The 116,974-nt window shown below is 37.7% G+C and overlaps 9 protein-coding genes, 1 non-coding gene and 2 pseudogenes across 11 annotated transcripts; 7 read left to right on the forward strand and 5 right to left on the reverse strand.

The window, feature by feature from the left end:
• The first annotated feature begins 818 nt into the window (after nt 1–818).
• On the forward strand, nt 819–13,477 carry LOC117132389. Its single transcript, XM_033286249.1, has 2 exons — nt 819–5,440; nt 12,070–13,477. The coding sequence occupies exon 1, from the start codon at nt 3,244–3,246 to the stop codon at nt 4,207–4,209; it is 966 nt and encodes a 321-aa protein (XP_033142140.1). The 5' UTR covers nt 819–3,243; the 3' UTR covers nt 4,210–5,440; nt 12,070–13,477.
• LOC117132387 lies at nt 7,512–11,392 on the reverse strand. The gene has a single exon (XM_033286248.1). It carries the CDS (start codon nt 10,710–10,712, stop codon nt 7,590–7,592), a length of 3,123 nt encoding a protein of 1,040 aa, XP_033142139.1. The 5' UTR covers nt 10,713–11,392; the 3' UTR covers nt 7,512–7,589.
• Nucleotides 13,478–14,365: 888 nt separating the features above from the next.
• Nucleotides 14,366–19,953, reverse strand: LOC103848151. Of its 2 annotated transcripts, XR_004455965.1 has the most exons (4): nt 19,464–19,953; nt 19,123–19,371; nt 18,433–18,855; nt 14,366–18,357 (listed from the first exon to the last, which is right to left on the reverse strand). XR_004455965.1 is itself a non-coding variant. In XM_009125108.2 (3 exons), the coding sequence occupies exons 1-3, from the start codon at nt 19,900–19,902 to the stop codon at nt 18,710–18,712; spliced, it is 834 nt and encodes a 277-aa protein (XP_009123356.2). In that variant the 5' UTR covers nt 19,903–19,953; the 3' UTR covers nt 14,366–18,709. The 2 variants fall into 2 exon arrangements, 1 of the variants encoding a protein (XP_009123356.2); XM_009125108.2 differs by having other exon boundaries at nt 14,366–18,855.
• On the reverse strand, nt 15,676–17,716 carry LOC103848209. Its single transcript, XM_009125165.1, has 3 exons — nt 17,644–17,716; nt 16,593–17,179; nt 15,676–16,356 (listed from the first exon to the last, which is right to left on the reverse strand). The coding sequence occupies exons 1-3, from the start codon at nt 17,714–17,716 to the stop codon at nt 15,676–15,678; spliced, it is 1,341 nt and encodes a 446-aa protein (XP_009123413.1).
• A 3,241-nt stretch (nt 19,954–23,194) lies between the features above and the next one.
• LOC103848150 lies at nt 23,195–24,778 on the forward strand (annotated as a pseudogene).
• Nucleotides 24,779–26,583: 1,805 nt separating this feature from the next.
• Nucleotides 26,584–27,525, forward strand: LOC103848208. Its single transcript, XM_009125164.1, has one exon. It carries the CDS (start codon nt 26,584–26,586, stop codon nt 27,523–27,525), a length of 942 nt encoding a protein of 313 aa, XP_009123412.1.
• A 14,246-nt stretch (nt 27,526–41,771) lies between these two features.
• LOC117132710 lies at nt 41,772–45,824 on the forward strand (annotated as a pseudogene).
• Nucleotides 45,785–48,346, forward strand: LOC103848149 (ankyrin repeat domain-containing protein 13C). Its single transcript, XM_009125107.3, has 2 exons — nt 45,785–47,527; nt 47,838–48,346. Exons 1-2 carry the CDS (start codon nt 46,106–46,108, stop codon nt 48,186–48,188), a joined length of 1,773 nt encoding a protein of 590 aa, XP_009123355.1. The 5' UTR covers nt 45,785–46,105; the 3' UTR covers nt 48,189–48,346.
• An 11,144-nt stretch (nt 48,347–59,490) lies between these two features.
• On the reverse strand, nt 59,491–60,474 carry LOC103838714 (autophagy-related protein 8c). The gene is given in 6 exon segments (XM_033288060.1): nt 59,491–59,747; nt 59,832–59,950; nt 60,005–60,030; nt 60,033–60,059; nt 60,148–60,203; nt 60,438–60,474. Coding segments are annotated over 6 exon segments (342 nt in total). The 3' UTR covers nt 59,491–59,670.
• A 5,306-nt stretch (nt 60,475–65,780) lies between these two features.
• On the forward strand, nt 65,781–78,919 carry LOC117132847 (uncharacterized protein At3g43530). Its single transcript, XM_033288187.1, has 5 exons — nt 65,781–73,252; nt 73,332–75,899; nt 75,993–76,691; nt 76,766–76,927; nt 77,010–78,919. Exons 2-5 carry the CDS (start codon nt 75,732–75,734, stop codon nt 78,747–78,749), a joined length of 2,769 nt encoding a protein of 922 aa, XP_033144078.1. The 5' UTR covers nt 65,781–73,252; nt 73,332–75,731; the 3' UTR covers nt 78,750–78,919.
• A 774-nt stretch (nt 78,920–79,693) lies between these two features.
• Nucleotides 79,694–82,099, reverse strand: LOC117132711 (protein FAR1-RELATED SEQUENCE 5-like). Its single transcript, XM_033287537.1, has one exon. The coding sequence runs from the start codon at nt 82,097–82,099 to the stop codon at nt 79,694–79,696; it is 2,406 nt and encodes an 801-aa protein (XP_033143428.1).
• A 15,076-nt stretch (nt 82,100–97,175) lies between these two features.
• MIR171A (microRNA MIR171a) lies at nt 97,176–97,260 on the forward strand. Its single transcript, NR_120809.1, has one exon. It is a non-coding gene; the product is annotated as a microRNA MIR171a (primary transcript).
• The last annotated feature ends 19,714 nt before the right edge of the window (nt 97,261–116,974 follow it).

The following is a 116,974-nucleotide window of genomic DNA, read 5'->3' on the forward strand; positions in this document are numbered from 1 at the left end:
TTGCTCGAGGTGAGCATCGGACACTGTATAGATGAAGGACCTCCTCTGCCTTCTTTCTTTCCTGTAGCCGGAACCATCACTTCTCCCATATCTTTTGCTGAAGCTCTGATACCACTTATTGTATCAAGCCTATGCCACACACGATTAAACATGTGTCACACACACACGAACTCTTATTGCTTTAGAAAATAACCTCAAAACTAAAGCTCACAACTCATAAGTTATGTAACACACTTTGCATCTCCTTATATATAACTCAAACTTTCCTAAACTCATTAGGAATCACGAATAGATATTTTTCTATTCTATAACTCAATATAATTAGGTAACTTGCATCCCAAGTTATTTCAAATATATCTTAACATTCTCCCTCTTAAGTTTGAAATCTGTTTTTTCAGCAATATGGTACTTCAACTCTTTGGTGGATAACGAGCCGTCAACTTTTATTGGCGCTGCTAGCGAGTTTCGCCATTATACAACTCGTATGCTCAGGACCAAGAAGGTATATTTTCAATTCCTTAAATTGATTTGTCTTTTTTGGATCATTATATAATCTTGTGTTTCTTTTACCATGATTTTTCAGCTTGAATTGTGGGCTATCCGCTAATGAGCCTCCTTATACCGAAACATCTAATGCATTAAAATACTCATCGGACGCAAAATTTGTTAAGGGTGGAAAAAGTGGTAGAATAGCGAAAGATTTGGAGGACGACTATTCCAAGCCATTTACAACTCTAAGATACTTTCCCGATGGGATACAAAACTGCTATAACCTAAGTGTCACGCAAAGCACTCGCTATTTGGTCAGAGCTTCGTTCGTGTATGGAAACTACGATATCGATGGTCTGGACAGTTACCCAAACTTTGATCTGTATATAGCCATAACTTGGTCGGCAACAATATCTAATGCTCTGGAAGACCCTGATAACATGTGGGCATCACTGCAGTCACAGGACATGGAATATGTTACGTCTGAAGAAATCATTCACATCGCATGGTCAAACACTGTGTAGGTTTGTCTTCTTAAGACAGACGAAACAGTGCCATTCGTTTCATCCTTAGAACTACGGCCATTGAATAATAATGTTTATCCTTAGAACTACGGCCATTCAAACACTGAATAATTTGTTTCATAAATATTATTATCCACAAATATTTAAAAAAAATTGTTATCACGAACTACATAATGTAAGTGAATTTTATAAAGCTACTGAAATTATATAGAAAATAAATTTTTTTACACAAATATTTTTAAAAATTGTTTTCATGAATTATATATAATGTAAGTGAATTTCATAAAGTTACTGAAATTATATAGAAATAGTTTTTTTTGTCTGCTATAGAAATAGGTTTTAAGCATGTAATATAGATTCATAATTGTTTTTTGTTAAAATTAATAAAAACCACCAATAACAAATATTACAGGATAATTATGTTTGAGCCATAATATAATACTAGATTTTGACCCGCGCTTTCAAAGGCGGGTTTTTTTTTTTTCAATTGACAAATATTTAGTAAATGTCATATTTTCATATATTTGTGTTTTATTTTATAAAGACTTAAACTTTTTATCTTTATTTATCGTATTTCATTTTAAATGACTATTTATGTTTAAAAATTAAACTTTATTTCGTTAATGAATTAAGTTGGTATAACTCTGATAAATTAATTTTATTATGAGGTTAATATTTTAATAAAAAATTATATACTTTTAATAAAGATTTATACTTTTCAATGAAAAAATTCAATTTTTTATTGAATGCTTAAATTATCATAACAATGCAAAAATAACAATGCAAAAATTCAAACAAAAAAACTAACTTTGTTTTATTTTCATAATAATGCAAAAATTCAAACCTTATCTCAAAATATCTCTGAGTCGTCAAACATATCTACCTATATTGCATGCTAATCCCTTATATTATTATTCCTATTTTATAGTTAGATGTTGCTTGATATGGTTGATATAATTTAGAATATTCTTTTTTATTACATTAATATATAGCAATAATCAAAAATGTAATCTAATTTGGAAGGTAGATTTCAACAGATACGTGACATGCGTATTTAAGATTTTGTTACACTAAGCAATCTGGTTAAAGTCAATGGTTTATTTAAAGTGTGGTATAGATGGAATGTTTGGTTAATTGTTTAAATTAAATTTAGTTGGTTTGATTTAAGTGTTAAACACGGTTTAGCCAGTGGTAATCCTTTGTAAATATTTAGAAAAGTCAGGGGTAGTTTTCATTTGTATTATTATAATTCCTATTTTATAGTTAGATGTTGCTTGATAAGGTTGATACAATTAAGAATATTCCTTTTATTACAATAATAGATAGCAATATTCAAAAATCAACATATACGTGACATACATATTTAAGATTTTGTTACATTGAGCAATCCGGTTGAACCCGATGGTTTATTTGAAGTGTGGTATAGATGAAATGTTTGGTTAATTGTTTAAATTAAATTTAGCTGGTTTGATTTTAAGTGTTAAACACGATTTAAGTCAGTGGCAATCTCTTATAAATATTTAAATAAATAGTCAAGGGTATTTCTTATTTGTACTCTAGTTTTAATAGTTTAGATATATTTGGTTGTCTCAAAAAAGAAACAAATATATCCATTGCAAATATGCTTGGACAAAAAAACTGACCATCTGTTACATGTAATTCGTGTCACTTTCGTATTCATTTTCAAGAGTTCTTAGAGCATCAGTAGTGGTGTACTCATGGTTCAGTCTCTCAACAAAAATAAAATATTATTACAATATATCTTTTAATGTTTTGAATAATTAGACCATTTCGAAGTTGACACATAGATAAAAATCTCTTGCCTCATAAACAATCGATTCGTACTTCTCTCTTTCTTTTTTGCATTTACTTTTAGGCCAATTGCACTCGATACACAAGGAAATAAAGTTATTTAGCTGTTCGAGATACTACTGTTTGACATTTCATATATTCCCAAAGTATCCCTATCACATAGACATCAAATTAATAGCATATAGAAACCTTAGGCTTTCTAGCATAATAATGATGGTATAGGGTAGTAAATCACGTAGTAGATTTCTTCACGACTGCAAAAAATCTTCATGTTCTATTATTTTTTCAGGCCTGCAAAAAAGCCTTCTCTTCCATTATTAGCCAAAAACTTTTCACAAACTCTTCTTTTGTTTGTAACGGTGGCAGAGTATACGAAGGTGAACTTCTTGCCGCTGTTGGTGGAGTGACAACTGTACCGATGGTGTCGGCACGGCTTGTAGATTTTCCCGACTCACCGGAAGATCGAAACATGGGTCCAATTCCGGATATGATGTTTGCCGCTGGCGAGGAACCAGTAGGGGTTCGTGTTCTTACGTATCACTCATCAAGTGCCCTAAAGAGGATTTTTAATGCGTTAGACGAGGAGGAAGTTGATATTATTAGGAGATCTTCTTTTGGGAAATTGATAGATATAGCAGATAAGCCGGTTTTTTCGGGTCGATTTGCTAGGTATTTGTTATCAAGACAGCTGAAAACGAAGAAGAAGCACGAAATCTGGTTCCGATTTGCTGGCAAACCGGTTAGATTTTCTCTTACAGAGTTTGCTAATGTCACGGGACTACCTTGCGGTAAATATCCTCGGAAGTCGAAGATGAAGCTTAAGAAGACAATATCAGAGAAACCGTATTGGCCATCTTTATTTGGGAAAGTTGAGGTTGTGACAGTTTCTTCAGTCATTAAAATGCTTTACCGTAAAACTGTGAAGGACAAGGAAATCCGGATAAAATACGCTTGTTTGGCGCTTCTGGAATCTGTTCTGCTTCCAACAAGCCTTAAGATGAAGATAGCGAGAGAGCATCTTGAAGCCATTGAAGATCTTGAAGAATTTTTTTCTTATCCATGGGGGAGACTTGCTTTTGAAATGCTAATGGGTAGTATTAAAGAGCGAGATGAGGTAGCTTTGTCTCAAAACACGATAGCGGTAAAAGGATTTGCGCTCACCCTCCAGCTTGTATTGGTAGAAGCAGTTCCTTCATTGACCGAGGTTGTGGAAGAGATATGTTCATCATCGGAATCAGATAGTGATGAAATAGATGGAAATGGCCGTGATATATTTACTAAGAAAAAAACTCTTAACCCCGCACACGCGCGAAATGTGGACAAGCGATGCATTGTAAGTGATATGTTCTGCTTTTTTTATGTTTGGGTTATAATGGGTGTGTAGACATAGTTATGTTGGAATCTAAATATCTTTTCCAAGCATGATACTATATTTACGTTAACACTTACAAGCTAATTTACAAGATGTCTATTATATCAATATTTATATGTGTAGGCCCATGTTAATTCGCTTATAAATGAGGATAGCAGTCGGTCAATTGACGAAGCCAATTTAGGATGGTCTGACGAAGAGGATGATTCGAAAGTTGACAACCTTGTAGCGCGCATCAACGCAAATCATCAGTTTACATCTTCTTTATTTCGAGGTGGGCTTAGGCATACGGATGTGGAGCGAATGCGAGAGTCATGTAAATCGACATCAAAGTTGTTTTGCAAGTCAAGGAGATGTTACTTAAGTTCAAAGATGAGATGATACTATCAGTTACTGAAAAGGTCCGTGCAATGATTAAGGAAGAGGGGTCTGTTCATCGTCGCGCTTCTCACATGACAACGGCACCTCCGATAGAAGTACCCAGTCCAGCTACGGTTATAGCTGGTGTAGATGATGCCAATGCAATTACTATTAATAATGTGCTTCGAAACTTAAGCGAGTACTCTACACCGCCTCGATCAAATCGTGTGAGCCAGGTTATAATTTCGTTTATTGTCTTCTGCGCTAGATAGTAATTTTTGTACTACATTTTTATGAATTAATTTGTGTTGTAACATTATATTTTGTTATTAGGACGAGAATAAAACCCCATCAAAGAAAGACCCTATTGCTCCCGGATTTGTTTGTGGTAGTCTGGAAACAGAGACATGTGCACAATCAGCCAATAGCTAGAATCGTGGACGCCAGAATGCGTTTCAAGCAAGTTTGGTAATATTGTTATTGTTTACATTAAACAAATATCTAAATTCTTCCACTATTGACTGTTACTTCATTATTGGAAGAAATTACACAACTTTGTCTTATTGTTGGTAAAGGAGCGTAATCAGAGGCAACGAGAAAACCCGACTGGTGAACCCTCGTTCTCCCTTGGTTTAACTCAGGAAGAGCAGAATCCGGGGGAAGAACATATTTTCGTGGCAGACGTTCCTGAACGGGATTGTATTTCTCTCAGTAAAGTTGATGACAACATTGAAGAAGGTCAAGTATCACGGAAAAGTAAGAGACAGAAAGCAGTTCCTTCGAATCTTGTTGACGATTATCATTGTGGTCATCACATTACATCGCGAGTTCGAGAAGCACAGAAGCACATATTTGTAATTGATGATCAATCTGACATTACAAGGTAATGAGATCCTAGGACCCTTCTCTGGATGGTTTGGATAGATCCTTGCATAAACGAATCAAAGACTCAAGTTTATGAAGGCTGTGGATCGATTGGTGACACAAGAGGCTGCGGAAAGGCTCCTTGATACTCCTAGGCTTAGATCGGATATGACACACCTTTCTAAAGCCCTTGGGCGTTGGATATTACACACCAACAGACTGGATACTACACACCAGACACTCTCTTAACTCGTGAAAGCAAGGGAGAAGAAAACACAAGGTTTAAACAAAAGATAACTTAGATTAGAATGAGGGTTTGTGATACACTTATATAGAGAGATCCTTGTACATGCACAAGGTCTCGAAAACATAAGAAAACATAAAGGAAAAGGCTCCACACGGTTTCAAATTAATAACACAACACTTAGACTAAAACATAATATAAGATAGATGATGAAGTCGGTCCAAGATGCCTTAGGCCGAGTTGCATCCAAGATACATCAACTAGGAATGTGTAAGTGAACTTGATACCTCATTAAAAACCTTGATTAGAAAACCCAGTGGGAGAAAACTAATCAAGGGAAAAAGAGTATACCAAGCCACTTGCCTAGATGATGATCAGCTTGATGGTAAGATCACATGAATGGTGATGAGTGTGTCTTGGTGGCTCAAGCTTCTACCAAGACAGTCTTCTTGCTCCTTAGAGATCTTCAGTATGTTTCCAACAGCTTCCTTGAGTCTCCTTGTCATTGCACGAGTTATAGGACCTGTGGGAATGGCTAGGACCGCTTCCTCTTCAGCTAGTGTATCTTCAGTCTCTCCTTCTTCATCTTTATCAACTAGCTGATCCATAATCATATCATCCCCTCCCACTTGAAAAGGATTTGTCCTCAAATCTGGCTCATCTGCAATAAAAGGGATCAAGTCAGTAACATTGAAGCTATTACTCACATCATACTTACCTTGCAAATCCAGTTTGTAGGCATTGTTGCTGATCTTCCTTATGACCTCAAAAGGTCCATCAATCCGCGGCATCAGCTTGGACTTCCTTTCATTGGGAAATCTCTCTTTCCTTAGGTGAATCCAGACCTGATCACCCACTTCAAAGACCATCTCACGCCTTCCTTTGTTAGCATGCTTAACATACTGTTTGGTTGTTGCCTCAATGTTGAGCCTAGCCTGCTCGTGGAGTTGTTTCACCATCTCTGCCTTCTTTTTGCCATCAACGCTGACCCTTTCACACTCAGGTAAAGGAATTAAATCCAAAGGAGAGTTGGGATTGAACCCATAAACAATCTCAAAAGGAGAAAACTTAGAAGTAGAATGCACAGCATGATTGTATGCAAATTCACAATGAGGCAAATAATCTTCCCATGATTTCAAGTTTTTCTTTATGAATGCACGCAAGAGTGTTCCAAGAGTCCTATTAACTACTTCAGTTTGTCCATCAGTTTGTGGATGACAAATAGTAGAAAACAAGAGTTTAGTACCTAGTTTAGACCAAAGAGTTTTCCAAAAATGACTAAGAAACTTAGTATCTCTATCAGAAACAATAGTCTTAGGCATGCCATGTATGCGCACAATCTCTTTAAAGAACAAGTTAGCAATATGCAATGCATCATCAGTTTTGTGACAAGCTATGAAATGTGCCATTTTTGAGAACCTATCCACAACCACAAAGATAGAATCCTTTCCAGTCCTAGTTCTAGGCAAGCCAACAATGAAATCCATAGATATGTCATTCCAAGGATGATAAGGTATAGGGAGAGGAGTATACAAACCGTGAGACTGAACCTTAGACTTGGCTTGCTTGCAAGTTGCACATCTCTCACATAGTTTCTCCACATCTCTTTTCATCCGAGGCCAAAAGAAGTGATCCTGCAAAGTTTTAAGAGTCTTTGCAATACCAAAGTGACCCATGAGACTTCCTCCATGAGATTCCCTAACAAACAAATCTCTCAAAGAGCAGTTAGGCACACACAACCGATTATCATAGAAAAGAAAACCATCATGTCTAAAGTAGTGTCCCACAGCAAATTTCTCACAAGAGTTGTAAGCCTCTTTAAAATCAGGATCATCCTCATACATTCCTTTAATCTGCTCAAATCCTAATAGCTTAGCATCAAGAGTGTTCAAGAGAACATACCTTCTGGATAGTGCATCAGCAACTATGTTTTCCTTACCTTGTTTATACTTGATGACATAAGGAAATGTCTCAATGAACTCAACCCACCTAGCGTGTCTCTTGCTGAGTTTGTTCTGTCCTTTGAGGTATTTGAGAGACTCATGATCTGTATTATGACGAATTCTTTAGGCCAGAGATAGTGCTGCCAAGTCTGCAAGGCTCTCACCAAGGCATACAGCTCTTTATCATAAGTTGCATAGTTGAGGGTGGCGCCTCCAAGCTTCTCACTGAAGTATGCAATGGGTCTCTTCTCCTGCATCAATACAGCACCAATACCAATTCCTGAGGCATCACATTCTATTTCAAAAGTTTTATTAAAGTCAGGAAGTATAAGAAGAGGGGCGTGAGTAAGCTTATCTTTAAGGCATTGGAAGGCAGTCTCTTGTGCTTCTCCCCACTTGAATCCGACTTCTTTCTTTATCACTTCAGTCAAGGGAGCTGCTATAGTGCTAAAGTCTTTAACAAACCGCCTGTAGAAACCAGCAAGGCCGTGGAAGCTCCTCACTTCACTTATAGTCTTTGGAATTGGCCATTCTTGAATTGCTCTCACCTTCTCCTGATCTACCTTTACTCCATCTGCACTCACAACAAAGCCTAAAAAGACCAAGTTATCTGTACAGAAAGTACATTTCTTAAGATTAGCAAATAACTTTTCTTTCCTCAAGACATCAAGAACAGTCCTAAGATGTTTTATATGCTCTTCTAAACTCTTAGAGTAGACAAGGATATCATCAAAGTATACTACCACAAACAAGCCTATGAAGGATCTAAGCACATGGTTCATCAATCTCATAAAAGTACTAGGAGCATTGGTTAATCCAAAAGGCATGACTAACCACTCATACAGCCCATGCTTAGTCTTAAAGGCTGTTTTCCACTCATCTCCCTCTTTCATTCTAATTTGATGATATCCACTCTTCAAATCTATCTTAGAAAAGACACTAGAACCATGCAATTCATCAAGCATATCATCTAATCTAGGAATAGGGTGGCGATACTTCACTGTTATGTTGTTGATTGCTCTACAATCAACACACATGCGCCAGCTCCCATCTTTCTTAGGCACAAGGAGCACAGGCACAGCACATGGGCTCATACTCTCACGGATGTGGCCTTTCTCCATCAGTTCCTCAACCTGTCTTTGTAGCTCCTTAGTTTCCACAGGATTAGTTCTGTATGCTGGTCTGTTGGGAAGAGTAGCTCCTGGTACAAAATCAATCTGATGCTCAATCCCTCGAATAAGTGGCAAACCTATGGGATTATCTTCTGGAAATACGTCCTGGTATTCCTGTAAAAGAGCTGACATCTCACTCGGATACACCGGTGTACAATCGGTTAGAGACAAAAGAGATTCTATAAAAATAAATAAGAGAACCGATTGATGAGAATAAAGAGATCTTTTGATTTCACTAGCTTTAGCATAGAAGTTGTGTTGCTTATCTGGTTTGAGATCAATCTCTTTCTTTTTCTGAAGCTGAAGCTGATCTTCATGCACTTCTTTAGGAGTTAGAGGTACCAAGACAGTTCGCTTGCCGTTGAACTCAAAAGAATGTTTGTTGGTGAAGCCATCATGGATGACACGCCTATCAAACTGCCAAGGCCTTCCCAGTAGTATGTGGCTGGCTTCCATGGGTATCACATCACAGAGAATGTCATCTTCATACCTTCCAATGGACAAGGGTATAGAAACCTGAGTAGATACCCTCATCTTGCCCTCTTCATTAAGCCACTGCAGCCGGTAAGGTTTAGGATGCTTTTGAGCTTTCAAACCAAGCTTCTTCACCATTGTCTCACTAGCAACATTAACACAGCTTCCACCGTCGATGATCAGGCTGCAGACCTTCCCTTGCACCATACAACGTGTGTAGAACAAGTTCTCTCTTTGTTCTTGCTCCTCAGTTTTGTTTTGCAAACTGAGAGTTCTTCTTGCAACCAAAAGTCTACCTTGAACTGGTTCCTCCTCATACTCAGCTTCAGATAGTTCTTGATCAGTCCTGAGTTTTTCATCTTCAGATTCAAACTCTCCATTCTCCAGAAGAATCATAACTCTCTTGTTAGTACACTCATTAGCATAGTGCCCACGCCCTTGGCACTTAAAACACTTCACATCTCTTGCACGCGAGCTTGTAGCTTCCACTTTACCCTTATCTTTGTTGTAGATGCTACTAGACTTGGATTCTTCTTTTGGCTGTGGTTTGCTCTCCTTCTGATAGCTTGGTTTATCTTCCTTAGAGGTCTGGTATCTACTGGAACTATAGCTGCCACGTGCATAACTTCTTCTCTTAACTTGCTGCTCCACCAAGATAGCTTTGTGTAGCATCTCCTCTATCTCCAAGTAGTGTTGCATCTCCACTCTATCTTGTATCTCACGGTTGAGTCCACCAAGAAATCGTGCCATAGTAGCTTCACTGTCCTCAGATACACAAGCTCTTAGCATAAGCAACTCCATCTCTTGAAAGTATTCCTCTACCGACTTTGATCCTTGTGTGAGCAGTCTCAGCTTTTGATGAAGATCACGGTGATAATGACTTGGTACAAACCTCTTGCGCATCACAGCTTTCATCTCTGCCCATGTTTCAATGGGGAATTCACCATTGCGCCTCTTGTTTGTAACCAACTGATCCCACCAGCTCAATGCATAATCATTGAACTCGGTAGCAGCTACTTGAATCTTCTTAGTCTCTGAGTAATGCTGACAGTTGAAAACGAGTTCGATCTTCTTCTCCCACTCAAGATAGGCATCTGGATCAGCTTTACCATGGAAAGGAGGGATCTTAAGCTTCAATCCTGATAGCTCATTGCGTCTATGCCTTCGGCCTTCATGATCATGTCGAGATCTTCTACTGCTATGTCTCGAACCGGAGCTATGGCTACTTCTCTCATAGAAGTTATCAGTTTCTTCTGATCCAGCATGCTCACGCTGGCCTTGTCTGTTTCTCCTTTGTTCACGTCTCTGGCCAGATGCTTGTCCTTGCCCATCATTCGGTCTCTGATCATACTTCTCTTCCAGCAACTTCACCATCGCTTCCATCACTTGTTTGGTGATTGCTTCTTGCAGCAACTTATTCCTTCGCACAAAGGTTTCATCATCCTCTTCAGACCCCATTGCTTCCTAATACACGAAGAACTTGAACCAGTAAGTAGTTCAAAAGAATTCAGAACTCAAGATTCAAATAAGGAAACAAAGTATTCAAACAAAGCGGCAAATGAAGATACTTGATCAACACGCGACGATTTGAATTTTATCACTTTCGAAATTGAAACAATAACAGATCAGATTCAACGGATGATGAAATGAGATAATCAAATCCTGATCTATGATTCTAACAACAGATCGAGTCACACAATCACAAGAAACTTTTGGATCAAGCAAAACGATAACGTAATCGACAAGAATGTGAAAGGTTTTTGTTTAAAACTTGATCGAAATTCTTAGATCTAGCAATATGAGACACGAAACAAACAGATCTATCAATCCTATCAATGATACTAATCAGATCGAGTGAGAAACAACACGTAAAACCCAAATGATCAATGATATAACACGATGAACACAGATCTTATGAAATCGCAAAAGAGAAATCGAAACTCCCCTTCCAGAGTGCTCTGATACCACTTAATGAGATCCTCGGACCCTTCTCTGGATGGTTTGGATAGATCCTTGCATAAACGAATCAAAGACTCAAGTTTATCAAGGCTGTGGATCGATTGGTGACACAAGAGGCTGCGGAAAGGCTCCTTGATACTCCTAGGCTTAGATCGGATATGACACACCTTTCTAAAGCCCTTGGGCGTTGGATATTACACACCAACAGACTGGATACTACACACCAGACACTCTCTTAACTCGTGAAAGCAAGGGAGAAGAAAACACAAGGTTTAAACAAAAGATAACTTAGATTAGAATGAGGGTTTGTGATACACTTATATAGAGAGATCCTTGTACATGCACAAGGTCTCGAAAACATAAGAAAACATAAAGGAAAAGGCTCCACACAGTTTCAAATTAATAACACAACACTTAGACTAAAACATAATATAAGATAGATGATGAAGTCGGTCCAAGATGCCTTAGGCCGAGTTGCATCCAAGATACATCAACTAGGAATGTGTAAGTGAACTTGATACCTCATTAAAAACCTTGATTAGAAAACCCAGTGGGACAAAACTAATCAAGGGAAAAAGAGTATACCAAGCCACTTGCCTAGATGATGATCCGCTTGATGGTAAGATCACATGAATGGTGATGAGTGTGTCTTGGTGGCTCAAGCTTCTACCAAGACAGTCTTCTTGCTCCTTAGAGATCTTCAGTATGTTTCCAACAGCTTCCTTGAGTCTCCTTGTCATTGCACGAGTTATAGGACCTGTGGGAATGGCTAGGACCGCTTCCTCTTCAGCTAGTGTATCTTCAGTCTCTCCTTCTTCATCTTTATCAACTAGCTGATCCATAATCATATCACAAGGAAGTATGCCCAGCTGTCTGTTAAATTGAGGGATAAGTTGTAAGTTTTGGACATTATATCAACTTTCACTTAATACCTCTATCGCTTACTTAATTGTATGTTTCCTTAATTATTATAATTTCTGTTCCAGCGTTATTAATGTTGCTGGAGTTGCCGTTTATGCAAATGACATTCAACTTATTCTTCAGAGGCCACGTCTTATGTCGGCAAAGGTTTGTCGTGAATGTCAATTTCATCCTCAACTGGTAACAATAATGGTTGTTTTGTCTGAAACATTGGATACATATTTTGCCAGGGTATGGATATTCTTATCCGAGTTGCACGTGTTGCGGTCTGTCCTCACCTCCCTCCAGAAGGTCCCCGTAGTGCTGCCTTTCTTGATACGAAATTTGTGAGTTCGATAAACAGGACGTTTCCGAAGTTTCTTAAGAGTCGAAATAAAGAGGCATATATGTTTCCGAAAGGGTTGAAGGATATTTTTCCTTCTAAAGATGATCCCAAGGTTCACCCAATAAGGTACTAGTTTCCATTCAATATTGGGACGAAACATTGGGTTGGGATTTGTTTTGATGCTCGTACTGGGGTTCTTACTGTTCTGGATTGCAATGCGACACTGCACAAGGATAGTTCCATCGAGAAGTATATCAAGTCCATTTTGCAAATGTTACCATATCTTGCTAGATATGTTGGTGAAATCGTTGGAACGGAACCCGTTATTCAGTGTTATGATGTTGCAAGGCCTAAATCTGTTGCACAGAATAAAAATCCAGCTGATTCGGGATTAATGGCAATGCTGTTAATGGCCACACATGCAATCTATGGCCTTGAAGCGTGTAAAAGTCTAACTCATGAAATGGTCGAAGAAGAAGGAAGGAGGGCTGCCATTTTGGCTTATGAGTTTAAGGAGAAGCTGTAGAGGAGGCCCATGGTTGATGTTTAGCTTACTATAAGTTGATGCACTCTTTAATTGTCTGTAAGGTGCGAGATTTATAATTCTCGTTTATATGTAACGCTGCTTTTATTTGTTCGTTGTGGTGTCGTCTGAATGTTGGTTAAGTTTGAATGTTCAAGGACATTAGTAAGTCTATCTTATTTGTGTGTTCTTCCATCTTCATTAACCTAAATCCAGTATATTTTGTAATATTATTGACTCTCTCTCCTCTACCATGCCTTACTATTCCAAATCTGGTAATGTTCCCACATAAATTGTAATGTTATAAACAACTTCGTTTAATTAATAATGTATGGTCCAAAGCCGGTAATGTATTGATGGTGTTTTTATGTGATTTAAAATCTATGATATATATTCTATTGCCTATTATATGTAAACGAAGACATATCGGTACCACTATAAGACAGAAATATAAAACTCCATGTGCCGGTCTCATCAAGTCAGGCACGCACATTGAAAGTGTCGAATATCATCAATAGCTTGATAAAGGCGACCATCATATTGATAAAGTGATCTTATACTCTACATATTTACTCCTCTATAAATACGTCTGCTACACATTAACGAGCTTCACACCACATAAAGCTCATAACATTTCAAGGACTATAGGCCAAAAAGGTTTAGGATAATATTAGTTGTTATTTATATATCTTCATTGCTAATTCATATGCTCTTAAATTTCAGATGTCCACACCACTTCGTGTCCGTTTGTTTCATGGGGCTTGGACGCGTAATGAGGATGGCCATTGGACTTTCCAGAGAAATCCTACTGACCTCGGGTATACTGTTTTAGTCAAGCCGACGGAGACGTTGGCAGATTTGGAGACTATCATCCGTGATCGTTATAAATTGCCTCTTGAGACACCTTTGTCGATGGCTTACCACCCACCAGAGTGGTTGTTGGAGCCTGAGGGAACTCGAACTCCACCGACTACACTTACGACAAACGAAGCTGTTCAAGAAATGATGGAGCTTCGTACTTGGTTTACCGAACTGAAGCTATGTGTTACCTCTGGGGCAGAAGAAGTTGCGAATTACCAGTTCTTAACCAATACAACATTTTCCATTGGTGGGGCAACGTTTGTATTCTCAGGTCAGTATATATAGATAACACATGATCTACTATAATGATTGTAATCAAATATAGTTATTTGTTTTGTCCAGGAATGGACGAGACAGAACTGGCGATGAGTAAGGAGGTGCTTGAGGAGATATTTAACGAGCAAGAGAAGGTGGTCATGTATAGGGCTCATCTAGAAATTGAAAAGGCTAATCAAGGAAGACAAAATGCGGCGTCCACAAGTGATGCGACTACTCAAGCTACGGGCGAAGGTTAGTAACTTGTATTGGATATGTCTTTTTTTATATGCGCAACTAAGTAATGTTTTATTGTTTGTATGTAATTAGATTTGGTCTCCTCGCCCACTGGATCGGAGGAGTGAAAGAAGTGCGGCAAATGAAGTGGTAAAAGAACGGCAGAATTACGCATGTTGTTTGGTTCTAGTTGAAGTGTTTAACTAAGTGATGTTATGTTATTGGAATAAGTGAAGTCTATGTGAGGCTTCATATGTTGTTCTTTCAGTTGAAGATGTTTTTCTATTGCTGTCTTATTAATGTATAATATCTGGTTTGTAAGGGAAACACTTGTTTCATATGCATGTTTAATATAAAATATTAGTTCGATGAGTAGAGTTGATTTAACACGTTTAGTCGATTACCTTTGACAGAAAATACAATATATATACTTTCCTGAATCAATAAATATCATTTAACTTGGGAATTTTGTTTGGTTTCGTCATTTTAAAAACGGTTACCCTTAACGTAATGTGCTTTTTTATTTTAACTTATTTTTCGTTTACGTAGGTTTGTTATGGACTTGTTATAGATTGTGTCAAAATGGCGTTTTGTTTCAGCAAAATTATAGAAATGTAAAAGTGTATAAACTGATTTGTTGTCTTTCTTAAAATGTAAGAGAATAATAGGTACTGCGTAATTAATTAGTTTATCATTTTATTTGATTTTTGGTTTATCTTAGTATAGTTTATACGGTTGCAAAACATGTATATTACTCAGAAAAGCCATAATACATTAGGGATTGATTATCTAGTATTCCCAACTTTTTGTTCTCCTATTTTAGTTAACTTGGTACCAATTTATGTATTTTGTTTTGATCACCGGATATAGGGTAACTATTTACTCCCCTATATTATCTGATTACTTCTAGTTGTTGTTCTCGGTTCTACTCTTAGTTACCATTCATGTTATATATAATTCAGCACTCGACTCGTTATAATTTTTAATGTCTTGATGAACATTTTATAAACACATGAATTGTAAACATAGAATTTGGCATTTATTTATTTCAAAAACCCGGGAATTAATACAACCTGCCCCAGTCTAAACTTGGATAAAATATTTTACATTCACATGTTTACTTTCTGTGTCATTCACAGACCACCATGCTTATCAAACACCTTCATCATCCGGGAATAGCCATAATACCTTCTAGCACTTCAGTTATATTGCAACTTTACAAGTTGCTTTATTGTGACCGCTCCCCTTGCAACGGCTACATATATGTCTTTTTCTTGGAGTTTTCATCTTCATAGAAAAAATTAGTTGTTAAATGTTGTGCAACAATTTAGTAAATGTAATCAACATGTTTTGTTTACCCGTATTTCACCCGTTGGCAATATTCTGCTCTTCCGAGGTCTACCTGGAGGTCGCCTACTTGATGGAGGAAATATTATGACCGATTCTCCTTCCTTTCCGGATATGCCTTCTCTTATTTCTGTTTCGGTGGTTATCGGCACAATATCTTCGGCATATGCGGAGGTCAAAGTTTCAAGACTGTAAAATTCAGATACTAGGGACTCTATACGAACTTTTTCATTGATTGCTGAAGCAATAGCATGGGAGCAAGGTATGAGGAGCTTTTGGAATGAAAAACAGCTGCAATTTTTTCCTCCAAGGTTGACGTGATATGAGGAGCCAACTTTGTCTTTCACTTCGAACTCAACATTGTTAATCCGTCTGACAAGCATCCCACCGCTGTTTTCAAAATTTCCTTCTAAAATCTCGTTAACCCGTGCCGTCAACCTTCCATTACCAACCCCTGTGACATTACGTCTTTCCGCAAACCAGTTCATAAGTTTGGATCTGATATACTCTACCAAAGCCACTATTGGATACTCTCGTGCTTCCCGGAGAACGGAGTTCCATGTCTCGGCAACATTGCTTGTCATAATGTTGTACCGATTTCCATCGAAATGCGCACGTGCCCAATGTTGGAAACCAATACCAATTAAGTATTCCGCACACGAAGCGTTAATGTTCTTGATTTCATTGAATATGGTGTTAAATTCACTAAGTTGGAATGCTCGAGCTGCCTTCCCACCAAGTAACCAAGGTTCTTGTTTTTGAAATATGTTCGGAGCCGTTTCAGGTGCATAACACATGCACAATGTTTTACTGCCGGATAAATCTACACGTAAATGGAATGGTCAGATATACACGTTTTATATTTAAAGTGGAGAATAAGTTTATGATAACTTCTTATTTCGATAACTACCTTTGATAACCCATTGTAGATGGACGAGTGTCTGTCTGAAACAAAAACAATATCATTGTCGTTAGGGATGAACTTCAGAAGCATTTTAAAAAACCATTCCCACGCTTTGTCATTTTCACCATCCACTATTCCTACTGCGATAGGAAAAACTTGGTAATTGCCATCTTGGGCTGATGCAGACAATAAGCATCCAGCATATTTCCCTCTTAAATGTGCTCCATCTATGATGATGACATTACGCATATGCTTGATACCGTTTATACATGCTCCAAGTGCAAGGAACATATATTTGAATCGATGACCAACTCCAGCTTCATAAACTGTATGCATTTCAGCCAACGTTCCAGGATTGGCCACGACGAGTCTTTGTAAGTAATCGGGAAGCAATTGATATGATGTAGCATTTGCCCCTTTTGCGTATTGTAGCGCTACTTCCCTTGATCGCCAAGCTTTCCAATAAGAAATCCGAATATTGTAATCGCCTAGCATGACTTGCATGATCTCGTTTGGCCGTGGCCCAGACCCATTTCCTGTAAACCTTGACTTAAGCATTTGTCCAATGACAGGTGTTGCTTGTTCTTCGTATCCTGAATTTTAAAGCAATAAATATAAGAAATTGGTTTCAGCAAATTCTAAGTTCGACTGTTGTGTATTCCATTGCAACAAGAAGTTAGAACTTGGAGATGAATGTCTATTAAAAGTGAAAAAAAAAAATTTCCTATAATTTTATTGTTGCCATAAATCATATCGTTACTGGGAATTGCCGGATATGATAATGATATGTTTATAGATTTTTAATTAAAATGCATACTTGGCCGTAACTAAACATATGATTAAAAATCCCATCGCTGCCTTGTTATTGTCACAGATATAATGTTTTCTAATTTTATGTCACCGAACTTTACTAACTTTATGTAAAGGATTCGTTAATCGCGTAAATTATAAATTCAAAATCGATTTTTAATTATATAAGTATTGCTTTACTGTTCTTTACGAGCAACGGAATCGAAAAATAAAATCTGATTTTATTGTAGATAAATATGTTTAATACCTGCTTTGTCGTCAACCGAACAAGAATGTTCGAAGACAATCCTTCGAATTTCGTACTTTTCCACGTTCTTCATTCTGATTGCATAAATTGTCCATAAGCATGTAGAACTAATGCATTTAAGGACCATTCCATCGGGGGTGGATCTACTGTTTTTAAACCGAAATTTATTTCGCAATGCATATAAAGCCATGCATTGTTTGAAATCATCCCTACTTTTAAACACCTTTCCTTCGTATAATGCATCAGAATGGTTTGTTTGGTTTCCTACAAAGTTAGTAGTCGATAGGTTGATTAGTTTCACCGTATATATGTTAAAACCAAACATATTTCATATTACTTCTTGGCCTTTAACATATTTTACATTACACGGGCCCGCAATAATATTATCTTATGCATCGTACGCGATAAACAAAAAACAAAAAGTAAACCCCTGCGGCCATATATTTCACATCAAAAGTTGGCTACTTATTTATCAGTCTAGCTATTTATTCTAAAAGAGGGGACCAAAACCACCACTTCCATCTTCAGCTTCGGAAGAGGACTCTGGAATATCGATGACAGGTTTTGGTTCAGCCTTGCTGTTTCCAACTCCCACTCCAAGTGTGAGATCAAGAAACGGTTCAACATCGGTTGTATTCCCAGTTCGAGTCAAACCGTTTTCTGTAACAAGATTTTTTCCTTTGTTATTTATTTTGACTTCTGCCGATGTTTCACCTGCATAGAAAATAACAACTTTATCAACAGCTAAGACGATACATTAGGTTAATTTATAATTTTTAATATTAGTACCTGTTAAGATAGTATTACCGGAGTTAGCATCCACCGTATAATCCGAATTTTCTGCAACTGGTGGTGGGATTGTTATGTAGTTCTGTGTCTCGTTGAAATCCTCAGAAGAGCCAGTGTAGGAGCCTTCATATTCGTCGTCGATAACAATGAATGTATGATGTTTTGGTGCAATGACCCTTCGATTTGGAGCAAGTGGGAGTCCTATAGCTCTCTCGGCAGGGTGCGGAGACGGTGCAATGTAAACCTCATACCTTCTTCCTTCTTCAGTCATGCCATCTCAGTATGCTTCCTCCTCTGGTAGGTCTTCAAACAAGTTAAGAGGTTCTACTCCCAAATTGGTATCCTGATTAACCATTGTTGATGCTTCAAAATTTGGGTGTATGTTTTGTAGCTCCTCAACAGTGATCGGTTCTCCATACAATACTAGGAATGAAAATATGCAGCAGTCAGTAATCCAAAACTTGGATGAAATAAAATTATACTAACAAGTAATAGTAAAATCTATTAGTGTTACTTCATATTCGGTATAATACAAAATCAACTGCCAGAACATGTACATATTTTGCCTATATTATAAATGTCGGTACTTAAGTCAATAACTATATTTGAAAACTTTAAGTACTATTACACACATATCATACTCACGTAAATCCCATAATACTATAATTTAAAACTTTAAAGCAATGTTACCTTCTTGATTAGGATCATAGTTGTTCAGAGGATCCGGAGAAACAGGAACAGCTCCCTCTAAAGCCATGAAGTCATTTCCCGTTAAGTTGTTATATTCAAGACCTTCGTCTGTGTCATCAACATCGTTTTGTAAACCATAAACCATCTCATTCTCCAGAGAGACACGGAAGACTAGCAGCAATTGTGGTTCGTTGAACATTATCTCCAAGATATGCTTGCTACACACGATTGGGTGGCCACCAACCAAGTCTTGCACATTTAAATCAAATAGGCACGGTTAATTGGATTTCCAAAAATTTATCATCATTTTTACTAAAGCAAATAAGTTTTGGGACACTAACCAATTATAGCTTGACGATGTTGTTCTTCAGTTACGCCCTCTTCAAGGTATGTCTTTTCATCAATAGAGAAGGGAGTTCTACAGAAGAACTGGTATTTTGCGACTAGCTCAGGTCCACTAGTCACATAGAGAACTGGATAGGCCATGTAATCGAAGACACTTGCCATGATTTTGACATCTTTGTTGCTTACTAAAGTGATTGGAGGTGTTGTTGGTCCATCGGGAACGAGCATCCATGTCGGGAGCTGATAGGTCAACACTACCGGAGTGAGAATACCAAGGTTGAGGGTGATACGGATCATCTCCACTAGACCATCGATAGATTCAGTTCTGTTGATTATCACCGCTTCCCTCTGAGAATTTGGGGCCTCTTCGAAAGACCAAACCCCGGTTGGGGACTTACTCCACATCCCGATTACGAGCCGAACTAACATTCCCATCTGCAACACATATGTAACATTAAATTTAGAGGGGTCAATAGTGTGTAAAACTCTACCAGATGTGCTGACATATCATACGGTTGTGTGAATTTTTTTAAAAAAAATGAACCCTAAAAAAAACTGCAAAATTACCTTTTTTCCTTCCAGATATGAGCTTCGCCAGAAACTAGTGAACTGATCTGGATATTTTTCCTTCTGTGTTTGTGCAGACTAATGCTTTCGGGAGCTCCTTTTTATAGCGAACTAATGATGGTGACTCTGGAATTTCTTACACAAAATCCAGCTTATACGCAAGCATTAAATGCGCCAGCTACCTAGGTATAGACTTAATTATTCATACATTAGGTTTCATAAAATATCTCTGACACGTTGTTCATATTTTAAAATTTTAAACAAAAATTTCGACATTATCCACTTTAGTTTTCGTAACATTCTCCTTTGTTCGATTTTCTCCGGTTTGATTAACCGTGTCCAATTCAATACGCGTAAACCGAGTTCTATTTTCTTAATTGATTGAAACTCGATCAGTGTTATCAGACCACATAATTAAGTTCCTTTAGAAAGGCCTTTGTGGTTTACATTGATACACGTATAGACCCTGTATTTACTCAGTTATCTTCCTCTTATTTTTTAATTAACACTTTGCTCTTCTATTTTGTTTAAGTCATTCCTATTGGGCGTTTTATGGCTTCTTCTAAACATTCTTGTGCTGCTACGCGGCGTTAATCTGGAAAAACGATGGTAATGATTCCCATAGTTGAAAATCGACTTGAATGTCTATTGCATGGACTGACTTGAATCCTCTTCGGAGGCTCTATGTTTATTCTCCGATACTGTCTTCGCTGTAATGGTAATATTTGTTTCTCGCTTATTAAGTTGTAAATTTGTTTTCAAACTTAAACATATAACTTCATTATTATTTCAAAATAAGTTTCTTTTCTATCCCCTGGAATGCTGACAATAGTCCGGTAGATTTTAAATTATTCCTGTTCAGGAAAGCCTCTAATTGTAGTATTGCATAACGTCCCAAATATACGCTTTCCGCACCAAAACACGTGGTATAACTCCTTCATTTTTGCCAAGCACGTGCTTATATCTTTCTCTATTTTCTAATTGCGGTATATTTGGTAACGACAGTGACAACAAGTCGTTTTCTTGAAATAGTTCCAGACATCAGTATCTTACCTAGATTTGCCTACCCTACTCAAACTCCAGTCTATGTATGCAACTTGGATTACGCAGGGGCAGGTCTGTAATTGCGAGACGACTGTTCATTCCTGATACCTCATTAAAATTTTCTCTGCATAGATTGCTAATAAACTTCCGTTTTATGGTTTTTCAACCAAATAGGCCTACTTTTTATTTATTATCTTTAATCTCTATTATTAAAAGAGAAGTACCCATTAGAAAATACCCCTTACTTTTTAAAGTTAATTACACTTCCATACCACTAAGAATTAAATTGAATATCCTATTTTAATGTTTATCTTTTTCAGTTAGATTAATGTATTTTTCTTATTCAAATATAAATATAATGTCATTAAATGAACCTACATATTTTAATGTTTGTATTTTCCAGTTAAATTAATTAGTTTTCCTTAATCAAATTTAAACTCAATGTTGTTAAATGAACCTAAAAATACATCATATTTAACGTAGCTTATTACGAACGAGTACAGTTCAATAATGAACTTGAATTTTATTTTTACGAAAACGTGAATCACTTGACATATGTAATATTAAAAATATATTAACTACAATATAACAAATGCTATAACTATACTTTAGTTTGAAATGATCATGCTCAATTAATATATAGTCAACTTACATCATGCATCTATCGATGTACAATATTCAAACCACTTATAGTTTTCGTTTTCTTTATAGGATGTATCAACCAATCAATCATCCTATTGATTTTCTAAGCTTTATAAAAAAACAAATCAATAAATACAAACTCAAAATCCAATATCTTTTATTAATCAAAACAGATCATCTACAATGTCGTATCTTTAATGTCTATAACCATAATTAAACTAATTATAAGAATAGATTTGATGCCAACCAATTGATCTATTACTTTGGTAATTGATTTGCTTGCAGAAGAGGAAACAATAAATTTATAATTTGTAAGAATATAAAGATATAGAGATTCCAACCAATTGCCTATATTTGCGTATGATTTTCGCATAATAAGCTTCAAATTGAACATTGAAAAAGATAGAGAGATTTTTTTTAATCTTTTACCGACATAGAACTTAAACAAAACGAAGAGTTAAAGGTAATTTTTTTTTGTTACACTTTTCGGAAAAAAACGGTTACAACATGGTTTTCATAATACTGCCTTTTGACATATTAATGTTATAGACATTTAATAATTATCTTGACGCAAAACAAAGACTATAAATAATTTATTATTAATAAAATTATGAAATTATTTACAATTTGATGACTAATTCATCGCTTTTTTTATATGTTAAATTTTTCATAGAAGTTTAAAAATCATTGTATTTCCTTTAAACATGTATAACTTATTTATAATCTTTTATGTTATACTAAGTCATAATATAATATTTCTTCATATTTTACATTAATAACCATTATTTTTATATATCGTCTACAATTTTCTAATTACGTCTATTTGTTCAATTTTTTATATGATATTGAATATTCCATAAATAGATGGTTTAAGATGCCAAAAAAAATATTTAATTGGTGAATATAATACATCAAATATTACAAATACATCATTTAGTTAAATAAATAACCAAAAACCAAAAATTCATATCCGCGCTGGCAGGGTCTAGTTTTAATTATGAGAGACTCACACAATTTAACCAGTGTGCATGCTCTTGGGTTATCGGGATAAACTTAGGTTAGAATTTCATTTGCTATGAGCACATATTTGGTGAACTTCGGTCATCACTGCTTGTAAAAGATTTCAATAAATACATATACATCAAACAGTTATTTATTGAGAGAAAAAAATGTTTTGGAATTTCCTTATATCACCATAAAACGAATATTATGATGCGGCAATTAAAAGAAAAAAGTGTTTCAGAAAGAAAAAAAATGATGCGGCAATTAAAAGAAAATATTCCCTTTCTCGATCGAGATCAAAGTTCAAACAATTAACCAAGTAGTTAATCGAAAATGTTCAAAAGAAAAGTAGCTAACCGAAGTAAACCGACGTAGAACTAGATTGGGCACATTTAAATATCTCTAGAAGTTAACCGAAGAAATGAAGAATCGAAAAAGCAACAGAGGAAATAAGGGGTTTTGCGCCTGAACCCTAAACCCTGGCTTCAATCTTTTTGCTTGCACTGGTAAGTTCGCATTGCCTTTTGACATGTATTCACTGATAGTCCATGGAAGAAGGTCCGTAGATCTACACAAGTGGCGTAACTTGAGCGTTTCAGTGCAAAATGTATTTTCTTTTTCCAGTTCCTTCTCTTCTTATGCTGCCAGTGCTAGAAATTGTCGAAAAGAGCAGGTTTTCACTTTCTGTTACCTCGTTGATTCCTTGGGCTTAACTACAACAGTCGCGGAATCAGTCTCAAAAAAAGCCAGCTTCAAGGACAAGGGCAACCCTAATGCGGTCCTGAGGCTTTTGAGAAGTTACGGGTTCACAGACTCTCAGATCTCCAGCATCGTAACGAACTATCCACGGCTGCTTCTGCTGGATGCTGAGAAATGTCTTGGTCCCAAGCTTCAGGTGATCAAGTCAATGGAAGGAGCTTCAAGCTCCTCTGATCGGCTCATCGAGACTATCTCAAAAGTTCCTAAACTCTTGGGAATGAAAGGGGACAAAACTATAAGCAGATACTATGATGTTGTCAAAGAGACCATGGAATCTGGTAAGAGTTTCAAGTTCGAAAAGTTATGCCATTCACTGCCTCATGGTATGCAGCAGAACAAAATCAGGAACGCATCTGTTCTGAGAGAACTTGGAGTGCCTCAGAGGTTGTTAAACCCTTTGCTCGTCTCGGACCACAAACTTGTCTGCGGAGATGGAAAATTTAAAGAAACCCTCAAGAAGGTTATTGACATGGGTTTTGATCCGACAAGCTCACAGTTTGTTCAAGCTCTGGGGGCTGTTAGGAAGTTAGGCGACAAAGAGATACAAGAGAAAGTCAATGTCTACGGGAAGTTAGGCTTTTCCATAAGAGATGTATGGGAAATGTTCCTCAAGTATCCTATCTCTCTTAGATTCTCGGAGGACAATGTAACTCAGACGTTTAAAATCCTGAAGACTTGTGGACTAATAGAAGAAGAGATCCTCTCAGTGTTCAAGAAGTTTCCACAATGCATTGGTTATTCAAGGCAGAAGATATACAACTCCCTTAAAACTTTTTTTGGCCTTGGATTTAACATTAATCAGTTTTCGATGATGGTCAAGCGCTTCCCTCCATGTCTTAACATGTCTGCAGAGAGGCTGAAGAAAAGGACCAAGTTTCTGGTGAAGAAGAAGAATAAGCTTATGCTGAGGAAGATGAAATGGTCACTAAACGCTGTGGCTTCGTTTCCTCAGGTACTTGGAGTTAGCATGGAGAAGAGGATTGTACCAAGGTGTAACGTTATGAAAGCACTCAGGGTTGCTTGGAGACAGAGAAAGCATACTACCTGATAAGGAATCTGTCTTGTTATGTACTGATGAGGAGTTTTTAGACAGGTATGTGAGGAATCATGATAACAAGGAGCTTGTGGCTGAGTTAATGTCTATCTTCACCAGAGATTCTGCTTCATAGATATTTAAGGCTTGTGTTAAGGGTTGAACCGTGTTTCTGTGAACTGGATTTTCGCTTTATAAATTCGAGGATATGATCCTAGAAACTTTTTAGGCTATCATATTATATATTTAACTGAATAATGTATTGCTTTCGGTTGTTCTTTCATTACCATCTACCAAAGTAACCAAGCACATGTTTGTTCCATATCTTTTAGGGGCATATCTAGCAAGTAGCAACAGTCTCTCTTACTTTTTTTTGTTTGACAGTGTTTTTGGAGATATGAGATCCTAAGTTACGTGGTACCCTTAGAGGTATGCCTAAGGAGTGTATCATAGTGTAGTGTGGTATTTTAGAGTTTGTAGAGAGGTATGTGATGAAGCATGATGATAATAAGAAGCGTGTGGCTAAGTTGATGGCTTGTGTTTCGCGACTGTCAAGTGTTTTGCTTTTATTTATGAATCACGTGGAAATTTCGATTTAAGACTTTTGCGATCTCAATTTGTAATCTGACTTAGACAAAAAAATGTACACAGAACGAAGCTACTGAGTTCTTGGATTGGTCATGTAAAGCCTTTTTGTTTCTTTATCAGTGTTTGACCTTTGGTTTTTTAGAGGATTTAGTTTAACTAAACTCTTTTTAGCCAGAATATTTCTTAAGACACTTGCTTTTCTAATGATGGCTTCGTCTTTTCAATGACTTCTTGGATACTATGTTTCATCTGATATATATAATGATTTTATTCTCGTATTGGAGACTGGGGATGTTGTGACGTTATACACCTTGTGAGCTTACAGTATCATCCAACTCTGGAATGAAGCTAAAACAGTTGAAACAAATGAACGAAGCGAAAGGTGTTCTTCTTTCACTGTAGGAGATGGATTACATCCCTCCACAAGGCCCATCGAATAACAGGCCCTAATCCAACAAGCTGGACTAATTTAGTCGGTTCGGCGGCTAAAAACGTCAGCTCGACCCCAGAGTACTTTTAGCCGATCGACCAAGCCGATTCGAGATACCCGGCTTGGAGAGATCTCTGCTCGGGCCCGTATACTCGGCCCTTCACAGCAGGGCCCAAAAGATTAAAACATTAGGGCGTCGAGGACAGAAGACCTATAAAAGGGAATGAGGAAGCAACAAGAGGAGGGCTTTTGGACATTGTACACACTGAGCGGTTAGGTCTAGGGTTTTAGTCATCTCTTCGACCTTGTTGCTTTGAGCTCTCTGAGCTTGTTTTCTCACTTTCCGGTCACTCTTGTAACCCCTTTTGTTCGAATCTAATAAAACGTCTTTAGTCATCCCATTTACGAGTTCTTTCAACCTAGTCGACTGAATCCCGTACAAACAATTGGCGCCCACCGTGGGGCTGACTAAAGTAACGTTCTAGATCTACATGGCTCAAGACGATGCCGCCTTCGGCGCTCCAGGCGTAGAACCAACACCTACGCCTGAGGCCGCGCCCCCCATCACCGCAGATTTCATGAGCTCCATCATGGCTCGACTCGCTCGCCAAGACGAAGTCCAAAAGACGACCAACGACCAACTAGCTGCTTTGCTCGCGGCACTCACAGCTCCTGATGGCCAGATGAGCCGTCCCCAGCAAATACGCCGTCGCCTCTTCAACACAAACCCTACGGCGACCGGAGGCGACCACGTCTCAGACGACTCGGAGCCTAATGAAACCCTTCTCGCCGACGTTCCCCCAGCAGGCTCAGATCTCACGACAATACGCGAGATCGCAGAGCTCAAACTCAGCTTCTAACAAATGAGCGAGAAGATCCACCAGGCAACCAGCGCGGCTTCACAAATCGAGAGCGTACTCGCCGCAACCTCGCGCACCCCTTTTACTAGCGCACTGACTATGTGCAACTCGGAAAGATATAGAAGTTGCGCTTACCCGAGTACAAACCCGGCGGAGACCCGGTGGAACACATGACAGCCTTTAACATTGCGATGGCGCGAGCTCGGCTCTCCGACGAAGAAAGGGATGCAGGTTACTGCCAGCTGTTCGTCGAGACTCTCCACGAGCAAGCTCTAACCTGGTTCTCCCAGTTAGAGGAGAACTCAATCGGAAGCTTCCTTGACTTATCAGCGGCTTTTCTCAAGACGTACATCATGTTCACAAAGCGCAGCGCCACTGCCTCTAGCTTGTGGAACCTCAACCAAACCAAAGACCAGAGCCTCCGCGACTACATGGAGAAGTTCAAAGCCGTGGTGTCCAGGATTGAAATCCCGGACAGCATCGCCATCGACGCTCTGCGCAACACGTTGTGGATTCGCTCTAAGTTCCGAGAAGACCTATACCATAACCCAACTACGTCGCTCCAAGACGCTATCGCGCGCTCTGATAACTTCATCCGAATGGAAGAAGATACTAATGCAATCCTCAGCAAGATGAACGCGCCCAAAGCTCCAGCGGCTAAAAACGCCAACACGCGACAAGAACCGCGCCAGCATGCTCCAAGCGACAAAAACGGTCGCAAAGACGGATACATGTATGCCGTCAACAAAAACAACGTGCCGATCTCTACTCTTGTAGTCCGCGGAGAAGGTTGGAACAAGTGGGTAATAGAGCTCGAGTCGTCCGACAAACCAGTCGATGCTGTTTGCACCACCCAACCTACAACAGGAACGGGGTCAGCAGCGGGCCCTTCTAGGACCGTCGATCTCACCAAGCATTGCAAATATCACGATGTCAAAGGGCACGATACGATAGAATGCAAATCACTCTATGCGCAGTACCTCTCATCTCTTGCAAGCGGTGAATTTAAGTTCGAATCCCTGAAAGCTAAGCCGAAGAACGGCAAGAGCTGGAGCAAGAACAAGGAAATGAGAGCCCAACGCAAAGCCACTGGCAAAGGCCGACAAAAACGAAACTCATCAACAACGAGATGACGAGGAGGAAGCCCGGAAGGGTAACGGCGAGGAAGACTCCTCAGCCGACGAAGAGCAACCAGCTAATCGCAGACGCATTGAGGTTATACTCTCTCAGCAATCCTTATCGTCTGATGACGATAACGACGACACACCTGTACTCGGAGATCTGAGAGACGTCCTGAAACGAAAGCTCGAGTCTGAAAATGATAACAGTCCCAAGCACAATGATCTCCGAACGGTGCTGGATGCACGGAAGTCTCGGCGTATCTCAACAAGCAACACCAACCCCAACGAACGGCGACCTCCGAGACAAACTCAACGCCGGCGCATGCGATCTTCGCATTTTTCTCAACCGTTCGAAGTCAACGGATCTCCGAAGATAGTTGGAGCAAGCTAAGACGTCAAAAAACAACACTCAGTCGTTAAAAAACGACAACAATGTATCCACAGACCTCCGCGCCTTTTTAGACTCCAAGCGAGTAAAAGCGAGACAGTCGCTAAACGTCATTATGGGCGGCTCCCCTCCTTGCGGAGACTCTGTTCGCTCCGTCAAAGACTACCGTCGACAGGTTGCGACTTCCCAGAGGTGGCTGACTAGACCGCCAAGTCACCCTCCGATAACCTTCTCGCCGGACGACGCCAAAGGAGTTCACACACCCCATAATGATCCTCTTCTTGTCGTCCTCGGAATTGGAGAGTACGACGTCACCAAGATCCTTATTGACACATGAAGTTCCGTCGACCTCATCTTCCGAGGAACTCTACAGAAGATGGGAGTCGATCTTGACAACATAAAAGCGTCCTCCAGAACATTAACCGGCTTTAACGGATCTTCGAAAACTATACTGGGCACAATCCGCCTTCCGGTACGCGCGTGTGGAGTTACTCGAACAGTCAAGTTTGCTGTTGTAAGCACAAAGGCCCCATACCACGCTATACTTGGCACCCCTTGGATACACTCGATGCAAGCCATTCTGTCTACTTACCACCAGTGTGTCAAGTTCCCCGGTACAGACGGAAAGATTAAAACGTTGCGAGGAGATCAAAAGGCCGTTAGGGAGCTCCTAGTCGCCACAGTCAAACTCCAACGGTCATCTCTACCCGTTAACTCTGTTTCTCCTCCAACCCCTAAAGTCTGCTCCCAGGAAAGTGAAGTTCTTGAGTTACCTATTGACGACACTGATCCAAGTCGGACCACACGGGTTGGTGCATACCTGTCCGAAGACATGCAGCACGCATTTCTTGATTTCCTCAAGAAGAATGTGTCCACATTCGCATGGTCCATGGCGGACATGAAATGCATTGATCCGGCTATAACGACTCACAAACTAAACGTCGACCCAACATTCAAGCCTATCCGACAGAAGCGACACAAACTTGGCCCCGACAGGTCAAAAGCCGTAAACGAAGAAGTTGACAAGTTACTCGGCGCAGGCTCGATCGCTGAGGTTCGCTACCCCGAGTGGTTAGCAAATCCAGTAGTCGTCAAGAAGAAGAATGGGAAGTGGTGCGTCTGCGTCGACTTCACTGATTTGAATAAAGCTTGTCCAAAGGATAGTTATCCTCTCCCCAACATCGACCGTTTAGTCGAGTCTACAGCTGGAAACGAGATGCTAACCTTCATGGACGCCTTCTCTGGATACAACCAAATAATGATGCACCCGGATGATCGCGAGAAGACGGCCTTCATCACAGATAGGGGAACCTACTGCTACAAGGTCATGCCATTCGGTCTGAAGAACGCATGAGCAACCTACCGACGGCTTGTGAACAAGATGTTCGCAGATAAGTTGGGCGTCACCATGGAAGTATACATCGACGACATGCTTGTCAAGTCGCTCCGTGCTACTGATCACCTCCATCATCTACAAGAGTGCTTCGAAACTCTCAACAAATATGGCATGAAACTGAACCCAGCGAAGTGCACGTTCGGTGTTTCTTCAGGCGAGTTCCTCGGCTACATAGTCACACAACGAGGAATCAAGGCCAACCCAAAGCAAATTTGCGCGGTCCTGAACTTCCCGAGTCCGAAAAATAGTAGAGAAGTGCAACGGCTCACGGGTAGGATAGCTGCAGTCAATCGGTTCATCTCCAGATCCACCGACAAGTGCTTGCCCTTTTACGATCTCCTACGAGGAAACAAGAGGTTTATTTGGGATGAGAAATGCGAGGACGCATTTACTCAACTCAAACAATACCTGACAACACCCCCCGTACTCGCCAAGCCGGATGTCGGTGATGTTCTATCTCTCTACGTCGCGGTGTCACAAGCGGCAGTCAAGAGCGTTCTGATAAAAGAAGATCGCGGTGAACAAAAGCCAATCTTCTACACGAGCAGGCGCATGACCGGACCAGAAACGCGATACCCAACTCTGGAAAAGATGGCATTGGCAGCCGTCGAAGCAGCAAGAAAGCTTCGACCATACTTTCAGTCACATTCAGTGGAAGTATTAACTGATCAGCCCCTCCGAACAATACTCCAAAATACCAACCGGTCCAGCAGACTAACGAAGTGGACCATCGAACTCGGTGAGCTTGATATCACCTACAAGAACCGCACCGCGGCAAAATCTCAAGTTCTTGCGGACTTCCTAGTCGAATTGGCCCCTGAATTGGAGCAAGACCTCACACTCCCAAACCCAAACTGGACGCTGCACGTCGACGGATCTTCGACTAACAAAGAAGCAGGTGCCGGAGTCCAACTGCAGTCCCCGACCGGAGAACTGATCAGACAATCTTTCAGCTTCGGCTTCCCTGCATCGAACAACGAAGCAGAGTACGAATCTTTGATCGCTGGACTCCGCTTAGCGAAAGCTATAAAGGCTAAACGCCTAAGCGCCTACTGCGACACAGATTTAATCGCCAGTCAGTTTAGCAGCGACTACGATTCTCGTAATGACCGGATGGACACCTACCTCAAGATAGTGCAAAGCTTAGCCGCAGAGTTCGAATTATTTGAACTCGTCAGAGTTCCCAGAGGTGAAAATGTCGGCGCCGAAGCCCTCGCAGCCCTCGGCAGCAAGCTTTGGGATCAAGTTAAACGAACCATCCCAATACACCGCATCGAGAAACCGAGCATCGATATCTCAACCGACCAAACCGTCATCATAGCCCCAGTCACTGAATCCGACACACCAGATACCGCTGGATTCGGTCCTGGCTGGAGAACTGAGTTCATCGACTACCTCTCAAAGGGAGAACTTCCAACTGAGAAATGGGCAGCCCGCCGACTAAAAACACGCAGTGCCCATTATGTCGTCCTCGACGACGAACTACATCGATGGACTGCGAGTAAAGTACTCCTCAAATGCATTCATGGCGACAAGACAGCAAGGGTTATGGTAGAGACGCACGAAGGCTCTGGAGGAAACCATTCGGGCGGACGAGCACTAGCAATCAAAGTAAGAAGCTTAGGCTTCTTCAGTCCGACGATGAACGCAGATTGCGAGTCCTACGCGAGAAGCTGTGACAAGTGCCAACGGCACGCACCAAACATCCATTGTCCGACTGAAATGTTACAAACAACGACCGCGCCATACCCGTTTATGCGATGGGCAATGGACATCATAGGACCCCTTCCCTGCTCCCGCCAGCGACGTTTAATTCTCGTCCTCACCGACTACTTCACCAAATGGATCGAAGCTGAAGCCTACGCCCAAGTCACAGACAAAGAAGTCCGCGGTTTTGTCTGGAAGAACATTATCTTCCACCACGGCCTACCTTATGAGATCGTTACTGATAATGGATCACAGTCATGTCAGGCAACTTCAAGGAGTTTTGTAGCAAATGGAACATTCGACTAAGCCCTTCCACCCCTCGCTACCCGCAAGGAAATGGCCAAGCAGAGTCCTCCAGCAAACTCATCATCGACGACGTTAAGAAACGCTTAGACCTGAAAAAGGGTCATTGGCTCGACGAACTCGACGGAGTCCTATGGAGCCATCGCACAACACCAAGGGGATCGACTAAATCGACACCTTTCTCTCTTGCCTACGGTGTAGAGGCCATGGCTCCCGCTGAAGTTAACGTTTCAAGCCTCCGATCTTCAAAGATTCCTCAGTACGTCGAACTCAACAGGGAGATGCTACTCGATGCCCTCGATGAGATTGAAGAACGACGGGATCAAGCTCTGCTACGAATCCAAAACTATCAACATCAGATAGAGAGTTACTACAACAAAAAGGTCCGGGCCCGCCCCCTCAAACTCGGTGACCTTGTCATGCGCAAAGTGTTTGAAAACACTAAGGAGCTGAACGCCGGTAAACTCGGCGCTAGGTGGGAAGGACCTTATAAAATCATCAAAGTTGTTAAACCAGGCGTCTACCGACTTTAAACGTCACGCGGCGAAGAAGTGCCTCGAGCATGGAACTCGATGCATCTACGACGTTTCAACTCGTAGAGACATCACCACGCCTGGCCAATTTTACTCGCGGTCACTTATACTCAACCAAAGTAAATGCGCTTCTAACGGCCACTTTTACTCGGGAAAAACAAAATACGAATGGCTTGATCCTCTACCGAGTTACGTAGGCAGCCTTAACCGGTCCAACTATAACAAAACCAAAGTCAAAATCTTGTTCTTTGCTTCGAACAACTCCCGTACCTCCAGCAGGAGATACGCGGACACTCACGTTCCATTGTCTAGCTATGTCCTGATCAGACACTTGGCTTAAGGACCCAACGGCCACGAGTCACCTATGCTCAAAAAGCATTGACCTACCAAACAGAGTGAATCTTTTCCTCTTCTCGACTAACGGGTAACAGATTAGCTACCCAGTTACTCGACTGTCATTGAGAAAACGGACGAAGGAACCTTCCACTCCTAGATTCAGTTTCTTGTTTTCGAAATCAAATAACACACTTAGGCGTAACTTCAATCGAAATACGACAAGAACTGAGCAAAGCCCCTCAGTGGGTTGTTTCGTTATCTATTTGCAAAAGCTAAGGGTCAGGAATCTAACGTTTCTAAACGAGTACATCGTGAAACTCTAAAGATAACTGAACTTTACTTAGAAAAGTTGCAAGTACAGATAAGAAACACAACAAAAAATAAATTTGAAAGTCTGCTTAAAACAGCGACTTGCCGACAAAAGAAAAACGAGTCTAAAATTACAACAACAGGGTCTATCAAGACCACGAACACCAGAGTTCAAAAATAATACAACAAGAAAGATCAAGCAACAGGATCTTGGCCGTCCTTGTCCAACACGACCGGAGCAGGCGATTCCACAGGTTCTTCGGCAACTTGAGCAGTAAGGTCTCCCATATGTGCAGAAGGGTCCGAAGCTGGCGGGCTCGAGGCTATTTCTTCGTTAGGTTTTGGGGACAACACATCCTCCTCTTGGTCGCCCCCTCCTCCTCATCTTCTCGTTCTTCGGACGAAGAAACCAGAACTGGATCTTCAACAGCTAAATCTCTCGTCTCTTCTTCTCGAACCAAGTTGTCGTCTATTCCAGGGTTGTTCTTGTCGGAACACTCCTTGAAGGCAATTCCTTCAGTGACGTCAACACGTTCTGACAGAGATGAAGTGATATCAACCATGGGCTCTTCAGTTGGTTCTTCGGTGGCTTCGCGAGAAGTAATCAGTTGGGAAGCCGATTCGTGGCGAATCAAGCCGATGTTTGACCCATACGGGTCGAGCGTCGCCATGAACTCCTCGTTTACGAACCTGGAAGGGAGATTAAGTGGGGACAGAGTAAAGTCGGCCTCGGAGAGCGGGTCAAGGCAAAGTCTAGCAACTTCTGCCTCGTGAAGCTTCTCCTGCTCCGAGAAGATGTCTATCATATCCTGCGGGATCTCCGTTCCGTTGTCCCTTATTACCTTAAAGCATTTTCTCGTCCCTGAAGCCTGTCCGTATAGACTCTTGGCCTTCTCCAACGCGTTAAGACGAGCCAAATAGTCCTTTACCCGGCCAAAGCAGCGAGTGGACTTGTCTGCCATGGCTGTTTGGACCTTGACCCTTTAGCGAGTGACCTCATGGATCCTAGAGTCTCTCAAACGCTGCCTCTCTTTGACCAGTGTCCCAACGACGGCGTCCCTCTCTTCCTCAAGCTCAGCTTTCTCCTTCTCAAGAGAAGCGACCAACCGTTCTAGACGAGTCTTCTCGCGCAAAGCTTCCTTCTTCGCGAGTCGATCAGATTTTAGCTTGTTTTCTAGTTCTTCGAACTTGACTCGGATAACTTCCTTCTCTTTGGCTGCCTTGTCGCTAGCCTTTTTGTTCTCAGCGCGTAGCCTCTCGATCACACCCAGCCTAGTTTGCGCTAGTTTCTCTGAAGCGCCCAGTTGAATCTTCGTGTGCTTCAGAGTGCTGTCATACTTCTCGAGGAGATAATTCATACTTCCGTCACTCTGCATAAAGCCAAAAACGGTGAAGACACCTCTTAGCTCGCGGATGAATACTTAGAAATTTCATAAAGAAAAATAAGGGGAAGTGAAATTACCCTTTTGCTCGCGGAAGCAGCATCAATGTACTCGTTCTTGAAGTACAAATCATCTATTGGTGACAAATCTCTCGTCCCGCCACGGATTTGACGAGTTAATTCCGCGCACCAGAGTGGATTAAGCACCAGCGGAGTCTTCTCGTCGTATAAGAACTCCACGCGATCCGGGAATCCACTTCTCGCCTTCTTCGGAACAGAACCTCCACTTTCAACACCTTTCCCTCTCGCAGAACAAGGGAGGGCTCTCTTGCTCAACGGATACTCATCCCGAGAACCATCTCCGGTTTCAGAAGCCCTTCCTCCGCTTCTGGAGGGACCTTCAGGTACAAGGGTTCCATCGGGTCGATCACCATCAACAGAACGTTGTCCCCCTTCCTCTACAACTTTCTTCTTTGCCTTCTTCTTGGGACGTTCTTCAGGTGACTCCCGAGTAGAATCGGTCGGATCATGTGTCCCCGTGTCGTCCTCCCCAACAGCCATCAAGGTCTCCAGACGTTCAACAGAAGCTTCCTCACGAGACCTCTTCTTGCTGTCCTTTTTCTTCTTCTTTTTCTTCGTGACCTTAGAAGCATCGACGGAAGACGGAGTCTCCTCTAAAGGGATATTCCCCTCAAGAGAGGAAGATTGCCCCTTTTTTGCCTGTTTCTTCGCTCTACCGGTCTTTTTCCTCAGAGGATTCTGCGCTGGCGGCTCCGAGTTCACATCTCCCTCGACAGGATCAGGTCTGGCGTCTGAAGCACCGACAGAAGACGATTTCGATGATAGCATTTGAAGTTTCCCTTTGAGCAACGCACTCAAGTCTGGAATTCCCTCCATCTCTCTAGCCTTGTTGAGAAGCCTTTGCTGTTTCCGAGTAAATAAAGAGAGACGCGACTTGCGAGGACCGAGAACACAAGGAAGTCTCGATTCTCAGTCAACTGCAAAAGTAAAAATTCAGCATCAGAGTTACGAAAGCCTTAAAATATCTCCTAAAAGTAAACGGCAACCTTACCTCTAGCAATCCTAGCTTGTTGGCAACATATCCACTCTCGACTAAGATCCGACCAACGGAGATGACTGTGCGTCGCGATCAGTTGAGCGTTCTCAAAGAACTTCTCAGGGTAGGCGATCGTGTTAGGATGGCGAACTGCAAAAAAAAAGAAGAAGATAAAGCGTTAGAACTACCAACTGGAACACGAGTAAACAGACAAATCTCTACCGAGTAGTTGGTTCCATAAAACGCGATAATCATCCCCCGGCGGTTCTTCGAAGGCGTGCTCATCAGATTTGACATAGAAGTATGCTCGCTGCCAGTCCTGCGTCTTGTTTGGATGGCCGGTCAAGACGTTGTAGTTCGCTCGCATCTTTATCGAGAAGATCCCATTTGGCTCCGCCTTCGTGAAAGTCAGCTCCTCAAACACCCTCACGCTTATCGAAATATCCATCTCCGCGGCCATGACCATCAACATGACGGCTATGCGTAACGACCCATTCAGCAGCTGAGAGATAGCGATATCCCGACGAAACGCGTACGACGTGATCAACCGAGGGATTGGGAACCAGAGTCTGGTCTGATCCTTGAAGTAGGACTCGTATACACATTGGTACCCAGCTGGAGGCGACCAGGGACGCTGCTCGGTAGACGGAATAAGGTAAGTGACTCCGGCACCACCATTCTCTCTTAGTAGATTTTTCACAGTCTCGTCGGAAGCACAGGAACTGAACACGTTCCCCCACGATTGAGCCCGCAGATCATGCAATACATCAGAAGGAAGCGGAGGACACTCCTCAAAGATCCCGCCAGGATGATAAATTACAGGACGGCAGTCTATCTGGTCGAAACAGACACTCTGAATTGCGGGACGACGATCTGACGGGTCGAAACGAACCCTCCGCCGAGCCCGCCTTGGAGGCCTTACGACTTGGCTAGGCGCTTCAGAACCACTAGCATCTCCACCCTTGTCCCTGACGCGTTCTTCGGCTTCTTCACGAAATTGCCTATGAGCATCAGCGACCAGAAGACGCTGAGAAAGACTCATGTTCTCCGTATCCCTTAGAGTGTCGCGATGAATTAGGTCGAACTCATCCAACGGACTACCGTTCACGTCTCTAGCCGGGCTTGACGGAGCAGCGATATCCTTCCCTTTCTCCTCACGCGATAATCGACTTCTCGAAGTCATATCTTCCTATTCGGGGGGACTACTAAACCGGCAAAACCAAAGCAGAAAGCCCTATTCTACGGAAGGCGTATCTAGAGAGAGAAAATAAAAGTAGAGAGAAGGGAGAGAAAGCAGAAACCCGAATCTGCAGAGAAGAATGACGAAAGCGAAGGAGAGAAGCCTATTTATAGCAAAAACGAAGGCACGTTTTTCCAAGCGCAATCATTAGGTCTACAAAGGCCTAAATGGGCCTCAAAGGCCGCCTAAATGTCCACGTCGCCTAAACCGGTTTTCGATCAAATAGTCAGACCGGAATCAACCCTGATCTTTGTTTGAACTGGTTCCCAGTTAACCGAACCGATCCCCATCATCTTACCAGAAGTAATCTATCACCCGAGTAGATTATGCTCCATCTTAAACGCACAGAAGCGAGTAGGTGAGCTGCTGAAGACGCTATCCAGAGTCACTAGAAACGTCAATGAACAACATGCGACTAAACAAGACGAACTGCCGCTTGCATTAGGACCTGTCATCCGAATAAACCTGACCCACAAATTCACTGAGACCACTACGTCGCTCACAAGTGAACTGGGGGGGCTTATTGTAGGAGATGGATTACATCCCTCCACAAGGCCCATCGAATAACAGGCCGTAATCCAACAAGCTGGACTAATTTACTCGGCTCGACGGCTAAAGACGTCAGCTCGACCCCAGAGTACTTTTAGCCGATCGCCCAAGCCGACTCGAGATACCCGGCTTGGAGAGATCTCTGCTCGGACCCGTATACTCGGTCCTTAACAGCAGGGCCCAAAAGATTGCAACATTAGGACGTCGAGGACAGAAGACCTATAAAAGGGAATGAGGAAGCAACAACAGGAGGACTTTTGGACATTGTACACACTGAGCGGCTAGGTCTAGGGTTTTAGTCATCTCTTCGACCCTGTTGCTTTGAGCTCTATGAGCTTGTTTTCTCACTTCCCGGTCACTCTTGTAACCCCTTTTTGTTCGAATCTGATAAAACGTCTTTAGTCATCCCATTTCCGAGTTCTTTCAACCTAGTCGACTGAATCCCATACAAACATTCACTGAAGCGGTATTTGTTTCTCTGTTCGACTAATAATTTAAAATATTAGATTTGTGTACATTGTTTATTTAAAACTAGGTGTTTAGCCCGCATCGCCAGCTTAAACATTTTCATAATTTTTAAAAAGTTCTTTGTACACTATATTTATTATAATAAAATAAATATTATAATAAATTAATATTATATTTTTAATTATATAATTAAAAAAAATTGTTTGATTAATATTTAATTATGTAATTTATGTTTTTAACTTTTTACTAAAATACATTTTCAGATAACAATACAATATATATATATATATATATATATATATATATATATAAATTATCATTTTTTAATTATATTTTTAAATTTGGATAATTCAATATTATATTTTTAATTATATAATTAAGAATTTTATTTAATTAATATTTAGTTATATAATTCATGTTTTAAACTTTTTATTAAAAGACTTTTTAGATAACAATACAATATATACATAAATTACTTTTTTTAAATTATATTTTAAAATTTTTGATAATTCTTAATATTATTAATTTTAATCAAGTATCTAATCAAATAAATTAAAATTTCATTTTTATTTTTTTAATTTACATTTTATTCATTAAGGGTATAAACGTTATTAACCACTCTAACTTTTAACGTGAAAGCTCGATTCCAAAAATTTAATTTTTGTAATTATATAATTTATGTTTTTATCTTTTATAACTAAAATACTTTTTCAGATAGCCATACAATATATATATATATATATATATATATATATATATATATATATATATATATATTATCTTTTTTAATTATATTTTTAAATTTTGGATAATTCAATATTCTATTTTTAGTTATATAATTAATAATTTTATTTGATTAATATTTAGTTATATAATTCATGTTTTTAAATTTTAAATTTATGTTTTTATCTTTTTATAACTAAAATAATTTTTCAGATAACAATATAGTATATATATATATATATAGAAAAAAAAATTTAATTATATTTTTAAATTTTGGATAATTCAATATTCTATTTTTTATTATATAATTAAGAATTTTATTTGATTAATATTTAGTTATATAATTCATGTTTTTAACTTTTTACTAACAGACTTTTTTCAGATAACAATACAATATATACATAAATTATCTCTTTTTAATCAATTATCTAATCAAAAAAAATTAAAATTCCACGTTTATTTTTTAATTTAGTTATAAATTTTATTCATTAAGGTGTAAACGTTATTAACAACTCTAACTTTTAACGTGAGAGCTCGATTCCAAATATTTACTTCGCGAATAATAGTATAGATTTAAGTTTTGATTTTTAAGAAAAAAATTATAATCACTATTATATACAGATTTATTAAATTTAAATATTTAAAATTAGATAATTATTTGAGAAATGTTATTTTTAAATTAGATTTAATAATTTAGGAAATATCATTTTTAGTCCGAAGCAAAGATCAGGTGATTTCTGGACAAGAATTGCAGCCTACTTTGCGGCTAGTCCGAAGCTTTCAAGCTGTAAACAAAGAGAGGCAAGCAACTGTAAGCAACATTGGCACAAGATCAATGATCTTGTTTGCAAGTTTCGTTGAGCATATGAAGCTGTAACCAAAGAGAAAAGTAGCGGTCAAAATGAGAATGATGTTCTCAAAATAGCTCACGAAAAATTCTTCAACAATCATAAAAGGAGGTGTGGAAGGAACTGTGCAATGACAAGAAATGGTGTGATCTTTCCACTGCTAAAACCGAAAGAAGCTCTAAAAGGAGGAAGTGTGATGAAGGTGCACAATCATCAAGCTCTCACGCAAATGAAAACAAGACTGGTGAAGCTGATGAGGGAATCAATCTCTCCATGGTATTAAGGCAGCCAAGAGCCGTGGTAAGAAGAAAATGGAAGAGGGGAAGGGGCTGTCTGAGTTTGAGCGTGTGGTCTATTAAATAAGAGGATTTGGTTATGAAAGAAAGGCTCTCGGGGATGGGTCTACTTGACCGTCTACTTGCAAAAAGCGAACCACTCCTTGAGTATGAAGAAGCTCTTAAGAAGAAGCTCATTAATGAGTTGTTGTCTACTTAGTTTAAGTTTAAGCTCTATGTTTAAGTGTCTTTGTTGTCTGTTTGTTGTTTGAATTTTCTGAAAACAAGTTCCAACTTTGTTATGAATTACTCTGTGTTTTTTTCTGCTGATGATATAAATGCTTTGTTGTTCCTCTGATTCATTCCGGTGTTGTCTATGCCCTTCCTTTTTTGTTGATTTCAAATAGTTATGTATTAAAAAGTATAGCCATTGATTACAGATTCACAGAGTAGCTTATTTTAGTCATGTCTTGATGCGATGTAAAGATGTCCAGTTCCATCACTTTGTTTCAAGACAGGTACATGTTCTGATTTGAGCTCATTGATTAACTATATGTATCTTGTAGTCTTGACTTTTTGGCTGTCCTTAATTTCAGGTCCAAATAGAGTCAAAGAGTGGAGCATTGGGAGTCTTGTGTCACATATCAAAGAGTGGAGCATTGGGAATCTTGTGTCACATAGTGGAGCAAACAGAGTCAAAGAATTGTAGTCTTGTGTCACGGAGTCTTGTACTCTTCTGTCACGAGTCTTGTAAGCTTGTAGTCTTGTGTCAGGAAGTCTTGTAGTCTTGTGTCACAAGTCTTGTCAGCTTCTAGTCTTGTGTATATTCAGTACCAAGTCACAGAGTAGTTTGTATATTCATTACCAAGTCATCTTCTCCATATAAACAAATCTTGTGTAGACATTTTTTTCACAAAGTCATATTCTCTCCTTCTCACCAAACCAAGATCATCGTCTGAGCACAAAGTCATATTATCTCCTTCTCACCAAACAAAGATCATCGTTTGATCACAAATTTTATGCACATTCAAAAACAACTTCTCTTGTTTGGATCACAAATATGGCATCTTCTTCTCAACACACTTTTGAAGGATCAATTGATGATACATTTGATCAATATTTTGATCAAACCTTTGAAAATTTTACCATTGGTGATCAAGAAGAAGAAAGGAAAAAAAAATAAAGAAATGAGCTTATATCGAAAGAAATCGTGAAGAAGGCCATGCTTGTTTATGGAATGATTATTTCAGTGAAACTCCAATGTATCCCGATAATTTATTCCGACGACGTTTTAGAATTAACAAGACATTGTTCATGCACATTGTTGATCGACTCTCCAACGAAGTTCAATTCTTTCGCCAAAAGAAAGATGGTCTCGGAAGGCTTAGTCTCTCTCCCCTTCAAAAGTGTATTGCAGTCATTCGTGTCTTGGAAAATGGTTATACGGCTGATACGGTCAACGAATACCTCCGGCTCGGTGAAACTACAACTCGGTTATGTGTGCAAAATTTTGTGGAAGGAATAATATATTTATTCGGCGATGAGTACCTAAGAAGACCAACACAGGCTGATCTTCAATGTCTACTTGATATTGGAGAGCATGGTGGATTTACCGAGATGATAGGAAGCATCGATTGTATGCATTGGGAGTGGAAGAATTGTCCCACCGCTTGGAAAGGTCAATATTCACGTAGTTCGGGAAAATCAACAATCATTTTAGAGGCGGTTGCTTCGTATGATTTATGGATATGGCATGCGTTTTTTGGACATCCAAGTACTTTAAATGATATCAATGTTCTTGATCGTTCACCTGTTTTTGATGACATAATAAAAGGTCAAGCTCCTCAAATCACTTTCTCTGTCAATGGAAGAGAGTATCATATGGCTTACTATCTCACCGATGGTATTTATCCGAAATGGACAACTTTTATCCAATCTATTCCAATACCACAAGGTCCGAAAGCAGTTTTATTTGCTCAACGTCAAGAAGCTGTCCGAAAAGATGTCGAACATGCTTTTGGAGTCTTGCAATCTCGCTTTGCCATTGTTAAAAATCCAGCACTGTTTTGGGATAAATTCAAAATTGGGAAGATTATGATAGTATAAGACGAATGAGATGGATACACTCAATTTGATGTTTCAGAGTTCCAACAAGGAGAAGACAACGGAAGTTCACATGTTGATCTCACGTATTCTACATATATCCCTACAAATATCGCCAATATGATGGTTGTTCGAACAAGAATACAAAGCGGTATTTATAATATACAAATAAATAATATCTAGAGAGCGGTTAGTGAGCGGTTAGTGCGATTGCTTTCTCACTTCCATTGATCGAATTATTCCTCTGATCAAGACATTAAGAGCATCATTCCAACGATCCCTTCAGGGTCTCTTAATTATTCTTTAATACTTTTTAAGTATTAAATGTGAGTTAAGAGACTTAGTTAACATATTTGAAAATTTATGGGCTCCGATGCAAGTATCTTAATTAGGGGTTTTTAAAAAAAAATATTATACATTTTTTATTAAAATTAAAATTTTATTTATTAAATAAAGCATAGTAAAAGATAAAAATTTTAAACATAGATTTTTAAATAAAAACATAAAAACAAAGATTAGTAAAATAAACAAAAATAATTTGAAAGAAGAATCCAAGCTTAGTTGATGCCTTCATCACGTCGAAATTTACGCCATATATGTTCAACCAAATCATCTTTCAGTTGTTGATGCATTTGTTTATCACGATCTGTAGTGGACCTTCTTCAAAATGAGTCACTGAATCCTTCCCCAAAGGTGTTATCTTTTCTCTCCAACTCGTTCTCCTCTGCTAGTGCTACTGCTTTTGATGTGAGCTCTCTTAAAGATTATTGGAAAGGTAATAAATTTACAGTCCCTTACCTCGTTAATTCATTGGGTCTATCTTCAAAACTCGCAGAATCAATCTGGAGGAAAGTCACCTCAGAGGCCAAGGCCAATCCAGTTTCTGTTCTGAATCTTCTTACGAGTCATGGCCTCACAGATTCTCACATCTCCACCATCATTACAAACTACCCACGGCTGCTCACATTAGACGTTGAGAAAACCCTTGCTTCCAATCTCAAGTTCCTCCAGTCCAGAGGAGCTTCAACCTCTAAGCTCATTGAGATCGTTTCCAACGTTCCGAGAATCTTGGGAATGAGATGGCACAAAGCAGTTGGACGATACTACGATTTCGTCAAAGACATCATAGAAGCAGACAAGAGTTCCAACTACGAAATGTCATGTTTGTCTTTGCCACATGGTACCTGCCAGGGGAATATCATCAGAAACGTGTTGGCTCTGAGACGATTGGGCGTGCCTCAGAAGCTCTTATTCTCCTTGCTCACCTCCAACTTCCATGTTGTCTCTGGAAAAGAAAGATTTGAAGACTCCCTCGAGAAGATTGTTGCGATGGGTTTCGATCCGGCCAACTCAAAGTTTGTCAAAGCTCTGTGCGTTGTTTACCAGATGAACGACAAAACAACAGAAGACAAAGTTAATCTCTATAGAAAGTCAGGCTTTACTATGGGAGATGTATGGGAGATTTTCAAGAAGAATCCATTGTCTACAAAGCTCCTTTGAAGCATTTATAGGCCTAGGATTCAGCGGAGATGAGTTTGTGACAATGGTCAAGCACTGTCCTCAGTGCATTGGCTTATCTGCAGAGTCTGTGAAGAAGAAGATTGAGTTTCTGGTGAAGGAGATGAACTGGTCACTCAAGGCTGTTGTTTCAAACCCTGCAGTGTTTGGATACAACTTGGAGAAGAGGACTGTCCCAAGGTGTAATGTCATCAAAGCTCTCATGACTAAAGGACTGCTTGGAAGTGAACTTCCTCCGTTGTCGCCTGTGTTGGTGGTTACTGGTGAAGCTTTCTTAAACAAGTATGTGATTAAGCATGATGATGACAAGGACCTTGTGGCTGCGTTGATGGCTATCTCACCGGAGATCGTGCTTCATAGATCTTCGTACACATTCTTGTGAGCTTATGGAACATTGTCTTCATCTTGAATATCCCAGATGCATTTCAAGTACATTGTTTTGAACATCATCCGAGGAATATTAACATCATTGTTGAATCAACAATTTTGAGAATATATTAAACATGATTTTCACTAAGTATAAATACTGAAGCTTTATCTCTAGGGTTTGATGATATAATATCTTGCTACTTTTTGGTGTTTGGTTTCTTGTATATACTTAAGATATGAAAAACTTGCTTTGACAGGAAAGAGACATGCACATACACATTGTTGCACATGTTAGATGTAATTAGCGAATTTTCTTGTGGTTTTAGCAAACCATAGCATCTCAATAATTCGTGAGATTGTAGATTGCAGGCTACGTATTGGATTGTTAATGTGTTAATATCTGGCCATTGTTTTGCTTCTTCATAAGCTCTTTGGCTCACCAATGAATAATACTTTTTATAGATTTCCAGCCTAAAAGAAGTGACATTGAATTTGAAACCATGGAGAAGTTTGTAGACTACTTATAAACGTTTGAGGCAAATCTCTTGGTACCTAAGAAAGTTTCGAGAGCTTGTGATTTTCATTTCTTTGTTTTGAGTGATGAATATACAAGAAACACTCGGGAGAGCTATACAAGAGCAATCACCATTTTGTTTTGACAGTAATCAAATTACAGATGTATCTACTCTATATAGTATACAGGATCAACGAGCTATTTCCCCACATGAACTATCGCATAGCATCAGATGTCTCTCAGACTATTGCCTCATTTTATATATCCCCGAAAAAATAGTTTGAGATTGATTTCTCCACAAATGTTGGTTTAGGAAAAAATTGGTATAATCACCGGTACAGACCATCAAACCGTAAAATAAAACCGAAAAACCAGTTTTGAACTCAACACTTGACCAAGTTTTACCCGACCCATTAAACCCTCTTTTAAAATCTCCAATGGTACACGTGAAGAACCCTAAAATTATTTTTTTTTTTAAATTTGATTGTTTGAATCTTCATCGATCAGAAATGGTGATGTATGGGTCGTCAAATTCTGCGTACAGAGCTTTGAGTGGTCACTTTCCGAGTTCTCGTCTGGTCAGAATCAATGAGCCAAGGTGGTGAAATGAAAAAGCTTGAAAAATTGAAATTACAAGTGTTATATCATAGTTTATGATATGGGTCTATTATATTTGGATAAAACCCACAAGATTTAGTTAAGAAAGCTGTGAAATCGTGAAAAAGAGAGTGAAAGTTGGGACATTTAGGATCTGCAAATCGCATAGGGTAGAAGACGAGGATAAAATCGTCATTTATATTCATTTAATTAAAATCAAAACTTCATAAAGTGCGATAGAACTAGCTCGAACTCGTGACCTGTAGTGCTAATTTAAAATGCAACAACCACCAACCTATGGATCTTCATTACGGTTTACCATATGTAATATATATAACAGCCAAGAAACACATCCTCGTTATAAGGCTTCATCTCCTCGGCTCAGCTTCTCTGCAACTAATATCATCTCCACGAAAAATATATAATCTCTAGGCCTTTAGTCTTCGTTCTTCAACTTCAGTCTTCTCTACCAAATTTCACTTTTGCTTTCATCTTCAAGTATTGAAACACTCAGATTTTTTTTACCTAGATTTCTATTTGGGGTTAATTGTCGGGTGTGGGTTTCGGGTTAACAAATTTTCGGGTGTGGGTTATTGGTTATTGGTTTAAGAGATATAATCGGATCCTAATCGGGTCTTTCATGGTTTATAATCGGTTAAATAATGTTTTCGGTTTAGTTTTTATATAGTAAACCAAAATAATTAATTTGTATGGGTTTATAAGTTTCGAACTTTAAGTTCAAGGGGAAATAAGTATTTAACTTTTGTTTCATGGAGAATTAAATTTGAAACTTTTTTCTCGGGGATATAGAGGACAATGCAATAGTTTGGGAGACATCTGATGCTATATGATAGTTTTCGTGGGGAAATAGCTTGTTTTCCCTAGTATACATAACAAAACTCAGTTGAATGGTAACGAAGTAGCCGATATTAATCTGTTGCAAATGCAAATGGATATTCAGGTTTTAATGTGTATAGGCTTTAATCACCTCAGAGTCAGATGCATATAAATGATGTGGTTTTGTGCTACTGTTTCAATATCAGATCAAAACTTGTTTTCAAGATTTTTAGATAATTTTTGAAACACGGTTAGTTTTAAACGTTAAACACCAAAACAGTATAATAATGAAGGTCGATAAAATAAACAAGCGGATTGGTTGATCGGTTAGAGGGAACTAAGTCTTTTCTATCGTTTATATGTAATTCTCTGTTGCTAATTTGCACTTGGTCACGACAAAGTGATTATTTCCTCACTTTTATTTCTTTATCTTTGCTCCGTACCTTGCTGTTCTTGTTGTGTCATTTCAAATTGAAAAAGTATATGATTAGAGAGACAGTAGTCATTTTATCAACTCAGACAAATTACATAAGAAAACAAAAGAAATTAAATTAACATCACTATCTCGAAACAAATCAATTATTGTGTAATGTACAAGATCATTATTATCTACGAACAAAGTATGGGCTCTCATATAATTTTGTTAAGCGAGTAAGAACCTTTTTACTAATTATCAATCATATATATTCCAAAAATATCATGAAATACTATTTATATTGTACCTTGCTTTATACCATGTCATAATAAGATGTACTTTTGTGTATAGGGACTAAAGTGCAAAATTTGCAACAAATAAATCTGAAAATTCAAAAAGAAATTGTGCAAAAGACAAAAAGCCCAAATAAGAAAACAAAGAAAAAGAAAAAGAGAACTGACAAAAAGCCCAGAAATATCCTGATTACGACTCTCTCCCCTCACGCCTCCCCAAATAAAGAGAGAGCAACCAAAAACCCTATTTTAAAAAAACTAAAATAAAACAAAATAATAAATGAATAACGTAAACTAATTAAATTACTCTCCACCAACATCCGTTTCAGCTTCCATCGAAGAAGACGAAGTAGAAGCTTTCACTTTCTGAGGAGTTAGTTATTATTTTCTTCAATTCTCTTAGCGGTTTTCACTGTAACGCTCGCCGGAGACCATGGCTCGTCCTTCTTCGGCGTCTGCAACGGCCAAGCTTCCTTCTATCAAACCAGAGGATTACGCTCACAGTCCCGTACACTACGCCGTCGTTTTGGGAGATCACGCTGCACTATCTCGTCTTCTCTCATCCGTCCCAAAGCTCGGAGATCCAGAGCAGATCCGCACCGAGTCCGACTCACTGAGCCAAGAACGAATCGCGGATCAGATCTCCGCCGTCCTTGACCGCCGCGACGTTCCCTCACGCGAAACGCCGCTCCATCTAGCGGTTAGACTCAACGACCTGTTCGCAGCAAAGGCGATATCATCCGCCGGCGCCGACATTTCCCTCCACAACTCCGCGGGATGGAATCCGTTACAGGAGGCGTTCTGTCGCCGGAACTCTGAGATTATGAAAGTGCTTCTTAGACATCACCACCGTTTAGCGTGGTGCAAATGGCGGAGGCGGTTACCGCGATTGATCGGTGTTCTCCGTCGTATGAGAGATTTCTACATGGAGATCTCTTTCCACTTCGAGAGCTCTGTGATTCCTTTCGTCGGCAAAATCGCTCCCTCTGACACCTACAAGATCTGGAAACGCGACGGAAACCTCCGCGCTGATACTACCTTAGCTGGATTCGACGGTTTGAAAATCCAGCGTGCCGATCAAAGCTTTCTTTTCCTCGGTGACGGTGACGAATCTCTCGACATCTCTCCCGGATCGTTGCTTGTGCTGAATCGAGACGACCGTAAGATCCTAGACGCGTTTGAGAGTGCTGGAGCTCCGATTAGCGATTCCGATATCGCCGGATTCTGTTCACAGTCTAGCTTGTACCGTCCGGGGATGGATGTTACTAAAGCTGAGCTCGTCGGGAGGATGAATTGGCGGCGGCAAGAGAAGATGGAGAGCGTCGGAGATTGGAAAGCTAGGGTTTACGAAATTCAGAAAGTGACTTTCAGTTTCAGGTCTCGGAAAATCGTCAACGAAGGAGATTCAAGCGAGCAAGTTCAACCTCTGGAGCTTGACGAAGACGACGATGGATTCCTAGTAGCGGAGAATCCGAGTTTCTTAGCTCCTCAAAGGTCACAGAGACGGCACAGTAGCTTCGTCAACGAAGACAGAGATTGGATTTCCGTTGGGAGAAAAAGCGTCGACGTCTATCCCTCCGCCGCCCCACCACCGAGAAGATCAGTAACTCAATTCCAGCCTCCGAGAAGGTCTGTGGCCGTCCCTTCAACGGTGAATCCTCCACCGTCTCCTCAGATCAAAGAGAAGGAATTCGTCAAGAGCTTGCATCCGTCTGTTTGGTTAACGGAACAGTTTCCGTTAAAGACCGAAGAGCTGCTTCCGTTACTCGACATTTTAGCGAACAAGGTCAAAGCCGTCGCGAGAATGCGTGAGCTCCTCACCACAAAGTTCCCGCCGGGAACTTTCCCAGTCAAGGTAAGGGTAATCTCGTAAATAGCTTTTCAGTTTGTTACTCTTCCTAAGGTAGGCGTAGGAAACATTACGACCGTTAAACCCAATGAGTCAACTATGTGACGTGTCATTCTTTCATTGAGTAGCATGTTAAGCGTTATATGCCTTTGCCACGTCAATAGTACCGTGACGTTACATGTCACGGATTGGTCAGGGGGGAACCAAAGCTAGGCTGTTTTCTTTTTTGCTATTTTAGATCTTTAATTTTGGGAAATTGTGCTTTTAAACCTTTTTATGTTTTGGTGATAAACAAAATCTTTTTGGTGGGACACAGTTGTCGATTCCGGTGGTCCCGACGGTCAAAGTTGTGATCACTTTCACCAAGTTCGTCGATCTTCCACCAGCGGAGCGATTCTACACACCACTCTCAAGTCCCAGATTCCTCTCCTGTGCTGACCAATGGGATGATGATGAGGAAAAATCAGACGCTCGGAATTCAACCTCACGGCCATCGTCGTGGTTGAGACGCGCCGGATTAGGCTCACAGAGGCGGACAGATGAGGAGGATCAACAATCACCGGACCCATTTGCTATACCTATTGGGTATAAGTGGACAAGCATGAAGAATAACAATAAGTCAGATAGTAAAATGAAGAGATCAAAGTCTACTAAGAGATCTAAGTGAAAGAAGATATAATCTCTAGTATTTCTTTTTGTTCTTGTTCTTGTTGATATTCTGAAATTAGTAATTAGTCAATATAGTGGAATTATTTCTGGATGTAGTTTTTTGTTTACTATACATTTTTTCAAATCTGAAATGGTTATAAGATTCAAATACTGTCATTTTTTCTCTTTTTTTCCCATAGGTCATGGTCTAAAAGAGTTAACAATAAACGCTTTATATGGATGCAAGACTAAAGTAAAAAAAAAAAAAGAACGTAGAAAAACAGCTATGTGTTCATGCTTTTATTTATGGGCCAACATAGGTTTACCAGACGTTGAATTAACTTTTCTATATACCAAAACAATATATATATATATATATTTTTTTTTTTTTTGTTCAAATATATATATATATATATATTCCTTGGTATTCTGTACTAAAGTTCGAATTAATGACTTTTGATAAAGCAATAATGAATGTTCTGCTTTAGGTTACATAAGACGCAAAATCTTATTCTTGGTATGATAAACTGAAATCCTTAGTACATTAATAGAGGGTCTTGGAAACTTGGAGGTGAAGGTAAATAACGTGGGACATGCTTTAGTAGATTTGTGACGCTTAAATTTTCGTAGGATTTATGTCGAAATAACGTTTTTTCTTATTTTCTTAGAATAAAAAAACTGCAAAGCAAGATGAGTACTACTTCTATATCAAAATAAGTGGACTTTAAAAATTTTGCACACCGATTAAAAAATTATAAAATTTTATTTGATTTTTCTCGTTTGTATAAAAACAACAATAAGTACAGATAATTCAACAAAAAAAAATCATGTTGTAAAATACAAATTGTAAAAAAAAAAATTTGCATTTACTTTTTACATGGAAACTTAAAAACATCACTTAGAGTGAAACAATTTTTTTCTTTTAAAACATCACTTAAAATGATACGGAAGGAGTATATCACATGGAATGGGACATGTTTAGATGTCTTAAATTAAGACCTACATCTTATCTTTATACCAAGATATTCCAAAACAATGTTTGCTTTGCAAGTTGGAAACGAACAAACATTGAGGAAGTTAAGTGCATCCAAAGACAAATCCCAAAAATACAATTATTTAACAAATTAAATAAATCTAAAGATTTGAAGTTTGAACCCTGGCAACAAGAAAAGGACAACCGAAATTGTGGTAAAAAAAAGGGCAACCTAAATAATAATAATTTACAGTATTTTTGTAAAAAACAAAACTAAAGAACAAATTTAGTGCAAACTTTATTGATTTTATATTTCAATCTATTTTTATATTGGTTGAAATGTAATTAGATGGCTCAGCGTATCAACTTATAACTCACCTCAATTCTAGGGTTTTATCGAAAACTTTTAGAAACCTGACTTCTTGGGTTGATGAACTTAATCAAAATCAACACAAGACTCTCGAATTGATGACATAACCAAATCAATGCAAGTCTTTACAGAAAACTTTAGTTTTATTATCTTTCAAAACTGTGTCATAAAAGCCAAAGCACATTGACTATATAAGTCTTATGGGTTGGTTATAAAACTCCTAACCCTTATTAAAACAGAAAACCTAATAACCTAAAAGGAAACATATGACTTAAACATGAAAAATAAAATTATAAAGAAAGCTGACATAGGTAGATAACGTGGTGGTGAAGGTATTATGATGATGCATCAGGTCCCTCGGGGTTAAGAAGATTTGACCCCAAATCTTGACCTGAATCAGATGAACATAACGAGACAAATGGCGAACGTTGACGACATTAGAAGTGGTGATATGAGCTGGGAGCTGAAGACGATAGGGATTGTCATTGATACGTTATAGTACTTCAAGGGGGCCAATTGTCTTGGCTTTCAACTTACTATAGGCATGAGATAGCATCCTATCTTTAGTCAAGAATGCCCAAACACGATCGCCAACTTCAAACACAACACACCTGCGATGACTTTCAACTTTAAACTAATAATGCTCGGCCGAAGCCTGTAGATTAGAAAGGACTTGTGCGTGAATCGAGTTAATGGTGTTAATGAAATCAGCTGCAAAACCATGATCACTTGTATGATCCGGCAGAGTAGTAAGGTCAAGGGTCCGCAAGGAACCATGCCATAAATAACTTGGAACAAACTGAAACCAGAACTTCTGTTCAACGCATGGTTATGTGCAAATTCGGCTTGAGGGAGCTTAGACTCCCACGACTTGATTAAGTCTCCAAAAGGGAACAAAGTAATATGCCCAAAGATCGATTGGTAACTTCTGTCTGACCATCCGTTTAAGGATGATAAGCTGAACTCATACAAGACTAGTGCCTAATAATTTCCAAAGAGAGCGCTAAAAATTTCCTAAGAAACGGGAATCCCGATCAGACACAGTGAACATAGGTAAACCATGTAGGCGATTGATTTCCCAAAAGAACAAAGTGGCAACTTGAATGGCTTCGGTTTTCTTCTTACATGGGATAAAGTGGACCATTTTGGACAAACGATCCACTAGCACAAATATATAATCAAAGCCCTTTTGAATACCCGGAAGACCCATGATGAAATCCATTCTAATGTCGGTCCATGGCTGAGTAGGTATAGGAAGTGGTAGATATAGACCGGCAATAGCTAGAGCTGTCAGATGGGAAAGTCCGTGTCCATTTGCCCATATCCGTTTGTCCATTTATAGTTTGTGGACAGAAATTGACCACGTCCATTAAGGACCATGTCCATTAAGAACCATTCCATCAAAACCCATATTTATATGGGCTGTCATGGGACCCATTAATGACCATTTATGAAAATTTTGAATTTTAATCTATAGACCTATAAATACAAATATAAGTTCATAAGATTAAAATTCATTCATAAATCCACAAGTACAACAATATAAAATCATTCAAATACCACATAAATAGCATAATTTCATACCATAAGTTCAAAACATCATAACTCCATACATAATTGCATACATAAGTTCATAGAAAGCAATACACATAAGTTCTCCTCCATGACATCTTCCACCAAATCCATAAACCCTACAAAACAAGTGATTTATTATAAGAACCAGTATCATAAACAATCAGCAGTACAAACGCACTAAGCATTAAGCAATCACGCTTTCCTTATTCCTTAACCACACTAGTCTACATTAGTCTAAAAACCCATTTCGGTTTCAACTCTACAACCTAGCAAGTAGCAAATGGTACTCAAACTAGTACATAAACTCATTCTCACGCTTTCCTTAAACACACTAGTCTATACTAAAGTGCTTCCAACTTCACGCTTTCCTCAAACTAGTACATAAACTAACATCAGAGTCTGACATCTAAGAGAGAAAAACGTCACACTTACACATGAACTTTGAGTCTCAGACTTGACTTGTTTACTAAATTTCTTCTCCAACTTCCTCCAAGGGTTCAAAATTCACTTCATCACCTAAGAAAATTTGATTATCAGTTTCAAGTAGAAAGATAACCAAATTCAAATGATCAAAGAACTTATTGTCTAAGGACTCAAATCCCCTTAGCCAATTTCTTGTACAAATCAGTGCTCGAACATTTGAAGGGAGAAGAGAGCTTCTATACTTGTTCAGAACTCGGCTTCCAATGCTGAATGAAGACTCTGAAGCAACAGTGGTGATAGGAATGCTCAGAACATCACATGCCATTGCTGAGAGCTCTTTAAAGCGATTGGCATTGTCTCTCCAATAGGAGAGAACATTCAAACTCGGGAAGGTCATAATGTCTATAACCGGTTCTTCTAGGTACTTATCCAAGGCTGATTTCCCAATAGTGGCACTACCACCAGCATTTTGTGATATGAAAGCGCAAAACCCCTGCAAAACCGAAAGGAATCAACTATCAGACCTTAATAAAGGAAATTTATTCAACATTCAGACTTTAATAAAAACAGTAAGTAAAAAGCTTACATCATATCCTGGTAAAGTGGTATGTGCAGGTTTTGATCTTGAAGCTCCAACCATGTTTTTCTTTGTGTTCTTCTTGTAAACATCAAAGAGCTTCTTTATCTTCTTCTTAAGGTGATCCATCTTCAGCTTACATGTGGATGCATCTAACGTTGTGAAGCAGTATTCCAGGAAAGGCAACTTGAGTCTTGGATCAAGAACAGCAGCAATGGCTACGATGTCAGAATACTCCTCCCAGTACTTACTAAACTTAGGCTTCATTAAAGCTACCATCTCACTAATGACTTCATCATCATTAAACTGATTCGCTTTCAGCCAGCTCTCGATACTCCACACTTGCATGAAATACACGTTAGCTGTTGGATACGAAGAGCCAGAAATCAGATTCGTCATCTCAGCAAACGGCGCCAAGAAATCGCGGATCAACACTGCTCTATCCCACTCCACTTCAGTTGGACAGATCTGATATGCAGCCTCAATTTCAGACATATGGCGGAAGGTTTCTCTGTAAATGATTGCCCTGTCTAGCATAAGATGAGTGGAGTTCCATCTTGTTGATACATCCATAACCAATCCTTTATCTTTATCTTTAGGATCAATAACCACCATGTCCACACAGCTTTGAAAGAGCTTCTCTCTAGATTCTGTCACTTGGACAAACTTTACACTATCTCTTATCTTCTCCAACGATCCAACAATCACACTCAGGCCATCTTGAACTATCAAGTTCAAGATGTGAGCGACACACCTCACGTGGAAGAACTCTCCACCGCAGACCAGTTCCCTTCGTAGCTGCCTCTTGAGAATGGACTGCATGTTATCATTTGATGACGCATTGTCCACGGTGATTGTGAAGACTTTTTTCTCCAGCTCCCATTCTTTCAGCAACTCCATTATCTTCATTGCTATGGCACCACCAGTATGAGGAGGAGGAAATGCGCAGAAGTCAAGAATCCTCGACTTCAGACTCCAGTCTATATCTATGTAATCCGCCGTCAAACACAGATACCCTTCAACCGTAAGAGCTCTCCACAAGTCTGTCGTCAAGCAAATCCTTCCTGGAATCTCTTTTAGCTTCTGTCTCAGTTTCAGCTTCTCCCTCTCATATATCTTCAAACAATCGCTAGCAGCTGTATTTCTGCACCAGAACTGGATAGACGGATTCAAATAATGCCATGCTTCCCTGATTCTTCTATACTCAACAAAGGAGTAAGGCAAGTTGTGCTCGATCAAAGCTACTTGAATCATCTCACGGAAGACAATCTGGTCTATGTTCCTACCAGTACCAGGTGTGCCAGGGACGGGATTCAAGCTACAAACTTTCATATGACGCAATAGACCTGTGGTTCCATTCCTACGCAGATTTATCTGGTAGTTAAGCTTGCAGAATTTGCATTGAACGTCATTTGAACCATCCGGCTTTCAAAAGTCAACATACTTCAACAATTTGAATCATTTAATGAAAACAAATGTTAAGGTTTCAGTTTAGTTATACCTTTAGATTATCTTCTAGAATACGGGTGAAGTAGTTTTGAAGTTCAGACCCACAGAAGTGAGTCAAGATTTCTTGCCAGTCTGGAGGATTCTGCACAATAAGGAAGACTACTATAAATCATTTAGTCCAGAGACCAGAGATGCAATTTTCAGATAAAACCTCGGGAGAGTATTACAGTGAAACGGCCCAAGTTTGGTTTGAGCTTCCCCGCCAAAATTTTCAAAGCGGTTGATTTGCCAATACCATTTGTCCCAACCAACCCTAGGACCTGCCCTGGCCTTGGAACTGGGAGCCTGGAAGTAAAGACAGAGTTTACAATGTCTTAAAACTAAAAGAGGAATCAGTTTTTTTCAAAGGAACACATAAAAGATAAACAAACCTGTTCAGCTTGAAAGTGTTTGCACCATAGCGATGGGTCGTGTCTTTCTCTAAGTCTCTGGGAAGATTGATAATCTGAATAGCTTCAAATGGGCATTTCTGCAATTGTAAAGCAACATAATCTATTTAGCGTTCCCAGCTTTGGCTACATGTACAGAGGTTATAATTGTAAAGCAACATAATCTATCAAACATGTTCCCTCACAAACCGTAAAACAAAACACACGACACCGTCTACACGACAACATGTACACGACAACATTCAGTCTTAGTAAACCCATCAAACCCATCAAACCCATCAGATAACAAACACATAAAACCTATCTCAAACCCATCAAACCCAGCAAACCCATAAAACCCATCTCAAACCCATCAAACCCAGCAAACCCAGCAAACCCATCAAACCCATCAGACTACAATGATGAACCAGTAGCCATCTCACATCATAAACTCAGTAAAATGAGAAGCTTACAGTCTAGTGATGCAGAAGAACAGATCAACAAACAGAGAGCTCTTTTGTTAAGTCAAGCGCTGGAGCTGAGAGCAGGAGAGGAGGAAGAAGCGAGGCAGGGGAACCTGAAAAATAGATCAATACATGCCAATGGGTTAGTAAGCTTCAACTGGCAAAACCCATCAAACCCATCTCAAATAAGTTGAATCAAAAACACAAACAAAACCTATATCATACCAGACGAGAGAGGGAGACGGAGGGAGACGGTCGGAGACGGCGATGGACGCGACAGAGAGGGATGGCAACGGACGAGTCGAGAGGGACGGCGACGGACGAGACGAGAGGGACGGCGAGCCGGCGACGGACGAGACGGGACGAGACGAGATGAGAGGAATCACCTTCGAAGAGAATCGCCTTTAGGAGAGAGATACGGTTTTTCCCAAATCAATTTTGATTTGAAATTGACACCCTAGGTTTTTTTGTTCATTGGACGGCCCGTGACCATAAAGCCCAAACCCGATAATGACCACTTTTTAAATGGTTTCCCGAATTATGCCCAATCAAAACCCATGGAAAAAATGGGTTTATCCATATTAGGCCCATTTTATATATGGACACGGGCTACCATTGGTCGGCCCAACCATTTGACACCTCTAGCAATAGCCGCATGACCTTTGAATTGTTGACAACGACACATCTCTCAACAAAGCGTTCAATATTTCGGCGCAAGATTGGCCAAAAGTAAGAACATGAGACAAGATGGAGTGTGCAATCCCAACCAATGCGGCCTTCATTATGTGTCTTGAGGATGAGCTGGAGGGGTAGACTACAAGCCGGGGCACAAACACGACCACCCCGAAAGAGAAAATCATCATGGAGCATATAGTCGTGTGATAAATCATATTTGAGATCTTCCAAAACGCTTCCAAAGAATGCATCGGACTCGTATAACTCGGTAAATGATGCAAAACCAGGAACACTAACTTGAAGCACATCAAGAAGTGTACGACGGCGACTTAATGCATCAGCGACACAATTGGAGACACCGGACATATGCTTAATTACAAACGTGAGTTGTTGTAAGTAGACGACCCACACGGCATGTCTTGATGAAACTTTATCTTACTACTAAGATGTTTAAGGGAATCATGATCAGTAAATAGTATGAACTCCTTGTGAAAAAGGTAATGACGACAGTGCTTAATAGCTTGAACGACTGCATATAGAACTCAATGTCATATCTACTGTAACGAGATTGAGAACCAATTAACCTCTCACTAAAGAAAGCAATGGGACAACTTCGTTGACTCAAGACAACACTGATGCATGTGTTTGAGGCATCACAATGTAATTCAAGCACCTGAGAAAAATCGGGCAACACCAAGATAGGAGCAGAGCTCAATCTGTGTTTGATAATGGAAAAGTCTCACGAAGCATCGTCGGTCCAAACAAACGACCCATCTTGACGAATACAATTGGTTAGAGGCGCCATTAGACTATTGAATTGTGGTATGAAACACATATTTAATGCTGCAAGACCATGAAAGCTCCTTGTTTCAGATAGTGTTGTTGGTGTCGGCCATGACTGAATGGCCTCTACTTTATCCGGGTCTATAGATAAGCCCTCAGAAGAAAAAATGTAGCCAGGGAAGTGGACTTTCGCTGAACCAAACTCACACTTTTTGAGTGTTTCAAAAAGTTGGTCATGTCGGAGAATCAAGAGGACTTCGCGGAGTGAAGAAGAAGTTCAGCTAGCACCATGCTAAATATAAGGATGTCGTCAAAATAGACCACTACGAATTTTCTGATATAAGGTCGTAGAGCTTGATTCATGACTCTCATGAAAGTACTTGGTGCGTTCGACAATCCGAACGACATTACAAGCCACTCGAAAAGTCCTTTACGACTCTTTAATGATGTCTTCCATTCATCCCCATGCCATATACGAATCTGATGTTAACCGCTTTTTAAATCCAGTTTAGGGAACACGGTTGCAGTACCAATTTGATCAAGTAGATTTTTCAGTCGGGGAATAGGAAACCGATAGCGTACATTGATTTTGTTGATTACACGACTATCAAAACACATTTTCCACGAACCATCTTTCTTCGGTATAAGAAAAGCCTTAACTCTCAAGCAAAAATCCTTTAGCGAACAAATCTTCGACTTGACTTTTGAGTTTTTTCATGTTTTGTAGGACTCATGCAATAGTGAGCTCGGTTTGGGAGAATTGCATCTGGCACCAGGTCTATGCGATGTTGTGTATCACATTGAGGTGGGAGGCCGGGTAGTAAATCAGCGGGGAAGACATCGCTGAATTCCTGAAGAATAGCATAAAATTAAGGCGGAACAGATTGTAATATTGATGGTGAATTCGCATTGATGAGAGAAAATACGATCCCTTCTTCTCAAAATGTTGATTCGAATTGTTTGTGTTGAAGGAATATAACTAGCAAAGTTGGGACAGTTGATTGTCTGGTACAGAAGGCTAGAGAGTAAAATTGTGGTTTTGGAACCAAAAGCTATAAGTGTTACGGAAACCATCGTGCTGAATTCTGCGGTTAAATATTGATGGACGGCCTTCTAGAAGATGGCACACATCCATATGAGCAACATCAGACTGAATTTTATCCTTGTACGAATCACCCACAGAAAAAGAAATTAAGGCATGGCGAGTGATTAACAAATCCGTTTTCTGATCGAGCCATGCTAATTTATAAGGACAAGGATGGAGCTTTGTTGGCATGTGAAGCTTATTGACTACTTCCTTTGCAACAAAATTCTCACTACTCCCGTAATCGATGATGAACTTACAAAATTTACCACCAATTGTACATTTTGAATGAAAAAGGTTGTGATGTTGTGGATTTTGATCAATTACATGAGGTGCAAGACAAACACGGCGGAGCATTAAAGCTTTACTCGTATCTTCCGTAAGAACCTCTGTTTCCTCATGTGTGGCTCTGTTTTCTTCGTAGACAACTTCCACATCGTTTCCATAAGTATCAAGAAGAAATCCTCGTCGATTAGGCATTGGACAGTTTTATTGCCGATGCCCAATTTCATCACAAGAGAAACAAAGAAGGGAATTTGGGCGAGCTGGTCGATTGTCGAAGACATGAATGATAGATGTTTCTGTTTTGACATGACCTGCGTCTTCTGTTGCTGGTTTAGGTGTCTGTGTTTGAGTAGGTCATGACGGATGAGCAGTAGTCCAAGAGGAGAAGGACGTTTTGGTTTGAGCTTCGATAGTAAGAGCTTGCTGATGTGCTTCTGACAATGTTGACGGATGAAAAAGATTGATGGTGTGCTGGATTTGTTGTTGAAGTCCTGCTGTAAAACGCGCACCACAATTTTTCGTTATGAGTCTTGGATATTAACACGAGTGATGAGAAAGATAAATTATGTTGAATAGTCCGCCACAGATCGTGTTCCTTGGCATATGGAACATGAGCTGGTCATTATTATAAGGTAGTAATGTTTTCTTGAGTTTGGATTTTAATTTGTCCCATGCCATTACTTTTGGCTTGCCCAAGCGAGTCCGAGTTGCTTTTAGTTGTGTTCACAATGCTACGGTTCTATTGCGGAACTTCATTGCAATAACATGAACACAATGATCCATGGGAACTCTCTTGAACTCGAGAATCTCTTCAACAGTGACAATCCAATCAAGTAACTCTTTTGTTTTTGGGGTACCATGAAATTCTGGAATTTCAGACTTGAATCCACTTTCCCATTGATAATCATCAGCGGCTCCGTGGTCTACATTCCGTAAGAGTGGACAATTGTTGCGGAGTGGAGTAAAAGGGTTGTCTTCTTCTTCGACGACATTACCAGGATTTGCTTGTAGAGGTCATTGGACGGCGAGTGTGAAGAGAAGCGTTGATTGTGTGCTATCTGAGCTTGAAAGCTCAGCGATTGCATCACTGGTGATTTCTGCTCCGGGTCGAACAGGTGCTCATCGTGGTCTTGCCATGATGAATGGAAAAATTCGAGGAATGTAGCAAAGCTATGATACCAACATGGTGCTGCCCACCAACGATAACTCAGCTCAAATCTAGGGTTTTTATCGAAAACCTCTAGAGACATGACTTCCTGGATTGATGAACCTAATCAAAATCAACACAAGGCTTTCGAATTGATAACATAATCGAATCAATGCAAGGCTTTATAAAAAAAACTCTAGTTTTATTATATTTCAAAAACTGTGTCATAAAAGCCAAAGCACATCGACTTATATAAGTCATACTGGTCGGTTATAGAATTCTTAACCCTTATTAAAACAGGAAACTTAATAACTTAAAAGAAACATGACTTAAACAAGAAAAGGTAATTATAAAGAAAGTCGACATATGTAGATAATGTGGTGGTGAATGTATTATGATGCTGTATTATTAGGTTTATTGACAATGCTGTATTATTATGATGTTTTTAGTAAATATTTTCTTAATCTGTGTATCCAAGTCTAAAATGACAATTAAAACGGAGGGAGTATAATAATCTCAATTTTTTCACTCATTTTGCTAATATCAAAATCGTCTTTCTTCTCCAATAAACTCTCAAGACATTAGAGGTACATACATTCTTCTCTTCTATTTTCTTTAGTTTATAACTTAGAAATATAATTCATTTTTGGTCTATACCCAAAAGCAAGTAACATGTATCTCTAAATGGGTAATATTACTTTTCTTTGATTCATTGAGGATTTTGATATGATGTTGCATTAAGATTTTGGACTATTTAAGTTTGTGAAATTTTTTTATCGGGGTGATATAGACAACTGAGGCCCCAAGTTGGGCTGATCAAAATGAAGAACCGGGGGGATCAGAGAGATACCTTGAGGAAGAGAACATCAAAAGTGCGGCAGGAATTCCGGCAAGGCCAAAGCAAAGATAGGTGACTTCATAAGTCTCAAGTCAATGGAGAATCTTCTTGTGAAGTAGAAGAGATTAATTCTTGAAAATGAAAAGAAAAACCCTTTTTGTTCTCAAGATCTTAATCTATCATTGTATTTGTTATGAATAACATATTTTTTTAGTAAAGGTGTAAAAACCATACTTGGAAAAAGAAAAACAACATCAAAAGCAACATTTACATATAATCAGCCTAAAGCAACATTTACATATAATCAGTCGAAAGCAACATAGATAACTTCTCCATATTCAAAGAGCATAGCATATATATATATATATGAAAAAAAAAACAAAAGTAGACAGATTTTAAACCAAACCAAAAGTGTTCTCTCCACTATAAGTCATGTAGAGAAACCCATCTTCGTCTTTGTTCTCATCATTGCAGCTGCATAAATACATATACAAGCATTCATTGTTGCTTCGAGTTTGCAGAGAATTGTTTGCGCAAATTAACACCAGTGTTTTATGCGAACAAAACTAACAAAAACCAGTTTCTAATCACCAGTTGGAGGCAATGTGTTCTTGACAAAGACAAAGATTGCCTTTTCTGCACTCAGCTTGATTCTTTTACGGACAACATACACAAATTGCCCCACTGTCAGATCATCCGGTATGAGGTACCTGAATCACACAAACCCAAAAAAGTCACAGATCAATCTCAAGTACACTACTGACTTTTTCTTGTCGATATTGGGAACATCAAACTTCTCTCAGCTTTCTCTACAATCACCTGCAACATACACTTCATCTGTTAAAGAAGAAAGCTACATAGAAGAAGAATATACACATCAAAGCAAAGTATCAAAAAAGGTATTTACAGGAACTCTATCTGGATACTTGTCCCTGGTGCGAGAAGCTTCAATCAGTCTCCTCTCTGACATTACAAAATCCCAAAAGGATTGATTAATGATTATGACACAACACATTATAAAATAATACATTAACAATTGATCAAATCTTAATCGAGTATATCTCTATCAATGATCTTACAAGCCAAATGGAAATCTAATCCTTTCAAGAAAGTAACAAAGATACATTCTTTCTAGTGATCGATCACTAACAAAAACCACATGAAGAAAGGTAGATGAACACATTACAAACAACTTACCCAGTGGGTGTTCCGACTTGAAATAGATATCAGCCATGGCGATTGATAATCTAATTCCTGAAATCAATCAACAAAAATTGAAATCTGATATTCGATTAGTAATCTGTCGAAATCAAATCATCAAAAACCCATAAATAATGAAAATTAGAGAAAGCGAAGAAGACAACTCAATTAGGATGAAACTATGATATTTCTAATTATCGACACGTCGTCATCAGAAAATTTTTGTTTTGCCATTTGTTCTATTGGATAACCGGAAACGTGTACCAGAAAATACGGTTTATATTAGTTTCGCTTCTTTTTTTTCCATCTTAAAATATTCATTCATCTTGAAGAGTACAACCATTGTTACAAACTAATGTAAGATCAAGAACTTGGAGCTTGACAGGTTGCTGCTGTGGTGGAGTTTTGGTTCGTGTACATGTGTTACACATGGAGAGTAATGTGTGACACATGCTTCGGAGAATAAAAAGGAAACGTCAAGATGCGATGATGTGTGATATTTTCATATGCTTGGTTGACAAAATAAGCATTAAAGGAATGTTATTAGATCACAAATTGGAATATTTGGTGATGCTAAAATATAGGAAATATTATATTAGATAATAGGAAAATATTATTTAATATATACGGTGGCTTTACCTAAGATTAGGGTTAGAGCTTTCACGTGGTAATTCTGAGAGAGAAACACAAAGGGTTTTGGGGTTTCATAGCTGAGTGAATTGGTAGACTTGATCAACAGGTGTTGAGTCAAGTAAGTTGGGTTTGTTAGAAATCGATCTGTGTCGAGTTGTGTAATTCGGATCAAACAAGTCTGTAAGAGATTGTGTAAAAGATTTCTAATAAAAGATACACGAGTTCTTGGAATCACTTTGTGCCTTGTGTTTTCGCTGTATCTCGATTTTACATTTGGTATCAGAGCCGGACATCTAAACGAAGAAGAGTTCTTCGAACCAAGGTGAGATCCTGAGAAGAGAATATGGCGATTTTGGCAAATAATATGTTGTTGCTGAATGATGTGAATTATGGGTACTGGAAAGTGAGAATGAGAGCAAACTTACGTGGAGCTGATGAAGATATCTGGACAGTTGTTCAATCTGGATGGGAAGAACCGTGTGTGATGCAAGAAGATGGCTTGAAGACACTTAAACCGAAGACAAAGTGGACTGCAACAGAGAAAAAACTTTCAAGGTTTAATGCGAAAGCACTGGATACAATCTTCAGTTCTGTAGATGGAAAGCAATTTGAGCTTATACAGGGATGTGAATCAGCTAAGGAGGCTTGAGATATACTACAAAATGCTTTTGAGGGTACTGCAAATGTTAGGAGGATAAGATTGGATTTGCTTGCATCACACTTTGAAGACATAAAGATGACAGATGATGAGAAGATAGGAGATTTCAGTGCAAAGCTTAGCTCCATAGCCAATGAAGCACAAGTTTTAGGTAAAAAATACGAAGATGCAAAATTGGTGAAGAAGTTTCTGCGATGTTTGCCTACTAAGTTTGCAACACATAAAGCAGCAATAAACTTGACGATGAACACTGATGAACTCAAGTTGCTGAGGTAGTAGGGATATTAAAGGCTGAGGAGATGGAACTGGAATCTAAGTTTTCAAAACCTGCTCAAGACTTTACAGTTACAGTTGAAGAAGACATCCAAAGAGCTCAAAAACTTGAAGAATCTATTCACCTGATGATTCAGAAACTTGAAGAAACCATGAATCTCTTGTATAAGATGTCCAACGACAAACTGCCTAGAGAAGAAGAAAAAAATAAAATGCAGGGAGCGGTGTGTTTTAACTGTCATGGTATTGGACATGTAAAAACAGATTGTCCATCATTCAAGAGAAAAGAAATCAAGTGCAATGGATGTAATGGTTATGGACACTTAAAATCAGATTGTGTGAACACAAAGAAGATGAAGAAGAGGAGAATTTGCAATGACAAAAAGCCAAAAAGAAAAGAAGATAGCTCTAAATTTTGTGGCTCTTCATGGAGCTATAGGGTCTGGAAAAGACATCACTAAAGGTGAATTTCATGCGTCGTGTGTGTCACACACCAACTCCGATGTGTCACATAGTGATGCAGAAAGTGATATAGATGTGGATCTTCTAGCTGAGTATCAGGTTCTGTTTGGTCAATTTGCTAAACTCAGTGAAGAAAATATTCAGCTGATCAAAGATACAACAATGCTGAAAGCAAAAGTGAACATTTTAGAGTTGGAAACCAACAATAAATCTGAGACTGGAGTGTCAAAAGAAGAGAAGGAGTCTGATCCACATAGTTCACAAAAGAAAATCTCTGAGCAGGCCTACAATCTAAAGAGTATGGAGACTAAATATGATCCGACGAAACAGCTATTGAATGAGGAACGCGAGAAAAGTCAGCTGCTGCAAAGAGAACTCAGTGAAAATTACAAAAAGTTAAGGATGCTGAACAGAGGATCTGAAACTTTAGATCATATATTATCAGTTGGACAACCTCCAAAGGTGAATTGGGGCTTAGGATACAAGGGTGCTGCTCCAAAAGATCAAGCTATTCCAGTTGATGTTATCAAGTTTGTAAAAGGTACTCCATCTAACCCTGAAAGTAGCTCGAAAGCTGAGAAAAGACATACATCTACACCTGTGAAAAAAGAACCTAATGATCAGACAAAACTACACTCTCCAAAGTCTGCAATAACTAGGAAGAATGGTTGTTTGTTTTGTGGGAATCATGGTCATAAGGTTGATTTCTGTTATTCTCGAAGACACCAGATTAAGCGAGCTTGGAGGATGAACCTTTGTTATGTGGAACCTAGAAGGTATATATGGATATGTATGGATAGCTAAGAAGGATCTGTATCCCAAGTTTACGAAAGGTGTGTCACACGAGCATACCAATGTGTCATACACTCGAATGGTTGATCAAAATACTGAACTTGAAGAACCAGTTCGATGGCGTAGAAGGAGTTGAGGGTTTTGATGGTCCAACAAGTATCATGAAGTTTTACACAGTGTTTTCCACTCAAGCAGGGGGAGATGGTATTTGATTCAGGGGGAGTTTAAGTTAATACTTTGATGGGATGTATGATGCATATTGTGCTTAGAGGTTATTGAGCTTGAGTTGTAAAACTCAGTGAAAAAGGGGGAGAATGTAAGATCAAGAACTTGGCGCTTGACAGGTTGCTACTGTGGTGGAGTTTTGGTTCGTGTACATGTGTTACACATGGAGAGTAATGTGTGACACATGCTTCGGAGAATAAAAAGGAAACGTCAAGATGCGATGATGTGTGATATTTTCATATGCTTGGTTGACGAAATAAGCATTAAAGGAATGTTATTAGATGACAAATTGGAATATTTGGTGATGCTAAAATATAGGAAATATTATATTAGACTAGAAATTTTTTCCGCGCTTCGCGCGGATTATGTCTTATAAATTTATTTTATTTATAATATTATTTGTCGGTTTTTTCCTTTTATATTAATTCTTATTTTTCCAATGTTAGTTTTTCTTAATTTAAATTTATATGTTTATAATTTTTCATTTTTCTTGTCGTAGATGGAGAATTATATTTTTTATTGATGGTTTTTTGTATGTGACAGTGACATAAACTTTTTGAAATTTTAAAATAATGTTATATATAGTACGATTAACACATTAAAGAAGAAAAACATATTCAGACATATTTTACACAGGTTTTATATGCATAATTTTAAACATTATATATGTATATATTATAAGTTTGAAACATGTAAATGCTTTCTAAAGCTAAATACTTGTTATGAGTTTACATAACTAATCGAAAGTTTTATCTCTTTTTAAATTCAAATCACAGAAAAAATATCAAAAAGTCAGTATAGATGGGTTTTTTGGACTTTTAAATCAATTCTGAAAAATTACATGAATCAGATAACAACAGTTTTATAAACAACTGGATAAAATTTGACCGAGCCAAAGATTTTCACACAATATGTTCTTTCTTCTTCAAATTGCGAAGAGCCTATAGGCACAAGAAAAAAAATCATAATTTTTGTTTTCACTTATATAACATTTTTTCTCTTTTACACACGGAGTTTATTACACTGCTATAAGCAATGGATAACTCTATACATATAAGATTCACATCTATGCATTTTGACAAAGAAGAATTTTAGCCATCTTTAGTTTCAGAATGGACCAACTTCAGTCATATACACTATATTTTCTCTATGATTCAAAACTTACAATTTTAAAATATGTGCAGATTTCCATGTGAAAAGGCACGCACACCATTTATCATTCAACCTATTACTTTTTCCAAAGTAAACACTATAATCCTCGTTTGGTTAGCTCCACAAACTAATCTCTTTGGATCAGTTTACCAAAAAATATGGATACTAATGTCCGAAAAGAATATAAACACTATCAACAATAAATATTGGCACAAGACTATTTGGTTCAAGGAACATATTCCACGTAATGCGTTTATATCATGGCTGGCTTTGCGGAGAAGACTGCCAACCAAGGATCGCTTGAGGCGTTGGGGGTTAAATGTCTCTGGAACGTGCGTCCTTTGTAATATGGAAATAGAGACTGACCATCATCTCTTCTTTGAGTGCTCTTTCTCTCGCTTGATATGGGAGTCTTTTGCTGCTGAAGTTTGGATTTCTCCTCCGGCTGATCTACACTCTGTTGCAGCCTAGATCAATCAACCTCGCGTCAACGCAGATGCACATGCTACTCCAGTCATCAAGTTCTACTTTCAGTCAGCCATCTACCTGTTGTGGAAAGAGCGTAATGCTCGTGTGTTCACAGCTGTCTCCTCACCTTCATCAGTCATCATTGCCTCTCTCGACTGTATGATGTGTGACCGTCTTCTCTCTTATCCGGCAAGTTCTTCTTTCTCCTCTTCTCTACTTCTTTTTATCTTTCTTGTATAAGACCTCTTTAAGGTTTTTTTTACCTTGAGTTGTTGTTGGTTGTTTTTGTTTCTTTGCTGTAATAAATTGTTTAAAAACAACAGTGTAACCTTTCAGAAAATGATAATCTTAACATCTTACCAAAAAAAAAAACAACAAATATTGACTTATTTATGTGAATATATATATTATTTTAAATCATTATAGTGGACGAAGAAAGCACCATAATTTGTACAACAATTTTTCTTAGATTCACCTCATCATACTCACCATTTTACCATTTTAGTTACATAATTTTACATTAGCTTCTTCACCCTTTCCGGTTATTTTCTCTTTACTTATAACTACAATATAAAGTTATAAACTATATATATTATAACTTAATAATTTATTTACCCTTGAAGTCTAACGATTAAAAATAGAACATAATTCAATATAGATATATGATTCTATTAATAAATTAGCAGTTACAAATTTGAAATTTTTAGAAATATCAAAAGTTGTATGTTAGTTAATTATCTTTTAAATGATATTTATTTCTATTTTTTTTTGGATGAGAATATTTTGGCTGAAGTGGATAGTCTCAAAAGTCTTGAATTTAGTCCCTTTTATATAGTAGGATAATAGGAAAATATTATTTAATATATATGGTGACTTTACCTAAGATTAGGGTTAGAGCTTTCACGTGGTAATTCTGAGAGAGAAACACAAAGGGTTTTGGGGTTTCATAGCTGAGTGAATTGGTACACTTGATCAACAGGTGTTGAGTCAAGTAAGTTGGGTTTGTTAGAAATTGATCCGTCTCGAGTTGTGTAATTCGGATCAAACAAGTCTGTAAGAGATTGTGTAAAAGATTTCTAATAAAAGATACACGAGTTCTTGGAATCACTTTGTGCCTTGTGTTTTCGCTGTATCTCGATTTTACAACTAAAGCCCACAGAACAGGCAACTAGAACCCATACAGGGCAGCTTATATAATCAAGGAGCAAGATCACACACATACATTACTACAAAAGAAAATTCCAAACCCCCCATGATAGTAGTACACTAAGCTTGCAATAGCTTTTGAACGAGATTTATCATTGTCGCCCTCGGACGACCGAACAATAACATCAACCTCTACAACACCGAGAGCACACCTCTCCAACCAACGAAACCAGACTTTATAACCCGGCAAGATAGATCCGCTCTAGGACCACATTCTCTTCCGGATACGGCAGCGACACAACTTCATTGCGTCCAAGCTACGCCTCAATAAAAGCCTTACAAAGAACACTCCAATCTCAACAGATCTGGAGATCAATGAGGTCAAACCCGTTAGCGACCACCAACCACACAACAAGAGGCCGGTAGCTACAAACTGGAAATCGTTCACACCATCATCAAAACCCGAAAACACTACAAGCTTATGACCAAAAATCACCAAAGGGTCCACTAATTTTCTGAGAGAGATAACAGCCAAAAAGATATCTAAACTTCATGAAACGCACATAACTAAAAATAAAACTAGATCTACTTGCTGGATAAGAAGCCGGAACAGAGCCCACAGCCTTTAGAGACAAGATCCACAAGACTCGTTACCACCACCCCCACAACGACCCGTTTCAGACGAAGAACCAAGGACGAGTGTTTCACGCGCACTTCACGCGCCTACACGAACCGGACCGTGCGGTTAAACGGAGGCGGATAGATCTGAGCCTTCAGGATAGGAAGCCACTGGTAGGGTCGAGAGAGTCACTGCTGCATCATCACCTCTTCAGATCTAAGGCTCAAACACCAACATTGAACCGGAGCTCAAACGGTGGACCGTTGCTTCATCATACAACAAGGAGACCGAGGACTTAACAAAGAAACAGAACACAAGGACAGGCTCAACGCCGTGGCTCGAGAGCCAACGGACGCCGGCCAAGCAGAAACCACCGGCTGAGTTTTCTTCTTCGGGGGAGAGAGGAGAGAGCGTTTAGGAAGAGATAGAGTTTTTTTTTATTTTTTTGTTATCTATAATATTTTTATTAGTTTCGCTTCTTATTCGTTCTTTTCTTGTGTCACTCTTTAATTTTATTTTCCAACTTGAGTCAACGTCACCATTTATTTGTATATTAGAAGAGAAAATGCCAAACATAAATAAAACATACAAATATAACTAGGGTAAAACCCTCCCTTCGTATTTAAATATATTTAAAATGTTTAATTCATTTCTAGCTAAAAGTTAAATTAATTTTTATATTTTTATCACGTCAAATTTTTCTATTTATTTTAAAAACCATAAACTTAGTTAAATATAATCTAATTATTTTACAGATAAAATTACAAATCATAAAATATATTTTTTTAAAGTTTGTTGTAATTTAGTTTCTAACGATATGTCACTTCGACTATTTTTAACAAAGAAAAACTTAACTAATAGTTGTAGTGTTAATCTAAATCTAATGTTATATTTTCAAAAATTGCCGTTCACTTTTATACACAATCCACACACAAAAAGTAAAAGAGTATTATCGTAAATTAAGCTTGTTATCATCTGCTTTTGTCGTGGAAATTCATCCTCTGTCGATTCGAAAGAACCATTTTTTTTTTTCTTCAAGAAAAGTAGTGAGTTGGAGAAGAATTTGGAAGTCTTTTCAAGCGTTTTCATCGCATAGTTTTCTCTTCTCCTTCGCCTTTCTTCTCGCTCTCAAGTTTGATCATGTTCTTTCTCAATCATGGTGGTCAGTTTCTTTCTTTCTTTTTACGTAATTTCAGTCTTTACTTCTCTTTGGTATATCCAAAGTTGGGATAATTATCTGCATCAGCTGATGGGTTTCTTTGATATTGAGTTTTGACTTAAGTTTAGTTTGGGTAAGGTACAAACTATAAAAATTGGATCCTTGTATGTTTAGTGGTGTCTAAAGTAGAAGTCTTTATCATCCTTTGGCTCTGTTTTTTTTCCTGCAGATTTATATTTACACCTTTATGGCTGTTTCATGCTGTGATTTCTCGTGGTAGATTTTGTTGTCTGCTCCATCTATGACATCTTTTGTGGTTATCACCTTTGCTCTTTGTTAGCATCATGTTGTTTGTATCTTTTAAGGTTCTGGTTTGTGGCACTGGGCTCCTTTTCATTCTGTTATGGCAACACCACTGCTTGTTGCTTTTGAGATCCTGCTATGTGTACATCTTGAAGATCAATATGGTACCCTTTAAGTTGTAATATTAATCGCGGCTGGTGTGTTTGTTTATGATATATTTGGTTGTGTCCCTGACTCCTTGTGTTGCAGTTGTTTATGAAAGATTTGGTTGTGTCCTACCGTTGCTTGCGTTCGGGTAGCAATTTTGGGACTAGACTTGGTTTCTTAGTTATTATTCAATACAGCTTACCATCATTCGAAAAAGTTGTAACTCGTTATGTTTTCTTTTCTTTTTGTTCTTAAGGAAGAATGATTCTTGCTCATTTGTTTGATGAGCTGAAAGGACTGAAAACAATCACGTGTATGAATGGGTGGTCTGAGATTATTGGAGATAAAATGATTCTTAGGAGTTAGACTCTTTTACCAACATGTGTACTTGTGACTATTTTACCTTCAATAGCTCATTCTGCCATATGAGTCATGATGGGTATTGTCCCATTGCAGAGACATTTGTAGCCATGTGCTTGAGAGCGAGATTAGCGGTCCCTTCATATAAAAATATTTAGAAATAATAAAAATGTAAAATTGTACATTTTTTAGATAGATGCCCTGTTCAAAAACGCGGCCGCCTAGCCGTCCGCTACCCGGACATCTCCTGCAGCAATTTTGATACAATCGCCAAACAAAATGGGACGCCAATTAGAAGACCCATTTAACTGATTAGGCAGCCCATTAACCAATTAGGTGGCCCAATCAATAACTAATCGGTCAAATTATATAAACCTAAGTTATAAGTTGTTAAAGTATATATTGGGCTATAGAAGAATTATGAAGCCCAATTACTTTACCCTTTCTATAGTATCTGAAATATATATATATATAGAGTCAGATTTTGTCTCCTTTTTCATCTATAACCGATGTGGGACTTTTGAACATCAATACTAACAATACGAAAATAAATAAATTGCAGTCAAGAAGCATTGAACCCAGGTTATTCGGTGCAGAACATGAGACTTAACCACTAGAAATAAACGAATCTTTGGTAGTAGAATGCAGAGCTTAATATATAGACATATACATATAATAAACATTCAAAAACTAGTCTAGAATAATTAGTTTTTCAAATGTATGGTATTAACATATGCTAACAAATAATTTTGTTCAACCAATAAATATAAATTTCTTTGATAACATACAAAAAACTATTACATTCTAATATATTTATATTTTATATTTAAGTTAAACATTATAATAAAATAATAATAAAACTAATCCCCGCATATACCCCGCTTATTCTCCAAATTTTTGATAACTCACTAAGCCCGGAGTGGCCGCCCGACTAGCGCCTAGCATAGTTCCGAACAGAGGATAGATGTTTAATGTAGTATTTTTATTTCTTATATTGTATATTTAATAAAAAATAGAAAAATATATGTTTAATGTAGTATTTTCATTTCTCATATTGTATGTTTACTTATTATTATTTGTTCTTATATTGTATATTTAGTTATTCTCTTTTTTTTTTTGTTTTATATCAAATGGTATTGTTACGATTGTTGTTTAATGTAACATTTCTATTTCTTCTATTGTATATTTACTTATTTTTTGTTTTTCTTATATTGTATATTTAGTTTTTCTAATTTTTTGTTTTTATATCAAATGGTAATATTACAATATATGTTTAATGTACTATTTCTGTTTCTTCTATTGTATATTTACTTTTTCCTTATTTTTTTCTTATAATGTAAAATACTACATGTTCTATTAGCATGTAAGGCTTACTGCACAAGAAATCAACATCAATCTTCATTTTTCCAAATAATTCGTCTTCACCATATGTCGCATATTTCAGCTTCTTTAGTAATTTATGTGTTGATGATTTGTACACCATTATATAATTCTACTAGGAGGTTGTCCGCGCTTCGAGAAGAATATTGTTTTATTGTTCTTAAATATGATTTTCTGATGACGTGGTCAGTATTTATTTTTGAAGAGCATTATTTGATGTTTTATTATGTTATGTAGTAGTAGGTAATAAGTTAATATATTATGTTTTTGTCTTTTTAATAATGTGTTGTTGTATGCATAATACTACTTGTTAGTGGTGAAGTGAGTTTCTGATGTAAAACATATTGAATTTCAATAACTTTGTCTTAGGCATTTGTTGATTTTAAGATTAACAACATCAAAATTGTATTTTAATTTTCCACATTTTTGAATATTTCTCTTTTAAGTGTTTTTTCCACTCTCTCCCATCTTTTGGCCTTGAGCCATCACCATCTATGTATTTCGTTTACCTCTCTTGTGTGCAGTGCTTCTCACCGTCACTCAGAAAAGACTCACTTCCATGCTCTTGTTTTTCCTCACCTTCTTTTCATGTGATATTATCTGGTATTTGTTATAGATCATGCATATTAGTTCCATGTTGTGCGGTTGTTTCTTACGGCGTTGTATGTTATTTCGGTCAGTATTGGTCCTCTTTTTCCTTAGGTTTTGGCTACGATTAGAAACTACATATCGCTGGGTTGGGTCAGAGTTTAGTTGTCATTGATGTTGTTTTCCTCGTTGCTGGTTTGGCGTCAATAGTCTCTGTTCGTCATGGTTTTCAAGACGGGTTTTTGGTGATCTAACTTCTATGTTCTTTTTAATAGCTCGAGGATGGCTCCACGGTTTCTTGATTTCATTTTGTCTCTTTTTATCTCTTTGTTATCTCATCTTGTTGCACCTTTCATCGGTGATCACGTCTCTTGTGGCTCTCTCCCTTTCGCCATATTTGCTACTCCAGGTTTGGATAGTGTTTTTTTTTCTGTGTATGCTTTGTACCTTTGGAAGGTTGTTTATGGTCTCAAGCTTAAGCTTTGGTTTCTCGGTGGTTGGCTTCCCTTCTCCCTCACTCAGTTTGTGTATCTTCTTCTCATGCATCCGTTAACGTTAGTGTAGGTGTGCAGAGTTATTCTTTTGGAGCTTTGGTTTTTTTCCATTTAGAGTTTTGTGATTCTTTCCAGGCATGAGCGCTTTCTATGTGCTTGTTTAGTTTGTGAGGTGCTCTCTTAGCTGGTGGTTGTGCTTCCGGTGCTTTAGACATGCGTCCTTTTTTCTCGTGGTGACTTTGTTCTTCCGATGATTTTTTTTTCTGACCCGTTTTTTTGGTTTATTGCGCTGGTGCTTGATCGCGATCCTTTGTGTTCCGGGGATTGCTTTATCTCATATTTTATCTTTTTACTTTTTTCTGAAATCTTTTTGTTCTACCCAAGACATTCGATGGTAAGATGAGATAGGTTAGTCTTCTTTGTTGATTTTTTTTAAGCTCCAAACCTTTATTGAGTTAGTGTTACTATGGTATTTTTTTTTCCTCTGAGTGTGGAAGTTTTATATTTAGATTATGTATTGCACTCTAATTTTTTCTTAGTAGTTTGGTCATTTTATATTTTTAATAGTTAAATAAATATATAATTTATAAAATTAAATAATAGAAAATGGTAAAAAAGTAGTAAAATAACAAAAATTTATGCAATGTTTAGTTGTGAATAAATTAAATATGTAAAATATATTTCTATTATTTTATTTATTTCTTTAGTCATCTTGAATTTTAGTGAACAATAAAACAGATTATCAAACTTCATACGATAATAGTTAGTGCGAAAATGATTAGATAGTTCACGATTAGAAAGTACTTGGCCAAATCTATTATATAATAGGAGAGTTTCTCTCCCCCTGATGCGACACGTCAGCGGTCTGTGGGTCCCACTTTTTAAAAGTGTGAAAAAATGTCAAATATATGGCTCGAACCCAGGTTATTGAAATATAAACATCCACAATTATACCACTGCACTAAAGGATACTTTGTACATTGATGGCCGAAACTAATATATATTATGAAGGTCGGAAACTAATATAACATTATGGACCCCACCTTTTTTTTTAAAATTGATGGGTAACGAATGGACTTCGACAAAATGGGCTTTGGGCTTATTGATTTTCTGTTTATTAGGCTTTGTATCTGTCCAAAGTGGTGATACAGACAAAGCTAAGAAGATTAGGAAAGCCGCCATCTTCACCATCTCCTTCGTCGCTTGCGATTCCCCTTCTGGCAATCAGTTATTATGGTCGATCTTTAAGGCTCTACGCACGTTTTGCGCCTACCAAACGCTTAGTTTCTGCTCTAACGCCTTCAGAGCTCTCATATATATAGAATCCCTCGAGGTATAAGCTCCATCTTGTCTCAAACTTTTCTTTCTCAGTTTTCCGTTCGCTTTACTTTCTCACATCCGTCGCGAAAATGACTTATCCAGCTGCTCCAGCCGCTTCAGCCACCATTGCCGCCGTTCCCTTCTCCACCTTCAACTCTCTCCGCCTTGGAAGGTCCACTCAGTCCATTGTTGGTCGGCTCATCCGATTCTAGGATTCCAGGAACATTAACAAGAATGGAGAGTTTATGGGCATCACCATTCTCCTCCTTGATGAACTGGTGATGATTGTTTCTAACTTATTTTTTATAACTTTAACTCTGCTTTGCTTATTCTTTGTTCATATATGAAACGTGTCTTCATGTTTTTGTTTTGGTTTTGTCTATGAATTTTTTTATGAACAACTAATGATTTTTCTATGTTTTTCTTACAGGATTCTGTGATCCACGGTTTCATCCCTGCAATCTCCAAACAAAACATGAAAACTGAATGAATTATGTTTTTAGCAACCGAATCTAAAAGAAATAAAAGACATCTTACTTAATAAATTAAAACCTTTTCTTTTGCAGATTCCAACGACGATGAAGCACCCGAGGACCAACGACAATGGAATGATGCGGACGAAGCCTAACTGATGTAAGTAAACTCCTCTTCAATAACGCATCACACTATTATCGCTCCCCAATCTCACAAACTTAAGCTCTAATCATGCCAGGGATCCCACAGGTGATGCTGTCCCGACAACGGAGAAAAAAAAAGAAAGAACCTAACGGTTTTTTTATTTTCAGTTTTTAAGTTCAAATCATGTTTTAGACATAGAACCCAACATAATTTGAGCCCAAACATTTTAAACCCACAATTACTTTTTCATAATGTAAAAACGTCAACCTTCGTTTATGTTTTGTTAAACTATTTTAATCTTTATGTTTTGTTAAACTATTTCACACAGGGGGCAGATCTCCTTAGAAGGGGAGCCACTTGCCACGATGCTTCCAGTTTCACCATTCTTGAAACTCTTATGAACCACAAAGCCAATATAAGAGCTCTGTTTCAATCCAACAGCTGGATTTTGTCACAGACCACCGCTAAGTCTGAAGAGAGAAGAGAAGTGAAGTGCTGCGTTTTGGAAGATGGTTACTTGGAGTTTACAATATGAAGATGGAACCCGTGACGAGGAAGACGAGGAGAAGTGTTACTTGGAATATCCTAACGTTGAGGATGTAGACAATGTGTGATCTTAGCGATGAAGATTAGTGTAGCTTTAATATATGCTACTACGGTCCTTGAGCTCCCTAACAAGTACTAGCAAACAATGTGTATTTTGAAAAAATAAAATAATTTTGTAATGCAAGTAGTTTGAAACTTTGAGTATTTATTCAAACAACGGATATATACAGAGTTGATAACTTGATATGGACCCCCAAATAAGTTGGTGCTGCGCTGTCACAATATCTGTCTTTTTAATTTCATATACCTGACGTAAGCTTCTTCATTTTCTTCTCTTTCCCTTTCCGTTGTTCCACGCTCTCTGTTTCATGTTTAGGCCTTTTTCACATTCTCTATATTTTACCTTAATTATACTTTTTGAATTTTCCTTCTGTTTTGGGAAATGTCTCTAACTTGAGTTAATCGTCAAAAGCTAGAATCAATTTTGTTGTCTTATTTCCGATAAATTTTATTCTTTGATTTGCATAAATTTTAAATAACACTAACATTCCGTAAATCATACCACCCCATCGATATCCAAAGTAACCAGCCCCGCGCTTGCGCGGGGTCTCAGCACCTAGTTGTAATAATGTAATAGAAGGACCTAAAATATAAACAAAATACATGGACGACACGTGTCGCAAAAACTCCCTGCCACTTGTCAGAAGAAGGAAAAAACTAACTTATATATATATAGACTTGTCCTTTGAAATATCAATAAAATCTGTTTAGACGTTAAAAAGCTTATTAAGTTTGATTCTTATTATTTTATTGGGGTTAATTTGCTGAGTAGCCAATTTCTAAAGATAAATTAAAAATATAACGGTTATTTTGACATTATTAATTCACTAATATTTAGCTCACGATTGAGTTGGTTATACTCTTCCCATTTGAAAGTACTCGATAACATATAGATAGAATGGATGACGTCTTCGCTTCAAGGTATAAACATGATTGAAACACCGCTATTTTCTATCAAATCACGTAATACTGCTGACGTCACTCACTTATTTACTGCATACTTTTATATTGTAGGCAGTAAAATGGATTGTTAAAAAAGGATGGTGCCATCTCAAATGAGGAATGGCATGGATTCACGCTTTATGGGACCACACTGATTGTGCCTGAAACAACCTGGAATATACATCCGCGTGATTTGAAAGTACATGAGTGTTCTATTCAATATCGCTCAAGTGGTATAGGACTCCAACCCCAACCCCTAAATACCAAACCTTGTCCAACCCGAATCCCAATTTCTAAATACTAAAATCTAAACCTTAATCACTAAAGTGTGGACTTTAACTCGAGATGCCCCTCCCTCTCCATTAGAAATGCTGATTTCACCCTGTAATAAAAAATAATATATTTTTTATTTTTTTTTAAATATAAAATCGGGTAAATCGTGGTTAAAGACGCTAGGGACCTTAATGAAACCAACTTATTACCAACCCGACCTGCTCTACCCGACCCAACCAAACTGAACCGGATCCTATTCTCTAAACGAAGTGTTTCGTCTCTCTCCCTCTCTACCCGACCCAATCTAAATCCCGTCTCGTCCCTCTCCGGCTTCTCTCTTGCGATTGCGCGAAACCCTAGCCTCCGTGCGTTGTGGCTTTCTCCGTCGTCCTCCTCCGTCTAAATCGAGAATCAATCAATCTCTCCGTGGACGTCCTCTCTCCCTCTTATTTCTCGGGTCTCAACTCTCTAGAGTCGAGAACTGCTTCGTTTCTTCTTCTTTCTCCGACGAAATCTAGTCTCCATCTTCGTTCCTTTTCGTAAGTGAGTAGTTTCCTTTGAGTATTACATTGTTGAGATGTAATAATTGATGTTTGCTATGCGGTTTGCATTTGGATTAATTGACAGTGACTTGTTGTGTTTTTAACAGCGTTTCTAATTTCTTGTACAGGAAATGAAGGGCCGGAAAAGAAAGAATCCATCTACTACGTGCGTTGGAGTCTCCAGTAGAACTAGAGCTAGAAAGGCGGTCTCAGCTGGGAATGAGCCGGCAAGAGAAACGACTGTAGTTTCTCTCTCTGTTGATTCAGAAAGTGATGACATGTCTGCTGTATCATCTAAGGTAGTTTTTGCACTCGTTTTAATCATTGTCAGTGTGAAAGTATACTAATTTTAGTAGTAACAAATGACTAATACATATATATTATGATTGCAGGCAAGGCAACCACCACAGCCCCTTGAATTATGCTTCAAGAGCACAGAGTTCACGAAGACTTGCAAGATTCAAACCAAGTGCCTTGTGAAGAATACAGTGGACGTGATTAAGAAGCTTAAGGAGGAGGTTAAATGGTTCACAACCCATCCTCAATTTCGTCACTTCTTCCACATGCCTGATGAACAATACCTGAAGCTCCAAGGAATGTGGATGTTACTCTTGCGCACCATTTCGACTGAAGAAGAAGATGTTGCATGGTTTGGTGTGAATGGTGTTCCCATCCGCTATTCTATGAGGGAGCATGCCCTCATCTCGGGCTTAGACTGCCATGAGTATCCGAGGAAATATTTGAAGCTCGGGAGTACGAAGTTTGTGGATTATTACTTCGGTGGACTAAAGAAGATCACCATAACAGATGTGGAGCACAAGCTGTTGTCTATGAAGACGCCATGCAATGATAGATTGAAGATGGCTGTCTTGTTCTTCCTTGGTCGGGTTATCAGAGGACAGGCAAAGGATTGCGGACCAGTAGACCCGTTCATCTTAAGGATCGTGGAAGATTTGGATGTTTGCAGAACATTTCCATGGGGTCGTTTGACATTTGAAGATGCAATAAAGAACATCAAGCATATGATGGAGCTTCTGAAGGGTGAAGTGCACTCGGCATGCGGCTTTCCTGGATTCATAATTCCATTAGAGGTAAAGCATACAATTTAGTCAAATATGAGTTGTTTTATAACCGTAAATCTGATAGCGCTACAATATTTGTGTAGATTTTGGCTTTTGAATGTATTCCTAAGCTGGGGAAAACATTTCGACTATCTACAGACACACCTTCTGAAGATTGTCCTAGGATGTGCAAGAGCCGGTTTACAAAGAGTAGCATGAAGGGCTATCCTTTGGAAGATATATATGCTGCACTTGGACACACAAAGGTATATGTATATATACTTTGTAGTAGAAACTAGAAGAATATAATAAAATTTAAACTGATTTTCCTTTTTGTTTTTTTTTCAGGTTATTAACAGTGTGTTGGTGCCAACTGTGGGTGAGGAAATCATGCTGGCTCGTATAATTGATGAGGAGCGAGAGTATCATTGTGAGGGAAGCACAAGTGATACTTGGAACCACTGGCTAAATGTGAAGCAGAAGAAGATATTTTGGAAAGAGCTATACGACTTAGATGTTGCTGCACGAGTGTTTAAGAAGAAGAAGGACAAAGAAAAGGTGACGTTTTTAGAAGATTCGTCTTCTAAATCTGGGTTGGAGAGCTTGAAAGCTCTGGAAGAAAAGATTTTGGGGGCCATGAGTGAAGGGTTTTCTGGTCTTAAATCAGTGGTGGAGGCAAAGCTGGGTGATATGGATGTGAGGATGAGTAAATTTGAAAAGAACCAGCGACAACTTAAAAGAAGGGCTAAGAAAATAGAAGAAAAGCTGACTTCTATTGAGAGCAACAAAAATGAGGAGAGGAACTATGGTGAAGATATGGATTTTGGATGGGATGATAGAGATTATGGTAGAGCTGAAGGGAAGGAAAACAGTGAGAAGGCTAAGGAAGACAAGGAAAACAGTGAGTCTGGCGAGGAAAAGGATGTGGTCTCGGGTGGGGAAAACAGTAAGGATGGTGAGAAAGACAAGGGAAACGTGGAGGAAGAAGAAGAGAAGGAGAACGAGGCTGATAAAACAGAGCTGGGAACTAGAGAAAAAGATGAGGTCTCTGAAGAAGATTACGATACTGAGGAAGAGGCTGAGAAGAGGAGAGTAGAGGCGGATGCGTTATGGAAGAGTATTCTTTCTGAAGAGACTGAGTATCTAGAGAAAGAGGCTGAGAAAGTTGCCAAGGGAACTCCTACACCACCACGTGGTAGACCGAAGAGATTGGCCGCGAGAAAAATAGTACTTACACCACCAGAGGAGTTTTTAAGAGGACCAACGGTAACTGCGCCATCACCTATCGAGACTGAAAAAGAGGCTGAGACAGTTGTCGAGGAAGAGGGTGAGGAGATGACAGTTGAAGCCGAAGAAAGTGACGAGGAGAGTCTCACAGAAAAAAATGCTGAAGAAATGGTGGAGGAAGAAGAAGGTGTGGAGGAGAGTCCCACCGAGAAAATAGCCGAAGAAATGGTGGAGGAAGAAGAAGGTGTGGAGGAGAGTCCCACCGAGAAAATAGCTGAAGAAATGGTGGAGGAAGAAGAAGGTGTGGAGGAGAGTCCCACCGAAAAAATTGCTGAAGAAATGGTGGAGAAAGAAGAAGCTGTGGAGGAGAGTCCCACCGAAAAAAATGCTGAAGAAATGGTGGAAGAAGAAGCTGAGGAAGCAGAGGAAGCAGAGGAAGCAGAGGAAGCAGAGGAAGCTGAGGAAGCAGAGGAAGAGGCGGATAAAGTGGTTGAGAAAGAGGCTGAGACAGTTGTCGAGGAAGAGGGTGATAAATACACTGATGAAGAAAAGCAAATGTGGGCCTTGGTCGTTTACAAGGCTAGTGAGGAGATGGCGGATGGGACCACTGAGGTGAGGAGAGATGGAACCAATGAGGTGAGGACAGGGTTCAAGCTTAGGTGCAAACAGAAGATAATGATGTATGGCAAACCAAGGGGGAAGAAAAAACCTCAGCGGCCCCAGAGTCAAGAATCAGCACCTGTGATTGCACGTACGCCAAGGGAGAAGAGAAAACCTCAGCGGCTGCAGAGTCCCTACACGCAGGTGAAGACAGAAGACATTGACGGGCCTAAGAAGAAGCGTAAAACAAAGGTTAAGTAGGCGTCTGAAAATTATTTATGTATTTGAAGTCTTTAAAACTTGGTAGGATGCTTTTGGATGTAATATGCTTTTGGGTGTTTAAACTTGGTTGTGGTATGCTTTTGGATGTTTAAACTTGGTTGTATAATGTGTTTTGGATGTTAAAAAACAGGTTTGGAAACTGTTTTCAAGTTAGGCTATGTCCAAAAATGATTCAGATGGATAACTGGTCTTACTACTAGGTTTACTAAGGCCAAAAACGTGTTAATAAATGTACTCATGTAAAACGTGCAACCGGTATATACATAAATATATTCATAGCACATGTTAATAAATGTACTCATGTAAAACGTGCAATCGGTATATACATAAATATAATATTCAAATTACACTTAGTAATTCTTGGTATTCTTCAAGGAGTTAGTAATACTACCTTACACATAGTAATTCTTTGGCAATTTTTAGGTTTTTCTAGTTAAACCCGTAGAATATGAAATAAATTTTAGTAAAACCAATGATTTTACACTATGATTATCATCAAAGAAAACATTTGCAGCAGAAGTTTTCCAGGAATATGTATTTTGTTAGATTTTCCTAGCTATAGTCTAACCATTCACACACTAACAATGTAAGTTAAGGACATTTTTTAGAAAACTGAATAGGTTTTTCTTAAACTATTGAAAATAATAATCAAAATAGTTTTAATATATATATTTATCAAATATATAGTCTACGAATTGATAATACTCATGAAAAATATAAGGGTTCTATATACTAAACATAAATACTCGTACTAATATATATGTACTCCAAATCACACATAGTAATTCCAGAAAATCTAGTATTCCAACTAAAATATAGTAATTTCAGAAAACCTAGTAGTCCAAATAAAACATAGTAAACTCAGTAAACTCAGTAATCCAAACAAAACATAGTAAGCTCAGTAAACACAGTAATCCTAGAAATCAAACACCTGGACCTGCACCAATTCCACATTCAAAATACGCTCCCATACCTCCTCCTCTCGCTCTGCCTGTGCCACTGGAACTGCCAGCGCCACTGGTACTGCCTGTGCCGTTAGCGGTGCCTGTGCCGTCAGCGGTGCCTGTGCCGCTGGCTCTACCTGTGCCGCTGGCTCTCCCTTTGCCTCTTTTTCCTCTTCCACGAGATTCTCCTGCCGATGGAAATCGAGTTTGCTGCGGTTTTCCTTTTTTGACTTCATAATCTGGAGGAAGCACTTTCATTGCTTTAACTTCTTCAGGTATAATCCAATCAGACATATGAGGAACAGGATATATTGTCCTGTGATAAGCCAAAGCCCATTGCTCCACTAAATAGTACTTAGAACAATACTCAGATAGATGAAGTTCCTTTCCCGCTTTATCAGTCATGAATGTGGCAGCAGCTACTGCATGGACACATGGGTATTTGTCTTTATCAAATTGCTCACAGCTACAAGTCATCATAGCCATATCAACGGTATAATGCTTCCCGTCACTTCCTGAGACACTGTACTCAAGATGGAAGCTGTTTAACTCGACAACGGAAAGAAACCCTGCATCAACACATCTTTTAGACATTTCCGCTTCCACAATAGGAACAAGCTTTAGTGCGGGTGGTATTTCAGCTGCCTCCTTCCTATGTATGTTGAACCATTCAGCCATTTTCCCGATGATGAAATCACACATTGGTAGTATGTTTAACTTTCTCACGTCACTAATAACACCATTAAAAGATTCCACTGAATTGGTGGTGTCAACATTGTACCTATCTCCTTCAAAGTAACATCTCGCCCATTTCCTCTCTTCAACACTTTTGTCAAGATACTCCGCTGCGCTAGGATACCTCATGCGAAAAGCATTATAAAGGTTCAAGAACTCAGCCTCTGTATAAGCGTGTGTGCAGCCCATAAACTTAAACGTGCAAGTTTCTCTGTTGTTACGGACATGTACTTTAACATTCTGAGCCAAATGCCATATACAATAACCATGAGAGGCCTGAGGGAACACTAGACTTACTGCCTTGATCAAGCTTTTGTTTCTATCTGAAAGAAACACCAATCCAGGAACATCAGATATCACTGATTTCAACTGTTCCATAAACCACACCCAACTATGCTCTTTCTCACCATCTGCAATACCAAACGCAATTGGATAGTGGTGATGATCGGGATCTTGAGCAGTCGCAACAAATAGAACTCCACCATAAACATTCTTCAGGTGTGTTGCATCGACAATGAGGACTTTCCTCATAGCGGTAAACCCTTCTATGCTAGCTCCCAAAGCAAAAAACAGATATTTAAACTTTTGGGCCTCATCCACAACCACTCGAGCTACTGTGCCAGGATTCGACTGCTTCAGCATGTGCATATAAGAATTTAATAAAGTATAACTCTCTTCTGGACTTCCTCGCACTTTATTAGCAGCTAATCTTTTTCCTCTCCATGACGTTGTGTATGATACTTTCACAGCCACCCTGTGATGAACCAGCTGGATCAAGGCGTTGGGAGCTGGTGTGTCTAAACTACCGGGATAATCTTGAGCCAAAACAGCTGCAACGATTCCTGGTGTGCCTCTCCTTCTATTAGGAAGTGTTCTTGTAGTAACAACAGAACATCTATGCTGTTTGATGTAACTTCTAACCGTCCAACTATCTGAATTCATCAACTTTGCAACACGCACATACCACTTGCAGCCTTCTTTGGCTGCTCGGCATTTTATCACATATCTCTTAGTGTCCGACTTAATTACATCATACTCAAAACACTTCAGATGCGAAGCCGTCTGAATATGAACTTGTGCTTCCTCCTTGGTTCTAAATTCTTGACCTACAGCCAAATCCATACCATCATCCCGTTCCTTGACAGCTGGGGTTACTTCAACTGATGGTCTTGCTTCTGTATCTTCAATCACAATCGCATCTCTTTCGGTGACATTACCATGAATTTCAATGTCATCGTAAAGTGTGAGCACACCATCTGCTTCACAAGCCTCTCTATCAGTAGCCCATGTATCAGTAGCCTCTCCATCAGTAGCCTCTCTATCGGATAGACCGACATAGACATCAGCTTCATCATCCTCTTCTTGAACCGTTTTGTTGAACTCCACATGTAGAACACTTCTACACTTCTCATGATTTAATTGCAGTAGATAACCAAAAACATCTTCATCATTCCAGACATATGATAGCTTGTTTGAATACAAGACCATTGGAAAGTAACTAATCTTCGTTTCCACCTTATATCCATCTACCTTTATCTTTCTGCAAATACGCTCAACCAAAGCAGAGTATGTGATCTCCTCCACTGATTCCTTAAACACAATCGTGTGAATTTCATCTTCTCCTTCACCATCTCCCGAAATCCATTTCATTTCGGCCCCATCCTTGATATAATATCCCCCGTAGTCAAAACAAATGATTGTGCAAGGTGGATTTTGCATTTTTCCTGAAATAAAATAGAATTTTAATTATATTAAAATTTAATTACCATTATTAGGAAGCTTGTACTCTCTTACTAATACTTTTTCATTTCATTTCAGTAATATACTTAGTAATACTAGTATTACTAGTAAAACAGTTTTACCGTAGTAAACTTTAGTTATCATAGTAATACCCAGAAATTATCCTTGCACTAGCTAATGAAATTTTTAGGACGATTTTGTTCAGATTTTACATTACCCATGATATATAACTCATATTAATGAAATTACATACAAAAGATTATCGAAAATGGACATAAAATATACCATAAACCCATAAACATAGTTTTCAAAATCTTTATAAATCTCTTAAAATTTGCATCCGATCTTTCTTTTTAAATACTAGGCGAGATATACGCTTCTTTTTAATAGTAGTCAAGCAAAAATTTCATCAAAACCGGACATAAAATATACCCGAAATCTATATTCACAGTTTTCAGACTCGTTTTTACTCTCTCAAAACTTTCATTAATTCTTACTTTTTTTACATTACCCATGATATACACAACATTTAAATGCTATTCCACAAAAAAAAACATCAAAAACGGACAAGAATAACCTGTTTATGAAGCTTCAAATTCGCCAATGGAGAGTGAGGAAGGAGAGCTTCACGTGGAGAAAGAGGAAAACTTGAAGACATGTGGGCCAGGTCTTCTCTGATTGGTTAAGGTTGTCTCTGGTGGGCCATCTTGGTTGTTGGTTTATTTAAGTGAAGAAATAAATGAGTTAATGAGGTGGAAGAAATATATTAAGGAAATGAGAGGCTAATTTGGTATTTGCAATGACAATGGGGGTATTGAGAATAGAGAGGGGATATGAAGGTTAGTTTTTTTCTCATGAGGGCATCTGGAGTTAAAGTCCCTAAAGTGTAAACCAAATATAAACTATAAATATGCTTCCAATATTTTCAATAAATAAAAATCTGAAATAGTATATGATATTTTGTAACATTAAACTATACTATATAAAAATGAAAAGTAGAATAAACTTGTGAGTTACAAAGTGTTAATAATGAATTTTTCAAATAACCAAATTTCCAATAAAGAGAATATTATGATATAAAATCTTCATAGTTTGTCATAATATACTTTAAATGTAAAATATAATCAGTATAAACAGAATAACATAAATTTAAAGTCTACAGTTGTGTGTGTATAGTTAACGAAATGATAAAATAGAGTTTTGCAATTTTATAAGTTTTATTGTAACGAAACGATATGATTTTCTATTTCACATGTATGATCTGTCTATATACATACACATGATCTAATCAATTCACTACAAGAAAAAGGTTTTCTTAGCAGATAAAAAACGCTATCTATCGATACGATATCGGTTTTTGAAACGATGTATCATCGCCCATCATAGTAGGTTAAGCATTTTAAATAGCGCTTTTTTACATTGTTATCTTATTGTTATATACGATAGCGCTTTTTTGTATGCAATTAAATATTTTTTAATAGCATTTATTTTTTGTTATTATTTACATTAAAATAACTAAATTTTAAAATTATTTATTTTTATTTAATTATTTAAAAATTAAAAAATAAAATAGAAATCAATTTATAAAAATTAAAATTTTGTTTACATAGTTTACAATTACAAATTACAATCATTAACTAACCCTAATTAAACCAATTTACTATAGCTAAACCTATCTAAACCTAACCAAGTTCTTTCTCAATCTTAGCCGCCACCGAAAGGGTAAGGACGATGGCGAGCTTGGAACCATACTTCTCCGACTCTTCTTCTTCTCCAACATATTTCTTCTATCACTTCTTAGCTTCAGATTCTCATCATCTTCTTCTCTCACATTGGCTCTTCAATTTCCTCCATATCTTCTATACCATCTTCGACGCCGTTGCAATGTCTTCTCCGACACCTCTTATCATGTGTTCTCCACAACCTTGCTCTGATTCTCCAAGCTTAGACTGTTTGCTAGAATTGGTCGTACTAATGATAGTTTGAACGGATTGAAACTGAAAATTCCACCTTTTGATGGTAAAAATGATCCTGATGCTTTTCTTGAGTGGGGAAGGAAAATTGAGCATATGTTTGATTGTCGAAACTTTTCTGAACTTAGGAAAGTAAGACTTGCTGCTACTGAATTCTCTGGCTATGCTATTAATTGGTATGATCAAGTTTTGATCCACAGGAGGAGAATAGGTGAACGGCCGATTGAGACATGGGACGAGCTTACCCTACTGATGAGGAAATGTTTTGTGCCTGCTCACTATCACCGCGACCTCCACCAGAAGCTAAGACGCTTGCTTCAAGTAATTGGTGATGTCTTGATGCAGGATAGGAAACCCATTGCTTACTTCAGTGAGAAGCTTGGAGGTGCCACACTTAACTACCCCACCTACAACCAGGAGCTATATTTCTATGAAGAAATATGTATTTGAGTTCGACATAGACATATGTATTTTATTATAATATTATAATTATTTTCTAAGAAATACTATTTTGTATCAAATGGATGAAAAATATTTTGTGTCACAAAAGAATTACAATTTAATTAATTTTTATATAGTATGATTTTTGAAAGATATTTTCTATTTACTTTTCATTAAATAAAATTATAAAAGAAATATGCGAGATAAAAATGATGGAGTATGGTGTTGAATTTTATTAAATGAAACTATTGTAAGTGAAAATGTTAAATGAAAATTGAATGAATAAGTGAAAAAGAAAAAGATGTAGAATCTTAAAAATTGTAAATTACGGTGTCGAATAATTACAACCATTACAAACCTGATAAGAAACTTTTGAGTTCTTGAATTTTGAAGCTGAGAAGATTTCAAACATTCTTTTTACAAAAAAAAAACAAGATTTAAAATATTCTTTTAAAATAAAATAATCGAGCACATTAAAGATGAAACTGATATCAAGAGCCAAGTAAAACGACAAAAAGCTCAGCAAACTGAAATATCTGGTGAATGGTAGTTAAGGAAATATCATAAAAAAAAAACTTCTTTCAGCCATAATGATAGTTGTTTTAAATTTATGTTAAATTATTCTTCTTTTGTTAGCGTTTTGGTTTGTTTTTTTTTATAATCGTTGGGACCTGGCGACCGAGGTCAACCGACTAATTTCACGAGGCCCGTAGCAGCCACATATTCTTACCATTTAAGGCAGTCCGGGTGGCCAACGGGAATCAAACTACTACGGGTTCGCTATATTAGGATTGTCCCTCAAGTGCCACTAGCCCAAACCCATTGGTTAGCATTGAGAATGTTTGTACTTGTACAAAAAATTAAAAGACGAAAGCAAACCTAAGCAAAAAAAATAAAAACAGAGGAAAGCTTAAATTTAAAACTTCAGGAGCTTAGATGATTCATCATTCATGCGTCAACCAGATTGTCATTAGGTTGTTGAAGATACAGCGTTTCTTTCTTGTCAAAATAGCGTTCCTGACTTGTCTATCAATCTCTTTGAAGCTTACACCTGGTGGTGTTGGTGCTCCATTGTGTAGGCGGTTGTTTCTCTCACGCCAGAACCTGTATATGACAGCTTGAACTGCAAGCTTACAAAGGGTAGGAGGACAGTGAGAGACCTTCAAGCTAATCCAAGAAAGAAGGGCCTCCCAAGTGTGGAACAGGACGGCCTGTATCCAAGCCTACGAATCACCAGTTTCCAAATCTGCTCAGCATATGCGCATCTCAAAAAACAGGTGATCACGAGTTTCATGATAGTGATTGCAGACACAACAACATGTATCAATCTGAAGCCCCCATGAAGCAAGACGAGATCGCGTTGGAAGCCTATTAAGCTGCGCCACCCACATAATAAAAGCATGGCTAGGGATGTGGCCTTTGAACCAAACCTTGTCTGCCCACTCCTGTTTTTGTCCCCGGGGCCTTAATGATTCCCAAGTGTGTTTTGCAGAGAAATCTGACAGGTCCATATCATTGGCAGTCCAAGAGTAAGTGTCAGGAGATAAAGCAAGAGAAGGTAAAGGTATCGAGCAAAGCATGATCTGGAACTCTTCTGCTGCGGGCGATCTAGCTGGCCGTAGAGTCCACCCATGATCTGAGCATGCATCTGCCACGAAAGAGGTAAAGAGAATCCCTGTTTTATGCAGGGCCCGAGGGACCAAAATGATCAATTAGAGGTCCAAGAAGGGACCAATGATCAAACCAGAAGCTAGCTTTATTCCCATTCCCCAGAGCACATCTAATGAAGTTCTTGGCAAGCTCCCGCAGTTTGAGTAGAGCTTTCCAGGTCCATGATGCTGTCATGTTTTCATCTAAACACCAGAAAGAGGAACCTTGTTTGAGATTAGTTTTAACCCATAGTGCTCAAAGCGACTCCGAGTCGCAGAAGAGGAGCCAGATGAGTTTAAGACAAAGAGTTTTGTTCCAGAAGCAAAGATTTCGGAACCCAAGTCTGCCTTCATCTCTGGGAAAGCTGATTTGCGGCCAAGAGACCTTAGCTTTAGCTCTTGTGGTGATGTTTCCATTCCAAAGGAATCTAGAGCAGAGTGATTCGATCATTTTTAAACACCCCTTTAGAAGTATAAAGATGAAAACCAGAAGTTCACTGTACTGTATATGACAGAAGATATTAGCACTGTTCTTCCTTCATAAGAGAGCACCCTGAGGGACCAAGATGAAAACCTGCGGGTGAGCTGGTCAATCAAGGGGAGATAATTACATATCCGAAGCTTGTGGTGCATCAAGGGAGATAATCACATATCTGAAGACCTCCAGGGTGTCTGCAATGTTAATCAAAGAATCCCTCTCGCCATAAAAAAAAAGATCATGAGATCATCTGCGAAAGCCAAGTGAGAGATTATAGGATTCGAAGCTTTCAGCTGATATCCAATATGGCCATTCCAGAAGTTAGTATTCAGTAGCTGTGATAGAACCTCCATGGCAAGCACAAATAGATAAGGAGAGAGCGGATTTCCTTGTCTAAGGCTCTTTGTACCACTGAAATAACCACACATTTCACCATTTATTGCCACCGAGAACTTTTTTGTGGTGATGCATTGTCGGATGAGATGGATAAATGATTCGGGGAAATGGAGAGCTTTCATAACTTTGAAGATGAAGTTCCATTCCAGTGAGTCAAAAGCCTTTTTTAAATCTACCTTGGGCATAGATGTTTTGGAGAGATTCTACCAGTTGTAGCCACTAACCAATTCAGTAACGATTAACACGTTCTCAATCATTAGACGACCCGGGATGAATGCAGACTGCGTGTTAGAGATGACCAGAGGAAGAACCTGCTTTAACCGAGAAGCAAGAAGCTTGGAGATGACTTTGTAAGTGGTGTTACAACAGGAAATGGGCCTGAAGTCAGAGATAGATGTCGCGTTAGTCTTCTTGGGAATAAGAGTTAAAACAGTTGCATTCCATTACTTAAGAATAGAGCCTGAATGAAAGAACTCCGAGACTGCATTTATCATATCCAAACCTACCGATTTCCAATGGGCAGTGTAGAACTCACTAGGATAACCGTCAGGGCCAGAGGCTTTTCTTTTGGGGAGAGAGAAGAAGGTTTTCATTATAGCCTCAGGTGAGTAGGGAGCTTCCAATTGCTGGATCACTTCTGGCGAGCACCTGAAGGGAAGAAGCGCAGCAATGTCTTCTCTGGAAACTGATGAGGGAATAACAGTTCCCCCTAGAAAATTCGGATAAAATCGTAGAGCATGACTCCTTGATTCCCTCAGGCGTGTCAATGATGTCCCCGTTGTCTTGGGTGAGAAAAATTATCTGATTTATCGCTTGCCGTGACCAGAGAGAGCGATGATAGTAAGTTGAGTTGGAGTCACAGACGTCTATCCATTTTACTCGTGATTGTTGAAATAGATAGGATTCTTCTGCCTTTGCAAGCTTAAACCAGGTATCGTGGGCAGCACGTTCCCTGATAGAAAACACCATAGATGGAGAGGCTAGAAGCTCCCTTTGACAGTCTAGAAGATGATTAAAAGACTCGGCGATTCTCTGCACTATACCAAAGAAATTTTGATGACTGAAATCTCTAATAATACTCTTAAGGTGTTTAAGCTTCTTAGAGACCATAAGCGTTTTTGATCCTGCAAAATTTAGAGAATTCCAGCACTCGAAGATCAACAGGTCAAAGTCAGGGTGATCATTTAGCAAGGTGAAGAACTTGAACGGCCTCTTCACCTTTTGTTTCCCAGCGTCCAAAAAAATACAGCAGGGGCTATGGTCAGAAAAGCCAGGTTCTCCAAATACACCCAGAGCATTTGGAAATACCTCCAACCACTTTTAATTTACCATGATTCTGTCCAGCTTCTTGGATATAATACCTAGACCTTGATTATTTGACCATGTAAACGACGACCCACAGAACTGAAGATCTTGGATGCCCGCATCTAACACACATTGTGAGAAATCACGCAACCCACGGTTGGAAGAAAAACGATCAGCATTGGAGTCTTCATCAGGCATGAGTGTTTGATTGAAGTCTCCAATGATTGACCAGGGGCGATTTAGGATATTAGGAGAGGAGGCCAAGAACACCAAATCCGACCATAATTGCCTTCTGACTTTCCTATGGTTTGAACCATAAACAAGAGTTACCACAAGTTCTGCATTGGAGTTTTACGTGAAGTGTTCAAAATTTTATTTCTACTATACTTTATTAATTTATGTTGATTCAGCACCATTGATTTGATTTGATCAGTCACTAGTTAAAAATAGCAGAGTTTTTTTTTGTTAAAAAGATATGTGCCTACCGACGAATGAATAAATGACATGCAACGTACCATAAATTTATAAAAAAGTAACCGACGAAGCTTATGCACAAATCGCATGTATTCATTTGATGAAGGTTGCAACCACATTTCTTTTCAGTAAAGAAGAAATGTTTTCAACTCTTTACTAACAACATAATCATTTTAAATAGTCACAGTGTAGATCGAACCCTGATGGCGAAAGTTACAGCTGCAACCTCTTTACCACTAATGCCGACTCGATTCGTTCTGGTGGCTACAACCATGACCACATTTCCGTTTCATTGAAGACAATATGCATGTATTTACCGGTAATGAGGGGAATGATACATCATGCATATTGTTTTATGCATAACAAATGCTTTTGGAACCAATTAATCAAAATATTTAACAACAAAAATACATTAATCAATTAATTTATGATATAAATGAAAATTGACAAACAACTAGGCCCAAATTCTAGCCAAAAAAAAAAAAAACTATCTGCATGAGAAATGCTTGTGGAAACCGAACCGGTCCTATGACAATATAGTACTTTTTACCTTAAAACCGTTTTAAAAGTTTTGTTTCATGGAAAACTTCAGCTAAACTTTTGTTTAGATATTTTGCTAGAATTGAACCTTGTAGCGTATTTGTAAAGGAACATAACTTCTATAACGTGAGGGGTATCAAGACAAACCTTTTACCAATAGTAACTTTATAACATCTCATCTCGAGTTGTGATATGTGAAAAAGACTTAAGTGAATTGATTTGGCTATATATATCACCAAAGTTTATTTAACTTTTCCGTAGCACATCCTGAAAGAACTCCAGAGTTAAGCGTGCTTGAGCTGGAGTAGTGGAAGGATGGGTGACCTATCGGGAAGTGATTTGCGATAGCGTGCGAGTGAGGCCTAAGCACGGAGAAAGGTCATGTGGTGATTGCAGTGTCAGTAAACAATGATTTCGAGCCTTGGAAAATTAACGGACTGATCGCTGGAACGGGATGGGGCCCACGGGCTGAAAGAGTGGGTGTGGGTGGCCCATTAGCTGTGGGCAGTCGGGGCGTTACAAGTGGTATCAGAGCTCGTTAGCCATCTCGGTTCTGACCCGAGAGGCGTCTTGAGACCTGTCGTAGGGTGCAACGATGACGTTGCGTTCTTTGAGAGGGGGTAAATTGTAACATCCCGAGTTGTAATATGTGAAAAATAGTTAAGAGAATTGATTTGACTATCTATGTCACCGAAGTTGACTTACCTTTTCCGGAGCACATCCTGATAGAACTCCAGAGTTAAGCATGCTAGAGCTGGAGTAGTGAAATGATGGGTAACCTATCGGAAAGTGATTCGTGATATCATGCGAGTGAGGCTAAAACACAGGGAAAGGTCATGTGGTAATTGCAGGGTTACTAAACAATGATTTCAAGCCTTGGAAAATTAACGAACCGATTACTGGAACGAGATGGGACCCACAGGCTGAGGGAGCGGGTGTGGGTGGTCCATTAGCTGTGAGCGGTCGGAACATTACAAACTTACTAGCTATTTGACAAAAAAAAGTAACTTACTAGCTATGGTTTTTCATTTTTTCTTATTAAATCTAAAAGAGCGTATGTAATGATTTAGCTTTCTCTTAACGACTTATATAAATCAGAACAACTAATAATCATAATTCTTAGTAGTGGATCAGTGAAAGCTATTAGGGCAACTAAACTTGTATTTCTCTTTTTTAGTTTACGCAGACCTATTTAATTCGAGATCCCTTATATATTAAAAGAGAAGCATTGTAATAATTGCATTCACACTATAATAGACATGTGACAGCTTCACAATGATTTGATAATAGGTATACTAACATGTTCACACTATATTCATAAATGTGTTCACACTTTGTACTTTACGTTTTTTTATAATATAAAGCTCACATACATGGTTACAATAAAACTCTAGATTTTTCGGTTCGAATAAAAATAGATAACAAATCAAAAGCCACATTGTATGTATATTATTTTTATTGTTTACGGATAAAATTGAGAAAAATATTCATAAATTTTGATTCAATTCGTTATCCGTTTTGATTCGAACCAAAAAATCTGGATATACGTAACTCTACGAAACAAATCAAATACTAAAATACAATATCCAAAAAAAGAAGCAAATCACAAATACCAATATTTTTAGGAACATATATCTAATTCGATCTATTAGATGCATATATATACATATATGTAAAGAATTATATATATATGTTATATATATTATACTTTATATCAGTTTTACAATATTTTTATGAATTAAATTTATCATATTACGTACTAGAATTTAAAATCCCTTATATATTAAAAGAGAAGCATTGTAATAATTGCATTCACACTATAATAGACATGTGACAGCTTCACAATGATTTGATAATAGGTATACTAACATGTTCACACTATATTCATAAATGTGTTCACACTTTGTACTTTACGTTTTTTTATAATATAAAGCTCACATACATGGTTACAATAAAACTCTAGATTTTTCGGTTCGAATAAAAATAGATAACAAATCAAAAGCCACATTGTATGTATATTATTTTTATTGTTTACGGATAAAATTGAGAAAAATATTCATAAATTTTGATTCAATTCGTTATCCGTTTTGATTTGAATCAAAAAATCTGGATATACGTAACTCTACGAAACAAATCAAATACTAAAATACAATATCCAAAAAAAGAAGCAAATCACAAATACCAATATTTTTAGGAACATATATCTAATTCGATCTATTAGATGCATATATATACATATATGTAAAGAATTATATATATATGTTATATATATTATACTTTATATCAGTTTTACAATATTTTTATGAATTAAATTTATCATATTAGGTACTAGAATTTAAAATTTTAAATAATGTTTTATTTTTATAATAAAATATTATTATTAAAATTTTCAATTATTTTTAAAATTTTATTTTATTTACGGATCAAATTGGATATTTTTTAAAATTCTAAAACATTTCGGATATCCGAGTCACCGAATATTTAGGTTGCTAAAGATCGAATCAACACGAATGCTTCCAAATACCCATATATTCAATATGTGTCCACCCCTATTTATGGATACAATTTTATTTTCTTTATATGAAAAAATGACTAATGTCACAGCATTTTTTATTTTAAATTAATTTTAATTTTTATCTTTAATGTATTATTTTGAACAAAAATGTCATTTAATATTGATTAACAATATATTTATATATTTGTCAACTATTTTTATATACTTTTTACATACACATACATGTGCACCTTGATTTGAGCACTTTATAACTAAGTATTCACCACAACTGAAGAATCTTTTCTTTTGAAAGTAAAATATTTTTTCTTATTGCTTCTTTCACTACCAACCAAATTGTAGTGAAATGATTTGTCTTAATAATTTTCTTTTCTTTTCTTAAACTATTATCTGTTTAGAAATTATAATATGAAACTATTGGTTCGACATAACGACTATCTAAAAGTCATAACATGAAAATAAACAAATAATATTAATTTTTGGTTTTTACTGGAAAAAACCAAAAAAATCAAATATTTTAACCTAATAATAGTTATATTTTGGAAGATTAAAAAAAAAAAAAAAACTTAAAACCGAACCAATATCCAAACTAAAGAATTTAATGTCTTTTTATTACGTAGCTATTATAGTAAATCACAAACACACAAACAGACACACACATGTATGTATACATTGTATAATTCTGTAAAGAAAACTTTGTGTTCTGTTCTCATATAGAACTTTGTATTATATATAGTTTTTAAATTTAACTCAAACAACTTCCTTTTTTGTTGTGGGGTTTTTTGGCCTAATTCAATGCTTGTTTTCTTTTTGGCCTTTCTTCTTCACCTCTTCAGTATTTATATCTTCTTTCTCTCTGCAGACCAAGAAAAAACATTACAACGTTTCGTATTGTCTTTCTTCTTTTTCATATATGCCAAGTAAAAAACATTACAATTAAATTTAATATGAAAAGTCAGCAAAAATGTCCATCAAACCTAAAAACTTTAACTTATTTAACAACCCAACCAACTAAATCCGAACCTGAACTCAATATCCAAAACCCGGCCCATATTCATTTAACTTTAAATATTAAAAATTATTTTTTATTGGTTGTACCAGTTGTACTAGTTGTACAGTTATATCAGTTATATCCAGTTGTACAGTTATCAGTTGTACTAGTTGTACAGTTATATCAGTTGTACTAGCTTTACTAATTGTACATTTGAACTAGTTATACAATTTAATAAATTACTAGATTTTGATCCACGCTTAAAAAGCACGGATTTGTTTTTCATTTATTGTTCGAAAAATGATTTATAAACTACCAATATTTTTTATTCGAACCATAACAATTGAGTTTTAGGTTTTTATCATTTGTTTTTTTTTTCTCTTCAAAATATTGTATTTGTTCAAAATATGGTAGTTGTTCTATAATAATATTTGAGTTTTAAGAATTTTTTTCATATCCGACCTAGATTCGTGGTTAATTCAATAGACCCGATACATTATACATAATCCGGTTCAGATTTAATGAAAAAAACGTTAATTAAAAATTAGATAGAGCCCGGTAAAAATCCAAAAACTCACTATTAACCCGCTAAAAACACAAAATATCTGATAGTATTTTTTTTTTAAAAAAATTGATTGAATTACTCATATATTTTAACATTACATAAATTTGTGATTCTTTAGAATATTATGAAATTTTATTAATAAAAAAATGATAATATAAAAAGCTTATTGATATGAAAATATTAGTTTATTTTCGTTATTAATAACCTATTATAAGTTTGTATTTATAGTTTAGATTTAAAAATTGATCTGGAAGTTGACTTAAAAAATCCTTAAAAAAGAATGGATCCTTACTATAAATCCCTAAATACTTTGGAAGTTTCCTTAAGAAAGCTGATTTAGATAAAAAAATCTCCAAAATTCACTCTTCCCTGCATGCATGTCTCCAAGAGCCATCCAACCAACTCTTGATTTTATCAATAGAAATATACTTTCACCGAGAAAATAAAAGATGATGCATAAGCCATCACAAGTCGAAAAAGAATATATAAACATAGAACCAATAAGACATATTGGTCTAATCCCCCTGCATGCATGAGTCAAATATATAAATATTATATTTTCAATAATATTTGATTTGGAATTGATACGTTTACAAGTTGTACTAGTTATACTAGTTGTAAGATTCTTAAGAAAAATCATCTGCATCTTTTTTGGTCTCGAGGCCAAAAAGCTAGATGCGGAGCCAAATTCAACCATTGCTTTAAAAACGCGAGTCACAAGAAAGAAGAAAAAGATTGGGTTTGATGTATGATTTTTGTATTTTTGTTTTGCAAACAATTGTTTTAATCGTGATGTATTGATACAATTCTTATAAACAGTTTTAAAATTTTAGTTTGTTTGTCAAGATAATAAAATATATTAGAAACAAACAAAATTGCAACAAATAAAAAAAATAATCAGTAAAAATATTAATTAAGAATTATTTAACAAAATAAATAATTTTAATCAAATAATTTTGTTAAAATTACATTTAATTAGTAAATGATATAAATCAGTAGTTTTAAATGATACATATTTTTGAATAACTTCTTAAAGTTGAGACTAATTTTTTGTAAAATGAACTAATGCAAATAATTTATATTTTTACATCAATTACTAAATGAATTGTTGTAAATTATGTGCATCACCACTTTCAGAGTCACTTTTTAATTGTACCGACTGTACATAGTTGTACTAGTTTTTGAGTTGTACCGGTTTGTGTATAGTTGTACTTTGACAGTGAAATTGAAAACAATAGTTGTACCACATTAAAAATAAATATACTCGAGTTGTATTACTTCTATATGTTTACCTATCTGATATCACATATAATCGAATCATAAATTTTGTTAAAATGCACTCGGTGTATGTTTTCAAAAATATAGTGGACAAACATGTACCCTTAAAATATAAGGTGGAACATGGAAACTTATGAGATATTGTAAATAATTGCCAAAAAAACATTTAAAAAATTAAAATTGTTAGGAGATACCATTATAAACACACACTAATATGGTCATTTGACTGTTTTTTGCATAAACAAATAATGACAAGTGATAATGATATATATATAAATGGTACAACTAATACAACTACTCGAGGTCAGTGTTCAACCACAATGTTTAAAACATGATACTTGTTTAAAACGTAATACACATTTAAAATAAATAAGACAATAAATAGTTGTACCAGTTGTCTAGTTATACCGACGATACATAGTTGTACTAGTTTTTTTGTTGTACCAGTTTGTGCATAGTTGTACTTTGGCAGTGAAATCTAAAAATATTAGTTGTACTTCAAAATAAATACAATTACCTTAGTTGTACTACTTCTTTATGTTTACATGACATTGCCCGGTTACAATAAAATCATCAATTTCGTATAAATACATTTCATGTATGTTTTCCAAAAATTATGTAGACAAATAAGTTAACAAACCTTAAAAGTATAAGGTAGATCATGTAAACTTATGGAATTATGCAATAATATTTTTTTTCCAAAACTTCAAATAAATTAAGAGAAACTTTTTGAATACATACCAATTGGGAATGAGATTGTTTTCTCATGTAGAATGCCAAATTTGTTTTATCAATTTCTGAATGTCAAATTTGTACCAGTTGTACCAGTAATACTCATCTAATATATAATAAGAAGTATATCAATTGTTTATATATCTATTTTTAGGGCTTTTACTAATACTTTCACATGTAAAAATATGTTTGATGTTTGTAAAGATAAATCAAATATATTCATAAAAGTTATAGTTACATATGTTACGTAAATGATAATCATTAAATTATTTTGTTTTTGTGACTTTAGCATAAATGCAGTCACGTAAACATTGGGAGTGTCGTACCGATAAAGAAAATATTGTGTTCTTTGTTTACTCATCAGAAGTGAAAGTAAGAAAACAAAAAAAAAAAAGGTTGAGACTTTATTAAGTAACAAGCCGGATGTATTGACTTTGACACAGTATAAAATCTCATAGATAATTTCATAAGCTGGTAAGCAAACACTGATCACTTAGCTGCTTTTACTAGACCTGGCATCTTTCATATCTTTTGAAATTATAAGTACTTTACTCTTCAAAACATCTCCAAACTTCCTACATTCCACAGAGAGGCCATCCAATAGCTGGAGATTTCAATACACATCATAAGTTAAAAACGCAAAAGGCCACTTTAATTTTTATAAGAATTTTCAGTGAAGTGTTTATCTCGAGAGGCTTAACATCAAAACTCTGACTGATCCCACTCTTATTGAAGATGTATCTTTGACAGAGCTCAGTCTTTGTATAGGACCTGAAAAAGCTGTTGATTCAGCTTCCATTTCTCAATACTTAGGCCTTGAAAGCAAGATTTTTCATGCATTTCGAGTATGCTATACTCGTCTTTGACACAGGGGATCACCGGAGGTCGCATAAGAGAGATGAGGGAAAAGTGACGGATATAGAACTTAGAGAGGACAAGCTGCGGTGGTGAATCGTAGTGTGGTGAAGGCACATGGGTTCAGTGAAGATTTCAAGGTCTGGTCTTGGAAGAGAGAAGGCCACGGTGGATAAAGAGCTTCATCCACGATGCAGATGTCATGGAGTCGAATACATGCTGAGCACCGAAGCTGTTGGGATCGCTGGGATCGATGTCTCAATCAGGTTTGGTTGTGGCTCACCAAACCGGCGGAGGAGTTGGAGAATAAAGCTGAGAAGAGGTTGTGGCATCAGAGCTCAAGATAAAGCAAGGGATGTCACGAGTTTTGACGCCATTTAACATGGTGGATAACAAGCTTCATCGCTGATGTCGATGCAGTGGAACATGGTTGAAGATGATGAGTAGTAGAAGAAAATACGCAGAGAATGAGGAAGAAAAAAACCCTATGCCGGCGACCACAATTTTTTTTAGTTTTTAGTTTTTAATTTTATTTTAATTTAGTTTCATTAAGGGTGTTAAAGTAATTTACATCATAGAGGTCCATACAGATTTATTTTGGATGCTGTAAATTATTTTTTGACCTTTTGGTCCATATGAGATTTTGGTCCATGTTCTCTCTTCACGTACAATTCTATTCTATATTCAGTCATTTGCCTTCTTTGATTCTTTTATTTTTTATTTTTGATGTTGACTATGGGATAATAAGCAACCGATCGGCGAGAACGTATGAATATCTTACTAACGTAAAGACAATACGAGATATTGGTGTGGTTCAATCAGAAAACCACACTCTTTTGTTGTAGAGATCGGTTTGTTTGATTGAGCCGTGCCAATATCACGAGTGTGATTGACCTCCACCATGCTAGCTGGTGTTCATCAAGGTATACATATATACTTGCAGATTAGGTATAACGATGTCAATCGTCGAGGATCACACTTTTCTTATGTTTTTTTTTTTAACAATAACTTTTCTTATGTTATCTTTTTATATAATAGAATTTCCAAAATAAAAAGTCATTTTTAAACATAAAAAGACAAGTTCATTAAAATCAATATATTTAAAGAGTTTTATTTTCATGTTTATCTTCTGCAGGTTCTGGAGTTCGGATAACACAAGAATGAGCCAATCATAAATAAGTATGTATAAATTGATTGATCATAGTATATCCAATAAATCAAAAATTACATAAGAATGTGAACACAATTTATATTTTAGAACAAATAATATTTATAAAACAATTAACATTATAAACATATGGAGTAGTAAATATTAAATACTTTTTTCGAGTATAAGATACTAAACAAGTTTCAATATAAATTTCATTGAAAACTTTTCTCTTCATCTAAAGTATTATTTAATACATGTTCATTAATATTATTTAATATACTTTTTTCGAGTATAATATTTTCACATCAGTAAAACAAAAAATAAAATGAATTATTTTTAAAGTATTATTTAATACATGTTCATTAATATAATTTTAATTTTTATTTAATATAGATTGAAAAATAAATAATACAAGGTTAAATAAAAAATACAAAATCATGATAAATTAAAGAAAAGGAAATATATTATTAGATAGGAAGTATTGATATATTTTACTGTAAGTAATAATAAATTAGAAAAAAAAAATTATTTAGAATTTTTGTTATTTAATATATTAGAACCTCCTTATAACAATAAGAATAAAATGGTTATAGTTAGTATAATGATTAATTATTTTAAGTGTATATTTAAATAAAAAAATTATATATTTCTGTAACATTTCAATTCCAAAATTTAAATACATAAAACTATAGAAACAGTTTTTAATATAAGACATATATCCTAATAAATAAATTATTTCATAGTAAAATTTAATATTTATATATATTATTTTGTTTTTTAATGCAAACACTACATTGCAAATAGATGAAAAAAAATTATAGTTAAAGTACATAAGTAAGTATACTAAATAATAGCTTGGCGTCTTTGTGTGGCTCCGATTGATGGATTTACTCTCGGTTTCTGTCGATTGATGTTTTCCAGTTGTTGGTGCTTCAATGTCTTGGCTGTGACGTTTGGTTCATCTCCTTTATAAAGTCGTCCCGACGGTTCTTCTCTTCGGTGTCCTGTTTCCGGTGTGTCCGGTGGATGTCGAAGAGATGCTCTGGTGACGATTTTCCAACCGTGAAGATGTGTGGTGTCTCGGCGACGTGTGTCCCTTCCTAGCTTCGGCGTACAACACGTGTTATCCCGATGAGGAAAACACCGCCTTCCTCTGGGTCTTTTTTTTTTGTTTGGGCCATTTTCGGCTTCTTTGGTTTTTCCTATCTTGCTATTTGGCTGAGCCTCTGGGTTTCTCCTTGTATCTTTTGGTTTGTTGGACTTTTAGCCATAATAAAGATCAATGTTAGTGAAAAAAAGTGTACTAAGTAGTAATGCCCGTAACAAGACAAAAAATATATGTTTTTTAATTTGTTACAAAAAGTTATCTATAATATATGACAAAAGTACGGTCGGCGCTACGGTTACGTTTCACTTATTAGTATTAAGTAATTTATGAGTTCTACTGATGTTTTACATCTGTGTGTATTTTGATACTTGAATTTACGTTGTGGAAAAAACTTTTTCGCTTTTATCATGATAGTATAATCTATTAATCATGTTTCGACTTTGTGGTTTATATTTTATTTTATATTCTCTGGATATAATGGTTTTTCTTCACATGTATAGATATAGCAAATTTTCCACATGTATAATATAGGTTGTTGTTAACATTTAACTATCAACATAAAGATATTGAAAACCTTTGTTAACATATAACTATCAACATAAAGATATTGAAAACTTTTATTCACATAATATATAGAGTAAACTATAAACATTTTTTGGTATTGATATATAGTTTTCGACAGGATGAGCGTGCGGTTACCCATTTGAGTTTGGTTTGGGTCTATTAGGTTTCAGATTTTTTGGGTTAAAGGTTTTAGCCCCATTCCAGTATTTATAAATTTTGATTCGGATTAGTACAGATTTTTGCGGGTTCGGTTCGAGTTTGGGTAACCCATTTAAATTGTTTTAAAGTCTTAAATTCATTATATACTTTATATTTCTCAAAATATAAAACAAAGTAATATATAACACATAATTTTGAATAACATATGGCAAAATACCTAAACTTAACAAATAAATCGGTTTATCTTGAATATTTGGAAAGAAAATCTATAGATATTTTATGTTTTGGTGTTTTGAATACTGTTTAGCTATTTTAGACATTTACTTTTGACTATTTTTATATCTTTTCAAGTATTTTGGATAATTTCAAAATATCTTATATATTTTAGATATTTTATATATTAAATATTAAAATAATTAATATACTTAGGTATATAAATCTACTTTGGATACATTCGGATACCCGAAATACACCGGTTCAGGTCGGGTTTGGTTCTGGTTCTTTAGATACCAAAAGTTTGAACCAGTTCAGATATTTAACCAGTTTCAATTCGGGTTTCATACTATTTTTCGGATCGGATTCGGTTCGATACTTCGGATTCGGATATTTTTCCCAGCCCTAGTTTTCGAGCAAGTGATATTGAGGTATGGTATATCCATTTTTTTAGAGCAATAAATGGTTACGAGTCTTTCCTTACAAACAATTTAAATAAATATTTTTTAGGCATATAATGATTCAAGAGATCTATTTAATTAGCTTTTAGATTTGGATTTCGTTTTGAAATTGGTTAGAGAATACTTGGAGATTTTAGTCTAAATTTTATTAGATATACAGATATTTTGGAATTTGATATATATTAAATAAAAATGAACAGTTATGTATTAAACCAAACATATGAATACAATTTTTTAATGGTTAGTATGATTGTAGGATATGAAATTTGATAAAATTTTGTATATGATAAATGAAGTTCGGTTTATCTCAACATTTTCTTACATTAAAATTTTCAGTTAAGATCTATAAAAATTTGGTTGATATATTTATTAAGGGTGGACAAATATATTTATAAAAAAAGATAAAGTTATGAAAAAGTCCAAATTTAAATGACAACCTTTGTATAATAGATAAAAAAAATAGGATCCTAAATTAATAGATAAGTTTATATGAATAAATGAAAATATGATTAATTTTACAGAAATTGGTGTAAATGCACTCAAATGAACCACATATTAGCCTTATACCTTAAGTGTTGAGTCCATATTTTTATGATTGTTTTACCCCTCTGAGCTACCCTCCCCTACGATACCTAGACTCTCTGATGTATGATAGAAGACTACTGACACACTCTTTCTCTTGTTGTTTCTCCTTTTTTTATTAACTCTTCTATTTTTGTTATATTCTTGGTTTTTTTTCCATCTTTCCTCTCTACTTTCTGTAATTATGAATCTCTATCAAATTAAATTCTCTTTTTAACATATTATTTGCTACTGATTACAAAATATTATTGGTCATCTTCATATATCATAAAAGCACTGATTTCAATTTTACTAATCTTTTATCAATTAATGGATAATCTTTCACCATCTCTTCCTTCTATTATCAAAAACTCACATATATCACCATCTTCACTGTTTGTAAGTGATGAGTATGTGAAGTTTTTTTGTTAGCAGTTACAATCATGTTGCCACTAATTAATAAATGGAAGGTAAATTATTACAAATCACAAATTTAGATGATACATTGTTTGTTAGCTGATAAATTGTTTAAAAATAGGTTGTTAGCTGATGTAGTGCTTGATGCATGATTTTTTCAGATGGTAAGTTGTTCGATACAAGGGTTGTTAATTGATATTTTGTTTGAAAGGGGGGGGGGGGGGGGGGGGGGGGGGGGGGGGTTTAGCGATAAATGGCTTGGCACATGAGCTTGTGAGCTGATATATTGCGCGAATAAATTACTTTTTAGCTGGTAAATAACTTGTTACATGCTACATGTTTTGTTAGCTGGTATATAGTTTAGTACATTGTTTACCCAATATTCATGTTTCAGTGGTTTAAATGTTTTGTTAGATGTTACTTCAGTTTTATGTTGCTATTTGAGATAATATGAGGTAATATGTTTCCAAATAGATGTCATCAGTAGATATATGGTTACTTATGATACATAATTTGTTAGCTATTACATTATGTTTGATACATAATTTATTAGATGATATTGTTTTTGTTACCCGATACATGTTTCGTTGTAGATACCTAGTTATTTTGTTATTTGATAAATGATTTCTTAATTGATACATGTTTTGTTAGCAAACTCGAAAAACTGATGAGTGGTTGGTAAGATGTTTTAAGAGACTTGTTCTTAACTAATAAATGGTTTGTGTAGCTGATAAATAATTTTCGAGCTTGTATGTTGTTTGATACATAGTTTTTTAACTAAAAGTAAAATTCAATATCCACCGAAAAATATTTTGTAGAGCTTGGACTTGTCTTCATGATATAGTGTTGACCGCTTTGAAAATAGGATGCAGAGGAATACATTTACGCAGCAAGAAAAAAAAATGTAGAAAAAAAGACAGAGGGACACCAGTTGAGACATTATCGATACCTCAAAGTCACACATTATGGATTATTGTTAGGGGTTCTTTCAAAAATGACTCAAAATTTCAAGTCAAACACAAAAATAACCTATGTTTTTTTTTTAAACTTTGTTTTGTCCTATTCACCCTAAAAGTTCTATTATTCACAAAAATGCCAATACTTTTTTTTCCAAAAATAAGGTTTTTACCTTACCATCCTCATCTTCACCAGATATTTACAACTTTGCCATTGATATCAATACCTCAACCACCATGAACTACCAAATTGAGAGTGTTAATAACCTAAAGTTTTGATTTTTTCTCATCCTTTCTCATTTCCTATCCACACAAACCACATATCTTACATTTTCTCTCAAAATTCATAAAAAACTGAAGATTTTGATTACAAATTATGTAAGGTTCATAAGCTCACGATTCTTGGTGTTTAACGAGTAGGTAGCTGTTGTGGTGAAGTTATGGGTGATTGGAGAAACCACGCAAGTCATCTCACAAGTTCAAGGTATGAAATAGCGAACTACATATTATTTTTCAGATCTGTTCGACGAAGAAGACTTCTTTAGAAGTCTTCTGGTCAATGCATAGGTTAGTTTTGCAATTTACCTTTTGTGTGTTTTTAATAGAAGACTTCCCTAGAAGTCTTCTAACTTTCCTTTGTAAACAAAAAATTTAAAAATTCCTAGAGAAGTCTTCTCGGATAAAAAAATTACTTTTAAATTTGACCGAAGTTGGTCATAAATTTGACTTTTTGTAGAAGAATTCTAAAGAAGTCTTCCTGGAGAAAACTTCTATAGAAGTCTTCTGAAAGTCTTCCCTAAGTCTTCTCAATACCGGAAGATGTCTGCATGGGTTACTTTTGGAATTGAAAAATAATAGTAAAATATTTAATATGAATGAGAAGATCGAGTTTAATTATGGGTTTTGGTCAAACCTTTGCCCGCGAGAGAAGACTTCTAGAGTAGTCATCCGATGGAAAAGTTCAAAAGAAGTGTTCTCTCGAAAAGTCAAATATAGTCAATTGCAGAAGTAACCCAACAGACTTCTTGCGACATTGAGAAGACTTCCGAAAGACTTAAAGAAGACTTCTTTTGAAGTATTCTCCAGGTTGACTTCCCTATAAGTCTTCTACAAAAAGTCAAAATTCTGACGAACTTCGGTCAAATTCAAAAGTAACTTGTTTATCCGAGAAGACTTCTAAAATTCGAAAAAAATTCAATTTCAAAAGTAAGCCAATATTTACAAAGGAAGACTTCCGAAAATGTCTTCTGTAGAGTAGACTTCTTAAAAAGTCTTTTTTCGTAAATTTGCAATTTCAAAAATGACCTAAATAGAAGACTTCTTTTGAAGTCTACACAGAGTAGACTTCAAAATCAAAAGAAGTCTTCTACGTAAATCTTTATTAAACTTCAAATTTATCCAAAATTAAAATCAAAATCAAAAGAAGTCTTCTACGTGAATATTTATTAAACTTCAAATTTATCCAAAATTAAAATTAATTTTTAATATCTTCTTACTAATTCATTTTTATTAGTCAATATTAAGACTACTGAGTCGAATTTATAACTTAATTAGTGATAGTTATGAAGTTACAAACATTGATGTTAAATAATGTTTTTAGCTAAACGGAGAAGTCTTTTATAAGTCTTCCTCATAAAAGACTTGTAGAAGACTTCATAAGAAGTCTTCTCCGATGATTTTGTTTTATTAAGTTGATATTATATGTTTTTGTTGTCTTCCTCATAAGATACAATTTTTAACTTTCATGAGATTTAAAATTTTAATTTTCACTTAAAATTCAATTTTGATCTTTTGGAAATTTGAATAAGGTGTCTTGAGAAGTTTTCTCTCTTAGTTTTAGAAAATTTTACTAAGTTTTTGTGTTGTTGTGTTTTGTTATGTGTGGGTAGAATGATTAAAATATTTTTTGGTATGTTGCATCAATAACTATAATGAAGTCAAATACTTTTCGCAAAACATGAACATATATTCTTTTGATTAACAGCTCTTAAAGTTTACAAAATAATTCACAACTAAAATATTACACATACAAATCATAAAAAGACCATAAACAAAATTATTACACAGCTAGATATTATTCCTCAACATAGATAAGCTTGGACTCAACTTCACATCATCTTTTTGTACCACTTCATCATTTTGTACCATATGAATACAACAGTTGGTTTAACTATTATACGTAGTTTTCACTAGAACCATATATAAAACCTGAAACTTTATAAAATGTTAAATATTTCTTATAATAATAATATAAATTTCAAAACTAAAAGGAAAGAAAATAACCAATGGTTATAAATAAGCAAATGCAAAATAAAACACAAATGTAAGAAGTGGTATATATTATTTTTTACTACACATAAAATAATGTGATTCTATACCATGCTCCAACATAATTATATGACTGATTGTTATTAATTAAATGATAATAATAGAATATAAAAATAAATTGAATTTTTAAATGATAATTTTTAAAATAAAAAAGATCAAGGAGAACTCTAGAATTAACTTTAATTAAAAAAATATATATCATATATTGGTTGGACATTATGAAATTAGAGACAAGAAAAATTTAACAAAAAACAAAAAAAATACATTGACTTTTTTTAATAGGTTAAGCTAGTTACAGTAAAAACTCTATAAATTAATAATGTTGGATTATGATAATTTATTATTATTATTTTTTTTTTGTCGACGCCCATCTTCAAAGATCAAGTGGTAGTCGGGATTGAGTCGTTCCGAAGAGACGCTTTGTCCGGCTGGGTCTGATCGATATGGGAAAAGAGAACTCCGATGTTTCTTGCCTCCTTCGCGAGAGAATCTGCACGCAAATTCATGGTCCTCGATATACGGTCAATGGTAATCAATGAGAATTTATTAATTTAACAAAAAAATATTTTTTAGCTTTTTATTTATAAAATATATTTTCAAGTTTTATAAGAAAAAAAAAATTGATTTCACGATATTATATAATAATTTAATTTTGTGGATTTGATATCTTTTTATTAGATTATTTGATAAATATTTAAGTATCCAAATTACATATCCTCAAACATAGGTGTGTTTTGTATGTAATTCAATACAATAACATCAAAATATTTAAATGCAAAGAGAAATTATAGATGAATTTCACTAAAAAATAAGCAGTACAATGTTTGTATATGTTTATATAAACCTTATATACTAGTTGTTGGACCTAATTTTGGTCAATACATTAATGAGCCACGATCGAGGATATGGGCCGTAAAGAGCGGAAGCCCATAGCGAGTGTACGAGTTCAAGAAGGAGACTTCGAGGGCCCAGAGGTCGTGGAACAAGGTACAGAGATCGCGGAGCGGTTACGGTGATCATGAAGTCGACCTACTATAAAGAGAAGAGAACATACATGGAGAAGAACACATTGAAAACCATAGAGAGAGCGACACCCACACTTCGACCTTGTTTTCATCCATCTTTAGATCCTTTCTTATAACGATCTCATTGTAACGTTCGATCTTGTTTTACTCATTGTATTTGATCTTATTCATCAATAAAGTCCATTTTTGCGTATCGGAAACTGATTATATTGTTGTGTTCTAAGGATATTGTTGCCTACATCATTTATCTTCCCTTAATTAAACTCCCGATCACTATCAAATTATTAGTGTAGATTTTAGGATCTACATTTTGGAACCGACTGTGGGGAAGATAAACGAAAAACATCTTTTCTAAGAAACAGATCTAAGTTTCCTAAGCGCGACTATGGATCTTAATCACGCACGATCCGACTGCATCAAATCGTCGATCTCGATCTTTCTAGATCGAGAAAACCGAAGTCGTCGAAAATTGACCGCGACGCGAAGGGTCAACACATTCCTCTCCAAAAACGAGGTTGTCTCTCAAGTGACAAACCGTCTGACCCCTCGCGGCAAGCAATTGATAAACCGGACGTCGCGCCCTCTGAAGAGATAATGCGCGACGTCAAGACTATAAACTTCCACGAACACAAAGTCGCTAAGCTCGATATTCCCCATGACGATGCCTTAGTAATCGCGTTGGAGTTTGCAGGCACCATCTTCTCTAGGATTCTCGTCGACTCCGGGAGCGCCGTCAATGTCGTTTCACAAAAGACACTACAATCAATTATCCAACCGACCTCAGTAATCGGTCACGAAACGACTCCCCTCAATAGTTTCGAAGGAAACTCGATTCAGTCGCTCGGGGTCGTGCCACTAACCACCAGAACTCACGATGTCGAGCTGCAGACCGGTTCACCGTAGTTGATCATTTCATGCCCTTCAACGCCATCATAGGACGTCCCTGGTTACACCAGATGAGGGCGGTCCCATCGGTTTACCACCAAGACTTGAAGTTTTTATCACCGACCGGCGAAAAACCATACGTGGGAGCAAGAACAATTCCCAGCCTGCTATATGACCGGATTCCGGAAGATGCCCCGCGAGGAGAGAACGTCTCACTCGTCCGCGATCTAACGGTAAAAGACCCCGCCAAAAACCTATCAAGCATCATCGCTCTAGACGAAAACTCCCCTGAAAAAGGCATCAACATCGGGAACGATCTCCCTCCTGAAGTCAGGAACGACCTCTTATCTTTCCTCAAGAAAAAAATTAGAAAATTTGCATGGTCCGCAGCAGACATGCCCGGATTCGACATCAGTATCACCTCTCATGACCTAAACGTCGACCCTACGTTTAAACCTGTCAAACAAAAACGAAGAAAAGCTAGGACCCGAACGAGCCAAGGGAGTAAACGATGAAGTTGACAAGCTCCTAAAAATTGGTTCCATTCACGAAGTCCAATACCCTGATTGGCTCGCAAACCTAGTCGTAGTAAAAAAGAAAAATGGAAAATGGAGAGTGTGCATCAATTTCACCGATCTCAACAAAGCATGCCCAAAAGATAGCTTCCCATTACCACACATCGACCGGCTGGTAGAAGCCACAGCCGAACACTAACTTTTTCCTTCATGGATGCATTTTCCGGCTATAATCAGATCCTCATGAACCCCGACGACCTGGAAAAAACGAGCTTCATCATCGAGCAGGGCACCTATTGCTACAAAGTGATGCCATTCGGGTTAAAGAACGCCGGAGCTACTTATCAAAGACTAGTAAATAAGATGTTCTCCACGCAACTCGGAAGAACGATGGAGGTTTACATAGACGACATGCTAGTAAAGTCATCAAGAGCCAGCGACCACGTTCTACAACTCCAGGAGTGTTTTAACATTCTCAAGAAGTTCAGAATGAAACTGAACCCTACAAAATGCACTTTTGGAGTAGCTTCCGGAGAGTTCCTCGGATACCTCGTGACCGAAAGGGGAATCAAAGCCAACCCGAAACAAATCACGGCGCTCATCGATACCCTACCTCCGAGGTCGATCTGAGAGGTACAGCGCCGCACCGGCAAAATAGCTGCGTTAAAACGTTTCATCTCCAGATCAACCCACATATGCCTTCCTTTCTACAAGCTATTGAAAGGAAATTGGTATATATTAAATCAATTTGTATAAAACTAATAAAAATGATATGAAATTGTATAATTATCAAAAATTTAGCCTTAACAATATTTATAAAATTTGTAGGTATATACAAAACTAATGATCTTACAATTAGATATTTAAATTTTTTTAAAATTGTAGAAATTTTTGAAAGTTTTAGTAATACAAATTGGATAATTATAAAAAAATAATAATATTTCAAAATTTGAAATGTTATATAAATATATTTATTTTATAGATGATGTATGAGCTATTACCATATTTAACAAAAATTACCAAAAAGAAATATCAATATTAAATGTAATATATGAATTATTACCATATTCTAATAAGTTTGCCAAAAATATAAATCAACATTAAATGAAATTACCCATGTTATATTTTTCTGGAATCCATGTCATCAATTTCAATAAACATGTCATATTTGTTTTGTAAAATTGATTGTAGAGAGGACATGTGGCAAAATCACTTCGCAAATATAGTCTAGGGGATAAGAAGTTCGAATGGAATGCCGTAACAGATTCCGCCCTAAAAGAAATGAAGGCATACATCAGCGAGACGCCCGTGCTGTTAAAACCAATCATAGGAGAGACCCTCATTCTATACGTTGCAACTTAAGAACACGCAGTAAGCGGAGTGCTAATCCGCGAAGAAATCGGAAAACAAAGACCGATATACTATGTAAGTAGATCGTTGGTCGACGCCGAAACCAGGTACCCCATAATGGAAAAGCTGGCGCTAGCAGTAGTAACCGCCGCGGCTCTAAAATTAAGACCTTACTTTCAGTCGCATTCGATCACGGTCATTACATCCCAACCCTTGCGGACAGTGCTCCACAGTCCAAGCCAATCGGGATGATTGGGAAAATGAGCAATCGAGCTCAGTGAATACGACATCGAGTACAAACCACGAACAAGCTCGAAAGCGCAGGTACTAGCTGATTTCGTGATCGAGCTCGTCCCAAAGGAGGATAACGTGAGGTCGAATACCCAGACATGGAAATTACACGTCGATGGGGACTCGTCAAGACAAGGATCCGGGATCGGAATACAACTCGAATCCCCGACAGGAGAAATGATCGAGCAATCGTTTCGCCTGGGATTTAGCGCATCAAACAACGAAGCCGAGTATGAATCCCTGATTGCCGGTTTACGACTCGCACAAAGCATCGGCGCCCGGGAAATTAGCGCCTTCAGCGACTCGCATCTAGTCACGAGCCAATTCCACGGAGAGTGTGAAGCAAAAAACAAAAGAATGGAAGCATATCACGCAATCCTACAAGAGATCTCGCAACAGTTCGACAAATTCGAACTCACAAAAATCCCAAGAGGAGATAACACGTCGGCCGACGCTCTAGCTGCGCTAGCTTCGACTTCCAATCCGGCAATGAAGAGGGTAATACCAGTAGAAGGAATAGAGAAACCAGCATAGATCTTCCATGCAAAGCAACCAACCCTCAAGGTGATAGTTCTCCTAGTATCGCTTGTTGGGGTCAAAATCGGTCACGACGGAATCAATGTCTGAAAGCCCGAAAAAATCATCATGAACGTTTTTACGAAAAGTCTTGTTCAAATCTCAATCGAACCACTAAATACCGATTGTCCGAAGGTAAAATACATATATCCATATCGGCCGCGGACAAGCTCGAGTATGCCAATCGGACCGCGGACAAGCCAAGCTCGATAGATACGCGGCGACCAAGTATGCACACAGCTCGGTCGCTACGTAGCGACCGAACTCGAGCCAAAGCTCGGTCGCTACGTAGTGACCGAGCGTTCGTCCCGCTCGGTCGCTACGTAACGACCGAACTCGAGCCAAAGCTCGATCGCTACGTAGCGACCGAGCGTACGTAGCGATCGAGTGCTTGTCTCGCTCGCTACGTAGCGACTGGGCTCAAGCCAAAGCGCGGTCGCTACGTAGCGACCGAGCTCTCCCGAAACGTCGATACGACACCAGTCCATGCATTCTCGTCAAACCTTTGATGCTATCTCCCGAAGACTGTAGTGAACTCGGTTCATGTTTTCCGCTATTCTAAATCATCGATCAAACTTTGAGGATTAAAACCGCGGAAAGTTCGTTCTTTATCGAAAGAAGTCGCAGTAAACGCTTCGAGTCGGAAGACGGTCCAAAGGGACCTAAAACACGACTCGAGGCCCATCCTACAATTTCTTAACCAAAAGCCCGTAAAACGTAGCACGGTTTACGCTTGGCGCACAAGGAAGGATAAATGTCAAGTTTCCGCGGATAAATACGGAATTTTGAGGATAAACACGAAGATCGGAAAAATGGAATATCTCCATTTTATGCTATGACGGCTTAAGGGCAGAAGAGTAAAAGCGTAAACCGACCTTGGAGCGGGTATATAAGGAGTCCTAGGCGAGAGGCATGGAGAGAGAACTTTTTCAAAGAAAACTAAGCACTTAGAGCGATTTAGGCATTTTTCCGTTTTTATTATTCGAGCTGCGACTCAATTAGATTTTTTGCCGTCTTAGGGTTTTAGAACTAGGAATCTCGCCGACAACTCTCGAGCCAAGGCTTATAAGATCTACTTTGCTCTCTTTTCGATTTCTTATTTTTCTCGTCTTTATTTCGTGTTCTGATTGCTTGGCGTGTGGTATTAACAGATCTCCGGGACCTCTGGGAAATTAGGGTTTTTCTAGTTTCCTTATTTAAACGGAAATCGACAGTGCGAATTTCGGTTCCCACAGTTTGGCGCTAGAAGGAGGGTGGGGGGGTACGGATCAATCTAACCCTTAGCCACAAAACGCTTGATCAAAACAATGTCTGGAAATACGAAAGACAAAATCGCAGTTTGCAATAACACTGGTAAGACAACCCCAGCCGCAACTGCGCCTATGGCCAACGACTCCGCAAACGCCACAGTTCTTGAGAAAATCGAAAACCTTGCTGCGACTTTTCGCCGCAGGAAGTGCAATGAAACGAGCTCGCGATTTCTCTTTCTAAACATAAAGGGAAACGTTAAATCTTATCAAACCCCGTAAGTTTGGCTCACTACCGAACAAAAGAAATCTCAATGTGTAAGGGTTTTACCAAAACACATTTTCCGAAAACATTTCGGAAGGGTAAAACTTGTTCTCCCAAAAACCGCTGAAAACCCCCTAGGTTAATAGCGGAAAAAGGAAACACAACAAAATGATTACACAGCTTGGTCGATACGTAGCGACCAAGCACGCACACTGCTCGGTCGCTACGTAGCGACCGAGCTCAAGCCAACTCTCCACTCGCTTTGTAGCGACCTGTAAGTCCTTAGAAAGGTCCTCCTTTGGGTTCTCTTTTGAATCCTCATCGAAACGCTTTTCGTTTCGTCTCAATCAGAGTTTCCGTGGAGATTTTACGGCGAAAACATGTAGGACTCTTCTTGGCTCGCTTCCACTCGCTACGTAGCGACCTGTCAGACCTTCGCTTGCTACATAGCGACCTTTCAGGCCTCAGAAAGGTCCTCCTTTGGGTTCTCTTTTGAATCCTCATCGAAACGCTTTTCGTTTCGTCTCAATCGGAGTTTCCGTTGAGATTTTACGACGAAAACAAGTAGGACTCTTCTTGGCTTTCTTCCACTCGCTACATAGCAACCTGTCAGGCCTCAGAAAGGTCCTTCTTTGGGTTCTCTTTTGAATCCTCATCGAAACGCTTTTCGTTTCGTCTCAATCGGAGTTTCCGTTGAGATTTTACGACGAAAATAAGTAGGACTCTTCTTGGCTTGCTTCCACTCGCTACGTAGCAACCTGTAAGGCCTCAGAAAGGTCCTCCTTTGGGTTCTCTTTTGAATCCTTATCGAAGCGCTTTTCGTTCCGTCTCAATCGGAGTTTTCGTTGAGATTTTACGACGAAAACAAGTAGGACTCTTCTTGGCTTGCTTCCACTCGCTACGTAGCGAGCTGTCAGACCTTCACTCGCTACGTTGCGACCTGTAAGGCTTCAGAAAGGTCCTCCTTTGGGTTCTCTTTTGAATCCTCATCGAAACGCTTTTCGTTTCGTCTCAATCGGAGTTTCCGTTAAGATTTTAAGACAAAAACAAGTAGGACTCTTCTTGGCTTGCTTCCACTCGTTACGTAGCGACATGTCAGACCCCCAGCTCGCTACATTGCGACCTTTCAGGCCTCAAAAAGCTCATCCTTTGTGTTTTCTTTTGAATCCCGATCAAAACGCTTTTCGTTTCGTCTCAATCGGAATTTCCGTCGAGATTTTACGACAAAAGCAAGTAAGACTCGTCTAAACTCCTTCGCTTGCTCCTACTCACCCTTACCTCCAGCTTTGTGTTCTCCTTTAATCTTGATCGAAACGTCTCTTTTTTCGATCGGAGTTACCATTGAAACTTTACAAAAAACTGCAAAGACTTGTTTTCTCGCATGGATTCAGATTAATCGTATAAAACGGCAACGGTTAACTTAACACCTTGACCGCCTTAACTATACGATTACGTTGAACCTTTTTACAAAAATTGACGTCATATCTAAGGAGAAGATAACAGTCAAGTTCGGAAGATAAATGTCAAGTTTCAAAGGATAAACAACAATATCGGAAAAGGCGAACATACACGAGAAGAGGAAAGGGAAATGAGCAAGCAAAACTGAGAAGAGACAAAACTGCACCTTCGAGAGAACTAAGGTATTTCCGACTTGAAATTTTTGAAATCAGACTTGGAATTTTCGTAGCAAATTACTTTGAGGTTGCCATAGAACTTTAGGGAACGTAAAACCTAGGCGGATAGTCTAGCGAACTAAGTCTTAAGCGATTTTACCTGTCTCAATATATTGTGACATAATTGTTCATCCAGATCTTGCAAACCGATCTAAACTCTCCGAAAATCGAGAAACGATCACCACGCATATCAAGCTCGCCTCCTAAAGAGAGAAAAAACTAGAGACATGAACGTCGTCTTAAAACCGAATCGTTTCTTGCAATTTTCTCGGAACCCACATATTCCAAGTCGTCAACGTGGAAACAACCAAATCACAGTCCAAGCATCGTCTATAAATCGTCCCGAATTATCGATCATTCCAAACCTAGAAGAAACGTAAAGTATCGGTTCAACCGTTTTCTTTCTTAAAAAAAAAAAGGGATTAGGTGCGTATACTATACTCATATACTCCCAAACTTCAAAAACTTCTGCAAATCGTCAAGAATAGGCAAACGACAATCAAATATTCGTCTAAACGCTAGCAACATATTCAGACGATCATGAACATAAATCTCAAAGACTATACATCATTTCTTGTCGCAATCATGCGTACAGAAAACCTGTACCAATATCAAACTGAAACTCGACGATTAGCCAAAGTATTGAAGCTCTTTCCGGCTTTAGAAAGCCAGTTTCGTTTAAAAATTTCTACGAGAAAATCACCAAAGCATTTCTTTCAGTTTCCGTTGAACCAAGCAAGTCACGGAAAAGCATCGAAAACATTTGCGACGAAGAAAACTCGAGAATAGATGTAGCATCGTGCACATTAAAAGGAGCACTTTCCTCCCGATGGTTAGCTAGATTCACCTCTGGTTGACCAATTCGTTCAAGAAATGAATGTGTCATGAGAATCCTCTAAAAAAACCTATGAAAACGTTCTGCGACTAGATCGTATTGAAATAAACTTCGGTAACACTCCATGAGTAACTCCAAGCAACTTTCGCCTAAGATCAAAATCACAGCAGAAACGTTTCTCGTAAAACCCGCAGAAACAACGCTAATTTGACATATGTATACATATCACTGATTTACAACTTTTGTAAAACCGGTTATATGATATGATAAATTATCGTATAGCCTACAGTCGAAAATCATATGATAAATTCTTCGTAACGAAACTAAGTCCTAACAACCAAACGGTTAACGGAAAATCTAAACTTTTCGAAAATTGACCAAGTTCAATACGCTCCACAATTCACTTTAAGCTTGCAACGTTTTAACCATAATACGCGGCATGTAAGGAAAAACTCGTAACAAAGCTTCTAGAGCTATACGAAACATCCTAAAAAATGCACAAAATACCTTTCGGAAGGCCAACACTTCACAAAGCACTATGAAGAAAAACGCTTGTTCCCATGGACAAATTTACACGACACCTCAGTCATAATTCCTCGATCGCAAATAAAACTATTAGCATCCAAATAGGAACAACAATTTTGGCTGCGAACATTCGTAGTCAAACCAGAATGTTTCTCAAACGCATGGCTAAGACTAAACCCTTGCAACATCGCGAAATATCTTCAAGCCAACGAACATTTCAAGCACAAAACGTGGCATACGAAAGAATAACAAATCTTCAGCATCGCGAGACGTCGCAAACGCCTGAAGATTATTTCTTCGACGAAATTTCCTTCCTCGATAAAAACACCTTCATGGAAGACCAGACAATCATACGCACTAACATCTTCTCAAAAAATATTATTCGCGAAGACTCAAAATGGTAATTTTTACCATTAAGTTTGTTGCTGATCACAACAAACTCTTAATGTCCTAAACAGACTTAGCCATCTCGTAAAGATGACTCTCGTACATCCGTCACAAGGATAATAGCGCTATAAAAGAAACCCAAAATATTTGGTCAGCACTTCTAGGAGGCTTAAAAATTATCCTTGGAGAGATGCTCGGCTCCAACCATACAAGAGCCTTGCAGTAAAATCTTGTTCAAATCTCAATCGAACCCCTAAATACCGATTATCCGAAGGCAACAGACATATATCCAAATCGGCTGCGGACAAGCTCGAGTATGCCAATCGGACCGCGGACAAGCCAAGCTCGATCGATACGCGGCGACCAAGCATGCACACAGCTTGGTCGCTACGTAGCGACCAAGCCCGAGCCTAGCTCGGTCGCTACGTAGCGACCGAGCGCTCGTCCCGCTCGATCGCTACGTAGCGACCGGGCTAGAGCCAAAGCTCGGTCGCTACGTAGCGACCGAGCTCTTCCGAAACGTCGATACGACACCAGTCCATGCATTCTCGTCAAACCTTCGATGCTATCTCCCGAAGACCGTAGCAAACTCGGTTCATGTTTTCCGCTATTCTAAATCGTCGTTCAAACTTTGCGGATTAAAAACGCAGAAAGTTCGTTCTTTATCGAAAGAAGTCGCAGTAAACGCTTCGAGTCGGAAGACGGCCCAAAGGGACCTAAAACACGACTCGAGGCCCATCCTAGGATTTCTTAACCAAAAGAGCGTAAACCGTAGCACGGTTTACGCTTGGCGCACAAGGAAGGATAAATGTCAAGTTTCCGCGGATAAATACGGAATTTTGAGGATAAACACGAAGATCGAAAAAATGGAATATCTCCATTTTATGCTATGACGGCTTATGGACAGAAGAGTAATAGCGTAAACCGACCTTGGAGCGAGTATATAAAGAGTCCTAGGCGAGAGGCATGGAGAGAGAACTTTTTCAGAGAAAACTTAGAAATTAGAGCTATTTAGGCATTTTTCCGTTTTTGTTATTCGAGCTGCGACTCAATTAGGTTTTTTGCCGTCTTAGGGTTTTAGAACTAGGAATCTCGCCGACAGCTCTCGAGTCCAGGCTTATACCTTGTTGTAACGCTCAAACGCAGATTCGGAATAAGTTCTACTTTGCTCTCTTTTCGATTTCTTATTTTTCTCGTCTTTATTTCGTGTTCTGATTGCTTGGCGTGTGGTATCAACAGATCTCCGGGACCTCTGGGGAATTAGGATTTTCCTAGTTTTCTTATTTTAACGGAAATCGACAGTGCGAATTTCGGTTCCCACATCGCTGCAATCATGACACGGAGCAAAGCCCAGAGAGCAAACCGGAATCCCGACGACGAAACCAACAGTGAGCACGAAGAGCGACCATCCCCTAGCGAGCCACCCACCAGGACTAGGAGGACCGCGAACTCAGCAACTATTTCCAAAGAGGCTGATCATGACAGTAATAGCGAAGCCCACAAAGCCTTATGAAAAGAACTCGAGGCCAGACCAGACTGGAGATTCCCAATATTTAACTATATAAAAAATGGCGAGCTCCCCGGAGAAATATGGAAAGCCCAAAAAATAAACGCACGAAGCTCGCGTTATTGCATTATGGAAGATAAATTATACAAACGTAGCCTAAACGAACCCTATTGGCTAGGCGTGTCGCCCAAAGACGCATTCACAACCTTGAAACATAGCCATGGGGGATCGTGTGGGAGCCACTCCAGTGGACGATCTTTAGCAATTAGGATTAAAAACTAGGCTATTTCTAGCCAGCGATCGCCGATGACAGCGAGCAGTTCGCACTAAAATGCGACAAATGCCAAAGACATGCACCGATGATACATCAACTGACACAAAAATTATCTATGATATCATCGCCATACCCTTTCATGAAATGGTCTATGGATATAGTAGGTCCGCTGATATCATCAGGACCGGCCCAGTTGTGATTCCTTTTGGTATTAACAGATTATTTAACCAAGTGGATCGAAGCCGAGGCATACCACAAAATCACCTCAGCGACGGTAACGAGCTTCATTTGGAAAAACATCATATGCCGAAACGGTTTACCATACGAGATAGTAACCGACAACGGACCGCAATTCATCTTGAAAATATTCAATGAATTCTGCGAAAAGTGGAAAATCAAGATTAAGGCTTCAAGTCCCCGATATCCAAAATCTAACGGGCACGCCGAAGCCGCAAATAAAACCATAAGGAACAACCTCAAGAAATGACTCGACGTTAAGAAAGAGAGGTGGCGCGAAGAACTGTACGGAGCCCTCTGGGCCTACCATACAACTCCTCACACAACAACCCAAGAAACCCCATTCTCACTATCTTATGGAGTCGAGGCCGTAATACCAGCTGAAATCGAGGTCCCAAGCCAACGACGAAAAATATGCCCAGAGGACATCGAGCTCAATGAAGGACTACTGATCGATCAACTAGAGATGATCGAAGAACAACGAGAAAAAGCGGCAGTACATTCATAAAACTACAAACAAGGCGCCGCACGTTACTACGACTCCAACGTAAGAAACCGCGGAGCAGGAAAATTGGGAACAAGATGGGAAGGTCCATACAAAGTAGCCAAAAAAATCCGAACCGGAGTCTACGAGTTAGAAGAATGCAAAACCGGTCTCCCCGAGATGAGACCTTGGAATGCCCACAACTTAAAGAAGTAATGCAAATAGTACAAACCCAAACCTCGACTAAGTCCATCGAGCTTCGAGCTGGGAGGTTATTGGCACCAACAGCTCAGTAAAACGAAAAAGAACTACGAATAGGCTTGATCCCTCGATACCGAGCGCAGCCAAAACAACCAAACAAACTTTTGTCACTTTCTTTCTATTATTCGGAAGACCTGAACTACTAGCATAACCCCCCCCCCCCCCCCCAACAATTGATTACGCCATTAGGCCTTATAAAGGCCCACGAAACAGATTCCTGATCAGTCTCTGTTCCACACCTTTTAAATGTTAAATAAAAAAGCTCAATGAAGCTAAAGTTGAACAAAACATTTGATTAGAAGGGTATTAACCCGATAATCTATTTTGAAGACATATATATAT

This window comes from Brassica rapa, chromosome A03, assembly GCF_000309985.2.
Source record: "Brassica rapa cultivar Chiifu-401-42 chromosome A03, CAAS_Brap_v3.01, whole genome shotgun sequence".
In the NCBI taxonomy this organism is placed as follows: Eukaryota; Viridiplantae; Streptophyta; class Magnoliopsida; order Brassicales; family Brassicaceae; genus Brassica; species Brassica rapa.

What these genes read in the sequence shown, in the direction of transcription:
- LOC117132389 (XM_033286249.1), top strand. Translation starts at nt 3,244, where the DNA reads ATGGTGTCGGCACGGCTTGTAGATTTTCCCGACTCACCGGAAGATCGA.
- LOC117132387 (XM_033286248.1), bottom strand. Translation starts at nt 10,712, where the DNA reads ATGGGGTCTGAAGAGGATGATGAAACCTTTGTGCGAAGGAATAAGTTG.
- LOC103848209 (XM_009125165.1), bottom strand. Translation starts at nt 17,716, where the DNA reads ATGAAGAACGTGGAAAAGTACGAAATTCGAAGGATTGTCTTCGAACAT. An exon ending in TTCGGTTGACGACAAAGCAG is followed by an intron (nt 17,180 to 17,643) that starts GTATTAAACATA and finishes TTTAAAATTCAG; the next exon opens with GATACGAAGAACAAGCAACA. An exon ending in TCTACAATGGGTTATCAAAG is followed by an intron (nt 16,357 to 16,592) that starts GTAGTTATCGAA and finishes AATGAAATCAAG; the next exon opens with AACATTAACGCTTCGTGTGC.
- LOC103848151 (XM_009125108.2), bottom strand. Translation starts at nt 19,902, where the DNA reads ATGGGAATGTTAGTTCGGCTCGTAATCGGGATGTGGAGTAAGTCCCCA. An exon ending in ACATCGTCAAGCTATAATTG is followed by an intron (nt 19,372 to 19,463) that starts GTTAGTGTCCCA and finishes TAAATGTGCAAG; the next exon opens with ACTTGGTTGGTGGCCACCCA. An exon ending in CTATGATCCTAATCAAGAAG is followed by an intron (nt 18,856 to 19,122) that starts GTAACATTGCTT and finishes TTTCATTCCTAG; the next exon opens with TATTGTATGGAGAACCGATC.
- LOC103848208 (XM_009125164.1), top strand. Translation starts at nt 26,584, where the DNA reads ATGGCGCGAGCTCGGCTCTCCGACGAAGAAAGGGATGCAGGTTACTGC.
- LOC103848149 (XM_009125107.3), top strand. Translation starts at nt 46,106, where the DNA reads ATGGCTCGTCCTTCTTCGGCGTCTGCAACGGCCAAGCTTCCTTCTATC. An exon ending in CGGGAACTTTCCCAGTCAAG is followed by an intron (nt 47,528 to 47,837) that starts GTAAGGGTAATC and finishes GGTGGGACACAG; the next exon opens with TTGTCGATTCCGGTGGTCCC.
- LOC117132847 (XM_033288187.1), top strand. Translation starts at nt 75,732, where the DNA reads ATGAAGGGCCGGAAAAGAAAGAATCCATCTACTACGTGCGTTGGAGTC. An exon ending in GATTCATAATTCCATTAGAG is followed by an intron (nt 76,692 to 76,765) that starts GTAAAGCATACA and finishes ATATTTGTGTAG; the next exon opens with ATTTTGGCTTTTGAATGTAT. An exon ending in CTGCACTTGGACACACAAAG is followed by an intron (nt 76,928 to 77,009) that starts GTATATGTATAT and finishes TTTTTTTTTCAG; the next exon opens with GTTATTAACAGTGTGTTGGT.
- LOC117132711 (XM_033287537.1), bottom strand. Translation starts at nt 82,099, where the DNA reads ATGAAATGGATTTCGGGAGATGGTGAAGGAGAAGATGAAATTCACACG.